The sequence below is a fragment of the Cupressus sempervirens genome, chromosome 3 (genome assembly GCF_028749045.1).
Source record: "Cupressus sempervirens isolate cs-2001-9-10 chromosome 3, ASM2874904v1, whole genome shotgun sequence".
NCBI lineage: Eukaryota > Viridiplantae > Streptophyta > Pinopsida > Cupressales > Cupressaceae > Cupressus > Cupressus sempervirens.
This window is the reverse complement of record NC_143120.1, coordinates 945325181-945469359: the sequence shown is the minus strand read 5'-3', so window position 1 is coordinate 945469359 and position 144179 is coordinate 945325181. Positions and strand designations below refer to the sequence as shown.

At 34.4% G+C, this 144179-nt stretch overlaps 1 pseudogene across 1 annotated transcript; it reads left to right on the top strand.

Moving 5' to 3' along the window:
* The first annotated feature begins 32247 nt into the window (after positions 1–32247).
* LOC149569863 (LOB domain-containing protein 11 pseudogene) lies at positions 32248–33087 on the top strand (annotated as a pseudogene). The gene is made up of 2 exons (XR_016361481.1): positions 32248–32613; positions 32806–33087. The product of XR_016361481.1 is annotated as an LOB domain-containing protein 11 pseudogene (transcript).
* Positions 33088–144179: the final 111092 nt, after the last annotated feature.

Below are 144179 nucleotides of genomic sequence, written 5' to 3'. Positions count from 1 at the left end.
AGATCTTGGAGAGATTTGAAATGCAAAATAGTAACACAACCCCAACACCAAAAACAATAGGTCTGAAGTTGAGTAAGGAAGATTGTAGCAACAATGTGAATCAAACATTATACAAAAGCATGGTCGAAAGTTTGATGTATTTGATAGCAACTCAATGTGACATGATGCATGCAGTAAGTTTGATAGCCAAATTCATAGAAACTCCAAAGGATTCCCATTGGAAAGTAGGAAAGAGGATCCTAAGGTATGTGAATGGCACGAAGGGATTTGGTATTTTGTATATTGTTGATAATGAATTTAGGCTAACTTTGGTTACATTGATAGTGATTGGGTTGGATGTCTAGATGATAGGAAGAGCACTTCCAATTACTTGTTTAATATGGGCTCAAGTGAAATTTCATGGCCATCCAAGAAGCAATCAATTATTTCTCAATCTATAGAAGAGGTTGAATACATAGTAGAAAATGCACTAGCATGTCAATATATTTGGCTAAGAAGAATCTTGGAAGATTTGAATGTAAAAGAAGAGGATGGAACCAAAATCTATTATGATAGAATTTCCTCAATTGCATTGACAAAGAATCTAATCTTCCATGGGAGAAGCAAGCACATTGAGATCAAACATCACTTTTTTAGAGAGATAGTGGAAAATGGAAAAATCAAAATGGAATATTGTAAGTCTGAGTAGCATCTAGTAGACATCTTCACTAAGTCCTTAGGTATAACAAGTTATGTGTACCTAAGAAGGAGCCTTGACATAGTTGAATTGGATTAGTAGTGATGTGTTGTTTATCATCTCAGGACAAAGGGGGCTTGTTGAAATTTTAATATATTTTATTGTCCCTAGAGCCCTGTGCTCATCTATTCAATAGGAGACAACATCTAGAAGAATTTAACTCTGTAGGTGAGTTCAAATTTTTGGAATGAGAGGGAAATTTTTTATGTGAAGATAAAAGGATGGAATATCTTCCAATTTGATGTGGGATAGAGAAGACAGAAGAGAGTAGAAGAAAAAGTTGTAGAGTAGCAGCAATGGAGGAATATCAGAGCATGCAACAATATGTTGGATCTCTCTCTCTAAGTGTTTTGTAAGTGAATTATTGTTCTATTGAAGAAGTGATTTCTCCAAGCTTATTGTATGTAGCCCTTTATAGCTACAAGCTTAGTTTTATGATCACAGATAGTAGTAAGTTGTTTAAGTTTTCTAGGTTTTTAGTTTACATTCCAGATTTGTAATGCTTTGATTCAGTTTAATAGAAAGTAGAAAGAAAGAAAGTTTGTCCATCCTTTGTATTGCATTTTTTTTGTTACTTTCATATCTATTTTTTTGTGTATCTTGATGGTTATGAAAAATAGAGTTTCAAGTCTTTGATCTTGCCTTCATGCTTTAATGGTGGATAAACTAGACTATTAGTTGATTGCCATCTAGCTCGGTCCCTATATAAACTGAGTCCTTTATCCTAGCTTGGTCATTTTCTTGTTCCTCTACTAATTGGGTCTCTTCCACCAAGCAATGTTGACCAAGTTCACTTGGTCACTATGTTATCCAAGCTATGTTGACCAAGTTCACTTGATCACTATGTTAACTAAGTTGTCTTGGTCCTTTCTATGACTGAGTTCTCCAAGCTCACTTGGTTCCTTTGTTAGCCGACTTAACTCAGTTTGTGTTGACTGAGTTGTTCTTAGTATTGACTGAGTGTCAATCTCATATTTGACTAAGCATACTTGGTTGTTTCCTTTTTCAAGCTTATTTCCCTTGTTGGTCAGTCATCTTCATGAGTTGGAAAAATTGGAAAGTTTCTTTAAATTAAACATTAAGTGGATCATTGATTATGGAACCATAAAGAAAGGTGAATCACCATAGAGATAGAAAGGAAAAGGGAATAAAATAATGAAGAAGACACACTTCAAGTATAAAGAAACAATATTAAAGTACTTAATCTTCTAAGTAGTATAATGTATAACTACCTACTATATTACATGTAAAAGAAACCATTTGCCAACACATTGCATTTTAACAATCCCATGCATATACATGTTGTTACTTTTCCCTATCTAAAAGAATAAGCCCTCTTAAAATATGAATTAAATTTAGTTTAAATGGCATATCATTTATTGTTTCACATTGAAATGAAGTCTACCTATCTTCTTTAATATATTTTACAATGGAAAATGTTGAAAAAATAGGTTTTTTTTTTTAAATCTCATCTTTGTAGAGAGCTAAATACTAACGATAGTGAATAGAATAAGTTATTTTTGGGGGATTGATGAAAAATAAAAAACCTATTCAACAAATACAAAATATTAAACTAAACAATCTTGACAATTTATTTTTTTAATCTAAATAACCATTATATACTAATCTAAAGATTTGGACTTAATGTTATTATCATCAAAGCAACAACAACAAAAATCTTAGACATAGATTTTTGTCAACATAAATAAAATTAGTTTTCTTTGTAAATTATTTATATTTATTTATAATTAGTTTTTTAAAGGTATTTTTATTACTATTATTAATTATATAGTAATTAATTTTGTTGTTTGATAAATTAAAATATAATAAATGATAGACTTTACAAAATAGCTATCAATTAATATATTATAAATGATAATATATTTAATATTTTCATCAATATTAATTTTTGAAATTTTAATAAATAGATAGATGGAATATTGACTTGTTTAGGAGAGATTGAAGATATCAAGCATCAACCAATATTTATTTTGATAGCATTAGCTGCATGTGAAATGACTCGAGGTAACAGCTACCAAAAGAAGAAGATAACCCAACCATAGTAGTGTGTCATTAACCTTGATTGGACATGCAATAATCTCAATTTTCCCAAGTTTGATTGGATGATATTGGCTCACAATTTATCCCACAACGAGATTTACATTTATAAAAGGCCCTCTCTTTTTTTTTAAATCATAAAGCTCCTTATATTTGTAAATAGTTGAATGAGAATTTTAGAGAAAGTATTTTAGAACTCATTGAAGTTTTGCAAAAGCGAGTTGGAAAAGTCTACCAAAAAGGTGTTAGGATTAACCTCAGACAGAAATAACAATACATGCAAATATAAATAATATCATAAAATAATAGATCAAAATAGAAGAGGACACAAGACACTAATATTTAACATGGTTCACCCAAACCCTAGGCTACGTCCACCAAACAATAAGTCTAATATTATTACAATATAGTGATTACAACCCGATTACAATCTGTAATCCCTTACAGCTCAATACTGCTGCAAGAAGCAATTTTTGCATCACACATGATGAAACAATCCCTAACCTTAAGCCTTTTTATACAAGTATTTGTGTCACTTTAGGGTTAAAATTAGTTACAACATTTCAGCCATAAAATGCTAATAAAATAGCCCCCAAAAAATTAGGGGCTTCCACCCCCAAACCCCTGCCCAACCTTGAATGCCACTAAGGAATTATGGAGTATGTAAAGTACTTCCCTAATTAGTTACCACAATCTAAAAATCTCCCACTTGGGGACTGATCAAGCTCTACACTAAACAACAATATCTCCCACTTGGAGATTGATCCTATAGTTATGCCACTACCCCATGAGGCTCTCACTGGATCAAACCACCTTGGACTCTGTTGTTCAATTATGTTGTTTAGTCTAGAAGACCAACCAAAGTTGAAGAGCAGTTTAGCTTCTCCCTTGTCACTATAATTATAAACATATACATTGGATTGTCATCTATATGTATCTTGTCCAACTTTAACTATCCATCATCCAGAACTAACCAAATGAAATGGAAGCACAACTATATGTGTTTTGTCTTTGAATGTAAAGCATAATTCTTTGCAAGATAAATGATACTATGACTATCTATACACAAATAATTATCCATCTGAGGGTGTCTCAATTCTTCCAAGAAGAGCTAAAGCCATATCATCTCCTTGGTTGCCTCTATAGTAGCATCATACTCTACCTCTTTAGTGGATAAAGCATTAACCTTTTGCAACCGAGAAACTCAGCTCACTGTTGCCCCACCAATAGTAAATACATAACCTATAGTAATCCACTTGGTATCAATATCCCCTACTAAATATGAGTCAACATAGCCCTGTAAATTAGTAGTAGAGAACTCAAAATGTAAACACTTACTAGATCTTCTGAAATATCTGAGAATCCATTTGACTGCATTTCAATGCTCAATTCCTGGATAACTCATATACCTACTAACAACTCCCACTACATGTGCAATATATATCCTTGTACATACCATAGCATACATCAAGCTTCTTACAACTAAAGCATAAGGTACTTTGGAAATCTTATCCTCCTCTTCTTGTGTCTTTGGACACATCTCCTTAGTCAACTTCAAATGACTAGGTAAAGGTGTGTTGATAGCTTTAACATTCTTCATAGAGAAATATTGCAACACCTTTGCAATATAATCAGCTTGAGATAAAGTCAATTTTCTATTCTTCCTATCTCTACAAATTTTCATACCAAGGATTTGTTTTTCTGCCCCCAAATCCTTCATAGCAAATGCTTGTGCTAACTGGCATTTCAACCCCTTAATGTGATCCATGTTAGACCTAGCTACAAGCATATCATCAATATATAAACATAAAATAATGCAGTTGTCATCATCCAACCTCTTAAACTAAACACAATGATCTGAATGACACCTACTATATCTATGCTCATGCATAAAACTATCAAATTTTAGATATAATTGCCAAGATGCTTACTTCAAGCCATATAAACTTTTCTTCAATTTGTACACTAAGTTCTCCTTACCTTTGACCCCAAATCCCTATGGTTGTGTCATATATATCTCTTCATCCAAATCACCATGAAGAAAGGTTTTTTTTAACATCAAGCTACTCTAAATGAAAATCTTTATTAGCCACAATACTTAAATTAGTGCAAGTTGAAGTCATTATTCCAACAGAAGAGAATATCTCATCAAAATCAATGCCCTTTTTTAGTGCAAATATTTTTTACAACTAACTTGGCTTTAAATATTTTCTTACCTCCATCCTCTTCTTTCAACCTGTAAACCCATTTATTTTGTGAAGCTCATTTACCTATAGGAAACTTGCATAAATTCCAAGTCTTATTTTTCATTAAGGAGTCCATTTCATCTTCCATTTTAGACTCTCGTTGAATCTTAGTATTCACCTGCAAAGCTTCATTATAACATTCAAGTTCATCGGCATTGTAAGTAAAATAGAATACAAAGAGGGAGAAAATATTTCTAGAGGCCTACTTAGCCTTGTTGATTGTCTAACATTTACTGGTGTGTGTGGTATTTGTTGTTGCAGTTGTTGCAGATCATGAGGAATTGCTAGAACATCATCTTTTGGAGTATCATCTAACACTACATAATCATCTTATTTCTTCTCATGTTGCTGAAATAGATCTTTGTACAACACTTTCTCATTGAATATGACATCCCTGCTTCTTACAATTTTACAATTTTCAAAATTTCAAAGCCTATAACCAAATTCATCAATGGCATATCCAAAAAATACACATTTTTTTGACTTAGCTTCTAGCTTGGTTCTATTTTCAAAATCTATATGAGAAAATGCTTCACAATAGAAGGTTTTGAGAAAAGAATAAGTCACCTTCTTACCAATCCATGCTTCCTCTAGAATACCATAGCCCAAAGGAGTATAGGGAACTCTATTAATCAAATATTCAATAATATTGATAGCCTTTGCCCACATATTTAAGGGAAACCCAACATGTATCCTCATGTTCCTTGTGTGCTCCATTATAGTCATGTTCATGTGTTTAGCCACTCCATTTTCCTATAGAGTCCTTGGAATAGTTTTTTCTCTATGAATACCATTAGTGGAGAAATAATATTGAAATTCATGATTGCAATAATCACCACCATTATTAGATCTAAGAAATTTTAATTTCTTACCAGGCTCATTTTCAACCAAGCATTTCCATTTCTTAAAAGTTTGAAATACATCAGATTTCTAGCAAAGGAAAAAATTCCATACTTTTCTAGTTGCATCATCAATAAATGTAACATAATAATGAGATTCACCAAGGGAAGATACCTAAGCTGGTCCCCATACATCTATATGCACAAGCTCTACTCTCTCACTTTTCTTTTCCTTCCCACTCTTCACAAAACTCACTCTCTTTTATTTTCCATACACAGGTATGTGCAAGATCATGGTCAACCAAACTATGACCTTAAGTGGTAGTGAAAAACTAGCAAATTAGGATTATGTTAAATTGACACATAATTTTAAAGTAGTTATGGGCTTTATATCAAAAATTTGTAACAAAAGAATATGTAGGAAATTGAATGTAATTTCGAAACTACTAGGCCTTATCTAGAGAAAACATAATTTGATTTGTCAAATTTTGGATTTTAATGCAGTACTACAAAAAATCTATGGTGAAAATAAAAAGTAGGTCTATACCTAGCCACCTTAATCAAAATTAAATGATAATATTTTTTAGTATAATTATAGATTAAAAAAGTAGACTCATGGCTAGATGTGACACATATTTTTGGGTATTTTTACTCCAAATAAATAACTAAATATGAATTTTCCTCTATAACTTTTTTAGAATAAAATTTTTTTTGTGTCTAACCACCTTAACTAATGGAAAACTTTACCAAATTAATTTTTTTTTCCTTATACTAAGGGAAACATAGAATGTGACACAACTTTTGGATTTCAAATATGTTATATTGTTTGAAAGTTATAGCTATTTTTCAATCAATATGTCAATCAACACTTTACATACATCTTCAGTAAAAATTAACTAATAAATACTTATCAAACTTAGAATTTGACAACAATTATATCAATGGAATCTTGAGAGTGTTATAAAAAAACACTTTGCATTTCATTGAATTTCGATGAAAATAATATTGTCAAATGGCTATTCAAAGTTTGACTGTGAGTGAAACCTATTTGAAACACATTTTTTGAGTTGACCAAATAGGTTTGGTAAATACCAAGTAACTGGGTACCTAAAAAGTGGTGCCAAAATTATTTCAAACATTCATAGCCCAAATTTTGGAGGGAAACCAAAATTTGGTAAGTGTGGGCATTATTATTATTAACCGTTATTATTATATATGATTATTATTATATGATGATTATTATTAAATATATATAGTAATATTATATGATTATTATTATATAAAGTAATATATATGATTATTATTATATAAAGTAATATATATGATTATTATTATCAAATATATAATATAGTAATATATATGATTATTATCGTTATATAATCTAGTAATATATTATTACTATTAGTATTATTAAATATAATATTGTCATGAAATGTGTCGAAAGGGGTTGTAAGTTATCCTATGACCCCTTTTGATGCATTCAAATGAACCAAATAGGTCCCTAGGGGTCTTAGGACCCCTAGGGACATATGTTGTCATGAAATGCATCGAAAGGGGTCATAGGTTATCTTATGACCCCTTTCAATCCATTCGATCAAACCAAATAGGTCCCTAGGGTTCCTAGGACCTCTAGGGACATATGTTTTCATGAAATATGTTGAAAGGGGTCCTAGATTATCATATGACCCCTTTTGACCCATTTGATTAAACGAAATAGGTCCCTAGGGGTCTTAGGATCCCTAGGGACATATGTTGTCATGAAATGCATTGAAAGGGTCGTAGGTTATCCTATGACCCCTTTCAAACCATTCCATCAAACCAAATAGGTCCCTAAGGATCCTAAGAACCCTAGGGACATATGTTGTCATGAAATATGTCAAAAGGAGTCATAAGTTATCCTATGAAACCTTTCGACACATTCGATCGATCCAAATAGGTCCTTAGGCGTCCTGGGACCCCTAGAGACATATGTTGTCATTAAATATGTTGAAAGGGGTCATTGGTTATCCTATGATCCCTTTCAATACATTCAGATGAACCAAATAGGCCCCTAAGACCCCTAGGGACATATGTTGTCATGAAATGCATCGAAAGGGGTCATAGGTTATCCTATGTCCCCTTTCGACACATTCAATTAAACCAAATAGGTCTTTAGGGGTCTTAGGACTGCTAGGGACATATGTTGTCATGAAATACATCAAAAGAGATCATAGGTTATTCTATGACCCCTTTCGACCCATTTGATTGAACCAAATAGATCCCTAGGGGTCCTAAGACCCCTAGGGACATATGTTATCATGAAATATGTCAAAAGGGGTCATAGATTATCCTATGACCCCTTTCAACACATTCAATTGAACCAAATAGGTCCTTAAAGGTCCTAGGACCCCTAGGGACATATGTTGTCATGAAATATGTCGAAAGGGATTGTAGGTTATCCTATGACCCTTTTTGACCCATTCAATCAAACCAACTAGGTTCCTATGGGTCCTAGGACCAATAGGGACATATATTGCCATGAAATATGTTGAAAGGGGTCATAGGTTATCCTATGACCCTTTTTGACACATTCAATCAAACCAAATAGGTCCCTAGGGGTATTAGGACCCACAGTGACATATATTGTCATGAAATATGTCAAAAAGGGTCATAGGTTATCATATGACTCATTTCAACCCATTTGATCAAACCAAATAGGTCCCTAGGGGTCATAGGACCCTTAGAGACATATTGTCATGAAAAATGTGGAAAGGGATCGTAGGTTATCCTATGACCCCTTTCGACGCATTTGAATGAACCAAATAGGTCCCAAGGGGTCCTAGGACCCCTAGGGACATATGTTGTCATGAAATGCATTGAAAGTGGTCGTAGGTTATCCTATGACCCCTTTCGATGCATTCAAATGAACCAAATAGTTCTCTAGGGATCCTAGGACCCCTAGGGACATATGTTGTCATGAAATATGTCAAAAGGGGTCGTAGGTTATCCCATAACCCCTTTGGACCCATTCGATTGAACTGAATTGGTCCCTAGGGGTCCTAGGATCCTTAAGGACATATGTTGTCATGAAATACATTGAAAGAGGTCGTAGGTTATCCTATGATCCCTTGCGACACATTCGAATGAACAAAATAGGTCCCTAGGGGTCCTAGGACCCCTATGGACATATGTTGTCATGAAATGTATCGAAAGGGGTCATAGGTTATCCTATCAAGGCTAACTTTAAGAAACCCCCCTTTTGAAAAATGTATAAAACTTAGGCAATCAAACATTATTTCAGGGGAAAAAATTAGTTTTTATTAGCAAATTAATTTTTTTATTAGGGAAAAATTAATTTTATTGGGAATATTTTTTCAATTGTAAGAGAATTATATAAAAAAATGGGGCAAATCTTTCATTATTGATGAAAATCATGGACATAAGTACACATACCTAGAAACCATGATTTTATTACTATAATTATATGGATCCTAAGTGATTGTCAAATTTGAAGGTTAAATTTATCTCACTTTTAACATTACAATTCCCCTCCAAATGAATGGTGGTATGGAAGCAAGATCCCTATTATTTATAATTGTTGGAGGATCCTAAATCAATGGTCTAAACCTTATTTTGGGCCAAACTTTTAAAAGGATACCAAGTTTTAAAGAAAGTGCCAAAACTAAAGACACATGTTCCCAATCAAATCTATTTTGGGCCAAAGTGAGAAAGGATAAGAAGTTTCATGAAAAGTCTTTGGAATAGAGACGCATATCAAATCTACATACTCAACCTATAACATAACTTAGATTTTTACCAAATATTGGTGAATATGACATCAATTAAGATAAGAATTGAAAATTTTAGGCAAAAACATATAATTTATTGCGTGGAAAAAATAGATTGCATTGGTGAAGTCATCACTAAAATACAAATACTTTAATATTATTATTGGTGATTGGCCTAAGCATGGGACCAAATTTTTGTGAAGTGCAGGTGACATGGCCACCCCAAAAGTGCAAAACAATTAGCCAAATTTAGAGTCCTTGATAAGTGAGATTTCCAATTGGTGAATATTAGCCACTAAAGTTATCATTGTATCCTATGACCCCTTTTGATACATTCAATCAAACCAAATAGGTCCCTAGGGGTCCTAGGACCCCTAGGGACATCTGTTGTCATGAAATATGTTGAAAGGGATCATAGGTTATCTTATTACCCCTTTTGACCCATTCAATCAAACCAAATAGGTCTCTAGGGGTCATAGGACCCCTAAGGACATATGTTGTCATGAAATGCGTTGAAAGGGGTTGTAGGTTATCTTATGACCCCTTTTGACACATTCAAACAAACCAAATAGGTCCCTATGGGTCCTAGGACCCATAGGGACATATGTTATCAAGAAATGTGTCAAAATCTTATTAAATATAACAATAATAATCATATATATTAAAATATTATATTTATAGATCATAATAGTAATAATAATAGTAAAAATCATAATAATATTAATATTAATATTAATAATAATAATCATAATAATCATATATATTAATATATTATATTTAATAATAATAATAATCATAATAATAATTATATTACTATATTATATTTAACAAAATACTAATATATAATAATATACAAATTTGTTCACATTTCCCACACTTGCCAAATTTTGATTTCCCTCCAAAATTTGGGTGTCCATTTTAGGTACCCAATATGGGATTGGGTACTCGAAATATTAGCATACTTTTTCCAAAATATTATTTTTCATTGCAGACCTGACGATCATGTTTTTTGGAGGCCATTTTCATCGGTTTGGAGAAAAATGATTTCTTTGGGCCCATACAATCGAAAAAGTTGTTATAATGTATGATTAGGTGTCTAATATTGTTTTCTAAATGGGGAGCAGTAGTAATCAAAAGGATAAATGCAAAAGGAAGGTATCGAATGAAGACATTGCATCATTTAGGGAAAGGGACAAGGTAAATCACTGAAGGAAGAGACAAGGTATGTTTAATGTGAGTCAAGTTGATGATGTATTAATCAAAGGTGAAATCATAGAGTCAAATAATGAATATGTATAGTTGGGGAATGAAAATGTACCAATTTATAATGATAATGTCAGGATTGAAAATTTAGAGAATGAAAATTTACTAGTTCATAATGTAAATTGCATGATTGACCATGTTGAAAAAGAAAATGTGCAGGGATGTTATATATCTCCTAATTATAATTGACATGAAAGTGCTGGAACACTAAAATGGATAATTGAAATTAATGAAACATTTATTGTCAATTTGGAAGGGAAAAAATCACAAAGAACCATTTGGTTATGGGCTTCAAGACTATATAAGATGTTTTTCGACAACAAGATAGTGGTGGAGCAATGTCAACTTTTTATGCACTTATTAAAAATGCAAAAGATGAGACCTATGCTTTCCAAATTAAAGATTTGTGTCAAATAAAAAATTAGAAAGAAATGTAATTATTGTGAAGAATCTTTTCAGTGCTCTCAATAGCATTTAGAAAAATAGAAGGTAGAAGGATAAGAGAGTTGCTCGAAGGGTTATTCAAACCTCTTTGGTAAGTTGTCATTTGAGAAAGGGTAGATATATGAGACAAACTTTTATTGCCTTGAACCTAAAAATTACTACTTTGAGATGAGCACTTAGTAGATGAGAGATAATTGATGATCCTCTTCGAAATGAAACATGGGCTTTTGGTGGGAGACTTCCACATTTTGATAAGAAGCTATCTGATGATGTGAAAGAAGAAATTATATAGTTTTGGCACTCTAGCTCAAAAGTATCACCCAATGCTAAAGATGTGTTAAAGTTGAGAATTGGCAACAGAAACCACATGCCACATCCTAAACATTATTTGGAGGTAAGTCAAACTATGTTGTTCAAAGAATTTAGAGAGATTCATCCAAGATTGTGTATATCACAAAGGGCTTTTGAATCTTTGAAGTCATTTTATTGTGTGCCATTTAAAATTGAAAACACATGTTGTTGCAAATTGTTAGTTTCAAAATGGTTTTGACATTTGAGTGCCAACACAACTTAACCATTTTCTACATTGGAGTTGAGCACACTATGTATGTCGAGCCATAGCTTGTGCCAAGTCAGGAAATCCATTAGGTGTGAAGTGATCTTCAGGTGTCGAGCATGATATAAGTGTCAAGTAACATTTAGGTGCTGAGTCATAGATGATGTCGAGCATCAGGAATCAGTGAGTGCCAAGTAACACAGAATGCACATATGAGTTTGTAACTTCACTAATTCATATGTAAACCATTTTCATGACTGACATATGATGAATCTTGAAAGATTTAAGTGATAAGATCGAATCTTCTATGCAATCTACATGCAGCCAATAAGAAAAATAGAGAAGACATGCAACCAATAATAAATGTGCAAGGAAGGAGCAAGAAATGGAGATTCAATATGGATCATAGATCCATGTCTAACCCTAAGTCTTTGAATGTCTTTATAAGGAAGACAAAATCTCATTGAATTATATAAATGGATGAAGGAGTGAATGAAAAACTCTAGTGGAGTTCAGAGTGAAGAGTAAAAGACTTAAAGGAAGAGAGCAGCAGTTAAATATTTAGTTGATCAAAACTAAGCAAGATATACGAACAAACATTAGGTTTCATAGAATCAAGATCAAAGAAAGCAGATCAAGTGCCTGAATTCAACAATCAAGGATTGTAAGCCATCAGGTTTATTATACCTAATACTCTCTAGCAATTGTATTAGAAAGGAAATCCTATGGAGATAGGTTAGCTTAACAACTATTTTGTTGATTCTTTAAATGGGTGATTAAATCCTTTAACAGGGTAACACTTCATGTAAAGTGTTTTTAAATCCTTTAACTAGGTCACTATTGATACAGTGTAAAGCTTTTAATAGGGCAGGCCTTTAACAGAGTAGACCATCAGAAGTGGTCAAACATTATTGCCGCAGTGATTTTGTAGGTATCATCCCCACCCCAGTTTTACCTTCTTATTCCTAGAGGGTTTCTGGGTTACCAAAATCTCAAGTGTTATGTGATGATGCATATGTGTTTCTCATAATTTCTTAATGTTGATATGCATGTATGTTCATTTAAAATAATATGTTATTAAGGGTTTGATAAAAATAGGTCAAAAGCTAGTTCTTTTGATTCACCCCACCCCCTCTCAAAAGCATTCTTTCCATTAAGACATTCCAACAATTGGTATAAGAGTAGATAGGTTCTCACAAGGAGAAGTCTAATAGCTTGGAGAAAAAGATCTAAATATGGAAGTCTTCAAACTTGGGAAGATTATTGACAATCAAGTGATTGATGTGCAACTAGCTCTACACAAAGTAGAGGAAGCCAAGCAGGAATTGAGAAAATCCTTGAAAAGAAGAAAGGATATAGCCATAGGTAAAAATTATATAAACTACAAGGAGATTGATACCACAAAACTATTTGCCAATGGAGACACTAAAGAGTTTGATGCAACAATAGTAGAACTGATGGAGAAAAACAAAGTTCAAGCAGATGAGATAAGATCTCTCAAGATGGAACATGAATCATAGGCCATAATGTTATTTGAAATCACTGAGAAAAAGAAAAGAGCAGTTGAGGATAGAGTCATGATGGAAGATGACAAAAGAAATCTTGCAAATAGACTTGAGAAAAAATGTATTGAACTAACAAGGATCTCAAACATGCAGATGGATACACTTGCCCAAATGATGAACCTTCATCATAAACTTAATATGAAAGATATTGAGATCTCTACTTTGAGAATGCAAAATGAACAATTACAAAATGAATTGAAAAGAGAAAAAGAAATAGCAGAGAATCTCAACAAGTCAAGTGAAGCCATCAAGTAGTTTGAACAGTTGATGAAATTCCAAGATCAGCCCATGATACATCAGGACTTGGATACAACAACACTAAATTTGGAGAATCATCAAAAAGTGTCGAGAAAAAAAGTGACAAAGGTAAGGATTCTAAACCCACTTGTCATTACTATAATAAGAAGGGGCATACTGCTAATGATTGCAGGAGTAGAAGAATCAATTAGCTAAACACACCCAAAAGCAAGAGTTACTATCACAAGTGTAACATGCAAGGACATATGACACAAGATTGCAGATCCAAAGTCACAAGGACACAAAGATTTGATGGGCATTGTCATAATTGTAAGAAGTATGGACATAAAGCATTTGAATTCAGATCAAAGCCTATGTGGACATCAAATCAACTAGCAAAAATAAAAGGGAATGAAAGTCACTATCATTGAGATTATAACACCAGGTATAGCTATCATTATTGTCAAGAATATGGACATATTCTTGAAAATTGTATAAGGACACACTTCAAAGGGAATTATAGCAAGTGGCTAAGTCAAACCACTTGTTTTAGCTAGTTGAAAATTGGTCATATTAGCAAAAACTGTCCTACAAGGTCCAAAGCACCAAAAACTGAATTCAACAAAGGAAAAGAAAAGATTGATGTTGATAAAATAAGAAGACAAATGAATAAGACTTGGAAGAAGAAAGATGAGTGTAGTACATCAAGTGGAGGGATCACTTCACCCAATGGGTCAAGTGATCAAACTTCATCAAACTAAGCATAAGAGAGGTGCATGGGACTAATATGCAAAGTTACATCAGACATCAGTCCTAAGACAAAGAAGTACTGAAAAGAAGAAACAAGCATGAAACAAGATGCCAAGACAAAATTTTAAAATGATGATGCCGAGCTATCTTTGGATGCTGAGTAAAATTCTAGTGGATGCTAAGTTCTTAAAAGTGACCGAGTTGATAACTGATGCCAAGTTAAACAACTCCAATGGAAGTTGAGTGAGTAGTGCAAGCCGAGTGTGCAGTTGAGAATTTAATGCGATGGAAACAGGGTATATTATCATGATTTTAATCACTTTTTCTTCATTGTGAACCAGAAGCAAAGGAGAAGAAAAGAGAAAAGCAACTTCATAATGAAGAATCCAGTATTCCAAACAAATTTCAATTTCTTTCAACAGCAATTAAGCATAAATCTCATCGATCAAAGGTATTTCATTCAAGTACTGAGCTACAAAAGCTTGTTTATATTTTAAAACCCTAGTTTGGAAAACAATGGCATCTGGGTCAGGAACCACTAAAGGGAAGGAAAGTCATGAAGTACAACTAGTCAGTAATGAAGTCAAACAACCTATATTCAAGCCCATTCCAGAAGTCGCCTATAAAAATGACCCTGCTAGCACATTATCCATTATTCCATCCAAAGTAGTTATGGTGCAGGATGTAAGGAAGTGTTATAAATGTAAAATTGGTGTCATATGTGATCTTGAAATTTTCCATGCCTATGACAAACTGTGCGAGAATAAGATTTTGAAGGATGAATACAAGATAGTTAAGAGAAGGGGTTTGACCAATGCCCTAGTTTATCCTATAGTATTCAAAATTGAATGGATACATATTATTTTAAGTAGAAAATCACAATGGATGTTTATGGTTGGAAATAGGTCCAGTTAAGATTACAAAAGGGATAGTACATAGGGTTATAGGTTTCCCAACCCTAGATCAGACTAAGACCCTACACAGTAAATCCAAGGAGGTTATTGAGAAAAACACAGGTACCCAGTGGAATAAAAGAGGGATGACAATTCACACCATCCAGGATCCTCTTGTTGAATTTTTTGTTAGAATCATTGCCCATAAATTCTACCAATCTAGTCGATTGAACAGTGTGCCATGCATAGCTGTTGATGTAGCATACAAACTGGTAAAGAAAGATCACACATATGATTTGTCAGAACTTATGTTGCAATAGATGAATGAAAACCTAGGGGCTAAAAGGAGATCAAAAGGTGCTCAATGCAAATTTGGTTCAATTTTTATGTGTATATTCTTTTATGTTATGGAAGAGTTTCCTTCTATAGGAAAGGTGAATTGGGACCCTAACAAAATTACAATAACACAAATCAATGAGTTCATTGATCAAATGGGTGATAACTTTGAAGCCCAAATGACAAGCTATTTTGAGGATTTTAAGAAATCCATGAAGCAAAGGGTAAGAATACCAGTTTCCTTAGTGGAAAAACACATTAATGACATATGTTTCCTAGTTGACATAGATTACACCTATGTCCAAGAAGCAACTCCAAGGGTGAGATGGCTGAGGCCATTTGGTTATGAACTAGATGTGGATGAAGCATCTGCAGCTATCACTACTTTGCTTGCAGATGAAATAGACAAGTTTGCCAAATCTTTTGGCACATATGATATGGTTAAATCCAAGATTGAAACAGAATTAAAGATTGCCTTTGTAATCAAGAAGAAAGATAAAATGGTGAAGAAAATAAAGAAGAAATTTGGTAAAGGAATTGAGGCAGAAGAAGAAGATGAAGAAGATGATGATGACAATGATGATGAACAAGAACAAGGCCCAATGGAATTAACTCAAGGTCTAGGTGAAGATAAGGAGGAAGGTGCTAAGGAAGAAGAAGCCAAGGAAGCAACAACTCAAGACGAGTCAAAGAAAAGAAAGGCAACAGAACAGCCTCCACCTTAGCCCAAACCAAAGAAAACTACCATGCCATCACCTCAAAAGCCAACAACCAGAGCTGCCACAAGGGCCTCCACACAAAAGGCTAAAGAGAAGGCTACAAAGAAGAAAACAATCAAGATGGGACAAGAAGAGCTAAAGAAAAGAAAAATATGTGGCTCAACCTAACACTAATGAGGAAAATCAATCTAAAAAGGTAAGCCATTCTCCTAAGTCTTCAATTGACATATTATGTGAAAAGATTGGTAATGGAGACTTAAGTAACATAAATAAAGTTGATTTCAATAAGTTCACTAAAGAGGAACAAAATAGAATAGAAGAATCAGTTTATGGAATGATGGCACAGTTCAAGTATACTCCTCTTGAACTAGATAGACAATTGCCAAAGGAATTGTCTAAAATTGTAGAAGACAGATGGCACTTTTGTTTGAAAATGGAGAAGGAGATGAGAGAATCAACCCTAGCAAGCATACTGCCTGATTTGACTAAGAAGCAAATAGAGAAAGCAGTCAAAAGGCATAACACTAGGTTTAAACCTAAGTATAGGGCATTCTTCATTCTCCAAAACAAAATGGAAGAAATTGTACAAAGAACAATAAAATCATGGAAGAATTTATACAAAAAGGTTGAAGATTTTCTTGAAGAAGAATACAAGGAAGAAGCTACTGCTCTATCAGAAGAGAGAAGAAAAAGGAGAGAAGAGAAGATAGAAGTAGAGAAAAAGATTGAAGAGGAAGGAAAAGATGAAGACGAGGGTACTGGTGAGTAGCAAGAAGATCAAAGTGTGCAAGACACACAACTTCCACCTCCTAGTCCTCCTCACTCTACTACCACACCTACAAAATTCATTAAAATTAAGGATGTTGTTAACACCTCATGTTAGAACATCAACCCATTAACTATAGAGGATCTCACTAAGATCCTTAACCAAACAACTCTACAACCACAATTATGTACAAGTCCAATTTTGGTCAATGTGGATGACTTACAAAAGTTAGTAGAAAACACAGTTAGAGATAAGGTGAAACCACAAGGACCACCTTCCATCATCTCTATAGCTACTAGTGGTCAACACCAAATGCCAACAAAAGTTACATCAGGAATAGTTGACACTGCAGTGCAGAAGGAGACAAAAATATAGCACAAACAAGACAGACTGTTGTTTATGATCCTATAGAACAAACACAAGTTGCAGCTCCTCACATTCTTATTATTGATCAAAGTAGTAGACAGGAGGAGAAGGAAGTAGAGAAAACCCCCAAAGAGTGAGAGGCTATACAAGCATTGGTAAATTTTCCTACCTCTGGGACTCCTCCTAAACAACCTATAAATGTTGCAATGCCACTATAGATGTCAGCACCAGGGTCAAGTACTACAAAAGTTGCAAGGGTGCTTCACTATGGAGACCCTGAATTAGATGAGGAGATAGTCATACCAAGTTATGACTCCAAAAAAAAAGCATTGATCAAATCAATGAGGTGCAAGAAGCATTGAATAGAAGAAAGAGGCAGGAGATACTTAGGAAGGAATACAAACAAAAGAAAACATTACATGAGATTAAAGACATCTTTATGGATACCTTCAGCTTGTAGTCACCAGATGAGTCCAAGCATATAATGGAACAATTGTAAAATATTGTTGACCAGGTGACAAATGTAGACCAAGAGACAAATGCAAAACTTATGGAATGGTCTGAAAGAAAATTCCAGGGGAAAGTAAATGAGAAAATATCTAGTCAAATTGCACTTTCCCAAGTTGAATTGGCCAAGGTAATAGACAAAGTTAAAAAGGTACTTGAGAATATATTCTTATTGTACAAAAAGTTGTGTGACTTTTCATACTTCACATAGGAGACAAGCCAAAAAATAATGAGCATGGAGAGGAATTTGAATATTTCAAGCATGCAGCTACCAAATGATCCAACTCAAAGTGAGAAGCATTTTGCTCAAACGCTTCACACCCAAAGGGAAATAGTTGTATTAACAGTAGAAGAGGCTACCATCAAGGCCAAACTGATGTAGCTTCAATCTTCCATTACTCCACATTTGGAAGTACTACATAAAGAACAAGTCTATGCTGAAATGGTTCTCAAGAAAGATTCTAATCTTTCTACGTTAGACGGACTTGGTCACCTTGCTGCAAAGACTTCCATCTAGCATAAGTCATTAGAAATTGCCTTGAATAATTGGGATGCAACTCTCAAGATGATTATGGATGTAAATAGTACATTTTTTGCAAAATATGGTCTTAACCCTTAGTGCCCTTTGACATTTGTGTCAAAAAGGGGGATATATATATATATATATATATATATAAGTAAAGGGAGATATAATGTCTTTGGGAACTATAAACAGAGAACAAACAAAGAGTATCAGTATAAGAGACATATTCAACACAGAATTTTGGTCACAAAGATAGAATAGATAATGGCTCACTTAACTCAGGGGGAGTTATAATAATTTTGAGGTATATATTGTAAGTTACAAAATTTTGATCAAGTTTTTAAAACCTTTGTATATATATCAAGCAGATTAGTTAATGTACTCGTAAGGTCAGATGAATAATGCTTAGTTAAGTGTTTTTGCCACTCATGTCAAAGGGGGAGATTGTTAGTTTCAGAATGCTTTTGACATTTGAGTGCCAACACAAGTTAACCATTTTCTACATTGGAATCAAGGACACTATGTATGTAGAGCCACAACTTGTGCCGAGTTAGAAAATCCATCAGGTGTCGAGTGATCTTCAGGTGCCGAGTGACTTCAGGTGCCGAGCATGATATAGGTGCCAAGTAACATTTAGGCGCTGAGTCATAGACGATGTTGAGTATCAGGAATCAGTGAGTGCCAAGTAACACAGAATGCACATATGATTTTGTAACTTCACTAATTTTTATGTAAACCATTTTCATGGCCGACATATGGTGAATCTCAAAGGATTTAAGTGATAAGATCGAATCTTCTATGCAGTCTACATGCAACCAATAAGAAAAATGGAGAAGACATGCAACCAATAATAAATGTGCAAGGAAGGAGCAGGAAACAGAGATTCAATATGGATTGTAGATCCATGTCTAACCCTAAGTCTTCGAATGTCTTTATAAGGAAGACAAAATCTCATTGAATTATATAGATGGATGAAGGAGTGAATGAAAAACTCTAGTGGAGTTCAGAGTGAAGAGTAAAAGACTTAAAGGAAGAGAGAAGCAATTAAATATTCAATTGATCAGAACTAAGCAAGATATACAAATAGACATCAGATTTCATAGAATCAAGATCAGAGAAAGTAGATCAAGTGCCTGAATTCAGCAATCAAGGATTGTAAGCCATCAGGCTTATTATACCTAATACAGTGTAAAGCCTTTAATAGGGCAGACCTTTAACAGGGCAGACCATCAAAAGTGGTCAAACATTATTGCTGCAATGATTTTGTGGGTATCATCCCCACCCTAATTTTACCTTCTTATTCTTGGAGGGTTTCTAGGTTACCAAAATCTGAAGTGTTATGTGATGATGCATATGTGTTTCTCATAATTTCTTAATGTTGATATGTATGTATGTTCATTTACAATAATTTTTTATTAAGGTTTTGAGAAAAATAGGTTAAAAGCTAGTACTTCTGATTCACCCCCCCCCCCCCCGCCCCCTTCAGAAGCATTCTTTCCATTAAGACATTCCAATAGCAAATATCATGTCAAGTTTTCTATGCACCATGAACTATTATGCTCCTTCTATTCTTCTTTGCATAGTAAAAAAAATTTGAAAAATTGTGATGCTAGTGGGCTTCCAAAATCATTAAGAGACTTGCTAGATGAATTTTTATGTCATTGAGTTGATGGTTATTTCTTTTATAGAAATGCTTGCTTAAATGAGAAGTGTTCAGAATGTGGTGGCTTATCCAAGTTTGGCAAATGTTTCCATGAGGGGTCCAAACAATATCTTGGGAAGACAATAGTAAAAATAAATGATATGTGAAATGGTGAAATACACATTGAAGAGTGGGGGTGAGGGCTCTAAATGTGAAATGGTTGCAAAAGAAATTAGTGTGGCTAGTTTTATTTCATATTTCAAGACAAATCTTTTCTACAAGTATGCAAGGCATAGTCACAGGTCTCAATGTTTGGATCAACAATTTAAAATGTGTAAGGAGACTTTTCCCATTGGCACTATTATATTAGTTGTTGACTTTTCTAAGAACTATACATTACAGCCTCAAAATGAAACACAATCTCAGTATTACAACTCTATTCAGATTGTTATTTTTGTCCACATAACATATATACATGCCCCTAATAGTGCAAAAGATAATTGGAAGATTATTAGAGAGTACCATTTTTATATGAGTGATGATAGATCTCACTCTCATGAGATTGTGCAACATTGTTTTGAGAATTATTTTGATTTATTATAGGAGCATGACATTGCTATGGATAGACTTATCATTTGGTCAAATAATTGCACAGATCAATTCAAGAATGCTCGCATGTTTTATTGGTTGTGTAGGATGCACATAGATAGTGGGGTGCCTCATATTTGGAGTTTTTTTGAGTCTGTCCATGGGAAAGGAGAACATGATGGAGCAGGGGCATGTGTGAAGAGAGCTCTAGTTAAGGAGCAATAAAAAATTTTAGGAGCAAAGCTTCTTGATACTCGTATGATTTTTGATTGGTGTAGTTCAGCATTATCATAGAGGAGAACTCTTCATTTAGTAGTACGTAGGTTCTTTTGGTTGGTTGAGGAAGGGTCCATAGGTGATAGATCAAATTGTGCTATACTTAGAGACTCATCAAAAATGCATTCATTCTAGAGCTCTAATTCTAGTACATGGACCATTTGGACATGACAACTAGCTTGATTTTGTCCTAGTTGTTTTCAGTGTGATTAGGATCACTGTGAATTGAGTGAGTGGGTGGACACATGGGCTCCACATCATCTTACTCCATTTTCTATCATACCTTCTGTCACAAATTATGACATGGAAAGTTCACTTGAGCATAACCATCTATCAAATCTTCTTCAGCCAGGATATGTCTTTGCATTGGTTGCACCATAGGGGAATGATGAGAAATCATATTATTGGTTAGCACGTTGTGTAAAAGGTACATAAAAGCTTGCACAACTGATCACATATGATGATGGATTCACATATCCTATTGGTTCATTTTTTCTTTCTAGAAGATGGCTATGGACATACATGCTTAGAAGGAATGGAATTCCTACATTCAAAGACTATTAGAAGCAATAAACAATTCTCATATATTCACATCTTATTATAGAAAAAAATGTGAATTTGTTGAAGCATCAAGGAAAACCAAAAGTAAAAGAACTTTTTACTATTACTAATGTTAATCATGAAGCCCTATTAGAGGTCCTAAAATAGAGAGAGGACCCTACAAGAACACTCGACTAGGTATATTTACTTCTTATGTTCTTTTGTTCATAATAATTTGGTGAACCAATGATTATCCTGTTTAATACAATAAGTTACTAATATTTTTTATGATATTGGAATGTAGGTGCATCATGAAGAGTAGCCATGCATGAAGATAAAAAACTAAATAAGGAGCAGAATGAGGAAAAATCTATTCTATTTTTGACACTACAATTTTTGATAGTTGTGTATTGATGTAATAATGATTAAACACTTGAGATATTGTAAATATAAAATTGTTGATTTAATGCAAGAAACAAAGATGATTTTACTTAATGCAATTTATGTGGAGAGACCTAAAAAATGATGATTTTAATACATACTCACACCAAACTTGCACTGTGCCCAATGCCAAAAACTTGAGAGAGCTAAAAAATAATATTTTTTCTTAATATTAACTCAAGTGACACCCTTTTTCTGGTCATGGAGAGCCTCCATCATTCACAGCCACCCCGTACTAAAGAGTCTCCAAGGTGCTCTAAGTACATTTCGAGGTTGATATTTTGAGGGTCGTAACTCAGAGCTCATGGGGGATATCGATGAAACATTGAATGCTACAAGAAAATCATGCCAAGTGCTACAATAAAATATCTCATTTTTGAGAGATCACATTCCATTTAGATTCAGTACAACGATCTCGCTTGATGCCAAAACTTGTAGTGTGCCTCAATTCATAGGTGCATCACTATGTAACTTTGAAATTACTAATCTTGGCATCGAATCATCAATGTCATTAGCTCTAGATGGGTGGGTAAACCTTATTGAAACTCTTTTTTTGGTTGCAGAGAGGCTCCATCATTTGCGGCCACCCCATACCGAAGAGTCTCCAAGGTGCTCTAGGTGCGTTTCAAGGTCAATCTTTTGAGGATCATAAATTGGAGCTTGTGGGGGCTATAGATGAAACATATGCTACAGGACAATCATGTCGATGCCTACAATAACATATCTCATTTCCAAGAGATCACATTACATTTGGATTTGACACAATGATCTCCCTCAATACCAAAACTTGCAGTGTGCCTCAGTTCGTAGGTGCATCACTACATAACTTTGAAACTGTTGATATTGGCATTGAATCTTCAGTTCCATTAACACTGCATAGGTAGGTCAACCCTAGTCACATGCTTGTTTTGACTGCAGAGAGCCTCCATCATTCATGGCCACCCTATACCAAAGAGTCTCCAAGGTGCTCTAAGTGTGTTTCAAAGTTGATCTTCTGAGGGTCATAACTCAAAGCTCATGGGTGATATTGATAAAATTTTGAATGTTAAAGGATGGTCATGCCAAGGCATAAAATAACCTATCTCATTTTTGAGAGATCACAATCTATTTGGATTTGGCACAGTGATCTTGCTCGATGCAAAAACTCGCAGTGTGCCTCAGTTCATAGATGCATCACTGTGTACCTTTGAAATTGTTGATCTTGGCATCAAATTGCCAGTGTCATTAGCTCCAAATGTGTGGGTTAACCATTGTGACATGCTTGTTTTGGTCATGGAGAGCCTCCATCATTCGCGACCACCCCATACCAAAGAGTCTCCAAGATGCTCTAAGTGTGTTTCAAGGTTGATCTTCTGAGGATCATAACTCAAACCTCATGGGGGCTATTGATGAAATGTTGAATGCTATAGGATAGTCATGTTGAGGCCTACAATAAACTAACTCACTTATGAGAGATCATATTCCTTTTGGATTCAGCACAGCAATCTCGATCGATGCCAAAACTCATAATGTGCCTCAGTTCATAGGTGCATCACTACGTAACTTTGAAACTGCTAATATTGGCATTGAATTGTTAGTGTCATTAGCTCTAGATAATTGGGTGAACCCTAGTGACACCCTTTTTCTAGCTATGGAGAGCCTCCATCATTCATGGCTAGCCTATACCAAAGAGTCTCCAAGGTGTTTCAAGGTCGATCTTCTAAGGGTTATAACTTGGAGCTCGTGGGGTTTATCGATGAAACATTGAATGCTAAAAGAAAATCATTCTAAAGTCTACAATAACCTATCTAATTTTTGAGAGATCAAATTTCATTTGGATTTGGTACAATGATCTCGCTCGATACCAAAACTCACAATGTACCTTAGTTTATAGGTGCATCACTATATAGCTTTGAAACCATTGATCTTGGCATTGAATCATCAGTGTCATTAGATCCAGATGGGTAGGTGAACCCTAGTGACATGCTTGTTCTATCTATGGAGAGCTTCCATCATTCATGGTCACCCTATACCAAAGAGTCTCCAAGGTGCTCTATGTGTGTTTTGAGGTTGATCTTCTGAAAGTCATAACTCAAAGCTCATGGGGGATATCGATGAAATGTCAAATTCTACATGACATTCATATTGAGGCCTAGAATAACCTATCTCATTTCTAAGATATCACATTCCATTTGGATTTGGCACAACGATCTAACTTGATACCAAAACTCATAGTATACCTCAATTAATAGGTGCATCAATGCGTACTTTGAAACTGCTAATCTTGTCATCAAATTTCTAGTGCCATTAGCTCTATATGGGTGGGTAAAAACTAGTGACACCCTTGTTCTAGTTGTGGAGAGCCTCCATCATTCATAGCCACCTTGTACCAAAGAGTCTCCAAGGTGCTCTAAGTGCATTTCAAGGTCAATCTTCTGAGGATCATAGCTCAAAGCTCGTGGGGTATATCGATGAAATCTCAAATGCTATAGGATGTTCATGCTAAGGCCTACAATAACCTATCTCATTTTTGAGAGATCACATTCCATTTGGATTCGACACAACGATCTCACTCAATGCCAAAACTCACAGTGTGCCTCAATTCATAGGTGCATCACTACATAACTTTTAAACTTTTGATCTTGGCATCAAATCATCAGTTCCATTAGCTCAAGATTGGTGGGTGAACCCTAGTGAGACTCTTGTTCCAGTTGTGGAGAGCCTCCACCATTCACGGCCACCTCGTACCAAAGAGTCTCTAAGGTGCTCTAAGTGTGTTTCGAGGTCAATCTTCTGAGGGTTGTAACTCAGAGCTTGTGGAGGCTATCAATGAAATATCAAATGCTACAACATGTTCATGCTAAGGTTTACAATAACCTATCTCATTTCCAAGGTTCTCTAAGTGTTTTTGGGCGGGCATGAACCATAGTGGCATCTTAAGGGATTGCAGAGATCATTTCAAATTAAACATTGCATCAAAATTTGATAATAAAGGTTTTTAAAATGTTATTCAAAAATTATTGCATTTCAATCAAATATAACAAACATGATCAAAATGAATGATATTCCATAAACATGAATGATACACATGATCCATGATAAATTGAACAATACTATACTAAATTAATATGTATATCATTGTGCACATAAATGAAAAAAATATATCATAATACATGTATCCATAGACAAATTACGCAAATATATATATATATATATATATATATATATATATATATATATATCAAAATACATAGATCCATATACAAAATGTGGTTGATTGTGCCATCATAATGTGTATAATATTAATGTTTCTATATACAATATGGCATATGCCATCTCAATATGTCTCATGATTCATCCTATGACAACTATACTATCCTATGTTACTGGTGGATGATCAAAATGTAGCCTCTTCACTACACTAGGTGGATCGGATGCCTCCTACATAAACAAAAAAGGAAAACTCAAGGTTAGACTACTAAATTTATATGATTCTATGTATCTAACATTGAATTACTCAAATGCATAATGATCCTTTTTCTAATGAAGATTTATAGTATAAAAATTTCATCATAAATACCTCTCTCATCGACCTCTTACGTTGGTTAGGAGTCCTCTCATATGTCCTTAGCAATGCTTGAACCTCATTGATTGTGGCCTGTGTATGCTCAAGTATGTTTGTCAGATGAATCTACAACTTAAACTATAGAATTATAATTCATAGTATGCTAAATTTATAACATATGATCAAGAATTCAAACTATAACTTACCTTTGTTGACTCCTCTAGATATAATGGTTGTGTCAACAAAGATACAAAACTCTGGCATCCAACCTCCTGCGCACTAATTGTTTCCTATGAGATACAAAATACTAGTTGTTAATATCACAAAAATCAGTTTTGAATTTATTTATGAAAATAAGGAAAATAAAAAATAAATGATACTTATACATACAATGGGGCTCTCACTATGAATGGAAACACCAAAGGGTCTGTGACATAGAATCTACCTAGACTCATCACCAGTAGCCATGCCCTATACAATAAAGAATGCAATTAAATTTCATTACCACAAAAATTTTACAAGAATGCATCGATATTTAATCACTTTAAAAGCACCTAATTACCTTTCCCTTATTAATGGGTCATGCCTCACCCCCCGCACTCTGTCCCCCACTAATAGGTGATACCTGCAAGAGAAAAGAAAGATTAGAAACCATATATGCTCCAATATCAAATAGAAAAAATAACGAGAACACAACATAATGTACCATAGATGTCTCAAGGCCAAATGAAATAGTCGAAAGTGTGTGGCATTATCAACCTATCTGAGCTCCTCCTCAGTCATCAACTAAACATGAATGAAGATCACATATATGTATAAGTCAATATGGGTTAAAATTACTTTATTATAAAAATTAACTTTAAATCGCATGTCGTAACAAAAAATGTATACATGTATTGACATAGGATTACATGCCTCTATACGCCCCTCCTCTCTCATGTCAGGGTGTGTAGCCTCTGTATGCACATCTAGTGTATCCTCCTCAAATACATATTAATACTCAGAAAGATCACCTATGGGACCCAACCAAATATTCTTGCATGTTATGCAATTATGGGGCACACAAATATGTGATGAGCTCATTGATGATGAACTCACGCTAGCATCATCAACATGAGGAGGCAATACTGACCTAGCCTAGGATATTAATAGGCTACTCAATTTATGGATTACTCTAATAGTCTAAGAGCTAGCTTCTGTAGTGATATTAGGATGTTGCACTAGAGGATGGGGGGAGACATCAGTAGGGGGTAAAAAAGTGCCAGCTTTCTTCCGCTAGGCAAAGGGTCTATTTTGAGGAGCTCCTCCTCCTATACCTATGTTGAGCCACATGCTCTAATAGTTTACCTTGAGGTGCAACACAAATTTGGCATACAAATTTTTAAATGAAATAGAATGGCACCTCTAAATTTCTATGTAGAGGGATGTCAAAAACCATCCACCAAAAATCCCAAAAGTTCACACGCATAGCCTCATTTGTGCACCATTTAATTGATAATTTGGGCTTTGTGCATTCTACTTGTTTACCAATTTTTGAGTTTGCAAAAAGGCTAACTATATCATCTTTAGTTATATTTAATGCTAAAACCTCATCATAGTCCAACCCATCATCAAACATGGCTTTCATTTGCTCACACCAATGAAGAGAAGCATTTTGTTCATTGGTAAATGTTTCAATAGTATCCATTATGGTGTTTAACATTGATAACATCAGAGCCAATGTGGGTATATTGTTATATGTGGTTGCAAAACCCTCAGTTTGACAAGATTTTCAAATATCAAATCTTCAATTGAAGGAAGGTTTTGAGGGGGTAGGGGATCATTTGGCGGCTGGTTTTGAGGAGGTATTGGATTGTTTGGTGGAGGGTTACAAGGAACATTGTTTCCTACCTCAGTATCATCATTTGGGTCAAGCGTACCTATTAATTAGCAAAACATAATTTCTATTAAAAACAACCTAAATTTTAACAATTTCTATTAAAAAAACCTAATTTTAAACATATTCTATTTAAAAATGACTAATTTATAATAATATTCATTTAAAACATTTTTAAAAAAGACTTACCTTTAAAAAGTTAGAGTGGATTTGAAACACTTTTAGATGTTTTCAAACTCCATTTTTTTCACATCACCACTTTTTGAAACACCATGATCCTACACATACCCACACACAACTTTCATAGAAATCCATATTAACACATTTTAGACTTGGTAAAACTTTCTTTGAATGAATTAATTTCATAACTTTCTCACTCATGTGCCCAAGTTTGTTGTGACATAGCGTTGTATCAAAATCTAAAGCAATTGTTTGTTCTCCTTGCTCAACTACAGTTCTCCTTGCTCAACTACAGCAATTGTTCCTAAACATTCATTTTTCTCTAAAACAATCAACGTAGAAGGAATATTATGACCTATACAAAGATATAAGGTACCTACTTTCACACCTTTTGCTACTACAAGGGAACCTTTTGAAACCTTCCAATTTTTATCATTAAAGGTAACTACATAGCCCTCATCACCGAGTTTTTCTGCTGAAATTAAATTCCTACTCAACCTTGGAACATGATTTACCTCATGTAGTAGCCAATGATTCCCATTCTACAACTCAATCTTAACTTTTCCCTTTCCAACAATTCGACAGGGTTCATTATCCCCTAAATAAACAAGCCCAAAATCCCCTTGGACATAATCAATAAAATAACCTCTATGAGGTGTAGCATGAAATGAAGCACCAAAATCTAAAACTCATGAACCATCAACACTTTATAAAGATAAAAGCAAAGCATCCTCTTCAGATTTTTTACTTACCACATTTACCTCCTTGTTCCCTTCTAGTTTATCTCCTTTATTTTTCTTTCAAGTCCAACAATCTTTCTTCATATGCCCTAGTTTCCCACAGTGCTAGCAGTTGTTTGGTCCTTGCGATTAAGACCTCTTTCCCTTTGACTTTCCTCTTGATTTCCCACAATTTCCAAAATTGTTTCCTCTCTTATTCATTCTACCTCTTCTTTGTACATTCAAAGCACTTCTTGATGTAGATCCACCTGAAGTTTTCCTATGAGTTTCCTCACTCAAAATAACACCGATCACATCATCATATTTCAGGGTATTAGATCCAAAAACATCATTACTCACAACCATTACCAAGTCAATCTAGATTTCAAGAAAAGAACACAAAATCAAGACAGCCCTAATTTCTTCATCAAAATTAATAACCACAGAAGAAAACTAACTTCTACTAGTATTAAACTCATTTAAATGATCCACAACAGATCCACCTTCTGTCATCTTTGTATTAAATAAATGCTTCATGAGAAATACCTTATTTGAAGTGGAGGGCTTTTCATACAATTTTGCTAGGGTTTCCATCAACTCTTCTGTCATCTTTTCTTTTGTAATGTTAAATGTCACTGATGGTGCTAGGCATAACTAAATACTTCCAAGTGCCTTCTTGTCTAAAATGTCTCATTCCTCATCTATCATAGTTCCTTGTTTCTTGGATTTTCCTTCCAACTACTTCCATAAGTCCTTTTGATAAAGATAATCCTCCATTTGCATCTTCCATAACTGAAAGTTCTACCCATTAAACTTCTCCACTTTCAGCTTACCCTTGTGTGTCATCGCTCCCACTCAACCATGAGAATTTCCTGTAGAGGATAACTGAAAAACAACCTAGCTGTGATACCACTTGTTAGGATTAACCTCAGATAGAAATAACAATTACGTGCAAATATAAATAATAGATTGCACAAAAGAGAAAACAAGATACCAAGTTTTAAGGTGGTTCATCCAAACCTTGGGCTACGTCCACCAAACAAAAAGTCCAATATTATTATGATCTAGTGATTAAAACTTGATTGAAATCTATAATCCCTTACAGCTCAGCAAGAAGTAATTTTTGCATCACACTTGATGAAACAATCCCTAACCTTAAGCCCTTTTATATAATTATTTTTGTCACTTTAGGGTTAAAATTAGTTACAACATGTCGGCCATAAAATCTTGATAAAATAGCCCCAAAAAAAATTTATCGAGGGCTTTGCCCCTAAATCCTTAACAACCATGGCCTTATGACCCTGATTGTATTGGGGGCTGCCACCCCCAAACCCCATCGAGGAATTATGGAGTACCTAAAGTACTTCCATGATCAGTCACTACAATATAAAAAAAGGATCAATCAGAAGAATAGGTAGCCCTAAAGATGTCATTGAGGGTGGTGATTCTATGAATAAAAAAAAATGTGAGTGGTGAGATCAGGGTCATCTGCTCTCTCACATGGATTTGAAGTAGTTTGTGAGAGATGTGACCAAGAAGCACTTAGTTGAATCTTCTCAGTATTGACCCAGTAATATGGATAATCCTATAGAATCATTTCCCCAAGTTAGTCCACCACTACCGATAGAAGGTGCATCTCAACATACAGACCAAGATCCTCTTGCCAAGCTAAAAAATTTGAGTGGGGAGCCTCTAAGAGTATCTACAAGGGGGTCACCTTTTTTTTTTGAGATTCAAAGGATACAACAACCAATATAAGAGTGTATAGAGTTCCAAGTCAATCATTTAGGCCCTATCAAAGTTCTCAACTTGACTATGTATTCTAGAATTACCATGACATAGTGATTTCTCAACAAGTTGGCCTACAACTGATATTGGTGGCAAAAAGAGAATGATTTGATACCATTATGAGCGAGATCTTCATTTTGCATTTTCTAATAGAGTGATCTCATATTGATAGTGCTCGAATAGAGGCCAATTATATCCAAGTCATAATTGACACAAAACTTACTTTAACAAAGAGTGTGGAGACTAGGAATATTCTACTATAAGCTCAAGTAGAGATGCTTAGAGATACCATGATAGAGAGCAACTTGTTTTCAACAAGGACATAAGAAAAACTAGTGGAGGTTAAAAAAAATGTTAGTGAGTTGAGGCAACAGTTGGATGCAATGACTGCAGACAAAAATCATTGGGAATTGATGACAAATAATGTCTAAAGTAGGTGCAATGTTGTCCAACAAGAAAAAACTCTCCCATGTGTAGCACAAGTATTATATCATACAATAGATTCCATGAAAGATTAAGGTCAAGCCGGTCAAGTCTAGTGTACTATGTGGGAGTATACCATCAAGTGGTCCTAGTAGATCGACAACAAATGATATGCTTTGAAAATTAACATACTAAACATATGACTAGGCTAATGGGATGAGGCAGACTATGACCTATAGGAAGTAGGAATTGGGGATGAGGTATGATGACATGAAAAGCGTCATTGTCACAAGTTGCACTAGATCTGATGTGTCCCTTGTTTAAAATGTAGAAAGTCAGGCTCTTGTAGGAGAGCGTGATGACTCTTTAAAATTTGTTCATTTTTTCGTTGAGTTAACCATTTCTCTTGATGAATAAAAGACATTTGATATTATTGATATCTCTAGTGTATAATGATTAATGATGTGATGGAAATAGTGAATGCAATTAATGATGAATACAATTAATGATGAATGCAAGTAATAATGCAAATGTAAATATGAGAAATGTGAATGAATGCAACTAGATATAAAATATAGTTAAATGTTAGTAACTTATTAAGACTCTATAACATGAATACAAATACAACTTAATGTATGATGGAAAATGTAACTTTATAATGAGATTCTATGTCAAGTGTACCATATTGTAGTTTGAGGAACATGTAATCAACTTAGGAGTGGGGGATATAGATTTATAGAAGTTAGTAACTATAAGGTGAACACATGTTCCCAAGAGGCTTATCATGTAGATTTCAGCATGACATCCCTCGAAAAAACACGATGAATTGAATATGGTAACTATACAAGGGACTCCCTTGGTATGAAGGAAAATTAAAATTAAAATTCTAATACAATTGATAGGTGTACACAAATAAATTACTAATAGTTATATGGCCTATCACTAGGTCTCACGCTAGATAGATCCACAATTGATATAGGTAAGATTGAAATACAAGGCCTCACATTTATAGTAGTATTTAGAGTCAAATCCCAATAAAGATTTTCTATAGAATCTTCATTTAGTTGGGATTGATATTGCAAAATAAAAAGAATTTAGATACAACATTATTAGAAAGAAAGAGATAAAATCGTATGCAAATGATCTCACAAAATATCCAAGCACCTGAAGTCACTTATACACCCACTTTCTAAGTACTACAAAATTATTTGAATTTCCTTTGATAATTTTTTTAGCTTCTTACCAATTATAGAATTTTCTCTTCTACATGTGTCCCATAACTTTTATAAGTACTTCCCCTTTATTGTTTAAATCTTCATTTATACTTTCACATCAACAAACCAATTGATATATCCTTGCACCTCCTTTGGGTGCAAGTTTATTTTAAATGGTTAAATTTAATAATGAATGAATGTAAACTATAATATAAAAGTTAAACTATTATCTATCATTATAAATAATTAATTGCTGTCTGTAAACAATAATTAATTAATAATCAATAATAAAAACTGAATGAGTTATAATAGAATGAATATATAACTGACGGTGAAGAATATTCTAGAATATGCAGATTGAACATTTTCTTCTTCCAGTAACCACCCACTTTGAAAGATGCATCTCTCAAAGTCAGTGGTTATCATTACAACATGTTCAATTTAAACGACTGTAATTACTCTGGAATGCTCAACACCATCAGACATATCAATCACATTCATGTCGCAAATAGTTCTCATCTACAACAAACTGCTAGTTTTGGAAAGCGATTTACAGTCGCACAATCTATATTTACTTTAACCTTTGAATGCGGTTCTGATCTTCTAAAATTACTTCGTAAAATTGTTTGAAATTCTTCTGCAGATGAATCAGATGCCACGAAATTTTTATCCCTGCGCAGCTTGCAAGATTCAACGGAGAAAATGTGGAGAAAAATGCATTCTTGCTCCATACTTTCCACCAGGCGAATCTCAGAAATATTTAGCTGCACACAAATTATTCGGAACAAAAAACATTGTCAAAATTCTTCAGGTACAGATCAAATGTTCTTAAATTTTCCTATTTTTTTCCAAAATGCCGCCTTTATCATATTTCCTTTCGTGAGATTCAACATATTTTCCGCAAGTAGAATCGATAAAATGGCGGAAACCCTTGCCAAATTAGGTTATAAAGTAAGAAGCTTGATCGAATCCGTTGGCGACATTTTATGTTATGATATTTTAGGGCATTCCGGTTGAGAAGAGAGCAGATGCCGTAACAACCATGGTGTATGAAGCGAATGCTCGAAGGGATGATCCAATCTACGGCTGCGCTGGCGCAGTTTGTCGACTGCAAAAGCAAATATTGCAGCTTAAATTGCAACTGGCAGCCATTAAAGCGGAGCTCCTCAATTCACAGGCTTATTTTGCGTCTGTTGATGCTGGATTTTGTAATGACAGTGAAGCAGCAGGGACTGAATCGAATTTGATCCGCAATATGAACGGCTTAATCTTTTTTGCAGGATGATGAAACGATTGCAAAATGTTAATTGCTGTGGAACAGTTCTGGTTACCCGAAACCTTGTCTATTTAGGGTACCATTGACTTAAATAATTAAAAGACTTAGTGTTGGTTAATTGACAGAAATATTTTTCTGCTGATAATAATTTATAATGTGATATTGTTATCAAAATTCAATAGTCTAGTTTTTGTTAGTCAAACTTATTGACACATGCTTATATTTTATCAATTTGTAAATTGTTTAAATAATATTTCTAAAAATATATAAATGGTAGTTTTATCTACATTTATAAATAGAATGTATATTCCATCTATCAATCTCTATGTATGTTAAACAATTTCTTATTAATTTTAATATATATATATATATTTTTTAAAGTTGAAAACGTGAAGTGTATGTGTTTGATTTTCAACAGTAAAAAGGTGAGATTCAACAAATAATAATTTATGTCTTGTATGGATTCTTAAGAATATCAATCACACAAATAATAATTTATCTAAATTTCAAACTTATTTCTTTATTTTTTACGAACTCTTTTATTAAATAACTTCTCATATCAATGTGTTGACTTTTCTTTTGATCAATAATATTGTTTTCATCTTTCCTTCTCTTATATTGAATCAAATAATATTATTCATTCATACTGCAACATGTTATCCATGTTATAACTATCACATATTCAACTTTTTGTTGGAAAAAGAGAGACAATGGTTTATCTCTTATATGCATGTCATAATACTAAAAAATATTCTACAAAACATAAACATAAATGTTTTTTTGTCATCAACTCTTCTTCCATCATCATTGTCAATGCCAAAGCTCTTAAATATGCTATCATTTGCACCTTTGACGGGTGCAAAGATTACGCCAATGGTGCAATATATAAAATGATGATATTATTGTGCTTATTAATATGTTCCATGAGGACACAAATGAAAATCAAGAAATCATGAATAATCAAACGAGCCAAAAAATTCCTAGCAAATGTTTGATAGAACACTACCATGAGCAATGCTCGCTTTGCCAAGAAATTTCATGGATTCTTCATCATTCCACCAAGTACTCCAACAACAATGAAAATAGGGACATGAGATCCATCTCTCTTAGAAGATCAATCCTTTTTAGATATTTGGCTATACTTCCCATAGAAAATTTAAGGCCAACCTTGACAAATTTAGAGACATTGTTTATATTCACTCTGTCCTTTCTTCATCCCTTTTCGGCCTTGGCTCTTGACTTCATTGTTGATTGCTAGAGTCGAATTAACCATGAGAATTTGAGAAATATTTCAAGTTTTGAGAAACAATTCCGAAGAAGATAATATATAAAAAATGACCATATTGTAATGTATTTATGAATCTATATCTCTCTATTTCTCTTTTGATATGTCTCTCTAACTCACACACTCTCCCTATCCCTAACATTATATCTATCACCTTATATATCTTTTCATTCCCCTTTTCTCTCTCCTCTAAGTTTTCTCCCCTTTCCACTCCCTTCCTCTTTATCTCTCCATTAACAACTATTCTCCACATATATATAATCTTTCCAACCAAATAAATATCATATAATTTTACTATTCCAATCAATATCCAATTTCCGGTATAGATCATCTATAATCTGAAGTAAATCCACTTCATATGGAAAGATATAATAATAATATTAAGTGATTATGAATGAGTTAAGTGAGTATGAGTGAGTGGAAAGATATAATAATACTCTAAGTGATTATGAATGAGCTAAGTGAGTATGCGTGAGTGGATCATGTAGAATTCACCTATTTGTCATAATGAATCATTTTAGAGATTTGTTTAAATAAAAAATCTCAACTATTAACATGCCAATGATAATAAATGCTTCATTTAGTTTAGTAATACTCATTTATAATCATTATATAAATTTCATTATAGTATTGATTAATTTGGAGATTATTATTTTATAATTTAATTAGTTTACTTTGGTGTCTTTGTCTTCTAATTTTTCATCGTGGAATTATTCCATGTAGTTGATTATTATTTTATAGTTGATGTTGAATCTATGTCAATAATGTTTTGATTTTTGTCTATAATGTGTTTGGTATTATTATGCATTTTCATTATTAATTCAAATATATTTTTTATTTTTTATTATTATTAATTATTTAAATTCAATCAATATAGATATCTTAATTAAATTAACTTTAATATTTCAAGAAATGTCAATCATTAAGATATTTAGAAATTCTAAGTATGTAGATGTATGTTAGCTTAAAAAATAGTTAGATATGTGTCAAATTGAAGATTGATTATTAAGTATTGTGATTAATTATTATTATTTATTAAGCTCAAATATATTCAAATCCAATCCTTCCAAGATGAGAGGCTCACAATTTACCATTGTGTTATAGGCTCTTGCCTATGTTAGGGACCATGTTTGATAATTTGTTACAAAACATATTAAGAAAAAGATGTTCACTATTATAAATATATTGGTAGATCATTTGACAATTTGGTAAGAGACATGTTGAGAAAAATATGTTCAACATTATATTTATTTTTTATGAATAGTTAAATATTCACATAGACAAGGCCATTTACAACTCGTATGTTATGAAACAAAGGCCTCTAGAATTGTTCGTTGGGTCACTATTAGGATAAGAGATCCACTTGTTTATCTTCAAGAAATAGCATGAGATGAAACCCTATACATACAATTATTTATTGTTAAAAATATATTAATAAGAAATTTAAATTTTTAAAGAAGTAGATCTTGACATAACTACGCTTAAAATTAAATATCATATAGATAATCACATTGGACTTATATGGTTTGGATTTTCTGTAATGTTTGGGCTATGCTACTTAAGTTTGTATATGACTCCTTCCATCGACTTCTAAATAAGTCTTACATAAGTTTATTATAGGAAGCGAGATTTTTAGCATATATTATTAATTTAAGTCGATAGGCCTAAATAAATTTTCTACCAAAAAATTGAGAGTCCCTTTTTACTAACAATTTTTTTTCTCATAATGGAAAAATAGAAACTTACCATTTCTTTTTTTCAAAATTTTCTAATTTTTTAAAGATTTGTTGGAAACTTAAATTCTTGAGTCTTGTTGCATTTTTTTCTTAATTCCTTAAAATTAACAAACCATTCTAAAATAAGAAATAGAAGCTTTCTTTTTTTCCCACTGTATTCTAAAATATCAATAAAACATGATTTTTTATATTATTCATGAATTTGTTTTGTTTTGCTTAGTTATCATTATCAAAATCATATCATGGAGTTCTTATGTTTAGCAATGATAGTGAGGAAAAGGCCATGATTGCAATTTTATATAAACAATAAAAATGTACAAGTTATTAAATATTGATTTTGACGATAAAAATATGTACCATTTTGATTCGATTATTGAATGGAAAATTTTTAGTGCGAATCAATAATTTTTGTTTTTGCTAAAAAAGTTCTCCTAACATAATTTTTATATTGTAGGGAACATCAAGAGTTTGTTGTACTATTTTTTTACATGGAAAAAAGAAACTACTCTTCATTTCCATCCTTGGTGTCTCTACTTTATCTTTCTTTGTTGCTTTACATAAGAAAAAAGAAGAAGATCTAAGTAGAACAAGAAAAGATTTCAACATGGGAACATACTAGATTACATTCATGCCAAATGGTTTGCTAGAGAAAAATTGGTATTAGGTTCACAATAGTGACCCAGATCAACATTTTTTGTGTTTTACATTCCTTGTCTCAAGGTCTCTTCATTCCCTCAATACCTTAAAAACTCGAATTTCTTAATTTTATATTTGTAAATAAATGTAGAACATTTTTTTAGAAAGTAAAGTCCACCAAGATAATTGATAGGGGAGGGAGAATTGGTTGTGCAATCAAAACAACTTTTATTAACCTTATCAAATCTGAAACATGTAATCAACAAGTGTAAAAACCACAAGAAGATAACCATACACAATGACACCATATTTGTTAACTAGGAAAACCTTTGATCAAAGGAAAAACCTTAGTTGGGATGGTACCCACAATATGATGTACTAATATATAAGTTCCTTGCAAAAGGATGGACTCTGTTAGGAGCCAATGAAATACACTCGATACATATTAGTTATTGTTTGGAGACTTTGTAAATCCTAACAAACTCACTATCCAACTGGCCTTTGTATCATTACTTTCTAAACAATACCAAAACATTAACTATCCACTATTGTGGGTTCACCCCATGATGGAATTAGATGAAATGACTTATAAAATTTAGGAGATGTATTCTCTATTGGATTGCTTGTAAATTTCCTTGGAGACTGGGGTGTTAGATTTTGAGGTGGAGAATTGGCAGAAGGAGATGGTGGAAAGATACATAAAGGTGGGGTGACATTTTATAGGCTTGGCTGAATTAGTGTAGGTTTAGAAATGGATATATAAGATGACATGTCTAGATAGTGGACATAAGAGAATGCCCTTATCTTTTGGTGTTGGGGTGGTGGAATGGTTTGGCCACCTCTGAGAGGAAGCATTACTAGGTTATTGGTGTTGGGTAGTTTTCTTTCTATTGGAGGATGTGTGATAGATTGGGTTATGGAATATGAATTGAATTGAGGGGTGTAGGTTATTTTTGAAAGGGGGTTTGGAGTTACATAGGATGGAATGGAATATGGTAGATTAATACAAAGTGGAGGATTTATGAAGGATAGAGTGGATGGAATTGGATTTAAAAGAGTAGACAAGTCAGGTTGATAGAGATCAATAACTATGATTGAGTTGAGGATTTGGAAAATGGATTGGAGGATATGAAGGTGGTGGATTTAGACTAGGAATATAGATACTAGCATTATTATGGAAAGGTGGAGATTGGGATATAGCTATGGAGGAAGATGGAGACATGAATGGTGTATTCGAAGGATACATGGGTGCGATATAGGAAGGACATGTCAATGAATACAAATATGGATTTCCCTTATCAAATTTAGGATAAGGAGTTCTAGTGGGTATGCATGGAAGCATAATGGGATAATTTGGAGGAATTTTTGGAATTTGGAGGATGTCTGGAGTAGGATTTCTAAGGCTTTCAACATACGAATCATGGTTAATAAGAATCTCATCATCATTGGAATAGGATGAGTGGGATCTGTAATAGTTCTAGATTGTGGCATTTTCTTGAAGTCAAAACCTCCAATCTCTTCTCTTTGAAAATGGGCCTTGATGGTATATTTATACTTTGAAATGATGGCACTGATAAATGATGCATTCCCAAGGCAACCCATAAATGCCTCTAAGGAAGAATCTATATGTTGCAAAGTCATGATGTTTTTGGTATTGGGTTATGGATCTTTGGATGTTGGGTCCTAGATGTTTATTGTTTTCTAAGGATTGAGACGTGCGCTAGTTCTTGTGCCAAGAGGATATGGAGCAGTTTCTTTTTTCTTCCTTTTACTGAGATGTGTGGTTTGCGGTATAAAATTCCACTATAACCTAGATGTGGGGTACAACAAGACAATATGATAGTGGGTGCAACCTGGGACACAAAGTTTATGATCTTTCTAAAATTCACAATTTTTTAAAGAGGTTAAAGGTGGTGACCAATGTTGGAAGATAGTTTGATGGTGGAGGATTATTCTAAGGATGTGATACCTAGAGGACTATGAGGATTATCTTTGTATCAAATGTGGATATAATGTGATCTATGTAGGAGTTGTAGGATGATGGTAGATGTCAAGTGTGGAGCCCAACCTTTTGATCAAGGTGATGAGTGACACAAATGATGAGATAAATTACCTTGGAAAAGTGTGTTAGCCAAGGGATATTTATAATTCTATGTGGATGCGAGATATAAGATATGTGGTAACTAGGATGATGATACCAAAGATATAATGTGATAGAGAATATGGATCAAGATGTAACTAGGAAAGGATTTTAGATGTGCTTCTAAAGGAGGGTGAATCTAACAATGTTGAAGAGGATAACTTATATGATAACTCTAAAAAAAGACTCTAGGGTAAATGTTGACACAAAAGTTTGCAACCTTGCTTAAAGTTTTTATCTAAAGGCAACCTTGTGTAACATGGAAACAATCTGAAAAGTGTGTGGCTTTGCAATTAGAGATCAAGTCTCTCGAGAAGGTTGGCTTCCTTACTATCAGAATAGTTTTTTCATTCTTATCTTTGCCTAAAAATGCACTATTCACCAATACATTCTCAAAATACACTGATTCAACCTTTGCCTTAGTTCAACAATCACATGCAGATCAAGAACCAAAGGGATGCTATAAGGAAGGAACTTCACTCTATATCATTCAAGGCCAAATAGATATAGTCATGCAGATTGAAGAATGGAAGCAATACACTAACAAAGGAAAGAAGGTTTTACACTTATATTAATGGGAGAATGAGGTACAATAGAGAGATATATTCATTCTTAGGAAAAAGAAAATTACAGTAGAAAATTTGTTGGAAATATAAGAGGAGTAACTGAGAGGGGAGGGGTGAATTAGTTACTACAAAATAATTCCCAAATCCCTTACATGTTAGTACAAAACAAACTCTATGAAAACTCAACTTTGTTGGAACTTGGTAAACAGACAAGAAAATGTTCTAACTCGGTAAATACTGAAATAGCTCAGCAAATGCATAATATGAATATATTTAAGATATTATCTATGATTAATATTACTTTAACTTAGTTGCAAACACATAAAAGAAATAGCATGAACACACTTGATAGCAGGATTTAACATGGGAACCCAATTTGGGAAAAACCACCATTTGCAACTAGTTACTGATTTTCACTCTTCTGAAGTGAGCCCTATTAGAAGCCAACCCTATTAAAGGTTACAAAACACACTGTTAGGTTTGACCCTAGTAAAGGATTTAATCACCCTATTAGGAGTGGCCTTGTTAGAGGTCTTTAGACAATTCAATAGAAATGCCACCTTGTCAGAGGATTTACAAACAATTGTTAAGCCAACTCTATTAAGAGATTTAGATCACTACTACAATGGTTATAGAGTAACAATGAGATGACCTAATTCCTGATGCAACTGAATTTGATTATAGATCTCAATTTTGGCTTGTATACTTGATCCTTCTTTTTTGAATTAACTTTGCATCTCAACAAGGATATTTTGCTTATCCTTATCATTTTCTTCCTCTTGGCATCATCAAATCTTTCAATTATGTTCCACTATCATACTTTCTAATCCTCAACTTGACCTTATATTTATATCTTTCATATTGTCAAGTTAGCTTGAATATAACTTATAATAATTAATATTCATCTTCTCAGCTAGCTAGAACCAACAAACAAATCAATTGAACTCAATATGCCAAAGCAATAAAATCCTTCGTTAACAAACCCTTCTTAGTAGACACTAACTTAGAAATGATTTTCTTGTGTTAACCAAGTGATCACAGTCAACACTACATATTCACAAAGTTCATTTGGTAACTAAGTGAGATTAGTTAACACTGGTTCCATCCAACGTTTCCTTCATGAACCAAGTGAGCTCAGTTAACACTCAACTTTCACAAACTTTCCTTTGATGCCCAAGTGAACTTAGTAGACAATATCTTTTGAACTAGGGAAACTCTAGAATAATTGGCAGACACAAGAAATTGTCTTCAATGCTCGAATGAGATCAACAAACACTAGCTGGTAATGATATGACATTTTTTGTAACATCAAAGACAATACATAATTAATCAATTGTATTTAGCAATCTCCCTCTTTTGTAGTGATGGAAACACAACATGTCATAATGCAATGAAATTTTAAGAGCAAGAATAAAGTAAGGAACATATCCTTAGTTTCATTATGATTCTCATCCTCGGTGTGAACTCCTTTTACCTTTAGCTTCTCCCTCTATTAGAAAACTTCTATCTTGAACATCTACTTCTAATAGCAAACTTTTTCTTATGATATTAGACCAATTTCATTCTCCCTTTTTGACATCTCTTTCTCTTTATCTTTATAAAATTTCTATTAGATATGGCAGCAAACTTCTCCCTCTTTGACATATCATGCCAAAGACAATATTCAGTGAATATCAATGTACCATATGTATTGATTCATTTGCAATATGCCTTTTGTCAATACTGTACCAACTGATTGATCTTTAACATGCTCTTATTGATGCATGGCTAAGCTTCATCGAACAAGCTTTAGATAGGGGAATAACCCTTAGCTTACTTCTTAGATACATAAATGCATCCTTAGGTAATGGCTTGGTGAATATGTATGCTATTTGTTCTTTAGTGTTTACATATTCCAATTTGACTTCTTTATCTTGTACCAATTTTCTCAAAAAATGTTATTTTATAGCAAAGTGTTTTGTTTTGGTATGCATCACTAGATTCTTTGATATATTAATTGCACTAGTGTTATCACTGGTATATAACCACTCGATCCTTGATCTCTATTTTCATACCTGCCAATAGTTGTTTGAACCAAACAATATTAGAATAATTAACTATTGTTGCCATATATTCTACCTCTACTGTGGACAAAGAAATACAATTTTTTTTCTTGCTTGTCCAAGACACTAGTCTTTTATCAAGAAAGAATGTTCCACCACTAATACTCTTTATGTCATCAATACTTCCTACCTAATCAACATCTGTAAATACTTATAAATCCAAATTGCCTCCTATTTTGTACCATAAACCATAGTCTAAGTTAGTACCTTTAAGATATATCATGATTCTTTTAATTGCCATCATGTGATTTTCTTTGGGATTTGTTGAAAATCTTGCCACCATACTGATTGCTAATGCAATATCAGGCCTTGTATGTACTACATACTTCAATTTTCCAATTTTTGATCTTTATGTGGTCTAATCCACCTCTATGGAATCATCATTTTAGGAAAGATTATGTCCAGTAGACATAGGGGTTCCAATTGGTCTTGAATCTTCCATTCCAAATTTTTTTAGTATCTCCTTGATATATTTAGATTGAGTAATGTAGATACCATCTTTCTTCTATTGGAACTACAATCCAACAAAGAATTTTATCTCTCTAAACATAGACATCTCAAATTATTTACTTGTTTCTTCTAAAAATGCCTTGCATAAGTCATCATTTCCTATGAATAAAGTTTCATCAATGAATATTTTTGCCAATATAATCTTCTTGTTTGGTCCTTCTTTGATATACAAACTACTCTTATCATTTGTTCTTTGAAAACCAATCTGTACCAAGTAGTTATGAAGTCTTTCATACCAAGATCTAGGAGCTTGCTTGAGACCATATAATGCTTTGTGTAATTTTCAAACCATGTCTCTTTTGCTAGGATCTACAAAACCTTCGGGTTGTTCTACATAGACTTCCTCATCAAGAATTTCATTCAAGAATGTAGATTTTACATCCATTTGATAACCTTAAATCCTCTGTGTGTTGCATATGCTAGTAAAGTTCTAACACATTCTAATCTTGCAATAGGAGCAAAAGTTTCACCATAATCAAATACCTTCTTCTTGAGAATAACCTTTACATACTAACCTTGCTTTGTATCTGGAGACTTCTCCATCTTCATTTAGTTTATTTCTGAATACCCACTTTGTGCCAATTACATTTTTATCTTTGGGTCTAGGAACAAGAGTCCAAGTTTTGTTCTTCTCTATCTATTCTATTTCTTCATTCATTGCTTCAATCCAACTTTCATTATCCAAAGCATCTTTGATATTTCTAGGTTCAAATTCAGCAAGTAAACATGTACCTTTCAATTTGTTTTTAGTCACTATTCCATCTGATTTGTCTCCAATAAATTTGTCATTACATGATGCCTTCTAACATATCTTGCTATCACAGGTACTTTGGATTTGGATTTTGTTTCATAGATTTCTTCATGATCTTATGTGATAAGCTTGGGTCCCACTGTTAGTGACTCGGGTCCATCAAACTCAGTTTGCTCTAGTAACAACTCAGTAGCTTCTGATTGTGACTCGGGTCCTTCAGATTATGACTCAAGTTGCACTAATTGCAACTTGGTAACTTTTGGAGATTTTGGGGACTCGAAAGGTGAGGCCTCCTTTCTTCTAGATAGATTTGGCAGAGTATCAGGTTCATAGTAAAAAAAATCTTCTATAATCCTCGAGCTCTTTGTTGCTTTCTTCTTCACTCTTTTCAGCAAACTCATCAATTCTCACATGTCCACTTTCTATGATTTTATAAGAAGATAAATTCAAACATTTGTATTATTTACTTTTGTAGGAGTATCCTAGGAATATGCCTTCATCACCTTTGACATCAAATTTACTTTTTCTAGATTCTTTTAAGATATAACATTTTCTGCCAAATACTTTCAAGTAACTTACATTAGGTTTGTAACCATACCATAGCTCATAAGGAGTTTGATTTGATTCTTTCTTAAACTATATTGTATTTAAGGTATGCATTGCAATACTGATTTATTCCTTCCAATATTTTATTGTAACATTCTTTTCTACCATCAATATTCTTGCACAATCAATGATGGATTTGTTCCTTCTTTGAGATATACCATTCTACTAAGGTGTACCAGAGGTTGATATCTATCTCTTAATTCCTTTTTCAATACAAAATTTATTGAATTCATTGGAAAGGAATACACCACCTCTATTTGATCTCAAACATTTCAGCTTCTTTCTAGTTTCTTTTTCTACTCTTGCCAGATACCACTTGAATTTTTGAAAAGCTTCAGATTTTTCTCGTAGATACATTACAATCATCATTCTAGAATAGTCATAAACAAAAAGAATGAAAAACTTATCTCCACTGTAACTTTATATACCAATAGTTCCACATAAGTATGTATGTGCAAGCTCTAATACTTCCTCAAAATGATAGTTCTTGCTTTTGAAACTAGTTTTTCCCATCTTACCAATTCAACAATTTTTGCATAGACTCATATCAGGTTTCCTCAAGCTAGCAATATCTCTTACTCTTCTACATTTGATTATCTTGACCAGGTTATCAAAGTTTATATGACATAATCTTTTGTGCCATAACCATCTTTATTCTACTTAAGAAATGAAACATAAACTTTCATTGAGATCAAGATAGGATAGATTACCTTTTGTTTGTTTGTCAAATCCAACTAGATTTCCTTTTCCATTCAGCAAGTTGGCCTTCCCATTCATAAATTCTACCTTGAATCCAATGTTATTCAACTATACCAAACTCAATATATAATGTTTTAATCCTTCAATCCAATAAGCATTGTCACATCTAAGTTCATTGATTAATGAGATACATCATTTTCCTTTTATGCATCAGGGTTCATTGTTTTCAAATCTGACACTACCACTATCATAATGTTCCATGTGCTCAAACTTTGCTTTGTCTCTAGTCATATGATGTGAGTAGCCACTATCAATAATCCATGTGTCATTTTTGCTAACATGAGAGATAAGTTCCATTTTATCTCCTTCATCATCAAATTCAACTTTTACAGCAATATATACCATTTCATCTTCATTGCTATCAGAACCTTTAGCCATAAAACAAGATTTCTTACCTTTCTCCTTGTAGTCCTTGTATTTTTTGAATTCCTTCTTGCCTTTGTACTTATTTCTTTTCTTTTCATCCTTGTCTTTTTTGTTTGGGCACCTTGTAGCAATGTGACCAACTTCTTCACAAGAAAAATAGATTATAGGTATCTTACCTTTGTACTTTCCTTTGCCTTTGGAATATTTCTTTGCAAGTAGGGATTCAACAACTTCAAGATCATTGTCTAAAATTTCTTCTTCTTCTTCACTTCTTGATTGATTGGCATTTGATTTCTTACTACTTTTGTTGAGTGAAATTTTGGCTCCAAATGTAGACTCAATACCTTTGGAGCTAGGGACATAGTTATCATAGTTATCCAACTCAAAAGCTATCAATCTTCCAACTAGAGAATCCAAAGTTATTTTTCTATTTGGATCACATTTCATCTCTTGAATAGAAGACACTCTAATTGCATAGATAGGAAGAAGGGTTTGGAATACCTTGCTCACAACTATTTTTTCCTCAATGTATCCTCCAAATGCTTTGATTGCGCTCACGCTTGCTTTAATTCTATCAACATATTTTTTAATGTTTTCATCTTCTCTCATCTTCATCTAATCAAATTATCCTCTAATACTTTTAGCTTTATCTCTTCTTACATTATCATCTCCTCCATAGATTTCTTTCAGTTTAATCCAAATATCATAACCTATAGTACAACTTTTGACTTAATCAAATTTAGCATAATTAAGAGCAGAAGCAATATCAATCATCATGATGTTATGATTTTTCTTTTCAACAATATCTTCAACTAATAATGTTCCAGTAGGAGTCTTGTATTCATTATCAAGATACTTACAACTTGAATCATCAATAGTTGCTAGATGTAACCTCATAAGTCCTTGCCATACTACAAAGTGGTCTCGGTTCAACTTGGTAATCTCTCTTCTGTAAGACATCTTGATCTTTAGCTTTGATCCTTAAAATCTTCTCTACAAGCACCAAACACTAAGATGCAAATTATTAGAAATATAAGAGGAGTAACTAAGAGGGGAGGGGTGAATCAGTTACTACAAAATAATTCCCATATCCCTTACAAGTTAGGACAAAACAAACTCTATGAAAACTCAACTCTATTGGAACTCAGAAAATACTGAAATAGCTTTAAAAATGCATAACATGAAAATATTTAACATATTATATGTGATTAATATTACTTTAACTTAGTTTCAAACAAATAAAATAAATAGCATGAACACACTTGATAGAAAGATTTAATGTGGAAACCCAATTTGGGAAAAACCACCAATTGCAACTAGTTACTGATTTTCACTCTTCTGAAGTAAGCCCAGTTAGAAACCAACCCTATTAAATATTACCAAACACATTGTTAGGTGTGGCCCTATTAGAGGATTTAATCACCCTATTAGGAGTGTCCTTGTTAGAGGTCTTTAGACAATTCAATAGAAATGCCACCTTTTCAAAAGATTTACAAATAGTTGTTAAGCCAGCTCTATTAAGAGATTTAGATCACTACTACAATGGTAAGAGAGTAACAATGAGATGACCTGATTCCTAATGTAACTAAATTTCTGATTATAGATCTCAATTATAGCTTGTATACTTGATCCTTCTTGATCGAATGTATCTTTGCATCTCAACAAGGATATTTTTCTTATCCTTCCAATTTTTTTCCTCTTGGCATCATCAAATCTTTCAATTATGTTCTACTATCACACTTTCTAATCATCAAGTTGAAATTATATTTATATCTTTCATTTTTTCAATTCAGCTTGAATATAACTTAGAATAATTGATATTCATCTTCTCAATCAGCTAGAGCCAACAGACAAATCAATTGAACTCAATATGCCAAAACAAGAAAATTGTTCATTAGCTGACCTTACTTGGTATGAACTAACTCAAAAATGATTTTCCTATGTTAACCAAGTGAACTTGGCCAACACTACATATTCTCAAAGTTCATTTGGTAACTAAGTGAGCTCAGTTAACATTGATTCCATCCAACATTTCCTTCATTAATCGAGTGAGCTCAGCTAACACTCAACTTTTGTAGACATTCCTTTGATGCCTGAGCGAACTTGGTATATACTATCTTCTGAACTAGGAAAACTCTAGAATGCTCAGTAGACATGAGAAACTATCTTCAATGCTTGAGTGAGCTCAACATGCATTGGCTAGCAATGATATGACATTTTTTGTAACATTAAAGATAATACAAAATTAATCAAGTGTATTCAGCAAGAGCATACGATACAACTACTATAGAATCAAAGAAAAAAAGACTAACCATTGGAGGGTTTACAAAACTTGCTTTTATAGTTCAAGCATAATTGAGAAACTTTTTCCTTAAGCTAAAATTCAACTACTATCATTAAAATCTCAAAGAACATTTAGTGTGAATCTAGGGAAGATCTATTCAAGGTACACATCTAGATATAGGAAATTTGATCCTACATTCAAATTTGAGCCCTAAGAAGATGAAAATTACATCCATAGCCAATCAAACTGGGTAGATGGATAAACAGAGTGGCAGAGGAAAGTAATTGTATTGAATAGGCATGGAGAAAACTCAAAAAAGTTTCTATAAGAAATCAAGGAACTGTTCACCATTAAAGAGATTCTTGTTTTTGTGTCTACAACCACGCCAAGTAAGTTGTGTTAGCATTTGAATAAGTAATCTCACTACGTAGCCCAATAATATTTCAGCATTGTGCCATCAAATCTAGTTTCCATCACATGTTGACCCATTAACCACCTTTTCTTGTTTGTGATTGTGTAACTTGAAATCCTCTTTAACTGCATGGCCCTGCGAAATCATGACTACCCCTATCTATGCCAGATCACTACTTTGTAGCTTGTTTTTAATTTATTCCCTTAACTACAGTGACCCAGTGACTATTATGATCATCGCTTCATAGTCTATCTATGCCTTAGCATTTAAAATCAGCTACCAGCTGAACAAGCATTATGTTAGGTATTCTTGACAACTTTCACCTAGTCGCGCCTTAAGACTAAGGGTGGCATAAAATTTCTATGACACTATGACTACTAAAACTTAACTACCATTGTTGCCTTTTGCACGGTCACCACTTGAAACTTGATTGTGGCTTAGATCCTCGTGACCATGTGAAAACCATTTGCAACTATGATCATTGTTTCATAATTACCAAATGATTTTCTTCCATTAATCATTTTGACAACGTGACTCATTATGTTTTTTCCAAGTTGCAACTTGAAGTCTTAACCTTATTCTAAACACTGTGAATGACTGAACAAGGTGATTAACCCTTAACCTCATGTAGCTGTGTGATGAAGGATTCTCTATGCACTTGGCCCCACCATTTACATGCACCACTGTGTCACTATCTCACTTTGATTAAACTTCATGCATCTCCATAAAGAAAGAAAGAGACAACCCTTGATTTGTATCTGATCTAAAAGCTACGAAAAATCATAGATTTACATTTCTCATAAATAGGAGAGGGCCCACAAAGCTAGGTGTCATCTCTTCGCCCATTTGCAACTTAAACCTGAGGTTTAGCATTTAACCCTTAGACAAAGTGACCAAAGGCATTTCACAGCTTCACAACCCTTACTCTAGGTTAAGCTTAACCACTTGTGACTAAGCGAACAAGGAATGAATCTAAATGACTGTGGGGTAAGTTTCATGTGGTCACAACTGGAAAAAACTTAGGCTTTAACTGCCTATGATCATGCAAGGAAGGAAAGATTGCATCATTGCAGGCATAATGCTTCATTTGATATGAAAAATGTGAGGGCTTACAAATAGAAGAAAAAGTCAAGATTTTTTCATATCCTTATTGGTCTACATGGAAATTATGAATAATAATCAAATGAACATGACCATGGCTTGTTGCCCTAGATAAATTGGATTTTTAGGAAGGGGGCAAAAATGGTGAACATTTCTGGTGACTCAGAGGGGATGTTTGCCTACTAAGCATGGACCAATGATCTTTGAGCAATCTATTAGGTTGGAGTCACAAAAAAGTAAACCTTTACACTATTTGAAGCCAACAAACTTTGCTTCTACTACAACTAAAAAAAACTTCAAAAACTCTATTATGTCTAGAGAAATAGCTTGTGCTCATGCACTTCTTGAAAATAGAGAAAAACTTAAAAAACACCTAATCTACTATGTATAGGAACTTTAGAGAAAATAAATCAAACAAAACCATTGACTAGCTTGTTGAAGTAGCTTCTCTTCTTCTTTACCTTGGACTGCTTCACATGTTCAAGCATCATCCTCTCACCATTACGTGGTTGACTATAATATCACACTCCACTACAATCTAACACACAAGGTGGCTCGCCCTTGTATTCATATCTCTTACCTTGATGAAATAAAGCATCTTCTATGTCTTTGAAGACAAAAATATCATCATAAAAATCCTTGAGAGAACCATATTTCCTCTAGTTTGTCTATTTATTCTTGTTGCTCAAAGAATTCAGCTAGTGTTGACTTGAGTAGAACCTCCTCATTTTCAATTGTAAGCTTAGGGAGCTCATTAAAAAGAGCATTTTCCATCTCATCCTTTTCATGCACTAACAAAATCTTCTACCCCAACTACCCCTTCATTCCTTGGATTAGATTTGGCATGATAACATCTTGTTCATGGATAACATAGACCCTTAGTTTAGCTTCATCCATGTGCTTTAATGGATCCAAATGGTCTTCCTCCCTATAAAAGAGAGTACAATTCATGCCTATAGGGTAAACCATGTAAGGCTTAACATAATTAATATTGAATGCTTCTACCATGATGAGGGTCTTTGTGCCATTTCTAGACTTGAAGAACCTCTAGGACCAATCAGTAGCAATACACACAACACTGATTTTAGCAGTGAAATCTATGGATAAGAAAATGGAATAGTGTGTAGGGAAATCTATAATAGTTATACCCTACAATATAGTGTACCTAGGAAATGCATGTAGGGTCACTTCTAAATATTTGAATATGAAATTTCCCTTTACTGATTTTATATGATATTTCATGCCTCTAATCAGATTTTCAAAATCATACAACTAATATCACAAAGATCCACCAAATTTCTCAAGAAACCCCAAATCGGGTATGCCGAAAATAGTGCCAAAAGCTTCACAGCTTCACCTATTATTAATAAATATGAAAGTGGAAATTTTTATATAAATTTGAACATAATAACAGCCTATAAAATGAAATTTCCAGAGCTATATAACATGCACACAATAGCTCCCAAACGGAGGACAAAAAAAATGCTCATTGGGGTCTCGAAAATAGCACAAAATAGCCCGGAATCACCACAAAAACTTAATAATCTATCACATAAGTATACTCATATCCAAATACATATTTTTATCTCTATTTTAACATTTAAAAGTCTGATATACAGCAGCAACCCAAACTGATATGAAATACTCAACCGGAAACACTAAACTCTTACAAAAAATACACCTGAAAACTCACAAATCTGCACTGTTCAGCACAAAGGCAAACTCTGCATGAGCATGCACATCGAATGGCTTCAAACTCCCATCCTTAGCCTTCCTATAAACCTAAAAACTCCCATTCTTGGGTCTCCTTGGAAACCTGCAAACTCTCGTTCTTGGGTCTCCTTCTCCACAGGTTTGGCAGCCTCTGAAGAATAACAAAGAAATGAGCAAAAATCAAGTTTTGGAATGAGCCCAGAATGCCTCCAAACCCCTTAAAAGAGGGCATAACCCTAACTCATGTCCAAGAGGGGTTAATAAAACATATTTTAATAATAATTTTTATTTATTAGTCCATTCGCTTCCAAAATTATCCCCTTTTGCTGAAACTTCGCCTTTTTGGGCCCGCCTTCCTTAGCAAAGATTATTATTTTTAATTATTTGAAAAGGGGACATGACAAGTCCTCCCCTCCCAAATATTTCTTGTCCTCAAGAAATGGCTAAACAATAAAACAATCAATCCACCTGGATCCCAAATGTAGTCATGAACTATACTATTGCCAATTAACACAGGCTCCTGCAATATCCTCTGCAATATGACAAAGAGGAATCCATAATCAAACTGACAATTATAGCTCAACCAAACTCCAAAATCACCACTACCATAGTTAGAAACCCATGAGACACAAACTCTTAGAACATCAAAACCCAAGTAAAGTGGACAAATCAAACTACCAACACAGTAAATACCATCAATGCATCCCACTGGCCTATACGGAATGTACAATCCAACTCTGCAACAATGGTGAATGCTCTCGAATGAAACTATACCAAGTATGGAGTATCCACACACTGTACAACTCCTGCAGTCAACACAACTTTGCAAATCACCAGCCACTATCTCATAACCATAACTCCCATGCACTGCTAATGGTGAAAAGACATGACAAGATAAAGAGTAAGAAATGGAACCCAAACCAAATTTGCCTGCCATCAACTCCTCAAAACAAGGATCAAATGCTAACTGATGTACATACCCTGCAATATAATGTTGATTAAAAAAACCAACCTCAGTCAACAACTCACCATGAACAAGTGATACAACCCACTGTGACTGATCACTAGCTAAGTCAGAAGATGTCATAACCAAAGGAGTAGAATCAATAACAACACCCACTGAAGCATCACTCCCAGACTCCTGCTCTAAGTCACATATTATCAAGTTGTCAACTACAAAACCTATCACCATGTCATGCCCATCACAACTCTCATCTTGAGGCATCAAACTGTCCCATAATTGATGATAAGCACTAGGAACCAAAGTACATCTCTATATCATCATCTCATCAACATGGTCATCAAAGGTAAATTGATGAGCGTACCTCACAGTGTAATGCTGATAGAATGCGCCAATCTCAGTCAGTGGCTCAGACTGTAATCCAGATGAAACTAACTGCAATTGATCATTAACCATGTTGGAACTAACTACTACCTTCGAAGATATCACCAAGGGAGTAGTATTACTAGAAGGAACCATGCCAACTGCCAACTAACCAACATCACACATGATCTTTGATACATCTCTTGTCTCCATGCCATCAGTACTAGAGGGCACCACCATGTTAGGCATACAACAATCTGCTACAACACCCAACTCAACTAAACCTGACTCTAGTGGGAATGAACCTGATATGCCAATGTTAGTATCAAGGATGGATGCATCCCCATCTCCACTGTCTCTGACAATCTCGGCCATGGACATCCTCGGATCACCAAACACCACAGCTTGTGATTGTATAGAATCAGGTAAAGACTATAGTTTCTCTAACTCCATGGTCACCTTAGCTAAATGAAACTGTGACTCCTTGAAAGTCAACTGTGTACTCTCAAGAATCTCAGAAGTCACCTCAAGTTGCTGAGTAAGCTCACTCACCTCATCTTCCTTGGCCAACAATGCATCATATGTTGTACTACCCCACTCCATAAGATAATGTCTATCGGCTACCAACTGCATATAATCTTGTCTCAAAATTTGGATAGCCTCCCATAAAGAGTGGAACTCTATCAAGGAAATATAACTACCTTCCTGCTCATCACTAGTAGGAGAACCCCATCCATAAATTGCTAACAACTAACAAGCAGCATCGAAATGCTGGCAAGTGATAGCAATGTCTTGGTCACTAACTCTCGACTGATTAGACACATGATGGCACTAGCTTGACTATCTCCTACAAACCTCCTCTGATGCACTGTCTAAAGGAGTATCCTCAAAGTTACTAGTCTCTAGAGTATTATCATCCATGTCCTGTGAATCAACTCTAAAGCTCATATCAACATACGGAGTATCACAAACTATAGCACTGCTGTCCAACTCCTCTGTACCGAAGGAAACTAAGTCTTCACAACTGCCCACTGCATCCTCCTGCATGTCATCAATGCCAATATGATCCTGGGACTCATCTGTACACACTGCCAAATATGAAAGATCATCAACACATTCTAGCAAGTATGGTCAACTGGATATATGAACAAAGCCCAACACCGGTGTATAAAAACTAATACCAACATTGAATAAGCTCCTGGCACAAGAAAAGACAACACCATGCAATCTGCTAATCAAATCCATGATAGCACCCAAACAATCACTACTACCAAAAAGTGTTAAAGATTTCGAGCCAACTGAATCCCAAATGCCAATATAACAATCTCAAGTCCATATACGTAAACTATAATCAGCTGGTAACTCAAGAAAACTCCTCACCTGAGTAATATGACCAATACCAACTAACTCCACATACCTGTCATGATGAGATAATGAAGTCAAAATACTGTCTTTGTTCACTTTCAGCTGGCTGGACAAATCATGTGAAGTACTACCAGTCTCAACCTCATGTGGTGAAGCATCTAACTGTGCCTGATACTCTCTCTCAAAAAATTCATGAATGCTTAATGTCTACTCATCTCTACCAGGTATCTCACCATCATGCACAACAACATCCTCATAATCATCATCCTTGAGGTCAAATCTATCAATCACTCTTTGACTAAAATCATCAAATGTAGTTACCTGATCATGACCTTGAGTAGTCATTCCATGATACCACCAATCATAGGCTGCATCTTCCAAGTGTAGACTTTCAATTTGAACAGCATCACTCTCCTTCATGGGGTTAAGTGTGAAGAAGGTTTGTAATTTTTGTAGCCATGCTCTAGCTGAAATTTTATTTGTTCCATCAAAAGTAGGTGCTATAAACTTGATTATTTTATTTTTGAGCTCTCTTCCACTTATGTCATGCTCCCTTCTGTACTCTTTCTTGGGCATCAAAGTGTTCATCATATCCACATATTCTCTAAGAGGAACTAAATTGCGAAAGTCATCATCGAAACCATTGTAAGTAGCTCTTAATGCAATCAAGTTACCTGTAACCTCTTCCATGGGATTAAGGGCTGGATTTGGCACTGGTGGCTCATCTACATGCAGAAAAATAGTTTTTTTTGATTGAGAGGGTGTGAGTTTCAGATTTCTTGACTCCTCTGAAGTGCTCCCTTTCTCATTAATAGATGCAACTCCTTGCAATTTTTCTGTCAATATTCGCAAAGCCTCTCTAGTTTTTGCCAAACTATCCACTTTTTGCTTCTGAGTATTTTGGATGTCTTGGAAGAATTTCTTTGCCATCTCATCTAGATTAGCCATACTTTTTCCTTCCTTGGATTTTATACTTTTACTTTCAACTGGAGGTTTGATCAAAATTTCTTTATTCTTTTCTCGCTGTAAATATCTCTTTTCTCTTTCACTTAGTTGCATGCAACCATAAATTTTGACATGCAGCTGATTAGAAGCAACATGCAACCACCAAATTCACAAAGAACTAACATGCAAATGATTAGAAGTAGAATGCAACCATAAATTTTGACATACAGCTGATTAGAAGCAACATGCAACCATAAATTATGACATGCAAGATCTGGGTAGTTGTCAAAACTGACATGCAAACTTCTACAAACCCTCAGGCTGGCAAGATCATGGCTCTGATACCACTAAAATGTCCCTTTACTGATTTTATATGATATTTCATGCCTCTAATCAGATTTTCAAAATCAAACAACTAATATCACAAAGATCCACCAAATTTTTCAAGAAACCCCAAATTGGGTATGCCGAAAATAGTGCCAAAAGCTTCACAGCTTCACCTATTATTAATAAATCTGAAAGTGGAAATTTTTACAGAAATTTGAATAGAATAACATCCTATAAAATGAAATTTCTAGATCTGTATAACATGCACACAATAGCTCCCAAACAGAGGACAAAAACAATGCTCATCGGGCTCTCGAAAATAGCACAAAATAGCCTGAAATCACCACAAAAACTTAATAATCTATCACAGAAGTATAATCATATCCAAATACATATTTTCAGCTCTATTTTAACATTTAAAGGTCTGATATATAGAAGCAACCCAAACTGATATGAAAAACTCAACCAGAAACACCAAACTCTTACAAAAAATACACCCGAAAACTCACAAATCTGCACTGTTTAGCACAAAGGAAAACTCTGCATGAGCATGCACATGGAATGGCTTCAAACTCCCATCCTTAGAATTATTAGAAACCTACAAACTCTCATTCTTGGGTCTCCTTGGAAACTTGCAAACTCCCGTTCTTGGGTCTCCTTCTCCACAAGTTTGGCAGCCTCTGAAGAATAACAAAGAAATGAGCAAAAATCAAGTTCTGGAATGAGCCCAGAATGCCTCCAAACCCCTTAAAAGAGGGCATAACCCTATCTCACGTCCAAGAGGGGTTAATAAAACATATTTTAATAATAATTTTTATTTATTAGTCCATTCGCTTCCAAAATTATCCCCTTTTGCTGAAACTTCGCCTTTTTGGGCCTGCCTGCCTTAGCAAAGATTATTATTTTTAATTATTTGAAAAGGGGACATGACAGAATAATCCTACTATTCTACAAGAACTATCATCCAATTGAGTAATACCATTAGCCATAGGCTTGTATTTTATACCTAGTTGATCAACGATTCTCTTAGGCATGACTGAAGTACTAGCACCAGAGTCTATCATGAAATTATGAACTTTTTTATATCCTATGATTAAAGAGATATCAAAAGGAGGAGGCTTGATATGAAGATGATTTTATTGAAAAGGGTGGAAGATGAGCTCTGCTAGAGTTTGTACGACTTCCATCTAAATCCTTGCTAGTTTCCACTATTTGTCATACCGCATTTACTATAGGAATATTTTCATTTATAATGAGTTCAGCCTTTTTCAGCCCAATAGTTGATGTTGGTGCCAGAGTTGCTGCTGCTACTAGAGATAATGGCTTCATCGACTAAACTCCATGCAAGTTCATGCCCAAAGTGTTCCACAAGTTGATTCCTCTCTTGATGAATGCCAAGGAGTTTGATAGTGCATGCATCTAGTTAGAACAACAAACCCTTATTGGGTATTTTGTGGGTCATACTCCTTGTGAAAGCATGCTTTTTGAATGGGTTTCCAAGGTTTGGACACCTTAGGGTGTTCATCTTGAAGGAATTCAAAGCCTTAACAAAGGCTTTTTCTTTTTCACTTCAGCAATGTAGGCCAAGCTGAACATGTTTTTGTGAGATGCCCCTGGACTGTAAGATGCTCCCTCCTAGTTTTCCAGTGTTGGTCATGAGATTTTTTTATTTCTAATGATCAAAAACTTAAGGTACGCATTTGGGTGGAGTTCCTTGGGCTTCCCATTCCTTGTTGGTCTTTTACCTACTAGTGCACAAACCATTGGCAAGGTTGTTAGACTTGAACTAGACAAGTTTTTCAACATGCATCCCCAATGTAGGGTTTGCATTGAGGCTGACCTATCTAAGGACCTCAAAGATACAATGGATATATAGATAGGCAGTACCACCTTTACTTAGAAGGTTCTTTACCTTAACCTTCTGAATACTTGCTACCGATACTAGCTAGCTGAGCATAAGATTAGGGATTGTCCCTTGTTGGACTGTAACTATCCCTCTACTTCAAAAGCCAAGCCTACTTTGACTACCATGAAAGATGAATGGACTACCATGGAGAAAAAATGGAAAGGTTCAGTTGTGGCTAAGATGAGCTCTATTGTATTGGATCATGGTAAATATAGCTCAAGCTAGATGCCCATTGAATCCCTAGTTCCATTGCTCCCTTCACCTCTTGTTTCAAACCTTGGAGGCTAGGGGATAATGGGTGTTCATACCCTAGATCCATGCCCTCTTTGGACTCAAACACTAAAAGTGGCATTGATGATTTCCTAGAAAAAGCTACGCTGATCTCGCAACCTAGATGATCGCAATGAGTTTTTTGACAATGGGGAGAAGCTTTGAAGGATCATTGCTATTGATGACCCCTCTTTTGAGCCTCCCTCTTTTTTTCATAATAGTTTCTCCTCTCTTAGGGATGAGGATTACATGCAAGATGGTTTACCATAAATTGTATGTCATGGAATGTGTAGGGGCTAATAGACCTACCTAGAAAATTTTCTATGTGTGATACCAAGCATTAGTTTGATCTTGATGTTCTTTGCCTGTAGGAAGTTAAAGTTGTTGGGTTTCTTCTTACCTCAGCCTATCATGTTATTTGGCCAAATAGTGCCATTTTTTCTTCTTAGCATGAATTTGGTCAAGGTGGTATTGTTACTCTTCTCTCCCCTCATTTAATTTCCTCTATTGTTTTGCATGGTTATGACCCTTTGCACAAGGTGGTTTGGATTTTTCTATCTTTTCAGAACCATTCTTTTGGTATTGTTAACATTTATGCTCCCAGTGATGTTGTTGAACATTCACACCTATGGCATTGGTTTGTGGATCATTTTCCTCCTATGACATGGGCTCTTTATGGGGACTTCAATATGGTTGAGCTGGCCTCTGACAAGGAAGGCCTTCTTCCCTTTAGATGGGTAGCTAGTGAATTAGAAGCCTAGTTTTACATGTGAAAAAAATAGGACTTTTTGATCCTAATGTTACTTGTCACCGCCTTGATGGATTTTGGCACACTTAGTCCAATTTTTGAGTTGGACCTGAAAAAGTTTTTAAAAGGCTTGACAGGGCTATGATTTCTACGCAGTCCTTTTTTTCCTTTTCTGAAAAGCATGCCTTTCCCGCCATTCATTTTCCTAATGTGACATTGTCAGACCACTCCCTCATCCTTTTTTTCATCACTTGATAGACAGCTTAGCCTTGCCCAAATAAAACCTAGTTTTACCTCAACACTTCTTTATTGTCGCATCTTCCAACTGTTGCTCACATCCTATGTGTCTGGAATATTAAGCCTCAACCCTAAAATCATCTTGGATGGATTAAATGGTGGAATGATGCTATCCTTTGTGTTGTGAGATTTCTTCACATTTATAGTAGAAAACTAGCTATCTACCTTAGGATATCTTATGAAGCCACTACTCTCGATTTGCATATGACCTCTAAGGCTCTTGCCATAAATTTTTTTGATATGGATCTCTAGGTTCAACTTGCCAACCTTCAACACCAGAAGTAGGTTACAGATAGTTATACTACTAGGGAAGCTCATATGAAAGCCCATCTCCATTGGTTGGAGGTTGGTGATCAGGCTTCAAAGGAATTTTTTAGTGCTTTGAGGGCTTGTCATTCTACTTTGGCTATTAAACACATCCAAGAAGATCGTCAGGTTTTCATTGACCTACTAAATATTCTCCAAGATTTTGTGTGTCATTATGAATAGGTTTTTATGGCTTAGGGCCCCTCTCTTGTGTGTGATCAAGCACCGCAAGCCTTCCTTGATGTTATTCCTAATAGGCTTGCTCCTAAGTAGTATGCCTTTTGTGAGAAAAAGCTTACTCTTGTAGACTTAAAGGAAGGTATCTTATCCATGGCTAATGACAAAGCCACTAGATGTGATGGATTCCCTTGTGAGTTCTACAAGACACTTTGGGATGACATTGGCCCTAATTTTCTTCAGGTTTATCTTGAACCTTACAATTCTAATTCATTAGGAAGCATCATCAACAAAGGGAATATTAAACTCATATCTAGAGCTAGAGATCCTAAAGAGATTTGCAATTAGAGGCCCATCACTTTGTTGAATGTCTCCTATAGTATCATTACCAAAGCTCTCCCTCTTAAAATTTGGCATTTTCTCCCTCAAATTATTCAACTTGAACAAACTAGATTCATCAAATCCCACTACATCCTAGACAACATGATTTTTGTTTGGGAAGGAATGGAATGGGCTAGGCAATCCAAACAACAGGCCCTTTTCCTGAAGATTGATTTTACCAAAGCCTATAACCGTATTGAATGGCCCTTCATTCTTGCTATGCTTCAAGCTTTCGTTTTTGGCCTAATATTTTGTCAATCAGTGCAGATGTTGTTTGGGGATGCTTCTGCTTGCATCACCATTAATGGTTGTCAGTCTAAAGCTTTTGGGATCTTCATATCTATCAACTAAGGTTGTTCTCTTTCACCTTCTCTCTATTTTTTGGCAAGCAAGGGCTTTGGTAATCTATTGGCCAATTCCATCTTATGAGGTCTGGTGCATGGTATTTCTTTACCAAAGTTGAGCACTCAACTAGTTAATGGCCATTTTGGAGATGATTCTTTCCTCACTTTGATTGAGGATGAGGAGCATATTTCCAATGCTTTATAGTGTTTAGATACTTTTTTTCTTATAGCATTATGGATGGAAATGGGTCCAACATGGTGAAATTTTTTAATTCTTAGGAATTCCCTTTACTTTTCAAGCATCCCCTGTGGAGTTGTGGAATGTTGTGCTTGCTCGAATTGAGAAGAAGCTAGAATATTGGATCGATAAGCCACTGTCACATGTGGGAAAGTTTCAAATATGCTCCAAAGTGCTTGCTACTACTCATGTCTATTATTCTTCTTGTTGGGCACCCTCCAACACCTCATACCTTAAGCTTGAACATCTTCTCTAGGAATTTCTCTGGGCCTCTGATATTGTGCATCATGACTTTCACAGAGTGGCCTAGGACTTTTGTTATTTACCCAAGAATTCTGGTGGTCTTGGATTGCTTTCCACCCACAAGTAGGGGATAGTCCTCCGTTCCAAATGGGTCATACAGGCTCTCACTAGAGATGAGTCCTGGAAAATATTGTTACGTCACTACATTTCTTTAGGCTTTCTAGTTTACCGTCCATCTTGGAAGGGGATTGGTTTTCAAACCCTTCTTGTGACTTCTAAACCTGTTCAGATTTAGGGCACTTTTCTTGCTAAGAGAATTTGAAAATCCTAGGAATCCATTAAACCTTGGCTTCACTGGGAAAGTAATGGATTCAGAGATGGGATCTCTGTGAATCAACAAAAGCTTTGGTGGTCACCCTTATTTTCCACTCAAGGGGTGCCTTTAGCCAACATTAAAGGAGCCAGTGCTTTGCATTTATTTTAAAGGGGTATCAATACACCCAAATATTTATTCTCTAGGGTTACAATGAGCCTTCACTCATGGGGAGATTTATAGGTGTAGTTTTGGCTTATCTATCCAAATTGACAGACAATTGATCTTCTAATTTATGAAGTTCCTCCAAATTTGTTACACGAGCATGCAATTCACTCATCCTACCCTTGGTGGGAAGATTGGAAGTGGTATCTTATCACTCCAATGGCTAGTTACAAGCCTAGGTTGGGGTACTGGTGGATAGTGCCCCATCTTTTGATGGTTGATACTCTCAAGCAGCATTGGCATTTGCATTCTTCACATAAGACTTGGAGCCTTAGATTTTCCACTATCTGGCATTCTATCATTGAGCCAAAGATTGATCACTGTGCCTGGTGTCTCCTCTTCTAGGGCTTTCCTTTGGGTCCTTGGCCCCAATATCTTAGATTTATTGATCCTAGATGTCCTTTTTGTGGCCAAACTGAAAGCCTTTTGCATATATTTTTGTTTTACAAAAGAGCTCAGAATTACTGGCTCTAGATTTTTTACTTCTTTAGGTCTTTTCATCTGAACGCCTTTACTTGGCATATGGTGGTTCTAGGTGATGCTCCCAGACTCCCTTTTAGATATGCCTAGATTTGGCATGCTTTCAAAATGGAGATATTGTTCACAATCTAGAAAGATCGCAATGTTGTCTTATTCTCTCATAGATTTCTTGATATTTATGTTGCAATGTACTCTAAAGTACATATATGTAATAATGTCATAATGCAGATACTAGTACAAACTAAAAAAGTCATGTTGGAATTGAATCACCTATAGGAGCTACTTGCTCACTAGGGAAATGTTAGATGCTTTATCTGGTGACTGTACTCCTCCTCATAGTGGCTAGAGAGGCCAGTGCAATTATGCTTGTCATTCGCAGAACCCTAGGTCATAGCCTCATCATTGCTCTCTCAGTGGTGGCTTTTGTCACCATCACCACTTGACTTAAACTTTCTAGAGGTTGGGTTCAGGTTGGTCCCTGGTAGCTCCCCCTACTACTGCTGATGTGGGTTGGCTATCTACCTAGCTGGATTTAGCCATTTCTCCTCCCAAAGCTAAGGAATATAAAGATAAAGATAAAGATACTACTACTACTAGTGGTTGGGCTCCTCTTGAGCCAATGAATAACCCCAAGGATTTATGGGGTTCTAATGACAAAGACCCTCCTTTGGCTAGAACTTCTCTTATAGCCTGAAGTTTTTTATTCCTATTTATATGTATTTTTTAATGAATAGTTGATCTCTAACCTTGGGCCATTTGAACTTGTGGGGTGATCCCATATCCCTCAGCCCATTTTTTTTGAATATGTATCTTTAAAGTTTTAATTTAATGGAAGAGGTCTATTCATCAAAAAATAAGGACTCTTTATTTTCTTACTGTGATTTTCCTCCTTGTGGGGTTGTGCATGGATCGCTGAATTTGAAGATTCACCATTTGTTGATATAGGACCAACCTTAGACTCTTCTTCCTTCTTGCAACTTTTTCCTTTACTCTAATTTTGAACTAGTATAGCTACCCCATTTTCTATCCCTAGGTCCATGAAATGCATATGTGTAACACTATTGTTCTAACCACCAAAATCTTTCCTATCGAAGATGGCATAAGAAGCACCTCCTTGCATTTGAGCTTGATATCCAACATTGAACTAATTTATATCATACTATTGTGTTGAATTTGTTGGTTTCTCTTATACAGTCAAGGCCTAAGAAATTTACCTTGGTCAATGAATTGATAACCATGCATGTATCCTTATTGTTCTTTAGCAAGGTTATTTTGATGAACAATTATCCATGACTAATTTGGGGTTGTATAGGGCACACAATTGAAATATTTATTTTGGGTCTATAGGACTAGGAAAATGGACTAAAAGCATAACATACTATGAGCAAATCACAAACTCAATAATCATACATTAGCACCCACTAGTCTACCATGAAAGCCAAACTAAACAAAAGAAAGAAAAAATAATCAAAAACTCCCTTTTTTGTTTGTAGCTCCCATGTCCTTCTTTCTTCTCCAAATGATTGTAGCTCCAAAGTTGCCTATAGTGCACACAAAATTGAAGCAAAAGCCTATGATAGTGATAATGCCATGAGAATACTTGAAGTGTGATTTTATGTGAGAGAGAGAATGCAAAATGCAAATTAGTAAAGACTCAAAAACTCAAAGATTCAAGGATTCAAGACTTAAGCATTCTAGGATTCAAGAGACCCCAAAATGAGAGAAAGAGTGTCCATTTTATAATTTTTATGGAGGTTGAGAGCATTGGATTTGTCACCCACAGATATGCAATGTGGCAAGAGATTCCTATGACGCATATGACATAATATGCCAAAAGTAAGATTCTATGACACATGAGAGTCAAATTTGGCTAAATGTGGAAGAGAATCTATGACGTGTCATAAGATTCCTCAACCCACTTAAAGCCAAGAATCTATGATGAATAAGCCAAATAGGGACATGCATAAGAGGTAATAATAATTCCTATGACGCATATGATAGAATATGCCAAAAGTAAGATTCTATGACACACGAGAGTCAAATTTGGAAGAGAATCTATGACGTGTCATAAGATTCCTCAACCCACTTAAAGCCAAGAATCTATGACGAATAAGCCAAATAGGGACTTGCGTAAGAGATAAGAATATTTGATTATGACAAATCTCAGCCAAGTGTCAAAGGAGAATCCACGAGGTGTCACATCCAAGTGTCATGATGATGAAATATTTTATGGAATATTTGAATTTAAAATCCTTTTATTCCACAAAATAAGAATTAGTAGAAAATGGAATTAATGATGAAAAATGGAACTTAGGAAATTAAGAATTTCCATGGTTTGTAGATGATAAACCAATTAATTAATAAAATTAATTAATTGAGGATGATAATTAGGAAGGATAATTAGAAAGAATAGGATTAAATTATGGGTTATTTAATCCTATAGAAAAAATTAGCAGATGATTGGCCAAATTGATTAAATGAATGCGACGGTATCCTTTGATGAAAATGTGACGATGATGGAAATCGAATAAGATGATGAAAAGGCAGACCAAAACCATGGTCAAATTAATTGATAGATTCAAATTGGTAACATGCCAAGGACACATGACATGAATAAATTGATATGTAACATTTAACCGACATTGTAAATGCTACAGGATTGAAATTGATTGATAAGGTTTGATCATAATAACACTGACGAACACTATCAATATTATTAAAATGGTTCATGATGCCATGATCTAACATTGAAAGCCTCAACAACATCAAAGATTGAATGACATGAATGATATATTGACCTAGTACTGAGAGCCATGATAGTACTAAGGTCAGATTGATAAGATTGATAAGTTGATAGGTTTCCAAGACACTGAAAGCCACAACAATGCCTAGGAGTAGATAAATGATGATTGATTTGGGATTTTTGATATGTTTTGGATTGATTAGGACCGATTTCAAGTTATTTCGAGTTGATTTGGCATGATTCCAAGTTGATTTGATATGATTCTGAGTTGATTTGATATGATTCTGAGTTGATATGAAATTGATGTGAAAGGGGATACAAATGACAAAATATGGTCAATCTGGCCAAAAGATCGAAGTTAGTACAATGAGAAAATGGGACAAATTAGTATGAAGAAGTGATGAGGTCATAGATGGAGGTTTCACTAGTGAAGTCTAGTAGACATTTAAGAATGGCTATTGGGACATCATGTCTTTGAGCTAAAATGAGAGGACTCCCACCATTGAAGGTGGAAAAATCATACACTCTAGGGAGGGCCAATGGAATAATGATCTATTTAGATGAAAATATGGTACCCTAGGTTGTGACCTATCAACAAGGGTAGAAAGAGATCTAGCTAGTGTATGTTCTACTACCGATCTCCTAACTGGCGATAGAGAAAGTCTATTCCTTCTTCTTCTAGGATTTGAAAATTTAAGTTCAATATATTGAAAAATACCTCTAGAAGATGCCTTATTTGAGCTTTGGGCATGAATCATAGCAACTTTGGTCTAGAAACCAACATGTTGAGATGGAGTCATCAAGTATTTGAATGGGAGCCTCTTGAAGGCTTGGAATACTAAGAGTAGCACTAGCTTCTCAGCAATAATTTGAATCTCTTTTCTTTGACACTAGTGAACCAGTAGACTTAAGAAATTCTTCAATGTCTATCCCACCGGGCATGCCAAAAACTGCTGACACAAAATTTTGCACCCTCACCTAAAGTTTTTACCTAAAGGCAACCTCATGTAACATGGAAACAATCTCAAAAGTGAGGGACTTATCAATTAGAGATTGAGTCTCTAGAGAAAGTCAGCTTCCTTACTACTAGGGTGCACCTAACTACTCTTGAAAGTAGAAGGGAGAAGGAGATGCATGAAAAATCAAACTACCTAATCTAATCTAAATGGGGCATTACACTAAAATAGTTTTTTCAATCTTATCTTTCCCTAACAATGCACTATTCACCAACACATTCTCAAAATACCCTAATTCAACCTTTGCCTTGTTTAACAATCACATGTAGATCAGGAACCAAATGGATGCTATAAGGAACTTCACTCTATATCATTCAAGGCCAAATAGATATAGTTATGTAGATTGAAGAATGGAAGCAATACACTAAAAAAGGCAAGAAAGTTTCACAGTATATTAATGGGAGAATGAGGTACAGTAGAGAGATATATTCATTCATAGGTGAAAGGAAATTACAATAGCAGAGCATATGATAAAACTACTATAGAATTAGAGAAAAAAGACTAACCCTTAGAGGGTTTACAAAACTTTCTTTTATAGTTCAATCATAACTGGGAAACTTCTGCCTTAAGCCAAAGTTCAACTACTATAATTAAAATTGTAGAGAACAATCACTAAAAATTTGGGGAAGATCTATTTGGGATATGCATCTAAATACAGGATATCTAATCCTACAAACAAATTTGATACCTGAGAAGATAGAAACAATGTCAATAACCAGTCAAACTAGGTAGATGGAGAACAAAGTGGTAGAGGAAAGGAAATGTATTGAAGAAGCATGGGGAACACCCAAAAAAGTGGCTATAAGCTGTCAAGGACCTGTTTACCATTAAAGAGCCTCTTGTTTCCATGTCTACAACCATGCCAAGTAAGTTGTGTCTGCATTTGAATAATCAACCTTGCCATGTGGCCCAATAATCTTTCATTATTCTGTCATCAAATCTAGTTTCCATCATATGTTGACATTTTCACCACCTCTACATGTTTACAATTTTGCACTTGAAATCCTCTTTAGCCAAAACCACAACTACCCCTATCTATGCTTGATTTTTGCTTCACATATTTTTTTGAAAATAATTGAATAATTGTGTAATATCTTTGATGTTACACAAAATGTCATATCATTGCTAGTCAGTGTATGTCAAGCTCACTCAAGCATTGAAGACAATTTCCTATGTCTCTTGAGTATTCTAGAGTTTTCCTAGTTCAAAAGTCAGCATCTACTAAGTTCACTCGGGTGATAAAGGAAAGTCCATGGAAGTTAAGTGTTAACCGATCTCACTCAGTTAATGAAGGAAATGTTGGATGGAACTAGTGTTAATCGAGCTTACTTGGTTACCAAAGGAACTTTTTGAATATGTAGTCTTAACTAGGTTCACTTGGTTAACATAGGAAAATCATTTCTGAGTTAGTATCTACTGAGCAAGGTTGGCTAATGCAGGATTTTCTTATTTTGGCATATTGTATTCAATCAAATTGTCTATTGGTTCTAGCTGACTAGGAAGATGAATATTAATTATTCTAAGTTATATTCAAGTTGACTTGATAATATATAAGATATAAATATAAGGTCAAGATGAGGATTGAATGTGTGGAACATAATTGAAGATTTGATGATGCCAAGAGGAGGTGAATTAGAAGGATAAGTAGAATATCCTTGTTGAGATGCAAAGATACATTTGATCAAGAAGGACCAAGTATACAAGTTAGAACTACTATCTATAATCAGAAATTCAGTTGCATCATGAATTAGGTCATCTCATTATTACTCTCTAACCATTTTAGTAGTGATCTAAATCTCTTAACAAAGTTTTCTTAACAGTTATTTGTAAATCTTCTAACAAGGTGACACTTCTATTGAACTGTCTAAAGACCTCTAACAAGGCCACTCCTAACAAGGTGATTAAATCCTCTAATAGAGTCAAACCTAACAGTGTGTTTCTAACCTTTAATAGGTTGGCTCCTAGCAGGGCTCACTTTAGAAGACTAAAAATTAGTAACTAGTTGCAATAAGTGGTTTTTCTCAAATTAAGTTTCCACATTAAATCTTGGTGTCAATTGTGTTCATTTTATTTCTCCAATGTGTTTGTAGCTAAGTTAAAGTAATATTAATTACAGATAATATCTTAAGATTTTCATGTTAAGAATTTTGCCAAGTTATTTTAGTGTTACCAAGTTACAACATTTTGTCTGTATGTTTGTCGAGCTTCAAAAAAGTTCAATTTTCACAGATTGTGTTTTGTACTAACATCTAAGGGATTTGGGAATTATTTTTGTGGTAATTTATTCATCCCTCCTAACACAAGAAAAAAAAGGGGTTGAATAACTAGGGCCAAAGGCTCACCTAGCTATCCAAACCACCTTGCAAGAATTAACACAACGGAAGCAACCACAAAGAACAACAACCTAAGGAGGAAGAAGAGAGAATAATTTTATTGATTCTTCAAATATTCAACATATATGCCATCTATAAGGCCTTCTAGGTTATGGCCAATTACAATACATTCATATACAAAGATCCAACATGAAATTCGCACCTTCAATTCTGCTCCAAAATATTCTTCCTAAAAACTTGCCTAACTCAAGCCTAAACACTCTATTTATACTTGCCAAAATGGCTTACAGATCATTCTAGAACATTACATAAGAGGAAGGCCAACCCAACAATGGTTTGGACTCATCCCAAAAAAAGATCTTAACATAAATGTTGCGAATGAAATAAATCCCACAAGTTGGCTCGTAGAAATCACGTCCAATTATTGGCACTCTGCATACACTGGATAACTCAGCACATGAAGGAACACTCGGCACATGAAGAAAAACTCAACATACACTGAGTAACTCGGCACATGAAGAGTCACTCGGCATACACTAGATAACTCAGCACATGAAAGAATTGCTATAGAAACTCAACACATGAAGGAATTGCTACAGTAACTTGGCACATGAAAGAATTGCTATAGAAACTCAGCACATGAAGGAATTGCTACAGTAACTTAGCACATGAAGGAAATTGGATTGCTAGGCAAATGAAGAAAATAGGATTGTTAGGCACATGAATAAAACTAGATTGCTAGGCACATGAAGAAAAATTGGATTGCTAGGCACATGAAGAAAACTGGATTGCTAGGCATGTGAAAGAACTGCTAGGCACATGAAGGACTGCTAGGCACATGAAGGAACTAGTAGGCACATTAAGGAACTGCTAGGCACATGAAGGCTTGCTAGGCACATGAAGAAACTACAAAATGAACAAAATGAATAGGATAACAAGGCAACCCAAGATGATCCTGCATCAGACAACCACGGTTGAAAGAAATGATTCTCCTGAATCATTTAGATGTCCCAACTTGAGCTAAATCCAACTCAAATTGAGAAATCCATGAAGCATCTTCAATAGGTCTATTCTTCCACTTCACCAAATATTCATAGTAATATTTTCCTCTTGTACTCTTGCCAACTCTCTAATCCAATATCTATTCAACTTCTTTAATCTACTTCTTAGAATAATCATCTGATACAACAACTTCATCCTCTAAGTCATGATACTTATACAAATTAGCAATATTGAATATACGAGATACATCCATGTCATCAAGTAACTCAACTTCATAAGCATTACCACTATCAAACTTCTTCAAGATCTTACAAGTTCCAAATTTCTTCATCTTTAGCTTACTGTATGTTCCAACTGGGAATCTTCCTTTCTTTAGATGAAAAATCACCTCATCACCAACTTGAAAATCATGGTGTCTTCTAGACTGATCAGCATTCTCCTTATACTTCTAATTACTTTGCTCCAACTTGAACTTTTCCCTATGCAAAGACTCCATAAAATTAGAAAATTCTTCTCCTACAGTGCTTTTCTTCTTTTCACCGGCATCATCTCTCAAATTTGATATATCTCTAGGATGCATTCTAGTAACAATCTCAAAAGGTGTCTTCCATGTACTCCTATTCATAGAATTATTATATGCAAATTTAGCTTATGCCAATACCATCTCCCAATTACTCGGCTTATTCCCAACCAAACATCTTAGCAAATTTCCTAAGCTTCTATTCACTATCTCTATCTATCCATTTGTTTTTGGATGGAATGTAGAACTAAACTCAAATTCAGTACCCATCTTCTTCCACAAAGTCTTCCAAAAGTATCCAACAAACTTATTGTCTCTGTCAGAAATAATACTTCTCAATAATCCATGCAATCTTACAATCTCTTTAAAGAAAATTTCAACAACATGCTTAGCATCTGATGCTTTTTTACATGGTATGAAATAAGCCATCTTAGAAAATCTATCCACTACAACAAATATGGAATCATACCCCTTCACTGTCTTAGGCAATCCAAGCACAAAATCCATACTGATGTCAGTCCAAGGTTTCTCAGGAATAGTAATATGTGTATACAAACTATTATTTTGACTTACTCCATTTGCAACTTGACAAAGTCCACAACTCTTTACAAATTTTTGAACATCCTTATACATTTTTGGCCAATAATACTTCTCTTTCAGTAAACTCAATGTCTTATCAATTCCAAAATGTCTAGCTAATCCACCACTATGCTTTTCCTTAATTAGATTCAACCTCATAAGACTTCTAGGAATGCACAATTGAATACCTTTGAACAACATACCTTCTTGAATGAAATATTCATCATACTTACTTATGTGGTTTGTCAAATTTGGTGCTATGCACTCTCTCCATGCCTCAGAAAAATTAGGATCAACATCAGACAATTCTTTCATTTCATCAAAACCAAGAGCTTCAACCTTCATTTTAGTCAACAAAGAATGTCTTCTACTCAATGCATTAGCAACTCTGTTAGTAACTCCACTCTCATGCTTAATGAAAAATGTAAAATTTTGCAAGTACTCAACCCACTTCATATTTCTCTGATTAAGTTTCTGTTGACTTCCCAAGTATTATAAAGCTTTATGATCAGTATACAACACAAACTCCTTAGAAATAAAATAATCTGTCCACTTCTTCAATTCTTGAACAATAGCATAAAAATCTTGATCATACATAGAATATTTCCTTTTAACATCATTCAACTTTTCACTAAAGAAAGCAATAGGCTTACCTTCTTGACTTAGTAAAGCTCCTATTGCATTACCACTTGCATCACATTCAACTTGAAATACTTTGTTGAAATTAGGCAAAGCCAATATAGGTAATTTAGCAACCTTTTTGTTTCAAAGTCTCAAAACTCTAGTCAGCTCCATGTGTCCTCTTCAATTCCTTTTTATCTCCCCTCATTGCTTCAGTCATATCATTACAAACAACACTAAAATTCTTTATAAACTTTTTGTAAAAACTAGCCAAACCATGAAATGATCTTATCTCACTCACATTCTCAAGTGTAGACCATTCCAAAATTGCTTTAACCTTCTCAGGATCCATCTTCAAACCATCAGTTGAAATCACAAATCCCAGATACACAATCTCCTCTTGCATAAAAGAACACTTTTTTAGATTAATCAACAACTTTTCCTCTTTCAACCTCTGCAATACTTGTCTAATATGCTCAAGATTTTCTTCCTTAGTCTTACTAAATATCAAAATATCATCCAAATAAACAATCACAAACTTACCTAAGAATCTTTTCAAAACTTCATTCATCAACCTCATGAAAGTACTAGGTGCATTAGTCAAACCAAAAGGCATAACCAACCATTCATACAAACCATCTTGTCTTGAAAGTGGTCTTCCATTCATCACCTTCTCTAATTATGATTTGATGATAGCCACTCTTCAAATCAATCTTGGTAAAATACTTTGCTCCACTCAAACAATCCATTATGTCATCCATCCTCGGCATAAGAAACCTATATTTCACTGTTATCTTGTTAATGGCTCTAGAATCAATACACATTCTCCATTCCCCATTCTTTTTAGATGCAAATACAATAGGTACAGCACATGGACTCAAGCTTTCTTTGATCAAATCTTTAGGCAACAACTCATGCACTTATCTATTAAGTTCTTCATTCTCTACAGGTATCAATCAATATGGTGATTTTTTTGGAAAACTAGCTCCAAGAATCAGATCCATACAATCACTTATACTTCTTACTGGAGGTAAACTATTAGGAATATCATTAGCAATAATGTCTTATACTCATTCAGCAATTCTGTAATTTCTACTAGTACTCGATTATCACTATCTGCTATCACTCAGTCATTACTAGCTTCTACTACTTAGCCATTACTACCAAAACTCGGTCCTCTAGGAACTATGGCAAAATAAACTTGATTCCTTTTCATTTCCTTTTCAAATTGTTTCCCATTAACCATGCAAATTTTTATAGTAGTTCAATTAACCTCATCTATACTTTCAATCAAAGGTAGTAATGTTTGTTTCTTCCCATTTACCCAAAGAGTATATTAATTCAATCTTCCATCATGTACAACATATCTATCATATTGTCAAGGTCTACCCAACAAAATATGACAACAATCCATGGGCATAATATCACACAAAACTTCATCAAAATAATGTCCAATTTTGAACTTCATAAGGCATTGCTCACTTACCAATATCTTATGCTCATCTTTGATCCATGAAACATGATAGGGTTTGGGATGTTTTAGCCTTTACAACTACAACTTTGTAACCAACTCCTCTGATGCCAGATTTGTAGAACTTCCACTATCAATGATCACTTTGCAGCATTTTCTAGTCATCTTACATCTTGTCTTGAAAAGACTCCTCCTTTAAATAGGTTCCTCATCACTTCCTTTACTCATAGGGTTCATCTCACCATCAGATTTTATCTGGCCTTACATCCACTTGGTGAACCCTCATCATCTTCTTGAATTATAGCATTTTTGTTACCTTTCCTACTTTTAGAGGATCTACATTCAAAAGACATATGCCCTTCTTTGTCACATCTAAAACAATTACCATGAAATCCACCTCTAGAATGAGAATTACCTCTTCCTTGATAAGAACTAGTGTCTCCTTGATAAGAATTACCACTTTTCCATTCGGTCGTGCCTTTTTCATCATTCTTCCATTGAGATTTTCCTTTATCCTTCATAGAAGTTTCAGATCTACCACCTTCACCATAAGATCTACCTGTGCCTCTCTAGAATTTTCCACCTCTACCTCTTTGTCTTTGTTCATGCTTCTTTGTCAAGATCTCCTTAGCCTTCAAGGCATATTGGTATGGTTCTTCCACACTATCCAACTTCACAAAACTTATTTCATCTTGTATTCCATGATCTCAATCCAATTATTTACCTTGCAATTTTCTTAACATCATCATCCACATGTCCAGATCTAATGTCCAATCTATAGAATTCCTCAGTACACTCTTTCACAATCATGTCTTTTAGCTTCAAATTTTGCATCTTTCTCAACAAGCTAACTTGGTAATCAGCAAGAAGGAATTTTTTCTTTACCTTGTTCACCATCTTTGGCCAAGTTCTAAACTTCTCCTTTCCTCTCCTTTGTCTATTAGTTTGCAAGTGCTCCCACCATAGTGATGCATGACCTTTCAGCCTAGTGACTGCAATCTTCACCTTTATATTATCAGGAGTGTTTTCATACTCAAAGAACTTCTCCATATCAAATATCCAACCAACACAGCATTGGTGTCTAGTTTTTCATCATAAGGAACAACTTCTATAGCAAGCTTTGAATTTTCCCTAGACAACACTCACAATATTCTTTCCTCATCTTGATCTTCTTCAGGTTCTGGATTATGGTTTGGTGTTGTTGCTTCATCATCACTTACATCATCAAGGTGTGCTCTTCTCCTCTAGGTTATCTCCACAACATCTAATCTAGTTGCATTTTTTCTCAACTGATCCAATATAGCATCATCAGCATTTCTTCTACCATGAACCATATTTACAAATCTGGTTTCTACAAAATCGTAACCCTCTACAAGTTATAGGTCAAATCCATAGATCTGCCACTCTACAACCAAATCTAAATTAGGATTCTACATAATCCAATATCCACAAGGATGAACCTCAAGCTCTGATACCAACTGACATAGGCAAAAAAAAGGGGCTAAATAACTAGGGCCAAAGGCTCACCCAGCTATCCAAACCACCTTGCAAGAATTAACACAACGAAAGCAAGCACAAGGAACAACAACCAAAGGAGGAAGAAGAGAGAATACTTTTATTGATTCTTCAAATATTCAACATACATGCCTAACTGTAAGGCCTTCTAGGTTACGACCAATTACAATACATTCATATACAAAGATCCAACGTCAAATTTGCACCTTCAATTCTACTCCAAAATCTTCTTCCTAAAAACTTTCCTAACTCTAAGCCTAAACACTTTATTTATACTTTCCAAAATGGCTTATAGATCATTCTAGAACATTACATAAGAGGAAATCCTACCCAAAAATGGTCTAGACTCATCCCAAGAAAAGATCTTAACATAAAGGTCATGAATGAAATATATCTCGCAAGTCAGCCTGCAAAAATCACATCCAATTACTGGCACTCAGTATACACTAGATAACTTGGCCCATGAATGAACACTCGGCATATACTGAGTAACTTGACACATGAAGAAACACTCGGCATTCATTGAGTAACTTGGCGCATGAAGAGTCACTCGACATACACTAGGTAACTTGGCACATGAAGGAATTACTACAGTAACTCGACATATCAAGGAAACTGGATTGCTAGGCACATGAAAAAAACTAGATTGCTAGACACATGAAGAAAACTAGATTACTAGGCACATGAAGAAAAATTGGATTGCTAGGCACATGAAGAAAATTGGATTGCTAGGTACATGAAGCAAACTGGATTGCTAGGCACATGAAGGAACTGCTAGGCACATGAAGGACTACTAGGCACATGAAGGAACTACAAAATGAACAAAATGAGCAGGATAACAAGGCAAACCAGGATGCTCCTGCATCACCTCCCCTCTCAGTTACTCCTCTTATATTTCCAAAAATTGGTATCAGAGTGTTTGGTGCTTGTAGAGAAGGTTTTAAGGACCAAAGCTAAAGATCAAGATGTCTTAGAGGAGAGATTCCCAAGTTGGACCAAGAAAACTTTATAGCATGGCAAGGACTTATGAGGTTACATTTGGCAACTATCAATGATTCAAGTTCTAAGAATCTTGTTAATGAATACAAGACTCCTACTAGAACATTATCAATTGAAGATATTGCTGAAAAGAAAAATCATAACACCATGATGATTGGCATTTCTTTTTCTCTTAATTATGTTGAATTCAATGAAGTCAAAAATTGTACTACAACTTATGATATGTGGATCATGCTGAAAGATATCTATGGAGGAGATGATCATATAAGAAGAGTTAAAGCTGAAAGTCTGAGATGAAAGTTTGATCAGATGAAGATGAGAGAAGATGAAAATATTACAAAATATGTTGAAAGAATCAAAGCATCTGGAGGAGACATTGATGGAAAAATAGTTCTAAGCAAGGTACTTAGAACCCTTCTTCCTATCTATGCAATTAGAGTGTCTACTATTCAAAAAATGAGATGTGATAAAAATAGAAAATAACTTTGCATGCCCTAGTTGGAAGATTGACAGTTTTTGAATTGGATAACTATGATAACTATGTCACTAGTTCCAAAGATATTAAGTCTACATTTGAAGCCAAGATTTCACTCAAGAAAAAGGGCAAAAAATCAAAAGCCAGTCAATTAGAAAGTGAAGAAGAAGAAGAAAGTTTTGATAGTGGTCTTGAAGTTTTTGAAGCCCTACTTGTAAGGAAATATTCCAAAGGTAGAGGAAAGTACAAAGATAAGATTCCTCTAATATGTTTTTCTTATGAAGAAGTTGGCCACATTGCTACAAGGTGCCCAAATAGAGAAGAAAAGGATGAAAAGAAAAGAAATAAGTACAAAGGCAAGAAAAAATTTAAAAACTCCAAGGATTGCAAGGACAAAGGTAAGAAATCTTATTCTATGGCTAAAAATTCTAACAACAGTGAAGATGAAATGGTATATATTACTATAAAAGATAAATCTGATGATGAAAGAGATAAAATGGCACTTATATCTCATGTTAGCAAAAATGATATATGGAATATTGATAGTGGTTGCTCACATCATATGACTAGAGACAAAATGAAGTTTGAGCACATGGAACATTATGATAGTGGTAGTGTGAGATTTGGAAACAATGATCCTTGTTGCATAAAGGGAGAAGGATGTATCTCATTAACCAATGAGCTTAGATGTGACAATGCTTATTAGGTTGAAGGACTAAAACATAATCTATTGAGTGTGGAAAAGTTGAATAACATTAGATTCAAGGTAGACTTTATGAATGGGAAGTCCAAACTGCTAGATGGAAAAGGAAATCTAGTTGGATCTGGCAAACAAACAAAAGGTCTAGATCTCAGTGAAAATTCATGTTTTATTGCTCATATAGAAGAAATCTGAGTATGGCACAAAAGATTATGTCATGTGAACTTTGATAACCTACAAGATAAGAAAAAATAGAAGAATGAGAGGTATTCCTAGCTTGAGGAAACCCAATATGGGTCTATGTAAAAATTGTCAAATTGGTAAGATGGGAAAAAATAGTTTCAAAAGAAAAAACTATCATTCTGAAGAAGTTTTGGAGCTTGTACATATAGACTTATGCGGACCTATTGAATTAGAAAGTTATAGTGGAGATAATTTTTTCATTCTATTTTTTGATGATTATTCTAGAATGATGACTATAATTTATCTAAAATAAAAATTTGAAGCTTTTCAAAAATTTAAGTGGTATCTAGCAAGAGTAGAAAAAGAAACTACAAAGAAGCTAAAATTCTTAAGATCAGACAGAGGTGGTTAATTCATTGTCAATGAATTCAATGAATTTTGCATTGAAAAATAAATTAAAAGATAGGTATCAGCCCCTGGTACACCTCAGCAAAATGGTATAGTTGAAAGAAGGAATAGATCCATCATGGATTGTGTAAGCACATTGATGATAGAAAAGAATGTTGCAATCAAATATTAGAAGGAAGAAGTCAGTATTGCAATGCATACCTTGAACAAAGTACAATTGAAGAGAGACTCAAACCAAACTCCTTGTGAACTATAGTATGGCTACAAAGCCAATATAGATTACTTGAAAGTATTTGGCAGTAAATTTTATATCTTGAAAGAATCTAGGAAAGGTAAATTTGATGTAAAAGGTGATGAAAGCATATTCCTAAGATACTCCTATAGAAGTAAAGCATAAAAATGTTTGAATTTGTCTACTTATAAAATCATAGAAAATACACATGTGAGAATTGATGAGTTTGCACAAAAGAGTGAAGAAGAAAGCAACAAAGTACCTGAGGATTATAGAAGATTTCTTTACTATGAACCTAATACTCTACCAAATCTATCTAGAAGATAGGTAGCCTCACCTCCTAAGTTTGCAAAATCTCCAAAAGCCATCGAGCTGCAATCAGTACAACCTGAGTCATAGTCTGAAGGACTCAAGTCGCAATCAAAACTATGTTGTTACTAGAGAACATCTAGTTTGATGGACCTAAGTCATAGGCAGTGGAACCCAAGATTAACACAAAATATCATGAAGAAATTAGTGAAAATAACTCCAAATCCAAAGTACCTATGTTGGCAAGATATTTCAGAAGGCATCATGCACCTAATCAGATCATTGGAGACAAATTAGATGGAAAAATGACAAGAAACAAATTGAAAGGTACATGTTTACTTGTTGAATGTCAACCTAGAAATGTTAAAGTTACTTCGAATAATAAAAGTTGGATAGAAGTGATGAATGAAGAAATAGAATAGATAGAAAAGAAAAAAAAACTTGGACTCTTGTTCCTAGATCCAAGGATAAAAATGTAATTGCCACAAAATGGATATTCAGAAATAAGCTAAATGAAGATGGAGAAGTTTCTAGAAACAAAGCAAGGTTAGTATGTAAAGGTTATTCTCAAGAAGAAGGTATTGATTATGGTGAAACTTTTTCTCTTGTTTCAATATTAAAAGGTGTTAGAACTCTACTAACATAAACAACTCATAGAGGATTTACAATTTATCAAATGGATGTAAAATCTGCATTCTTGAATGGAATTCTTGATGAGGAAGTCTACACAGAACAACTTAAAGGTTTTGTAGATCCTATTAAAAGAGATATGGTCTAAAAATTACATAAAGCATTATATGGTCTCAATCAAGATCCCAGAGCTTGGTATGAAAGACTTCATAACTACTTGATACAGATTGGTTTTCAAAGAACAAATGATAATAGTAGTTTGCATATCAAAGGACTAGACAAGAAGATTATGTTGGTAAAAATATTCATGGATGACACTTTATTCATAGGAAATCATGACTTGTGCTAGGAATTTTTGGAAGAAATCAGTAAAGAATTTGAGATGTTTATGTTTGGAGAGATAAAATTGTTCTTTGGATTGAAAATTCAATAGAAGAAAGATGGTATCTACATTACTCAATCAAAATATATCAAGGAGATACTAAAGAAATTCAGAATAGAAGACTCAAGACTAGTTGGAACCCCTATGTCTAATAGACATAAGCTTTCTAAAAATGATGATTCCAAAGAGGTAGATAAAACCATGTACATATCAATGATTGGAGGATTGCAGTATGTAGTGCTTACAAGGCCTGATATTGCATTAGTAGTCAGTATGGTGGCAAGATTCTTAGCAAATCCTAAAGAAAATCATATGATAGCAATCAACAGAATCATGAGATGTCAGAAAGATACTGAAGACTATAGTTTATGGTACAAAATAGGAGAAAAATTGGATTTAAAAGTACTCACATATGTTGATTGGCTAAGAAGTATTGATGACATAAAAAGCACTAGTGGTGGAGCATTCTTTCTTGATAAAAGATTGGTGTCTTGGACAAGCAAGAAATATAATTTTATTTCTCAATCCACAATAGAAGCAAAATATGTGGCAGTAGCAATTAATTGTTCCAATATTGTTTAGTTCAAATAATTGTTGGCAGGTATGAAGATAGAGATCAAGGATCCAATGGTTGTATATGTGATAACACTAGTGTAATTAGCATATCAAAGAATCTAGTGATGCATACCAAAACAAAACACATTGCTATAAATATCATTTTTTGAGAGAGTTGGTACAAGATAAAGAAGTAAGATTGGAATATGTGAATACTAAAAAACAAATTATAGAAATATTCACCAAGCCATTACCTAAGGATGCATTTATGTATCTAAAATCTAAGCTAGGGGTCATTCTCCTTTCTAAAGCTCACTAAATAAAGTTTAGTAATACATGAACCATAGCATGTTGAAGATCAATCAATTGGTGCATTATTGAGAAAGGGAATATGGAAAATGAATTAGTATATGAGGTACATTGATATTGACTGAATATTATCTTTGGCATGAGATGCCAAAGATGAAGAAGTTTACTATCATGCCTCCTATAATTTTTATAAAGATAAAGAGAAAGAGATGTCAAAAAGGGAGAATGAACTTGGTCTGATATCAAAGATAGAGTTACCTATCAGAAGAACTTGTTAAAGATAGAATTTTTCAAACAAAGGGAGAAACTGAAGGCAAAAGGAGTTCAAACTAATAGAGGGGGTTCTCATGGATGACAATTAGAATGAAAATGAGGATATGTTCCTTACATTATTCTTTCTCTAAAAATGTTATTTTCAAAGAGGGAGATTGTTGAAAATAATTGATTAATTGTGTATTTTCATTGATGTTACACAAAATGTCATATCATTTCCAATCAGTGTATGTCAAGCTTACTTGGGTATTGAATACAATTTCTTATGTCTGTTGAGTATTCCAAAGTTTTCCTATTTCAAAAATAAGTATCTACTGAGTTCATTTAGGCAACAAAGGAAGTCACTGGAATTTGAGTGTTAACTGAGCTCGCTCGATTAATGAAGTAAATGTTGGATGGAACCAGTGTTAACCAAGCTTACTCAATTACCAAACGAACTTTGTGAAAATTCAGTGTTAACTAAGTTCACTTGGTTAAAATAGGAAAATCATTCATTTCTGAGTTAGTATCTACTGAGTAGGGTTTGTTAATGAAGGATTTTCTTGTTTTGGCATTTTGTGCTCAATTGAATTGTCCATTGGTTCTAGCCAAGTGGGAAGATGAATATTAATTATTCTAAGTTGTATTCAAGCTAACTTGACAATATGTAATAGATCAAGTTGAGGATTGAATGTATGGAATATAATTGAAGATTTGATGATGCTAAGGGGAAGCAAATTAGAAGGATAAGAAAAATATCCTTGTTGAGATGCAAAGATACATTCGATCAAGAAGGATCAAGTATACAAGCTAGAATTGAGATCTATAATTAGCAATTCAATTGCATCAAGAATTAGGTCATCTCATTGTAACTCTCTAAATTGTAGTAGTAATCTAAATCTCTTAACAAAGTTGGCTTAAGAGTTATTTGTAAATCCTCTAACAAGGTGATACTTCTATTGAATTGTCTAAAGACCTCTAATAAGGCCACTCCTAATAGGGTGATTAAATTCTCTAATAGGGTCAAACCTAACAATTTTTTTTGTAACCTTTTACAAGGTTGGCTCCTAACAGGGCTCACTTCAAAAGAGTGAAAATTAGTAACTAGTTGCTATTGGTGATTTTTCCCAAAATGGGTGCCTACATTAAATCTTGGTGTCAAGTGTGTTCATGTTATTTCTCTTATGTGTTTGAAACTAAGTTAAACTAATATTAATCATAGATAATATCTTAAGATTTTCATCTTAAGCATTTTTTCAAGTTATTTTAGTGCTTACTAAATTACAGCATTTTGTCTATGTGTTTGTCGAGCTTCAGTAAAGTTTAGTTTTCACAGACTTTTTATTGTGATAACATCTAAGGGATATGGGATTTATTTTTGTGGTAACTTATTTACCCCTCCCCTCTTAGTCACTCCTTTTATATTTTCAATAGTTTTTACTTTATTCCCTTAACCGCAGTGACCCAGCAACTACTATGATCATCGCTTTGTAGTCAATCTATGTCTTACCATTTAAAACTAGTGACCATGCGAACAATCATTTCATTAGGTGTTCCTAACCACTTTCTCCTAGTAGTGGCTTAAGACTATAGGTGGCATAAAAAAATTGTGACACTATGACTATTAAATCTTAACTACCAATGTTTCCCTTCATACGGTTGCCACTTTAAACTTGACTATAGCTCAAACCCTCACAAGTGTGTGACAACCATCCTTAACTGTGATCATTGTTAGTTACCATTTTATTTTCTCCATTAACCAATGTCATAGCATGACTCATTATGTTTTAGCTAGGTCAGAACATGAATTCTTAACTTGAGTCTAAACCCTGTGAATAAGAAAACAAGGTTATTGTTGCATCACATCCTAACCTCTAGTTAACCCTTAATCTCATGTAGCTATGTGATGAAGGAGTCTCCATGAACCTAGCTCCACTATTTCCACATGTCACTATGTCACTATCTCAATTTGATTAAACTTTGTGCATCTCCATAAAGCGAGAAAGCGACAACCCTCAATTTGAATCTGATCTGACGGCTATGAAAATCATAGGTTTACATTTCTTAGAAACCAAAGAGGGGTCCACAAAGCCAAGTGTCAGCTCATCACCCCTTTACATCCTAAACCTGAGGTTTAGCATTTAACCCTATGATAAGAGACCAAAGACAGTTTGCGGCTTTGCAACCGTAAAGTTAAGCTTAACCACCTGTGACTGAGCAAACAAAGCATGAATCTCAACTAATTTGGGGTAAGTTTCATGAGGTTTCCTTTAGGTAAAAAAATTAGGCAAGGGTGAAAATTTTTGTGTCAATAGTAAATAAAGGTGTAAAGTGTGTGAGAAAGAAGATGAACCTAATCATAGTAGTCATAGGTGGTGTTCTTGATAAGGGTGTAATTAACTTTGGGGTGGGTTGTTAGTTCATCAATCTTCCATTCCTACTCTACTTGTAATTCACTTTAAATACCCTTTTTCTCAATTTTTTCTAGTTGGGAAATTCTTAGATTGGGTGCTACTTTTTTATATTCGACTTCTATTTCTCTATATACTCAAAACAGATAGAGCTTAACCTTTTTGAGCTTGGGTTTAGATTATTTTAACATGGGGATTCATATTTTTTAGATTTTTTTGGTATAACAACTTTCAAATCAGGCAGTGACTATAATAAGTATACCTTAGCTTTGGTTCAATAACTAGGTTTTGTGGAATAAATACTAGGGTTATTGTGAATGGAATGTCTAGCAACCTTTCGGTACTTAATGATAAAGATATCAGTAACAAAGTGCAAGATGTATGATGAGGCTATAAAGAATCATGATGGTTTATGGATGAATGGTCAATTCCTAAGGTTTAAATTATTATGTTTTCTATCCCACTCACTTTGTAATGTTGTTTTTACTCCTTTCTCAATTTGTAGTTCCTTTTCAAGTCTATGATTGGAGGGTGTTAGTTTTTGGTATGCTAACTCTCTTTCTCTATATGCTAAGGATGACTTAAGTGTGATTTTTATAAACTTGGGCTTTAGTTAGTCATACATGAGGACTTGACTTCTTTGTGCACAAATAACTAATTGTAATAATACATAGCACAAGTAGTCTTTCAAAAAGATAAAGCAATGATATAGTTTTATAATTTTAACCAAAAAAATCCTAGGGTTATTGCAAATAAACTTGCTAATAACTCATTGATGCCCTATAAAAGATTCTTAAGAATAAATAAGATATCTAAATAAATATTCTCCCAAAGGACATAACAAATTTGAGAGAGACAAGTATGCAGTCTTTTCTGAAAATGGATTTTGGAAAATAGGACAAAGAACTATGTATGTTGGATAAATATTCTTATGAAATCAAGTCATAATGCAAGAACTTCATAAATACATTATCCTTAAGGTCAATTTGTCTTTTTAGAATATGGCTAAAAAGGTAGTTACTAAGTTGGTTCATAATTAGAGCTGTGGAGTCCTCGCAAATGGTTGTTATGCACATGAGGCACTTAAGAGTCTATTTTGACCATGCTGAAATTGTAGGAAAGCTTTCCTACCTCAGACTACCATTAGAAACACATTGCATAAACTTGCATGGATATAAAGGGAGAATATTTTTTAGTGCCTTACTTCTATATCGGCTGATGAATTTACCAAATTGAGATTGTTCTCCAATGGTGTAATGTGATGTAATGCAAGGTCAAAGAATCCCCAAAGGAGATGTACAAACCCCCAACAAATAACCACACAATAGAAACACAACAAAAAGAAACAATAATGCAAGATTTGATACCAAATCACAACTCTTTATTCATAAAATAACTTATTACATGGAATATGATTGGTTTTAAGGCCTTTCGAGTTAGGGCCAAATACAATAGCAATTACAATAATAGTTTTGCAAGATCTAACTAGATCCAACTTACAAACCCAATACCAACTATTCCAAATTTACAACTAGATAAGAACACCAAAAAGAATCTACACTTGTACCCTCAGGTCCACCAAGAAATCCTCTAGTTCTCAAGTTGTAGCTACTAGCTCTTCAAATTTTGCATCTACCCTTCATCATCTTCTCCAAGTTGGATAATAATAATTAAATATCTAAAGACTCCACAAAACCCCTTACTTGCATCCAAACAAGCCACAAGTCTCTCTCTTCCTCTCTCTCTCTATCTTTCTATCCCTATCCCAATCCCACCCTCTCTCATCCTAGCCTCAGTGTCCCTCTCTCTCTTTCTATGCATTCTATCCTATATACTCTTTGAACCCCCATCATCTACTCCCTATCAATCTCTCCCTCTCTCTCCTATCAACTACTCTCTCTCTTGCTCCCTCTCCATTCCCTTCTCTCTCTCTCTCTCTCTCTCTCTCTCTCTCTCTCTCTCTCTCTCTCTCTCTCTCTCTCTCTCTCTCTCCCTCTCCCTACTCTCTTACTCTACCTTAACTCTCTCTCTCTCTCTTCATCCTATATCATGCTCTTCTCCCTTTCCATTCTCTCTCTGTCCTTCTCTCTCCATCTTCTCTCTCACTCTACATCATATCCCCTACTCTGTCCCCATCCTCTACTCACTCTCACTCTCTACCCTCTCTACCTCTCTACTTCCCTTTCTCCCTAACCATCCTCTCTGTTGAAATAAAAGGCTTACAAAGTGTGTATGCACTATATCATGTGTGCACTATAGCACATATGCACTATTTAATCTTTGAATTTAAAAAAGCTTTAAATAGCATGCATGCACTATAGCGTGTATGCACTATTTAAGGCTTAAATTTCAAAAATGCTTTAAGTAGCGCACACACACTATAGCACATATGCTCTATTGTGTACACTTGTTATATAAATAATTAAATACCACCAAGCCTAAGGCTTGGATTTTCCTTGGGGATCCAACCCAAAGGTTTGGAAGCTTTAAACTAGTTTGAGATGTGTTTTGCAGCAAGCATACAAAAAATGCTTAATTTTTTCTTCTGTGCTTTCCTTCATGTTTCCCTATGGTTGAGAATTGATAAAATCAAGTTACATGATATTATAGATCTCTATGTTAGCTATATAACCATATAATTTATTTCAAATTCATATTGTTTTAAGCCTTTCAACTATAATTTTTTTGAATGTATGTCTATTTTCTCTCAAAAATCAACATGTACTAATTGGGGTGTAGATTTTATCTCGTTCATTGAATTTTCAAAAAAGGTTAGTTTTTTAGAAACTAGATTCCATTCTAAACACTTTGAAAAAATAAATTTTGATTTTGGATTAGTTTTCAATAATTTCTAGGGGAAGGACACATATATTTCATGTTTTTGGGATGTGTCCACTTACAAAATTCATTAAAAAATAATCTTTATAAAATTACCCAAAAGTTTTGTGATAAACCACATGATGTTAGGTAACTTTTTACCAAAGAAATTAAAGAATTTGAAAAAAAAGTTTAAATTTTAGGGGGGGCACACTTTGCATTGTGTTATTTTTTTCAGAAAAAATAGTACCAATTTTTGTGGCCTCCTTTTTTGAGGGCCTAAAACTAAACCATTTTTTAAAAAAATTAGTAGTTTAGAAACTAGATTCAAAGGACTACTAATTTTGTTTTTGTTATATCTTACAAATTTGAGCGTAACTATTTTCAAATTTTTGTCGAAGTTTAGAAATTGCTAATTTCAGGAAAAAAAAGTCGTCACTTATACCCCCCTTTTGGCACCACAAATTTGTACACTTACCCCCAAGATACTCATAAAATAAATACATCTCAAATAAAATTCTCAAATAGCCTTACCTGTTCATAATTTATTCAAATCTCCATATACACATCCTCCATCCCCCCATTTTCTTCTTAGTCTTTGTGCTTCTTATCCTACATTTCCAATCCTCCATATTCCAACTTTACTTTTGGTTTGTATATTCCTCCTACTCCATTTTCTCCTTAATCTCATTCATCATCATATTTCCCACTACTTCATAACCCTTTAGGGTGTATTCCAATGATGATCTTTCCACTTCCCCAATTTATTTATCCAGAAGTCTTATGCTTGCCTATCCATTATCTACCAAATCCCACCCAATATTTCACCCATTTAATCTAATCGTGTTCATGATTCCTTATCCACCCATCCTCCAATATCTATGAGTAAACATCCAACAAAAAAAAACAAGTCACAATTTTTAAAAAGAAAAAAAAATTATCCAATGCTGAAAACTTGGCAAATGAGTACCTTGGATAAGTACCATGATGAAAACCTGACAAATAAGCATCATGTGTAATCCTTCCATCTAGATTCTTTGCACACTAAGGGCCAAGTTTTTCTACCCACCATACACCTCTCATCTTCCTACCATACCCACCACATCTTATCCATTTCACCTCCTCCATCCACTGGATCTTGATAATAATAAAAATAAAGGCCACCACCATAAATGCATGCTTTAGGTCACCTCTTAAGACTCATTCTCCGATAAAAATGTGTATCCACCTATCCTTTATCCATTTATTCTTCCTTCCATATAGTCCATCCTCCTCCTTTCCTTTAGTTCCATCCACTCATCTTAGTTATCCTCTATGTACCTCCATCGTCTTTTTGTTTCCATATCTTCTATCCTATCATACCCCTCTTAAGTCCTCCTCATGCATGTCATATTATAATTGGGGGTATTTTATTCCTTGGAGACCCTATTCTACCCACCTTTCATCTCCCTATTGTTGTTCTATATTCATCTTCATTTTCCAATTCCTATCTTCCCACCTTTCATCTCCCTATTCTAGTTCCATTTCCATCTTCATCTTCAATCCCTATCTTCCCACATTCCTATATCCAAATCTTCCTATTCACCATATCTTTTTCTTCCATCCTTGTTCCTCCCAATGCCTGCTCCATATTTTCATCACCTGACATATCCATTTTCATTAGTATCTAGCTCTATGATATCCCCAAGCAACCCAATATCATCTATTCATATTCTTACGATCCTACTAGTATACCATCATGTGCCCCATCACATTTTCCCCCTCTATCTATCTAAAATTGTGCATCAACAAAATCATCCAGTCACACCCTTAATCTTGTTTCTAGCCTTGATCAAAATCCAATTATCATCACTAGGATGCATCCTTCCCAATCCTTTCCTTGTTTTGAGGTATATCATTCTTATTATTGACATCACCCTATCCACCATCAATAAATCTTGGATTTTTAACTTGATTGGTAAATCATCATGAATTTATTTGCACCACCAACAATCCATCCCTTTCAACCTTCCACTCCTATAAATAGCTCTTGTACAATATCATCCTTGTAAATATCTCAATCATTTTCATTATACACATTATCCCCTATATTAGTCACTAGTTGTCAACTCAACATTTGTCATTTCTTAGTCATCATCTTTAGTTAATCTCATCATACATTGTTGGAAATATAAGAGGATTGACTGAGAGGGGAGGGGTGAATCAGTTACTACTCAAATTAATCTTAGATCCCTTATACATCAGTACAGAAATGCAAACTAAAAATTGAATACATCTGAAGCTCAGTAAACACAGATAGAATGTTGTGACTCGATAATGAGTAAATTAGCTTGGTAAATGCTAAACATATAAACTTTTAGATGTTTTGTATGATTACCATTACTTTAACTAAGTTGCAAACACATAACAAAAAATAGCATGAACACATTTGAAATCAAGATTTAATGTGGAAACCCAATTTGGGAAAAACCACCAATTGCAACTAGTTACTATTTTCACTCTTCTGAAGTGAGCCCTATTAGGAGCCAACCTTGCTAAAAGTTACAAAACACACTGTTGGGTGTGACCCTGTTAGAGGATTTAATCACCTTGTTAGAGGTCTTGAGACAATTCAATAGAATTGCCACCTTGTTAGAGGATTTTCAAATAGTTGTTAAGCCAACTCTGTTAAGAGATTTAGATTACTGCTACAATAATTAGAGAGTAACAATGAGATGACCTAATTTGAATGCAACTAATTTGCTGATTATAGATCTTTGTTTTGGCATGTACTTGATTCTTCTTGATCGAATATAGCTCTGCTGCTCCATAAGGATATTCTACTTATCCTTCAAATTTAGTTCCTCTTCTCATCACTAAATCTTCAATAACATCTTCATGAATTACACTCTTTGAAATCACAACTAGACCTTATACTTATATCTTCTACTTTGTCAAGTCAGCTCAAATACAACTTAGAATCATTAATATTCATCACCTTAGTTGGTTGGAATCAATCAATAAATCAATTAAGCCTAATATACAAAAATAAGAAACTCCTTCATTAGCCAAGCTAGCTCAGTAGACACTGACTTAGAAATGATTTCCTTTGTTAACCAGAAAAAGCTCTGTTAACATTGCAAACTCACTAAAATCCTTTGGCAATTGAGTGAGCTTGGTTAGCACTAGTTCCATCCAACTTTTCTTTGTTAATCGAGTGAGCTCGGTTAACACTCACTTTCTACAACTTTCCTTTTGACACCCAGGTGAACTCGGTAGACATTGCCTTCTAAACTAGGCAAACACAAGAATGCTCGGTAGACATTTTAGAACTATCTTCACTACCCAAGTGAGCTTGGCATTTATTGACTGGTAATGATTATTACATTTGTGTAACATCAAAGGAAACACACAATTAATCAATTGTATCCCACAATCTTCCTCTTTGGCATTGATGGCAATACAATATGTCATAGTACAATAAAATTTTGGATTTAGACTTGAGAACTCCCTTTGTCAATAAACTTCTTCTTTGAAAATCTTCTCCCTCTTTGGTTCCTTACTTTATTCTGGTTCCAAAAATTTCTTAGAGATATGATAGTAAACTTCTCCTCTTTGACAACACATGCCAAAGACAATAATTATGTAAATACCAGTGTATCTTAAGTACTGATTCATCTGTAATATGCTCTTGCTAATTCTGCACCAACTAGTTGATCTTTAGTAGGTTCTGGTTGATGCATTCACTAATCTTCATTTAGTGAATTTCAGATAGGGGAATGACCCCTAGCTTACCTCTTAGATATAGAAATGCATCCTTAGGTAATGGCTTGGTGAATATGTCTACAATATGTTCCTTTGTATTCACATATTCCAATCTAACTTCTTTTTCCTACACTAATTATCTTAAGAAGTGATATTTTATAGAAATGTGCTTTGTTTTGGAATGCATTACTAGATTCTTTGATATGTTGATCACACTGGTCTTATCATAATATATGACTACTAGATCTTTGATTTCTACCTTCATTCCTTCCAACAATTGTTTGAACCAAACAATGTTAGAACAATTGATTGATGCTACCACATATTTTGCCTCTGCTATGGATTGAGATGTACAATTTGCTTCTTGCTTTTCTAAGATACTAGTATTTTACCAAGAAAGAATTCTCCACAACTAGTTCTCTTTTTGTCATCAATACTTCCTGCCCATTCAGCATCAATAAACACTTTTAAGTCCAGATTGCCTCTAAATTTGTACCATAAACCATAGTCTTCAATACCTTTCAGATATCTCATGGTTCTCTTGATTGTCACCATGTAATTTTCCTTGAGATTTGCTAAGAATCTTGCCACTATTCCAACTGCTAGAGTAATATCAAATCTTGTGTGTACTACATACTCCAATCATTGATCTATCTGTGGTCTTATCTACTTCTTTAGAATTATCATTTTTTGAAAGCTTATGTCCAGTAGACATAGCTGTTCCAACTGGTCTTGAATTTTTTGTTCCAAATTTATTTAGTATCTCCTTGATATACTTAGATTGAGTGATGTAGATACCATTTTTGTTCTGCTATATCTACAATCCAAAAAAGAATTTTATCTCACCAAACATGGACATCTCAAATTTTTTAGTCATTTTTTTCTGAAAATGCTTTGCACAAGTCATCATTTCCTATAAATAGAGTATCATCAATAAATATTTCTACCAACACAATCTTCTTGTCTGGTCCTTCCTTGATATATAGACTATTATTATCATTTGTCCTTTAAAAAAAAATCTATACCAAGTAAATTATGAAGTCTTTCAAACCAAGCTATGGGAGCTTGCTTGAGACCATATAATGCTTTGTGTAATTTGCTGACCATGTCCCTTTTGTTAGGATCTACAAAACATTCTAGTTGTTCAATGTAGACTTATTCATCAATAATTCCATTAAAGAATGCAAATTTGACATATATTTGATATACTTTAAATCCTTTGTGTTGCATATGCTAGTAAGGTTCTAACACCTTCCAGTCTTGTCATAGGAGAAAAAGTCTCACCATAGTCAATGAATTCTTCTTGAGAATAACCTTTGCACACCAATCTTACTTTATTTCTTGAAATTTTTCCATCTTCATTTAGCTTATTTCTAAATACTCACTTTGTACCAATTACATTTTTATCTTTGGGTCTAGGAACAAAAGTCCAGGTCTTATTCTTTTCTATCTGTTCTATCTCTGCATTCATTACTTCAATCCAACTTTCATTTTCTAGAGCATCGTTAACACTTCTAGGTTCAAATTCAGCAATTAAACATGTACCTTTTAGTTTTCCTCTTTCCATTGTTCCATCTAATTTGTCTCCAATGATTTGATCAGGTGCATGATGCCTTCTAACATATCTTGCTAACACTAGCTCTTTGGTCTTTGAATGAGTTTCACCATCTTCATTTTGAATTTCAGTTCTAAGGTTAAGTCTTCTATCTATGACTCGGGTCCATCAAGCTTGGTTTGAACTAGCTTGGTAGCCTTTGATTGTTACTTGGTTCCTTTGTACTATAACTTGGGTTGCACTATTTGCAACTCAATAACTATTGGGGTTTCTAGGGACTCAGGGGATGAAGCTTTTTTTCTCTCAAATAAATTTGGTAGGGTATCAGGTTCATAGTAAAAAAATCTTCTATAATATTCTAGCTCCTTTTTGCTTTCATCTTCACTCTTTTTTGCAAACTCATCAATTCTAACATTTGCACTTTCTATAATTTTATGAATAGACAAATTCAAAAATCTATATGCTTTACTTCTATAGGAGTCTCCTAGAAATATGCCTTCATCACCTTTTACATCAAATTTTCCTTTTCTAGATTCTTTCAATATATAATATTTACTGCCAAATACTTTCAAGTAACTTATATTAGGTTTGTAGCCATACCATAGCTGATAAGGTGTTTTGTTTGAATCTTTCTTCAATTGTACTCTATTCAAGGTATGAATTGTAGTGTTGGTAGCTTCCTTCTAGTATTTGAGAGCAACCTTCTTTTCAATCATCAGGGTTCTTACACAATCCATGATAGTTATGTTTCTTCTTTTAGATATACCATTTTGATGTGGTGTACCAGGAGCCGATACTTGTCTGTTGATTCCTCTTTCAATGTAGAAATTATTGAATTCATTGGAGATGAATTCACCACCTCTATCTGATCTTAAGCATTTGAACCTCTTTCTAATTTCCTTTTCTACTCTTGCCAGATACCACTTGAATTTTTGAAAGGCTTCTAATTTTTTTTTAGATACATTGCTGTCATCATTCTAGAGTAGTCATCAACAAAAAGAATGAAAAAAATTTCTCCACTATAGCTTTCTATTCCAATAGGTCAGCATAAGTCTATATGAAAAATTTTTAGGACTTCTTCTGCCTAATAGTTTTTTCTTTTGAAGCTAGTATTTCTCATGTTACCAATTTGGCAATTCTTGCATAGACCCATGTCAGGCTTCTTCAAACTAGGAATACCTCTTACTCTTCTATGTTTTCTTATCTTAACCAGATTATCAAAGTTCACATGACGTAGCCTTTTCTGTCATAACTAGCTTTCCCCTACTTGAGCAATAAAACATGAACAATCACTGAGATCAAGATAAAATAGATTACCTTTTGTTTTCTTTCCAGATCCAACTAGATTTCCTTTCCTATCTAGTAGTTTGGCCTATCCGTTCATGAATTCTACCTTGAATCCAATGTTATTCAATTGTGCCACACTTAGTATATTATGGGTGAATGCACAAAGTTGGGTTGCAATTCTATGGAAGTCAAATCTGCGAGATGAGACCTCATAGAAATAGGTACCCGATTTTAAAAATCGGGCACCCATTTTCAGCTTGGGTGCCCGACCCTAAATTTAAAAAACGGGCACCCACTATTTTTAAAAATCGGGTACCCATTTTTTATTTTCAAAAAATGGATACCTGTTTCTCAAAAAATTAAAAATTTGAATTTTTAAGAAACGGGCACCCATTTTTTAAAAATAAAAAATGGGTACCTGTTTTTTAAAAATCAAGTACCTGTTTCTTAAAAATTTTAATTTTTTAAGTTTTTGGCAGATTTTACATGCCGCTTTTAGCTTTTCAAAACGGGTACCCATTTTTTGAAATTTAAATAACAGGTGCTCGTTTCTTACAACATGAGGCAGGATTTTTTTTTCCTGCCTTGGATTTTGGTTTGGGATAGGCTTGGTGAGACCAAGCCTATGCCTTGGCCCCTCAAGATTTCACTAAGGCATTGAACTGACAAATTCATGCCTTGCCATAATTTTTAGAGGGTCTTCCCGATCAAATTTTTTTACGAAATAAAAACTCATTAGAGCTTTCACTCTCCTGATTTCAAAAGTATAAATTTTATAGAGTTATAATTTTATTTACTATTTTTTTTTTTTTTAATCAAAGGTGGTACCTAAATGTAAAATAGCAACGTTCACTGAAACTTTAATAATTTTTTTATTTTATATTTTTTCTTAAATTAATTTATATGTCATCAATCTATATTCAATTCTTTTAAAGTTTAAAAAAAAAAATTGAAAAAAGTGAAATTTTGATCAAATTATGGTGTCCATACACGAGAGGTTTTAAAATTTTCCTTTATAGCCAATTAAAAATTAATTTTAAAAAAATATTCATTAAAAAATTCAAGAAAAAAATTCTCATCAACCTTTGGTGTGTTAGGTAATTCCATTTAAAAGGATTTAAAAAAATTCATTCATTTGTGTCAAATTATGGTGTTCGTACATGAGTGTGGTATGGTCCTGAAACAGGCATTTTGGAAAAGTGGTTTTTAAAGATCCATACCAAAAAAATAATCTATCATATGGATATACAAATAAATTACATATTCAAAAAGAAGATTCCAAGCACTACAATTTTTATTTCTGAAGTTTTTTAATATTTAATCTCTAAATGGCTCAAATTTTGGCATCAATTGACAAAATATTTTAAAAACAGGAAAAACACTTCCACTTTTTGGCCAAAAGTGAGACCCAACTTCTTGCACTGACCCTTATGCTTTAGTCCTTCAACCCAATAAGCATTGTCACATATAAGTTCTTTAGTCAATAAATTACATCCTTTTCCTTTTATGTTACAAAGTTCATTGCTTTCAAATCTCACATTACCTCCATCATAATATTTCATGTGCTCAAATTTTGTTTTTTCACCAATCATATGATGTGAGTAGCCACTATCAATAATCCATATATCATTTTTGATAACATGAGAGATAAGTGCCATCTTATCTTCTTAATCATTAGATTCATCTTTCATAGCAATATATACCATTTCATCTTCACTGTTATTAGAATCTTTAGCCATAAAACAAGATTTCTTACCTTTGTCCTTGAAGTTATTATAGTTCTTGGAATCCTTCTTTCCTTTATGCTCATTAATTTTCTTTTCATCCTTGATTTCCTTATTTGGACACCTAGCAGCAATGTGACCAACTTCTTCACAAGAAAAGCATATCAGAGGAACTTTACCTTTGTACTTTCCTCTTCCTTTGGAATACTTCCTTGCAAGTAGGGCTTCAGCAACTTCAAGATCATTGTCTGAACTTTCTTCTAATGTTCCTAATTGATTATACTTTGATTTCTTACCCTTTTCTTTGAATGAGAGTTTAGCTTTAAATACAAATTCAATATTCTTTGAAGTAGGAACATAGTTATCATAGTTGTCTAGTTCAAAAGCTATCAATCTTCCAACTAGAGCATCCAGGCCTAATTTGTTAATTGGATCACATCTCATTTCTTGAATAGTTGACACTCTAATTGCATAAATAAGAAGAAGAGTTCTAAGCACTTTACTTATAATAGTTTCCTCCTTAATGTTTCCTCCAGATGCTTTGATTACACTTACACTGGCCTTGATTCTTTCCACATATTTTGCAATGTTTTCATCTACTCTCATTCTCATTTGATCAAATTATCCTCTAAGACTTTTTGTTTTGGCTCTTCTTACATTGTCATCTCCTCCATAGATATCTTTTAGTTTGGTCCACATTGCATGAGTAGTTTTGCAATCCTTCACCTCATCAAATTCAGTAAAAGTTAGAGTAGATGCAATATCAATCATCATGATATTATGATTCTTTTTTTCAGCAATATCTTCAACTAATAATGTTCTAGTGGGAGTCTTGTGTTCAACATCAAGATACTTGCAACTTGAATCACTAATCATAGCTAGATGTAACCTCATAAGTCCTTGCCATGATACAAAATTGTCTTTGTTTAGCTTGGAAATCTCTCTTTTGTAAGAATCCTAATCTTTAGCTTAGGTCCTTGAAACCTTATCTGCAAGCACCAAAAGCTCTGATACCAACTGTTGGAAATATAAGAGGAGTAACTGAGAGGGGAGGGGTGAATCAGTTACTACTCAAATTAGTCCCAGATCTCTTAGATGTCAGTACAGAAATGCAAATTGAAAGCTAAATACATCTGAAGCTTGGTAAACAAACACAAAATGTTGTAACTCGGTAATGATTGAATTAGCTCAGTAAATGCTAAACATATAAACTTCTAGATGTTGGCTATGATGACCATTACTTTAACTAAGTTGCAAACAAATAATAGAAAATAGCATGAACACATTTGACATCATGATTTAACATGGAAACCCAACTTGGAAAAAATCACCAATAGCAACTAGTTATTGATTTTCACTCTTCTGAAGTGAGCCCTGTTAGGAACCAACCTTGTAAAAGGTTACAAAACACATTTTTAGGTGTGACCCTATTAGAATATTTAATCACCTTGTTAGGAGTGGCCTTGTTAGAGGTCTTGAGACAATTCAATAGAATTCTCACCTTGTTAAAGGATTTGCAAATAGCTATTAAGCCAACTCTATCAAGAGATTTAGATCACTGCTACAATGATTATAGAGTAACAACGAGATGAATTGATTTGATAATTACAAATCTTTGTTCTGACTTGTACTCGATCCTTCCTGATCGAATATAGCTCTACTGCTCCATAAGGATATTCTACTTATCCTTCAAATTCACTTCCTCTTCTCATCACTAAATCTTCAATAACATCTTCATGAATTACACTCTTTGAAATCACAACTTGACCTTATACTTATATCTTCCACTTTTTCTAGGCACTAGGTGCTACTAATAATTCCTTCCCAAATACATATTTTCTCTCATCAGACTTGGGTTTGTCAATATTGAGTCCTACTGATCTCTTTAGCACATGGTTATTCTTTATCAATTTACTCTTTCTTTCAATGTTGGATTCCAATTTAAATTCTTGAATATATTTTAGCAGCAATTTAGTTATCCCCTCCTCAAGGTCACCATGATCATTAAAATCATTGTGTGCTACAAATAGGGAAATCAAAGTGAAAAGTCTTGATAATTTTTCATCAGTCCCATCATACATAGTCTAGTCTCATGTCAGTTCATGTCATATTAGGTCTTTTAGTTCTCACTTCTCCATGCTTCAAAAAATCCTTATGCACAATCCTCTATCACTAGATTGTTTTCCTTAGAATTTATGGTATCTTTTTGAGTCTAGGTGTTAGGTGCTACTAATAAGTCCTTTAGAATAGATCTTTATTCTCATCAAACATGGGTCTTTCAGTATCAAGTCCTACCGATCTCTATGGCACATGGTTTTTTTTTTTCAATTCTCTCCTTTTGATGTTGGATTTCAATTTTGGTTCTTGATTATCTCTTTCGGTCAATTTGATTATCCCTAATCAAATTTATCATGATCATTCATATCATGGTGCACTACAAATGAAGCAATCAAAGAACAAAGGTCTTGATTAGTTTTTCATTTTTTTCTTTTCTTCTTATGAGTCAGTTGGGTACAACCCTTGCATATCCAAACATATGATCATTTATGATTACATGGTGCACTTGGGAAATATCACTTGTTTGTGGGTTACCCAATGTCATTTCCACTCTAATTTCCATCAGGTTTAGATATGATGTTGGAGTAATCCTTGTGTGTTTTTTTTGAGTCAGTCCTATGCAAAAATGGTGACAAGGCCATGATGTTCTTGGTAACCTTGGCCAGTCATCGATATTGCTATATTAAATTAAAAGCTCAACTACATGGTGATTCTCCTCATGGAGAATCCCATGCTCAAAGCTTCTAATGGTTTCCATCTCATCCCCCCATTTTACAATAAGGAAACAACAAAAAGAGATAATTTTATCCTTATCAAAATCATCCTATCAGCATCTATCCTATGTATCCTTATCCAAAAATCTCAAAAAAATCCTACAAACTTTCCAAAATCCCACCCATTCATCCACCAAATTCTAAGGGTTCAATTTAGAAAGAAAAATCCCTCATTTATCCCTCATGTCCTCCATTCTACCTCATACATTTATCTAATTTGTACAACCGATGTCCTCTTGTCTCATACTCTCATAGTGAAAGTATGAACCACTTTTAAATCTCTTTCATCATTTGTGCATCTTCCATCTCACCCCAATTTTCTTACTTTTTGAGATGTCATCTAGTCTCATTTAAAATACCTGTCACCTTCTCGAGAGGGAATCACAAAGTACAGCCTTTTATCAAGACTAGAAAAACCTTGTTGCTTTAAAACCTTCTTAATATCATTTATCATTTAAAAACATCTTTGAAATAGTGTTGTACCAACACTATATCAAAGAGGAGAAATATTTAGACACCTAGATTTGTTTATAAAATCAAACTTAGTCATCTTCTAAAATATATTTTAATTAAATATTTAATATTTAATTGGTTTACCACTATCCCCTAATTAATTTAGTTAATTAATTATAGCCAATTAATAAATTAATAGACAACCAATAGTCTAATTTATCAATAAAATCCCCTTTCCTCTATTAAATCAAATAAATGCAAAACTCATTTAATTTAATCTACAAAACCCCTCCCTATTTAATTTATTTAATTAATTAAATTTCTCCACCCACAACCTCATTTTCTAAGCTGATAGTTACTCAAACTCAATTCATTCACCAAATATTCCTCTTTTAATTAAATAAATTCATTTATTTAATTGAATTGCATTCACTAAGTATTCCTCTTTTAATTAAATGGTTCATTTATTTAATTAAATATCATGCACCAATAATTCCTTTTTAATTAAATAATGTATTTAATTAATTAAATCTCATGCACTAAATATTTCTATTTTCATTAAATAATTCATTTTTTAATCAAATCTCATGCACTAGTAATTCATCTCTTAATTAAATAATTTATTTAATTAATAAAATCTTATTCACTAAATATTTATCTTTTAATTAAATAATTCATTTATTTAATTAAGCTCATCCACCAACCTTTTCTCTAACGAATCCATCCATCTCCCACATCCTTGAGTTAACTAATCCACCTCACCCATCTTAACTAAAACACATCACCTCCTCTTTTATGTCTAAAATCCCTCTCTAAAGAATGTGCATAAATTAAGGCACGATTTATTCCTTCTGAATCAAGCCCAAGTCCACTCTCATGCCACATCTCCCTCACCCACCTCTAAACATTGAAGTCTATCTCGTCCACCTATAACACTCAACTCAAGTCTATCTCACACCTCACTTAGTTAACTATCCATCAAGAATTCTAATCTACTACTCACTCAATTGCCTATGAATTGAAACCTTTTCTCCTCACAAATCATCCACCTTCTTAGTACAATTATTATATCATTTTGAGGGTTAATTAATTTCTAAGTGCTATACGGTGATATTTAGATTTCCATGCATCCATCCATGATCATCCATTGTTGAAGCATTGAGCATAAAATTGAGCACACATCCATAATTATGACCATATCTACATAGCAAAGAAGATGTAGAGTTACAAGGTTCTCATGTTATGTTATTTGGTTTCCTTTTTGATCAATTTATTTGTTTTCTTTTTTATTAATCTAAGAACGCTTAGTTTATTCTTTGTATTTTAACACACTAATTTTATCGCATATAGCTTCATCTGCACATTTAGGCTCTACTTTAGAAATTAAACATAGTTATTCTTTTTGTAACTTGTTTCTTGTAATTAAACCTTTTCCCTTTCTACCAATAATATGATTAGTAGGGTGGTTCTTTATCATATTATTATTAAGCATCATTGTCTCAATTCTTACTACATCTCTAGGTTCATTCCTTGGTTCTTCTCTCTATTCCACAATATGTATGTCATTTTGTAATTTTGTGTTAGTTTCATAAAATAGCTCAACATTCTCTTGGTTAGCCTTTGGGTTAGTCTCTTCATTAGAATCATAATCAATTATTTTTTCTTGAATTATAAATCTCTCATCAACTCTAACATTTTCACTCTCAGCAATAGTCTTAGTTCTTTGATTAAAACATATGTATGCTTCTTAAATGAATAGTTAAGAATCATACCTTCATCGCTTCTAGCATCAAAATATCAATGTCATATCCTCTCTTAATGTAACACTTACTTCCAGAATTCTTAAATACTTAACTAAGGGTTCATGTCCAAACCAAAGCTCATAAGGGGTCTTACCAGCACCTTGTCTAATTTGAACTCTGTTCATTGTATATAATATTGTGTTAATTGCATCTTTCCAAAATGTCTTTCAGACATTATTCCAAACATCATAGCTCTTTCTTCCTCTGTTACTATTATGTTTATCTTTTTTGTTATACCATTTTTCTCGGGTGTCTTAGGTGTTGAAAGTTATCTTTTGATGGCATTTACTTCACAATAATTGTTAAACTCATTCAAGGTAAACTCTCCTCCTCTATCAGATCTTAAACACTTAAGCTTTAATCTAGATTCATTTTCAACACTATTCTCAAACACTTTAAAATTTTCAAATGCTTCAAATTTCTCTCTAAGAAATGTTACCTATGTCATCCTAGTAAAATAATCAAGAAGAATCATGAAGTACCTTTCACCGTAGAATTTTCTTGTCTTTGTAAAACCACTCAAGTCTATGTGTACTATCTCCAACATTTTTGATATAGTAAACTTATTGCTTGAACAAAAAAAATTATTTTTCTTTTTCATAATACATTCCTTACATACCATGTTAGTAGGCTTCACTATTTTAGGAAAATCTCTGACAACAATTGTATTGTTCACTTTCATAATATTATCAAAATTTATATGAAAAAATTGTTTGTGTCATAACCAACTATTATCAACTTTACCAAATTAGAATGTCACCTTGATGGGGTTCAACTCAAATACATTACATGTTGATCTTCTACCTATACCAATCAGCTTACCATCTTTATCCTTGATAATACATGTCCTTTCTTTGAACTATAATCAATATCCCTTGTCAACCAACTATCCAACACACAGAAGATTATGTTTTACACCATCAACAAAATACGCATCTTCAGTGTTAGTTTTACCATCAAGAGTAATAGATCATATTCCCTTTATATGACAAGCTACATTATTTCCAACTCTAAAAATTCCTCCATCACAACTGTTGAACTCAAAAAGTATATTCATGTCACTAGAAATATGATGTGAACAACCATTGTCTATGATCTAATTAGATTTCTTCTTGTCAACTTGTGAAACTAATGCCTTTTCTTCTCTAACTTCTTCTTTTTCAAGACTTTCTTCTTTAATTACAACAAATCCTAGTTCATCACTTTCATTATCATGTTTACTCAAGAATCTTTCCACACTACCTTTCAGTTCTTCATCATTTGCATAAAGACATTCTCTAGGTCTCCTAGGATTTAAATTCCTCTTATACTTATTTATTCTCTTAGGGAATTTAGAATCAAAATGGCCATATTCATTACAAGTCCAACATTTAAAGATTTTCTTACCTTTAGTTTCTCTTTTCACAACTAGGGAAATTTCTTCTTCAATCTTTTTGTCTTCTTTGGTTCTTCCTCTTGTATTGCTAGCATAATCTCCACTAGTGCTCATGGTCCTTGCTAATGTAGGTCATACACTTAATGCTCTAAATTTTTTCTCAATTCTAGAAAAATTTCAACTCTATCTTAGGCTTATCTCTAATGCTTCTAATCTTCCAAGAAGGGTCTCTCTTGTAAACTTATATATGCAAGGTATAACCTATTCAATCATCTACACTCTCTTGTTATATGTAGGGGTCAAATTTTTCAAGATCTTCCATACAATTTCATCTTCATCTTTTTTCCCATTACATGCCTTAATTCCCATAACAATTTTTGATATTCTACCAAAATAACTTCTTACAAATTCATCTTCCATCATTTTAGCTTCTTGAAACAAATATATCCAATCATGTAATCAAACCTTCTTAGCATGTTTATCGCCTTCATAAGTAGATTCCAAAGCTTTCCATATTTTATTTGGAAAAACTAAATATTTTACCTAACTATACTTATTTTTAGGAAGGGCTATCAGAAGTGCTTATCTAGCAAGCATGTTACACATGAACAACTATCCCTATCTTTCAATACAATCTTCAATATTTTCTTCTTCAATTAGTTCTTTTTTACTCTTTTTAATCATCTCATATCCTAGTCTCATGCATATTAAATGTCTCTTCATCTTCTCTTTCCAACTATCATATTTGGTTCCATCAAGCTTCATATTATCCTTTCTAAAATGACTTTTCATAGATCTCCTTAAATTGTTAATCTTTTCCTTCAAGGACCTAATGCTTTGATACCAATTTTTAGAAAATAAAGTTCACCAAGATAACTGGGGGTAGGTGAATAATTTATCTAACCAAAAAAAAAAAATATTAACCTTTAAAATGTGAAATGTGTAATCGAGAAGTGCAATAACTATAAGAAGTTAATCACACACAATAACACTAGATTTGTTAACTAGGAAAACCCTTAACTAGCATGAAAATATCAATGGGGATGGTACCCACAATATGATGTACTAATATATAATTTCCTTTCAAAAGGATAGACTTTTTTAGGAGCCAATGAAATACACTTAGTACATATTAGTCCATGTTAGGAGACTTTGAATCCATGTAAGGAGATTCCAACCCTATTAGAAGTTGTGGAAGGAAGAAGGACCCACTTTCCAAATAGCTTTAGGGGAAATACCTTTGAACTCACCATCCAATTGGCCTCTATATCATTCCTTTCAAAAAATTACCAAAAGATCAATTGTCCTTTAACACTCATTGCCAAATATAATTACTTTTCTCTTTCACCATGCTTCTGTTGCACTACTTACTTTTCAAATCTTAATACTAGATCTACAAACTCACATCACACAAATCCCTTAGATTTCTTACTCACATGTAATTTACACTTAAAATTTTCTTAGATTAACTTTCTTTCTTTCATACCACATTTAATCACAAGGAAAATAAATTTCCTTTATACCAAGTCCTCAAATTAATTTATTGAGTCAATCTTGAGGCTTTCTCAATTTAGAGTAACAATAGGACCACATTAAGATAAAATAATACATGCTACATTACATCTTTTCACAACTACATAACATTATCAACTTGCAATCTTTACAAATCTTCAACCATGCAACCTCATACTTTGCACACTCAACCACATCATCAATGTGATGTCATCCACCTCTATCTAACTGCACTTAACAAGATTTTAACCCTATTAGGAGGTATAATCCAATTACCAGAAACCACTTCTTAGGAACTCTATTTGTATACTATCTTCCATAAATCTCACATAATAGTCACCAATCTACAACTTTCTCATTGTGCACTTAATCATGGAACTAGGAAACTTTTAAGAATATTTCCTCAAGTGTGCTTGACCTCATCTTCCATCCTTTAATCATATGATCACAATCTTTGTCTTTTTCTCTATTAGTCTTCATAGAATAACCACTATGTTAACATCAACAAAAAACACTACCATGAACTCAACATATGATCTTACAATATTCCAAATACTCTAACAATGCTAGGATACTCTTGTTGGAAACATACAATTGGAACAATTATTATTTTTTCATTGATGTCAAATCTATTGATGAGATATATTGACACTTGGTTTAAATGTCATATCTACTTTGATTAATGAAGAGGATTTGAAAACTTTCTCATAACAATAGCACATAGAGGAAAGGTTGAGTTTTGGAAAGGAAGTTACAATGGACATTTGATTAGATAGACTTTGATAAATAAAAGTGATTGTTTAAGTCAAGAAAGCTAAGAAAAGTTGAGAAAAAGTATAAAATATAGTTAGTGCTGAGTAATGCTAATGTCAACCGAGCTATGTTTAGTACCAAGAAAATCTAGTATTCACTTAGAATCGGCATCAACCAAATGAGACAATTGATGTCGAGATAGAAATCTTTACAACAATTGAGTATTTCAATGATTGTTGAGTTATAGTATAAGAATGAATTCAAAGAAAACATGAGATCAAGTTGACTCAGTTGATTTCTTGGGATATGTGAACCACATTGAAGATAAAGTTGATGAGTTGTATCATTAAATTCAAGGCAAGGATTAGGTAAAGACCTAATAGGAAAATTCTAGAGAAGTTTCTAGAAGAAGATCAAGAAGATGGAAAGATACAATGAATCAAGCTGAATCTAATTGTATATCCTAAGATTTATGGTGGATGTAGAAAAGGGTAAAGAAAAAATTGTTGGAATTAACTCGTGGGAAGACTTACTTCTGAGGGGGGGGTGAATCAGAAGTAACTAACTTCAACCCTTTTAAATTCTTTCAACTAAAACCATTCACATGCATTCAATCTACCTACTGAACTTGAAAGTAAAGACATGCATAAAAATAGACAACACACAAATTTGGTAACCCAAAAACCCTCCAAAATGAGAAGGTAAAACTAGAGTGGGGATGAAACCCATAAAATATCACTGCAACAATGTGTAACTATTCAAGGTTACAATGTTTGACCACTTCCAATGGTCTACCCTATGAAAGGCCTATCCTATTAAAGGCTTTAATCTCTTTTAAAAGTGACCTGGTTAAAGGATTTCACTACCTACTAAAAGTAGGCTTGGTTAAAGGACTTTAGTACATTCACTTGGAATGCCACCCTGTTAAAGGATTTACAAATGGCTGCTAGGCCAACCTAAGTCCATAGGATTTCCATTATGAAATACAATTGCTAGAAAGTATTAGAAAGTCTTTGTCCTAATTACTTGCAATCTCCAATTGCTGATTACAGATCCCTGTTCTACTGTGACTGAATTGATCCTTGCTTGATCTGATATGTCACCCTTCGAAGTTCTAATACTTTTTTCTTGATCAACTGAATACTGTAATGCTACTCTATTCTTCACTAAGTCTCTAACCCTTATGGATTTTTCTGTAGTTCACCCATACACTTCATTCATCCACACATATAATGGGGTTTCATCCTCCTTTTAAAGATTTTGAAGACTTGGGGTTAGGTATGAATCTATGATCCATATTAAATCTTTATTTCTTACTCAATTCGTGCACTTTTCTTATTGGTTGCATGCCTTCTCCATTTTTCTTATTGGTTGTATGTTGATTGAATAGGTAATGCAAAAGATTCATTCTTATCTTTAATATCCTTCAAGATTCTTCTATTTCAACTAAAAAAATGATTTACATAGGTGTTTGTGCAGTTACAAATAACTATGTCTAATCTATGTTACTCGGCACTTGTCACCTCTGATCCTTGGCTCATATAGAAAAATTGACTCGCTCGGCTCCTATAGAAATTTTGCTCTAGTTGGCAACTATAGTGACTCAACACCTATACTCTACTCAGCAATTGAAATTCACTTAGCACCTAAAATTCACTCAGCACCTATACTCTGCTTGACACTTCAAGTTCACTCGACACCTGAAGATTTCTTGGCACCTAAAGTTCACTCGGTACATGAAGTTCACTTGACACCTATTATAGTTTTGTCTGGCTTGGCACACATTATAGCTCGGCATCAACTATTTACTTAGCATCTATACATGTTTTACTCGGCATGTGTTACTAGCTCGCCATGAACTTAGTAAACATCTTAAGTGTGTTGATACGAAATAGTCCAAACCTAGTCTTAGATTAAACAATCTTCCCCTTTGACATGAGTGTCAAAAACACTTAGCAGTATATTAAAGTCTAATCTCCTTGAGTAAAATATGCATACAGTTTGGCATATATACAAAACTTCAAAACTTTTGTTAAAACTATATATATATATTATGTATGTATGTATGTATGTATGTATGTATGTATGTATGTATGTATGTATGTATGTATATGTATGTATGTATATATATGTATGTATGTATATACCTCAAAATTTTTGTAACTCCCCCTGACCTGATGTGTCATTTCTATCATGTAACTATAACCAAAACTCTATGTTGTATGTGTCTTATGCTGAGTACCATGTTTCTACTTCATGTACTATATCTTCCATTCTTATTTACAATTCCTCCTAAACATTATATATCCCTCTTAAATATTTCTCCCCCTTAACTATATCTCCCCCTTTTTGATACTTATGTCAAAAGTTTCTAAGGGTTAAGACCATATTTTGCCAAAAATATTTTATTGACCTCCATAATCATCTTCAGAGATACATCCCAATTGTCTAAAGCAACTTCCAATGATTTATGTTGGATTTTTGTCTCTATTGCAAGATGAACAAGTCCTTCCAAAGTAGAAAGATTAGGATCTTTCTTGAGAACATTCTTTGCATAGGCTTGTTCTTTATGGAGTACTTCCAGGTGTGGTTATGGAAGACTATATCTACATCAATTTGGCCTTAATATTGGCCTCTTCAGCTATTAACACAACTAATTCTTTCTATGTGTGAAGCGTTTGAGCAAAATGTTTCTCACTCTAAGCTAGATCTTTTGGTAATTATGTGCTAGAAATCTTTAGATTTTGTTCCAAGCTCATTATTCTGTGGCTTGTCTCCTATGTGAAATATGAGAAATTACACAACATTTTCTACAATGAGAATACATTCTCAAGTACCTTTTTCACTTTTTCAATATTTTTTTCCAATTCAACCTATAGAAGTGTTATTTCACTATATATCTTTTCATTTACTTTTCCTTGGAATTTCTTCTCAAACCATTCCATGAGTTTCAAATTGATTTCCTGGTCTTCATTAGTCGCCTATTCTACAATATCTATCATTCATTCCAATATAGGCTTGGTTTCATCAAGTGTCTGCAAGCTAAATGCATCAAGAAATATTTCTTTTATTTCTACCAGTGCTTGCTTCTGCTTATACTCATTTCTGAGTCTCTCTTGTTTTTTCTTCTTTTCTAGTGCTTCTTGCACTTCATATATCTGTTGCAGGTTCATTGTCTTTGACTCATAGCTTGGTATGACTATTTCTTCATCTATTGTAGGGTCTCCATATTGAAGTACCCTTGTAACCATAGTAGAGCTTGAGCCTAGTGTAGAGATTTGCAATGGCATTACATCAGTGCTCAGCTACTTCTGAGGAGTCCCTGAGCTAGGCAAGTTTATCAATGTTTGTATTGCCTCCTACTCCTTAGGATTTTTCTCTACTTTTTTCTCCTCTTTTTTGCTACCTTGGTTAATTATGACAATTTGAGGAGGTGCACATAGGGTTTGTGTTGCAGGAACATCTTGTCCTATTGGTTCCTTTGTACGCTTCTCAGTAGTAGTTGTCACCTTTGTTGTAGAATCAACCTTAGCAATTTTGTCTTGTACCTCTTGCTCTTTAGGTTGATCTATTGTAGCTGTAGGAGGTTGTGAGGATTGTTCTTGTGTAGTTTCCTTCTCCCTTGTTATTTTTGCTATAGCTTTCTGTAGGTCATCAACACTCACCAATACTGGATTTGTGCATAGTTGTGCTTGCAGTGTTGATTGGTGAAGGATCTTCTTGAGATCCTCTACAATCATAGGATTGATGTTCTAAGAAGAAGTGTCAGGAACATCCTTTATAGTCACTATGTCTACATGTGTGGAGATGACATTTGGAGGGCTAGGAGGTGGCAATTGTGTATCTTGTATACTATGTTCTGTTTGTTGCTCCTCTTCACCATGTGTCTCCACTGTCTCTTCTTCTAGCTCTTTTTATCCTTCATCCTTTTCTTGTTCTCTTTCTTCTCCTTTCTTACTGGCCTCGGCGTTATTTGTATATTTATCCTTTTTAGTATTTTGTCCCTCAAAGGGATCTTCTTCTCCATCCTTGATAGTAGTCGAGCCATATATCAACTTCCACATTTTTGTTGATTTCTAGACAACATCTTCAATTTCATTCTACAAGATATTGAAGGCTCTATATTTTGGTGCAAACTTGCTCCCATGTTTCTTATTTACCTTAGTTATTTGTCCTTTATTTAATTCTGGCATTACTTGTGCCAATGTGGATTCTCTAATTTCTTTTTCCATTTTTAGACAATAATGCCACTTATTTTCAACAATTTCATATAACTCCTTGGGCATTGTATTGTCTAATTCAAGAGGAGTGTTCTTGAATTCTGCCATCATCGCATATACTAATTCTTTAACTTTATTCTAATCTTCTCTACTTAATTTATTAAAATCAATATTTGTCAACTCAAAAAAATTTGCATTCTTTCTAACATTATCACAAATTTTATCAACATTTGACTTAGGAGCATGGCTTACCACTCTAAATTGGCTAATATCTTTAGATTTTGTCCTTTCCTCATCATCTAACTATGGTTGTACAACATATTTTCTCCTTAGTTTCTTCTACAAAGGACTAGTCTACTCAGTAGGCTTCTTCTTTTCTTTGTCTTGTTCCTTGGCCTTTTGAGTTGAGGCTCTTGTGGTGGCTCTTGTTACTAGTATAGTTGGCTTGGCTTGGGTTATCTTTGTAACCTTCTTTGCTTTAGGCTGGGCTATAGGCTGAGCTTTGGCCTTTCTTTTGTTAGACTTAGCTTGAGTTGGTGCTTCCTTGGCTTCTTCTTCCTTGGTTCCTTCTTCCTTTTCTTCATCCTCACTTAAGCCTTGTGTCAATGCAAGAGGTTGATGTTCCTCTTCTTCATCATCATCATCTTCCTCAGCATTAGCACCCTCTTCTTCTATAGTGACTTGTCCAAAATTTTCTTTCAACTTCTTTACAAGCCTATCTTTCTTCTTTATAGTGGAGGCAGTCTTCAATTCCATATCCACTTTGGATCGCACCACATCATATATTCCAAAAGGTTGGGCACTCTTATCAATTTTCTCTACAAGCAATGTTGTGATTGTTGTTGTTGCTTCATCAATGCTAATCTCATATCATAATGGTCTTAGCCATCTAACCCTTGGAACTATTGTTTGGATATAAGTATAATCAATATCAACTAAGAAATAAATATCATTGATGTATTGTTCCACTAGGGAAACTCGTATCCTTAGTCTTTGCTTCATGGATTTCTTGAAATCCTCAAAGTAACTAGTCATTAGAGATTCAAAATTGTCTCTCATTTGCTCAATGTACTCATTGATTTGAGTAATAGCTAACTTATCTAATTTCCAGTTTACTTTTCCAAAAGAGGGAAATTCATCCAAAACATAAAAAAATATATAGATCAGAACTGATTCAAACTTACACTGAGCACCTTTTGATCTTCTTATTGCTCCTAGATTCTCATGATCTACTATAATAGCAATTCTGCTAGATCATATGTGTGATCCTTCTTGACAATTTTTTAAGCCACATCCACAGCAATGCACAAAACACTATTCAATCTACTTGATTGATAAAACTTGTGAGATATGATTCTTACTACAAAGTCTAGAAGGGGATCTATGATTGTATCAATGGTCATGCCCCTTTTGTTCCATTGTGCCCCAGTGTTCTTTTCAATAGCTTCCTTGGAATCACTTCGTAGGGTCTTATACCGATCTAGGGTTGGAAAATCTATAACCCTATGCATGATTCTCTTTGTTATCTTTATAGGTCCTCCTTCTAACTATAAACAACCATTATGTATCCTACTTAGGAAAACTCTTATCCATTCTATTTTGAAAACTCTGGGGAAAACTAGGGCATGAGTTAAGCCCTTTCTTTCAACTATTTGAAATTCTTCCTTTAACACTCCATTTTCACACAGTTTATCATATTCTTGGTGAATCTCCATGTCTCCTATTTCTCCTACCTTTCAATTCTAACATTTCCTAACATCTTGCACCATTACGACTTTGGGCAGAATAATGGATAGTGCATCGGCAGGGTCATTTTTATATGCAACCTCTAGAATTGGCCTAAAATATGGTTGTTTAACCTCATTGCTAGCTAACTAAACCTCAAAATCTTCCTTTTCCTTATGGTTTTTAGAACTTGAGGCTATATTGCAAATCTAGGATTTCAAAAGATAACATACTTTATAACTATGCAACTCAACCCTTGAGGAATACCTTAGATCGATAAAAACGGTGCTTGTTCTTTTGTTAGAATCCATGCAAAAGATTCAATTTCTAGTAGTCAATCAATTATGTGCTCTTATCATTCTTATTCTACATTTGAATGATGAGAAATGATCAAAAATTGTACTTATACTCTCCAAAGCATAGCATTAAATGCTTAGTGTGTATACAGTTGTACACTTAGCTGCTTAAGGATTTTAGCATAACTCGACTTCCATTAACTTTCCATCACTCAGCTCCAACTAGATTTCCTCTTTACTTGGCTCTCACTACCAACTCAACTCCTACTATTAGCTCAACATATGCTAACATTCATTCAACATCTAAGGATGACTCGGCAATACTAGTGAAAATTTTGAATTTCAACTTTGTATCTCTAATCATGTTGATCTCTTCTTTTTAGTACTATCTTTTTTAGGAACTAATGCATGATGAAACTTTGTATATCAATCCCTTATGCCTTCACTTTCTTAGTTTGATGAAGTGTGATCACTTGACCTATTAGGTGAAGTGATCCCTTCATTTGATGTGCTAACCTTATATTTCTTCTTCCATGTCTTGTTCATTTCTCCTTTCATGTGTTCAACATCTACCTTCTTTTTTCCTTTTTTGACTTTTGACCTGGGTGCCTTTGACTTTTTTGGGCAATTCCTACTGATATGACTAGTCTTCAAGCAACTGAAACATGTGGTTTGGCTCAACCATCTACAGTAATTCCCTCTGAAATGTGTCCTTATGCAATTTTTAGGAATGTGTCCATACTCCTCATAGTAATGATAGCTATACCTGGTGTTGTAATCCCAATTATAGTGATATCCATGGTTTTTTCCCTTTGTAAGCTGATTAGGTGTCCATTTAGGCTTTGATCTACACCCAAAAGCTCTATGTCCGTACTTATTATAATTGTAGCAGTGACCTTCAAATTTTGGTGTCTTGATAGTTCTAGTTTTGCAATTATGCGCTTGATGTCCTTGTTTTTTGTACTTATGAAAATAACTTGTATTCTTACTCTTGCATACATTAGAGGTATGTCCCTTTTTACCATAGAAATGATAGGTAGATTTAGTGTTCTTACCTTTTTTACTCCTTTCTTTTGTAGTCTTGGATGACTCTCCTTGTTAAGTGCTGGTGTAAACAAGTCCTGAAGTTTCATTGCTTGCCCTGGGTGGTTTTAGTAGCTTCTTAAAGTACTTGATTGCCTCATTAGGTTTGTTGAAGCTCTCTGCAACTTCCTTTTCTCTTTTCAAATCATTTTGCAATTATTCATTTTGCATCTTTAGTGTAGAGATCTCAATGTCTTTCATATTCAACTCATGATGTGCATTCATCATTTGGCTTAAGGTGTCTAGCTACATGTTGGAAATTCTTTCAAAGTCAATTGTCTTTTGCTCCAATCTATTGGTAAGATTTCTCTTGTCATCTTCTTTCATGGTTTTTTCTTCAATGGCCCTTTTCTTCTGTTCAGTTACCTCACAAAGCATTATGGCTTGTGATTCTTGTTCAAGCTTGAGTATTCTAATTTATTTTCCTTTAGCTCTATTCTTCTCCATTAGGTCTACTATTTTTGCATCAAACTCTTTGGAATCTCCATTTGAAAATAGATTTGAGGTGTCAATTTCCTTGTATTGTGTGTCATTCTTAGCTATGGCAATCTTTTTTCTTCCTTTTAAGGATTTCCTCAATTCTCCTCTAGCTTCTTCGAAAGCATGTAAAGAAAATTGTATGTCAATTTCTTGATGCTCTATGATCTTCCCAAGTTTTTAGACTTCCATTTCCAAATCATTTCTCCAAGTTGTAAGGCTCCTTCTTGTGAGAATTAGCTCTGATACCAATTGTTCAAATTAACAAGTGGGAAGACTTACTTCTGAGGGAGGGGGTGAATTACAAGTAACTAACTTTAACCCTTTTAAATTATTTCAACTAAAACCATTCACATGCATTCAATCTACCTACTGAACTTGAAAGTAAAGACATGCATGAAAATAGACAACACACAAATTTGGTAACCCAGAAACTCTCCAAAATGAGAAGGGAAAATTGGGGTGGGGATGACACCCACAAAATATCATGGCAGAAATGTGTAACTATTCAAGGTTACAATGTTTGACCACTTCTAATGGTCTTCCCTATGAAAGACCTTCCTTGTTAAAGACTTTACACTTTGTTAAAAGTGACTTAGCAAAAGGACTTCAATACATTCACTTAAAATGCCACCCTGTTAAAGGATTTACAAATGGCTACTAGGCCAACCTAAGTCCATAGGATTTCCACTATCTAATACAATTGCTAGAGAGTATTAGAAAGTCTTTGACCTAATTATTTTCAATCTCCAATTGCTGATTCTAGATCCTTGTTCTTCTCTGACTGACCTGATCCTTGCTTGATCTGATATGTCACCCTTTGAGTTTTCATACTATGTTCTTGATCAACTAAATACTATAATGTTGCTCTATTATTCACTAAGTCTCTAACCCTTATGAATTTTTTTATAGTTCACCCATACACTTCATTCATCCATGCATGTAATGGGGTTTTCTACTCCTTTTAAAGATTTTGAAGACTTAGGGTTAGGTATGAATCTAAGATCCATATTAAATATTTATTTCCCACTCAATTCATGCACTTTTCTTATTGGTTGTATGCCTTCTCCATTTTTCTTATTGGTTGCATGCTAGTTGCATAGCTAATGCAAAAGATTCATTCTTATCTTTAATATCCTTTGAGATTCTTCTATGTCAGCTAAAAAAATGGTTTACATAGGTGTTTGTGCAATTACAAACAACTATGTCCAATCTGTGTTACTCAACACTTGTTACCTTTGATGCTCAGCTCATATAGAAAAATTGCTTCACTCAGCTCCTATAGCAATTATGTTCCACTTGGCACCTATAGTGACTTGGCACCTATACTCTGCTCAGCACTTGAACTTCGCTCTACACCTATACTCTACTCGATACTTGAAGTTCACTCAACACCTAAATATTTCTCAGCACTTAAAGTTCATTAAGCACATGAATTTCACTTTGTACCTATTGTAGTTTTGTCTAGCTTGGCACACATTGTAGCTCAACATCAACTATTTACTCAGTATCTATACATATTTTACTTGGCATGTGTTACCATCTTAACATGAACTTAGTAAACATTTTAAGTGTGTTGACACAAAATAGTCAAAACCTTGTCTTAGATTCAACAAAAATTTCCTATTTAAAGTGATACAAAGTTGAACAATCAGTGTAAGGGAAGAGAGAGAGAGAGAGAGAGAGAGAGAGAGAGAGAGAGAGAGAGAGAGAGAGAGAGAGAGAGAGAGAGTGTGTGTGTGTGTGTGTGTGAGAGAGAGAGAGAGAGTGTGTGTGTGTGTGTGTGTGTGTGCATGCGTGTGTGTTTGTGTGTTTGTGTGTGTGTGAGGCTTGTATGTGAATAAATGCATACATAGAAAGGTTGATTAGTAATGCACAAGAGTGTGAGTGAATACGAAGCTAAAGGAGAAATATTTCAGATATGGTGGTGTTATTGACAAGTACATTAGAGAAGAAGGATTAAGTGTTGATGAGAAGAGTCGACTAATTTCTTAAAGGGCTTCCAAGAAAATCAAGATCAGGGTTTTAAATAGAAGGCTTATTAATAAACCAACATCTTAATATACAAAAGTGAGTTGTAATCACATAGATCAAAACCTATTGTTTTCTTTCTAGTTATTGTAAACACTTTGTATTGAAATCCTTTTAATAGAGGTTGACCTAACAATCATTTGAAGACTTAACAGTTTGTGTAAATCCTTTAACTAGGTGGCATTCTAAATGGAATGATCAAAGTCCTCTTACAAGGCTAGTCCTAATAGGGTGATTAAATCCTCTAACTAGGTCACATTTAACAATGTATTTTTTAACCTTTAATATGGTTGGCTCCTAATAGAGCTCACTTCAAAAGAGTGAAAAACAGTGACATGTTGTTGGTGGTCTTTCCCAAATTGGGTTACCACGTAAAATCATAGTGTCAAAACTATGATGAATTCTTTATGTGTATTTATATTTGATAATATTTTTATTATGAAAAGTAATTTATGTTTATGAGATTTTTACAGTATAGACCGAGCAACAATGAGACAAGCAGAATAGTAAAGTGTTTATTGTTTAATTGTTCAAGTGGTACATATTGGCCTTGAGTAATTGATTTTCACCCCCCTTCAATTATTCTAAAAATTTCTAACAATTGGTATTAAAGCTCAGTGCTTACAAATAAAATTTTGAAGGTACTTAAAACTAGATATCATGACTAATAAAAGAGACATACCCAAGTTGGTGTACCCAATTTGGACAAGGAGAACTTTCTTGCATGGCAAACCTTGATGAAGTTGCACATATCTAGTATCAATGATGCTACTATCAATTTTTTGGACAATGAACATGTAAAGGTAAAAACTAATCCTTTGACTATTAAATAATTGAAACAAAAGCTAGAACACAACCAAGCAATGTTGGAGATTCCCTCAGCCCTAAGTTATGTCAATTTTGATGACCTAAGAAGACTATGACAATGAAAATAAGATGTGGGATAGATTGAAGACAACATATGGAGGTGATGGCAATGTTCTAAGAGAAAAATTAGAAAGCCTAAGAGGTAAATTTGATGACATGAGAACGATGGAATTTGAGAACATAGTATAATATTGCACAAAAGTTAAAGAGGTTGTTGATGCTATTTGAGGGGAAAGTGGAGAAATCAAAGATGAAATAGTGATAAGTAAGGTATTGAGGACTCCACTCCCTCTCTATGTCATTAGAGTCTCTACAATCCAAGAATTGAGATGCATACCTGGTAGAAATTTGACCTTAGAAGGTGTAATTGGTAGCCTTACTGCTTTTCAAATGTCTAACTTTGACAACTACACACTTGCTACTATTGAATCTACTTTCAAGTCACAACTAGTTCTTAGCAAGAAGAAAGGCAAAAATGTGAAGAGTTAGAGTGATAGTTATGATGATGATATTGATGAACTTGAATCCATCATCACCATATATGGAGGTGATGATAATTTTTTAAGCACAAAATTAGAAAACCTAAGAGGTAAATTTGATGACATGAGAATAATGGAAGGTGAGAATTGTAGTACAATATTGCACAAGACTTAAAGAGGTTGTTAATTTTATTCAAGGTGCAAATGGAGAAATCGAAGATGAAAAAATGATAAGTAAGGTATTGAGGACCCCACTCCCTCTCTATGTCATTAGAGTCTCTACAATCCAAGAACTGAGATGCATTCCAAGTAAAACATTACCCTTAGAAGGTGTAATTGGTAGACTTACTTCTTTTGAGATGTCTAATTTCGATAACTACGCACCTTCTACTATTGAATCTGCTTTCAAGTCACAACTAGCTCTTAGCAAGAATAAAGGAAAATGTGTGAAGAGTCAAAGTGATAGTTAGGATGATGAGATTGATGAACTTAGAGACCTCATTGCAAAAAGGTTTGGAAGAGGAAGACGTAAATACAAAGGTAAATTTCTTGTCATTTGATTTTTATGTAGAAAAGTTGGTTATATTGCTACTAGATGTCATGCCAAAGATGATAAGGATGAAAGGAAAGAAAGTAAAAAGGAAGAAGAGATGAAAAAGACTACAATAGAAGAAAGGATGACAAAGGTAATAAATCTTTTTATATTTCTAAAGAAAAAGCTGATAATGAATCCGAGAGTAATGATGATGAAGTTTTCTATGTTGCTATTAAAGGAGATTCTAATGAAGATGAGAAAATTGCATTAATTTCTTATGTGAACAAAAGTGATGGATAGTTGATAGTGGATGTTCCAATCATATGACTAGTGATAAAGATAAATTTGAAAATATTGGTCCATACAATGGTGGATGTGCTAAATTTGGTAATGATATATCATGTGTTATAAAAGATAAAGGTACTATTCACAAGATAACATGTGACAATGTTTACTAGGTTGAAGGACTTAACTAAAATTTGGTGAGTGTTTCATAGCTAAACAAATCAGGTTATAGAGTTTAATTTCAAAATAGAAAGGCCAAGATACATGATGGTGATGGTAATCTAGTTGGAACTGCTGAGCAAACAAAAGGTACCTTATTCTATCTAGAACTATCAAATGAGACATGTTTGTTTATGCAACAAGAAGATGTTTAATTATGACACAAGAGATTATGTAATGTAAACTTTGAAAATTTGGTGAACATCAATAAGATGAAGAAAGTAAGAAGGTTGCCTAAACTAAAGAAGCATGGCAATGCTATGTGTAAAAAGTGTCAACTGGGAAAGATGACAAAGTCTAGTTTTAAGAGCAAAATATATATTGCTAATGATATTTTTGAATTATTTTATACTGACCTATGTAGACCCATTGGTGTTGAAAGTTACTATGGAGATTAATTTTTCATTCTATTTCTGGATGACTACTCTAGAATGATGACATTGATTTTTCTTAAAGCTAAATTTGATTCTTTTTAGTTATTTAACTGAGATTAGCCATAGTTGAAAAAGAAATAGGGAAGAGCCTAAAGTGTTTCAGATTAGACAGAGGTGGTGAATTTATTTCACATGAGTTCAATACATTTTGCAATGATAGAAGAATCAAAAGACAAATGTTAGCACCAAGGACCCATCCTTGGAATAGAATAGCTGAAAGGAGAAACATATCAATAATGGACTGTGTAAGGACATTAATGATGGAGAAGAATGTATCACATAAATATCAGAGAGAAGCAGTTATTTGTCATGCCCAAAAATTATAGGGAAAAAGCACAAATATAATTGTTTTTTAAGGTAAAGCTTAGGAATACACATAGGGGACATTACATAGGGGTAAAAGTACAAAGTTGTGTCACCTTTTAGGCTGATTGATTAAAACGACTAAATTTGAGTATTTCTTTCTAAAAATCAATTTTTTTCAAACATATGATCTAGATAAATTCATTCCAGATAAGTTATGTATGGTCTCACACTTTTTCAATTGGAAATGTCTACTAAATGCATGTTTTATACTAGTTTTGTATCCAATTACTAAAGAAATATAATTACTTCATAAAATTGGGGTTCCAATAACTCTTACTATTTTTTATGATTTTTTTTAATAACTTATAAATGCCATTTTATAGAGCTTAAAGCCAAGAATATTATCATATAGAGTTTATAGTGTATTAATTAGATATAGAATATTGTAATTTAAAAAATCTACAAGCACATATTTTAACACTTAGAAAGATTTCAATTTTGAGAAAGGAAAAAATATTAAATCATATAAAAAAAATTGAAACTTATATGACATTCTAAAGGAGAGAGTCTTATTCTAGAATGTATATTTTTTATTTTGGTCAAAATATATTTGCTTTGAAAATGTGGAGGGAGATGAAAACTATTGATTTTAGGCAAGTTGAAATTTGAATCATTATAAAAGAGAAAATATAGGCCTAAAGCCAATTTTTATTTTTTAATGTTCTAGATATATATATTATCTGTAACATAGTTTGAGATCAAAGGGAAATAAGTTTATTTCCATATATTTTTGTGGTGGGAACTAGACTCCTAATTTTTAGCATTTTTCAATAGCTAAAAAATTCTCTATAAAAATTATGAAAATATATCAATTCTTATTCCAAATAATTGTTAAAAATTATAATCCTAAACTTGATTAATTTCTACACATTTCATTAGTTTACATCATTTTCAAATTCTAAATAATAATACCAATTTTATACCATTGCAGGTGGCTAGCTATACTTTTGTTAGCCTTTTCCTTTACAAAAGGGTGCCACAAGTTTGTGCTTTTACCCATAATCAACTAGGTTATCCTCATTGTCAATTAAACTATGGTATAAGGGTGAATGTGTCACCAACATAACTAAACTTGAGCACATGTGGTAAATTCAATTATGATAAGGTGGATCAATCATACTACACTTGTTCTGCCTACCTATAATCACTCAACAAGTTTTCCTATTCACTAAAAGCTATCTATCTATTCAAATTAAATTTATCCACTTTAGCTACTAACTAATTACCATCTATTTTTATACTTACATTTTACAATAGGTCAACTTCTATTAGATTTACTATTTAATAGCCTAGCAACTATTTACTACTAACTAAGGTTATATTACTTTATCTACTAACTTGCTATCCACTAACAATTCAACTTTTACTACAATCATGAGTATACATGTTAACTATAGTCATAAAGTAATCCATATTTATAAACTTTTAAACGATACGTTTGTAACATTACAATAATACTTTATAAAATTGATATCTACACATTAAAAATTACATTATCGAAAGATGGTATAACGATTATGAGTAAACATTTTACCAATACATTATAAAAAATCTAATATGATCACACCTAAAAGTCATAACATTAATTTTTACTATCTATATTATAATCACTTACTATTAACTAAATTAGTTAATTTACTGATAATAATCATAATCTCACACTTTCTAATGTCATTAATTCTAAATACTAATTACCACATGATTTTAAACCTCTAAACTCTATCAACTCCTACCTACCTAGCACTTCTAACTATGCAACTTAATATTAATAAATACCTAATAGTCTCAAAACTACAACCCTAGTCTTCTAACTCCCTTTTTGGTTCTCCCACCAACATCTCTTCCTCACACAAACCATACACTTCCACCTATTAATCCATGTTGTCTTCTAGTTTGATCTTTGTTGCAGGTTCCAAGGTGTGTAGCCCTAATTTGGAACATTAGGTGGTGGCCTAAATAATGCATCTTTGGATTTGAGGAGGTCATCAACCCCAAGGCCGTCTCCCAAGCACTTTTAGAATTTATTTAATACAGTTGTCTTTTTTTCAAAGTTATCTCCCTCCTTACATGCTAATTGGGAGGCTTGGTGATGTGTGTTAGGGGTGGCTCAAAAGTGGTGTAGGTCTTGGGAGAGTCCTCCTTGCATAGAGGAGATGGAGATGTCACTATGGATCTTTTTCTCCTCTCTTCCTCTATTTCTTTATCCAAGTGAGTTCTTTGGCTCAAGGGGATCGATTCTAATTTATCACTTTGTTCTTCATCCTCTACTTTTGGGATGGTCTCAGGAACTTGTTGTGATGGAGTGTTTTTCTTCTTCAGTCTCCTTCATGTTCGTGCCATAGTTGATTTAACTCTTTCCCTTTTTGGAGCTAAGGGGGAGGCCTCTTCCTCTTTAGTTTCTACTAGTGTTACCCTCTACTCCTCTATATATTCTTTTAGTTATTGTTCATGTTGTTCATGTTGTTGAGGCTCTTGGGCTAGCTCTTGTACTTGAGGCTTTGTTGTGGATCTCCAACTCATGCCTATTCAGGTTGTTCATGTGCTTGAGTTGTTTGCTTCTTTTCCCTGGAAGCTACTCTTTTCCTTTTCATTCCCCCATCAGCTCCAAAGTGCTCAACCTCCCACTCATGTTGATGAACCATTTTTAGCCTTACTAGGGATTAAGCAGGAAAGGTTGGTATGCTGACTTTTGCACCTTTGCCTTTGATCAACCTTGTTGTGGATTGTAGCAGTATATCCTGAGGAACTAGATCCATTCTAAATTTCTTCTTGATCCATTCATTTGTCAACTTGACTATATGCTTGGCCCGATGATTTATATCATTTTTTTCATCCGTCCCAACCTTAGCATTCATTAGTGATCAGTCATAGATTTTTTCCCTATTATATAAAGGATCTATAACTTCCAAGACATCCTTTTTTGTGGCCTTGAGAGGAATCTTCATCTTTAGCACTTTTTTTTGGTAAGTAGAGAGTCATCTTACAATAGTTCATTATACGTACATCGTAGTCATCCAACATTCATCTAGTAATCTTATAATGCATTTTCATGTACAAACTCTTTTCCTACCAGGTGCTACACCATCCCAATGTTATCAAAGTATGGGTGAGGGGAGTTTTAATCTTCCAAGGGATATTGATCCCACTTAGAGTCAAAGGTGTAAATATATTATTTTCGCTTCACCTCGAAAGAACCAATTATGATGGGCTAGACCCACATCTTCTTGTGTTTTCTTCTTACTTTATCATATGCAAAAGTGAGTTGGTGCACAATCTATAGCAATATGAGTCTATCTAATGGATATCTTGGGAGCTGCTTTGGGTACAGTAGAGTACCAACTACTCAAAGATCGGTGAAGGTCTTAAACTAAATGTAGTATGCATTAATATCTATGATCCTAGCTACTAACATTCTTTTAGCATAATCACCTTCAACAAACCTAATGGTTCTGAAGATAAAACTATCATTTACCATTATCTATTCTACACTTTGTAGTAGGAGCTTCTTCTTCACCAATTATGGATATACCACATAGGGCCAAGCATCTACATCCTGCACTCTTCCCTTTTTGTGAGGCCTAGGTAATATGTACTTCTAGATGCCAATAAATACACCATTTATGATGTCATCTAGAAGAATGGATTGGCTTTGATGGCTACTAACTACTCATCCAACTTGTCACTTAAGATGGTAGCCCAATCAATTAGCATCTTTTATGTTCTAATGGTTTTATAAAGTGGACCATCTAGGCCTGAAGGTGACCTCTTACTAGGAGTCACATAACTCTACTCAATAACACAATTGTGTATCCAATATTGTCCTTCATATATCCCTTTGTCATATCAATTTTTCCCAAACTATGGCCCACTCATGTTCTGTCAATCGAGAAGAAGTATTGAACTATTTCCTATGCTTCTTTCAAATTATCCTTGTACCATTATTCTACTCTATCATACATTATTCATAGATATTGGTCCACCCTAGGAAGATGAAACACTTTTTTGATGTTCTAGGGTCGGAGGTCCGGGACTATCTCACCTGTAACACTCTTAATTACATTCTCTTTGGGCACATAATGTTCTACTAGGGTCATTATCAATTCTAAGGATTGAACTGATGTTGGATGAGATGTTACATTGACCTAACTTAATTGGATGAGTTTTGACACCATAGTAGACCTGTATTTATGTTTATTGTAAATCATGAGGAATGCATTCCAATCAATATGTTTGAGTTCTATATCTTTAATCTCAGCATGTCCATCTTGAAATCTTAGTTTTCTTGATGCCCCTTGATACTTGAATTCAACTTGTTACAGATCCATATTTTTTGCCACTAAAGAGGATGATGATGTCATCTTATCTACACAAGAGAAATAAAACATTAGTTGGAAGGTTAAAACTTGACCTAAAATATACTCTAATTGACTCCAAAATAGGTCAAAACTAGTCAAAATACAACAAAAAGAAATTCATCCCCCCAAAATTCTCTAGAATTTAGTTCAACATACCTAGCACACCCTTATAGGTCCATAGGTGCACTTATTTTAGCTTTTGAATGGATTTTATGTATAGTTCCCACCTACACACCTTGGTGAGGTGTGCATATGCACACATGTGCATTGCCCAGTGCAACTCACGGGGGGACATCTTAAGTTTTTAACTTTAGCTTTTGAGAGAGCGAAGATGCACACATGCACACCTTGTAGAGGTGTACATGTGCATAGCTTCACAGTGACTCCAAAGGTTTTGGAATTTGTTCTTTAGTTTTAATGTTTTGTATTAGAAGGTGCACACATGTGCACCTTGCGTAGGTGTGCATGTGTGCACCTTCATATTTCCTTAGGAGTTAGGTTTTAAGTCCTACTTTAGGTTTTATCTATTTTTTATTTTTGTAGAGGTGCACACTTGCACATCTCATGTATGTGCACATGCATGCACCATTGCAAGTTGTGCTAAACTTGTGTTGATGTGTGAAGGGGAGAATTTTGGTAGAGGAGCACAATTTGGAGCTATGTAGAGATGTACTCTTGGAGGGGATGAGGAGTAAATTGAAAAGAAGGGAGGGTGTCTAGGGTATTATATAGACCCTAGGCTTAGTGCACACCTCTTTGGGTGCACACCTTCATAGGTGTACACCTTCTAGAGCTACGCACATGCATAGGTGCACATGTGCATATCTTTAGAAGGACATGCAATGTGCACTTGTGCATTGAGCACACTTGCGCATTGAGTACACTTGCGCATTGAGAACACTTGCACATTGAGCACACTTGCGCATGTGTGAATGTGTAAACTAAAAGAACTTAAGCAAAAAAATTGCATTTCTCATAATTTTGATTCTCTGGACCTCCCCGATCAAATACTAGGGTTTGACCTAGACTCCTGGGGGAGTCCAAAAGTGACCTAGACTCCAAACTAGGAGCCTAGTAGGCAAACATTTACTAAGGGGTATGCATTGTGAGACCACAACAAATAGCCCCAACAAAAGGGAAGAAATGACAAATGCATTTCTTCAATAGCAAGCATCCTTCCAACATGTATCAAGCCACAACTGAATTCTAAACACTTCAAGAAGCTTTCAAGTTCCTTGATAGTCAAAACTTTAGAATCTTGAATCTTTAAGCTCAATGTGTGCTCATTGTATTCACTTCCTTCTATGTCTCAAGGTGTAGTCTATCATGAGTTTCTAGCAACTATGAGAAAATATTTTTCTCCACTAGTCCATTCATCAAGAATCCATATAAAATTTGTTTATCAATCACTATCTAACCAGATGAGAGAATTTGTTTTAAGGGCTCTTAATGAGTTATCAATTCTTTCATTTTGGGTCCTTGGTAATTTTTCTTATTTTCTTCATGGAGCTCACATGTTTCCACTTGATTCTTCCTTGAAATGTTTTGTATAGATGGTAGATAGCCATTTTGAGTGTACATCCCATTTGTCTGATTACCCTTCAGGATCTTCTAGAACCTTTAAGTTTAAAACTATTTGTAATTCTTTTCTTTCTTCTATACCTTGACCATGCTTAGACTATGTGGTCAAGGCATTGGTATCTTTTCCAAAAATTGTTCTTTAGTTTGATAACCCTTGTGTTCCTCTTTTATTGAACTTTTGAGAAACTCTCACATCAAGTAGTGATCTTAGTAGTTTGTTGAAGAGACCCTTTGTCTAAACTGGCAAGTTTGGTTTATACCTTGCTATTGTCAATCTAGATTTGGAAATCACCAAGACAGTAAATCCGTAAATTTATAAAATGTTTAGAGCTATCAATCTACAACTCTAATTTCAAGACTGAAGGTCTCTTAGAACTAAAAGCCATATATGTCTTCAGTTGGTACAAGAAACACAATTATCTAAATGCTTTGAAAAAGAAATATCTCTTCCATAGAGTCAAAACCAAAAAGTGTGATCTATTGGATGCATCAAGAAAGAGTCTTGATTTCATCTAACCCTTGGACTGACAAGAAAAGATTGATGCAACTTTTGAAGCAAACATACAACTAAAAGTAAACACACAACTTTTAAAGAAAACACACTTGCATAAAGTAAATAAACCCCCAGAATTTTTTTAAATTTTTTTCAAATTGTTTTCTACTTTTAGGCCTTGGAGTAATGTTTCATAAATTTTCCATTGACTAGAAATGGAACCAATTCCCCTTGTAGAGAACATAGCCTGAAATTATTTTCTCCTAAAATCTCTAGAATTTGATAAGGGTCAATCCAAAAGTGTTGAAACTTAGTGTGACTGCCCTGCTTTTCTTTCACCTTGTCCCATAGGAGAATAAGGTTGGATATTCTAAAATATTTGATTGTGGTCCACTTTTTGAACCATTTTTTGATGAAAATTTGATGGTTTTTCCATATGCTCCAAAGTTATCCATTTCTTCTCCAACTCTAAAAGATATATTAATCTAATCTAGACTCTATCTACATCTTCGGCATACCCTCTTATAAATTTCAACACAGGAATCTTTAGATTGAGTGGGAATATTGGTACCATCCTATCCATAGATGAGTAGGTATGGGGATTTTCCCAAAGCATTTTTAATCCTAACTATGTATGTCCATAATGTGTATTTTAGTTGAGTATATCAATCCTTTGGGTTCTCCTTTAGCAATTTCTTTATTATTGTGATCAAGTTCTTATTGGTAGACTCAACCACGCCATTCCCTTGGGGATAGTAATTAGATGAGAATTTGATTATAACCTGATTGTCTAATGCCCATTGAGTAAGGAAGATTGACACAAAAGGTGACCTGTTATCACATACAAGGAAGAATGACATACAAAACCTTGTGACAATGTGTTCTTCCAAGAAATTAGTAACCACTTTTTTTGTGCAATTTGGAAAAGTTTCATGTTTTTTCTAGCATGTGCAATATTCTATAGCAGCAAGAACAAACATATGTCCTATATATGATGATGATTTTACTGATCCAATAAATTATACCCCCCACTTAGCAAAAGGTTGTACCTCAAACACTACTTGTAGTGGCATAGCTAGATCTCTTTCTCTATTGGAACTTGTCTGAAAAATGTGGTAGAAGCATACTTGTTCAAATGCATTGTTAAATATTGGAGGCCAAAAGTAACCTAATCTCAAAATCATATGGGTTGTAGCCTCTTTTGATCCATGTTTCATGACATACTTATCATGAAACTATTCCAAAACCTCTTTTGCTTCTTCACATCCCAAACACTTCAAATAAATTCCCTCACATTTTATTTTATAAAGTTTCCCATCTTGAAGCATATAGGATTCACATTTCATCTTTAGTCCTCTATGTTGGGAACTATTCATCTAGTTAGGGTATTGATTATACAAAAGAGAATAAACAATATCTTGATACCATAAATCTTGGATTATTCCTTGATCAATATCCACTTGAGACACTATGATATTTTATTCATTGTTAGTGTTGATTTCATCATCAGCGCTGATCTCATTATTAGCTATCATTTTGGTCAATCCTTATCCTCTCACCAGCTTCATTGGTTGAATCTCCAAATAAAACTCTTGTAATATAGCCATCAATTTTCCTCATATTTCACCTAATTTATTTTTCATTAGTAATTATTTTATTATAGGAACTAGCACGACTGCATAGACCTTACTCTTGAGTATGTAATGGAAAAATTTCTTGACTACCTTTATTAGGGCAAAAGATTGTTTGTCAAGATTGGAATAGCTCACTTCTGCATTTTTTAGTAGACAACTTGTGAATGCAATAGGTATCTCATCCTCTTTGTCTTTCTTTTGAGCAATATTACTAGCACATGAATGTTCTGAAGCAAAGGAGTAGATTTTGAAAGGCAACTCATAATCTAGACTTGCAAGTATTGGAGCCGTAGAGATGACTACTTTGATGTCTTTGAAATATTTCTTTTTTTTGGGAACCCAATCAATTTTTTATCCCATTTTCAAAAATTCATTACGGGCATGTACTATCTCATCAAATCCACTAATGAATTTACATGCAAAATTAATCTTCTCGAAGAAATATTTCATCTCTTTGCAACTATGGAAGTTAAAACATTAGAATAGTTCCACCCTTTCAAGACTAACGGATATCCCTACTTTAGAAAATAATGTGCCCCAAAACCTTTCCTTTGGTACCCCTAAACAAACACTTTTTAGGATTAAGAGATATTCCATATCTTCGGCACCTGATAAAAACTTGTCTCAAATCTGCAACATGAGTACTCCAATCTTTTGAAAATAGAGTTAGGTCATCCATGTAGATAACTATACATTCATTAATCATCCATTTGAATGCTTTGTCCATGGCCCTTTGAAAGGTATCTCCTTATGTTGATTAATCCAAAAGGCATTCTCTTGTATAAAAAAGTTCCCTATTTTGTCCTAAATTCATTCCTTAATATGTCTTCTTTATTGACCATCACCTAGTTATATCCTAAACATCCATCTAGAAAAGACATCATTTTACACCCATTCAAAATTTTCAATAATTCATCAAGCAAGGCCGAAGGGTAGTTATCCTTTTGGGAAGCTAGGTTCAAATTGCATAAATACACACAAAGGAAAATTTCTCTGGTCATTTTCCTTACTAGAACCAAGTTAGCAACCCATGTATAATGTCACATTGTGAAGATAATTTTAGCATCAAGTAACTTTTGCACTTCTTTCATTATCAAAGGCTCAATTATGGGATTCACTGGTCTCTATCTCTGACAACAAGGTTTGGCTTTAGGCTTCAATGGAATGTTATGAGTGATGATTTTAGGATTGTCTGTCTTGACTTCTTCATAACTCCATGCTATGACATCTTTGTATTATGTAATTAATTAAAGCATACTTTCTCATTCTTAAGGGTTGCATGCCTTTCCAATTCTTATCATATTAGGATTTTTTTTGTACCTAGATATTATGAATCACATTCTTCAATCCCCTTTTCTTCAATAGTTCTTTTACTATGTGATGATTTGTCTGGATCGAAGATATGTTCCAACTCTACCATCCCTTTAGGAATAGTATTGGTCTTCAAATTTATAATCTTGTCTTCATCCTCTAGCTCATGGTCTTCAGGTTTATCACCAGTACTATCATCAATATCTTGTCCTTTGAAAATGCCATTGTATATAATGAACTCAAGAATATGTTGGTCATCTTGGAAAACTTGGAAGTTTGTAATATTGTCCAGAATAGATGGGGTAGCAACCAATTCAAATGAAAACTACTTTAGTTTTATTCTTTCAATGGGTTGCAATGCACATGTTGAAATACCAAGGGCATCAGATACCATGTTCTTCTTCCTCAGAATGGACCTTAAGTTCAAGGCCTCACAATCTTCCAATAAGTCCCAAACTCTTTTTTGCTATGCAAGTAATCTTCTATTATTGTAAGAATAAATTCATTTCACCGGTCTAATGACCAAATGGGAGTCTCCTTCAATTATGAGAGCTTTGATGTCTTTCTCTAATGTGAAGAGAAGACTACAAGTCAAGGCTTGATACTTTGCAACATTGTTAGTACATCTAAATTGTAAGCGATATGTTGTATAAAAGACCTACATTTAGGATTAATTAATTCAATACCAACACCAAAACCTAATTTGCATTTAGAACTATCAAATCTAAGCGTCCAAATTGGTTGTTCTTTTGGCTTTTTGGAATCATGTTATTTATTAATTGTAACAAATTTCCACAATCCATGCTATTCTTATTTGTGTTTCTGGTGAGATTGTGTGTAAGTTTTTCAGCATCAATGTTTCAGATCATACTCCATGATCCATCATCAGGATGAGAGAGCTAAGAAAAAACATAATGGGTTGCAGGCCCAGACTGAATAAAAAGAGAAAGAGGACTTAGCTCTCTCATCCTGATGATGCATCATTGAGTATGATTCAAAATGTTGATGCTAAAAAACTTACACACAATCTCACCAAAAACACAAATAAGAATCATGTTATTTGTTCAAATATTTTCTTTCAATTGAACCTTGAAGGACAATTTCTTTGGGATCCATTTTAATCTTTCACATGGTAGACTTGGTGAGTTTCCATTGTTTACCTTTGATATTGGGGTTTCCCATTTTTCTTGTTGATCTTGAATATTCCCAGTCAATTCTATGATTTTATCAAATTTTGGCTTAGGATGAACAACTATTGAGATCTAGCCTTGACCTTTTACAAAACATATTCTCCTTAGTAGTTTGATCATCCCTAGTAGAGGACAAGATAAACCCCCACCATCCAAAGAGGTGCAACTATATGTCACATTAAAATCTTATTTTCCCTCTTCAAATTTTTTCACAACTTTAGATATGTATGTGGAACTTGGATTTTCCCCTTGTATCTCCCTTAGAGTTTGACCATTTTTTAATTGCATTATTTGAGTCATTACTTGAGCAATTTCTTCTTAGAAATGTGAGCACTCAAATTTTGAATGACTTACTTTGTGTAGCCTACAAAATCCTGGAAGAAGAAAAACATTTGTGTCTACTTCTTCACTTAAGCATTATAAGTTCACAACCATGTTATCTATGAAGTGAGTCACAACCTCTTCTTTTAGGGATCATGGATTCTTATTCAAATTATTTGGTCTCTTAGTTGAAGTTATGTTGAGGGCCATCACCTTATAGGAACCTAAATCAGCTTGAAAAAATGCTACCTCATTTGGTGCATCATATTTTGTGATCACCATCTTCACTTTTGGCTCAGTGTCAATCTTGATCTAATTATTCATTCCTTTCCAAGGTAGCCATAGTTGAGTAAAATTAGTTGAGAACTATCCTCTTAAGAATTTTTTCCATTCTCTACTCAACAATAATTTGTATGTTTCTATAATCTCCACCACATGTATATCTATGATGTCTTGGATTCTGGGATCTGTACTTAATTGTATTTGAACATCTTTCAATACCCCAATAACTTTTACTTCTATCTTGTCAAGTTGAATCATTATTTGATTTGTAGGTTGAGGAGTAACTCCAAACCTTAGAGCTATCAAAATTGGAATGACATTACAAGAAGATCTTGAATCAATGAGACAATTGTATAGGTTTCTTCCAAATATTATGATGTTGAGCAAGAAAGGAATCACTTTGGTCTTGTCTTTATACATGGTTTCCATAGCCTCAAAAGTGTTGACTTGTTGGGATACTATCTTTTGAGGACCTACACTAGGTTTTTCCTTTGTATGATTAAGAGTCTTTATAAGTGCTTCCCTTTGATTAGGATAATTTTGTAGCATGTTGAACAAGGATATGTTGGCCTTCATTATTTTTAAATCTTCCATTGCACTATACTTTTTAGTTGACCAAGCAGGATTCTCGAGGATTGTAGGCACATTTCCTTAGTTTTGATTTTTTTGTCCAACATAAGGCACTCTAATGAGTAATGGATATTTATTATCCCTTAGATCTAGAGGTATTTTTTGCAAAGCAAGGGGAATCCCATTAGTCATGGTTTTCCTTCAGTTCCACAAATTATAAGTATTCTAATTGTCATTTCAAAAAGAAAGCATATCTTCTAGTTGAGGATTTGATTCTTGACTAAATGGAAAAATAAATTCTTCATTGACTTTTTCTTCCATCCCCAAATTTTTTGGAGAGTCATAAGATTCCAATAGCATAGTATTGAACTGCATAGGGGGCTCATTGTTATTGCCTTATGAATTTTGGTTAACTTATTGGTTTCCATTGAAATATGAGCCAGCATCATTGGGTATATTTTGGTTACTATCATATTGATTGATTTCTACAATGGAGAATTGTTTTTGTTATATGCAAGGATGCTTCCATTGTTTGGACAGGTGTTCCATTGTTGATTATGTCTTTAGAAACTATTGTTGCAATCTAGAGAATTGATATTGGTCCCTATATTGCTATTTCCTACATTATTATTTTTGCTAAAATTATTGTTGTAATTTTGACCATAGTTGTTTTTGTAAGGCCCTATATTCATTCTCTAAAAGTTATTTTCCTACCCTTGTGACAACCTCAAATGGGTTAATTCATTGGTAATTTCAGACATGGTCTTCTTCATTTGGCCAATCTCAAATGCAACATTATTTTCTGCTTTAGCAAATGTAGTTTTCTTATGCTCAAAGAAATAAGCTTTTAGAGATTCATACTTGGATAAGTTATTATTGGAATTGTTAAAGTTGGTGCCTTTTGTAGTGGAATTGGATTCATTGGAATAAATTGACTAGGCATCACTTGTGCTCCAGCGGGATATATCAGTATTATTATAGTAGCTTGATTTTAGACCATGAATCCTCCTCCATTAGGATTGGCTTGTTTACTAAAGGTAATTTCTTCTAAGAAAAATTTGTCCAATGTGTCAATGTCTGCAATACACTATCTTCTTAGGAAAATAGTTGTGAGATGGTCCATAGCATTTAAATAAATCTAGATTGCAGCTTCAACTGGTACAGTCTATGGTGTTTCCAACTTGTGGTAAGCCATGTGAAATTGATGATTGAAATGTGAAATGATTTATGTTGGATCCCTCTTGATTGATATAAATTGATGATGTATCACAGTCGAGTTGAAAAATGTTTTAAATTACTCAAGGAACAACTTTTCAAAGCTATCCCAATTTTGGATACATCCTGGTGGCAAATTCATGTACCAATTAAAGGAAACTTCTCCTAAAAAGTATTAGAATAAAGGAAGAACCACATTCTCTTCTTTAACCTATTTGTGATTGCATTTTTCTTTAAGTACCTTGACATGGTCCTCTATTGTTCATGTTTCTCCGTAGATGAACCTTGGGCAGAATTTCTTAGGATTCTTAGGAAGGTCATTAAGTACACCTTGCAAGTTAATTGGTGAATCTACTAGCTAGAAAATAAGGCCATTGGTGGAGGATTTTGTGGAATTATAGAATGAGGTTCATTTGGAGGTGGAATTGAAGAAGATGATGAAAATTGGAATAGAAGTGGTACAATTCTTGGTAATCCTTTATCACTATGAGGCTTGCAAAATGGCTAAGCTCTAGGAACTCATGTGCCCTAGGTGAAGATCTTAAATCTCACTGAAATGGACATGGGGGATTAGAATCTTCCAATTTGTGTCACTCCTAGAAAAGCACACCTCTACAAAAGTGCACTCTTTCAAAATTGCACACCTTCCCAAACAAAAAAAATTTTGAACTTCTAAAAACTACAAAATTTTCAAACAACAATTTTTTTTCTTATCTAAATGATTTGTAGGTCCTCCTTCTAGCACCACTTCTATTGAGTTGTCATTTTACATGATGCTGAATGACAAGAATCCTTTCAAACTCCTCTCTTGAAAAGCTAATCGAGGATCAATTCCAAGGTTCTGTGTGATCTTGTGACCTACTAAAATCTACTCAATTGAAGATAAATGTGTATATTCATGAAGAGGCCTTTGTCAATTTTGAACAATTTTAGATAATTTGTTTGATCTTTTTTGTTTGAAAAAGTAAGCAGAAAATAAATATGTTTTTGGTTTTTTTTTTTTTTTAATGATGAATGCAAGTTATTGATGCAAATATATGAATTCTTATTTTAACCAAGTGTTAGTAAAGAAAATAACAAAGATAAGGTAATGAGAGATTGAAGAAAATAAATTGAAAGGTCAATTCCTAATGGACATAAACCATAGTAACAACATGTCTAAGAATTAAATCATCAAAAGGGATTGGGTAGGAAACCAATGAAATTAGGAGCAGTGCTTCTTTAACTCCATTGATGCAATTGTCAATGGGCACTCGATATAAACTGAAATATGTTTCACACCTCATCAAATTATAAGGCCACAGAAAGTGCACTCATGCAAGACAAGATGCTATGCAAGAACAAAGATGATCCTTTCTCCAATTTTTTATGTTAGTGGAATTCATTAACATGGGGCAAACACCAAAACTAAAACATCGCACAATCATAAATACACAATAAAACCATTGGCTCCATTATTATTCATTAACATGCATTCACAAAAATAACACACTCCAGAAAGAAAAACTACACTCAAAATGAGAGCACCAATAGCATATATTATTGCATCAAAATAATGGCGTGGAGTACATATTATATCCATGTATTAATAAGAAATCATCTTCTCCCTTTGTGTTAGGATTGAGAGTTCTTTAAAATGCAACTCATGCTAAAAACTAATAAAAAAAATCTAATTATATACAAACTGACTTCTAAATGGTGCCAAGTAGGTCTCCACCCTTTTTTATATCAATTAATGGGTGCATGAGCCTTTACATAACACAAAAGAATTAAAAAATGAGAAAATAAGAATAATGCAGCTATAAGATGATCTAGAAGTCTCTAGAAGCTCTAAAAATGGAAGTTCAACCTTTTGTAGGCATTTTTGGAAGTTGACCTACCATCAAAATGCATTTTCAGTGCATGAAAAGGTAGGAACTAATAGTTAACTGACAGTGCACCACTTTTTCTTCAAAACTATTGGCACCCCTTTATGAAAAGCACACCTTGGTGACAGGTTCTAAAAATCTAAAATTTCCCTAACTGTCAAAACTTGATTTCTAGCATCTAGTTTTTTTTCCTTCTTTACACCAAAATGATGTTTGGATGTTTTCTCTTGAACTTCTCTATAATCTCTACCACTTCAGTAGCTTTTGGAAAATCTAAACTCTCATACTTATCCTATACTAGCTGCTAGTAATTGCTTACTTTGATCCTTGCTTCTACAAAATCCTCAAGCTCGATGTCCACTTCCAACAGTGCTTCTTTAGTTTTGGAGTCTTGTCTGATGTCATCTTCTAATAAAGATTCTTCAAATGTAGCTCTAAACTATAGGACAAGAGATTGCACTACAAAAGGCTTGGTCTTTGACTCATCCTCAAAAATCTCAAGGCTAGTGGTGTTGTAGTACCTCTCCACTTCTAAAAACTACTCTTGAGCCCTATCTTTAATATGTTGAATATCATCGTGCAATCCTTCCATAACTTGATTACCCACCAAAAAAATTTCTATCTAATCATCGAGCTTATCAAGCTCCTCAGCTACATATATCTCCATTAGCATACAATACCTTTCAGCTTTTATTGCACTCAAAGCCTATAGGTCCTTTTCCCAAGTATGAACTTCATCCATCAACCCAAAATATTGGTTCACTGTAGAAACCAACTTGTCAACACTTGACTAGATGTGGTGCAAAATGCCCAAATTTCCCTATATGATCTACACAACTTTCTCTTCAAAATTATCATGTTATTGTTGCATGCTTCCAAAAATGGATCTAACTGTGTTGTCCCTACTCCTCTTCTCTCTAATGTTGTCACAAGAGTAATCTCTGGATTTTCTAGGTTGATGTAGCCCACAACTTCATGCAAATAGCCTCTTAGTAGCTCATTTTTATTCCTTAGCATTATCAACTCAAACTCATCTTGGTCTATGTGCCTAAACACCTCTTTCATACCCATAGTGATCATTATTTTTTTGTATCAATTATGGGCCTTCCCAACATGATCTCCTTGATTTGGTAATCTTTATGAGTTAGTTCTTTGGTGTTACCATGAACTAGAGGAATGGAAATATGTGCAAGTAGGTCCTAATCTTGGTTCTTCATTATGAAGGCCAATATCCATGCATCACCCTTAGGTGGCTCAAGCCTCTTGATTCATTTTACTAATTCCTTTTGTTAGGAACCTGTGTGTTCCTTCTATTTATTTTGTTAGAGTAGTGTTGTTGGACGCATATGCTTTGTAAGTCGTCCCGTGAGTATATTTTATTATCCCACATGCATAGGTAGTATTACTTTTCTAGATCGTACTCAGTATATAAGAATAGGTTGAGGCCCTTGATGGGCACGGACGAATTTATTGTATTGAGCTTGCTCAAAGGAGGTTACCCCCTCGAAGTGGCCTGCGATCAGTAGATTCATTCTGAGTTCTGCTATCACTTTGTATTCTGTTATTGCGAGCATTCTCACGATATTGCTATAAGGAGGTTCATCACATCTGGTATCAGAGCACTCTCTTGGGCTCGCTGGGTGGAAATTACATCAAATTTTTTTTCTGTCGTGGCCTTCAGGTTCCTCTCACTTCTAATATCTCTTGTTATTGCAATAACTCTTTTCAGTTGTTCTGTCTGTGAGTGAATTTTTCTAAGTCGACTGTTTAAAAAAAAAAAAAGAGTAATTTTTTTTTTGTTTTTTAGTCGTAGCTTCCTTGTTTGCTTTCTGTTTCTGCTCATACTTCCGCAGAACGTCTGCAATATCATTTCGCATACTTCCTTCCTTGGCGACCCAACCCCAAATTTTACATATCAAAGCCCTAAATCCCTCATTTATCTAATTTTAGGGTTTGCCCTATCTTTTTCACCTCTCATCCAATCGCCACCAAACTGAGCCACAAGATTCAATTCCTCATTTTGCTCCCTTATCCCTCTTGGACTGTTCGCCTCATTTCGCCTCCCTACCCTTGAAACCCTCATTTTTCTGTTTCCCTTGTCCCCAGATAGTCTCCCACCACCCGTCGAACACCCATTTCCTATCTGAGTTTTACCCAAATCCAAGTTTGCCGTAACTAAAAAAGTTTTTGTTTCTCATCTTCTACCCATTCCAAAAAAAAAAAAAAAAAAAAAAAAAAAAAAAAAAAAAACCTTGCTTTATGGTTGTTACGCGTACAGGAGCAAAAATCATGGAAGAAGAAATGGCATCCCTCAAAACCAAACTTCAAGATCTGGATGACAAAATTCTGGGTCTTAACTTTCAGCAGTCAGCCATGAGCCGAAACCATTCAGGAGATACTGGGTCCTCTTTTGGCAATTTCCGTGGACCAAAGCTTGATTTTCCACGCTTCGATGGTTCTGATCTGACTGGATGAATCTATAGGGCAGAGCAGTATTTCAGCTTGCATAATACTTTGGATAACCACAAAGTCCCCCTTGCATCTTTTCATTTGGAACATGAAGCTCTTCAATGGTTCCGTTGGTACATCAAGGCTAATGTAGGCCCAACATGGAGAGAATTGTGCACCCTCATTTTGGAGCGCTTTGGCCCTAGTTCCTTTGATGATTTCACAGGAGCACTCACTAAACTGCGTCAAACAGGCACTGTAAGAGAATACCAGACAGAGTTTGAAAAATTAGCTAATCACACAAAGGGCTTGTCTGATGAATTCTTCCGTAGTTGTTTTGTCAGTGGTCTGAAGGATGCACTTCGCTCAGAAGTCAAAATGTTTCGACCTACTACAATGATGGAAGCCCTTGGGTTGGCTAAGTTAGCGGAAGACAAGATTAGTGCTCTACAACGCTCCAGATCTAATTTTGTTCCATTCAGAAATACAGGTTCTCACAACCCTCCAGTCATACCAGCTCCCAGAACTACTCCGATCAAGCACTTGTCTAAAACAGAGATGCGAGTCAGGCGAGACAAAGGGCTTTGTTATAATTGTGATGAGAAATGGTCTCGGGGCCATAGATGTGTTCAGCAAAAGCTCTATCTCTTGGATGTGGATTCTCCACCGGAACTGGAAGAATATGTAGATGCTCAGGAAATAGTGGATGATGAGGTTGAGCCTCACCAGCCTGAACCTCCTTCACCAGAAGCTCCACCAGAGATATCTGTCCATGCTTTGGCAGGAGTCACTACTCCACAAACCATGCGGGTCCAGGGTTTCTTCAAGAAGATCCCTCTTACTATACTCATTGATTCTGGTAGCACTCATAACTTCATTGATCCACGAATAGCCAAACAGGCTGATTGCTTTATCCATCCCTGCTCTAGCTTTGAAGTCATGATTGCCAATGGGGGCACTTTACCTTGTAAAGGGAAATGTCGCAATGTGCGTCTCTCTATTGGAGATTATAACATGCGCTCTGACATGTTTGCCTTACCCTTAGGTGGCTGTGATGTGGTTTTGGGTGCCCAATGGTTACGCACTCTTGGCCCCATTCTCTGGGATTTTGCTGAACTTTGGATGCAGTTTTCAGCCGAGGGGCACCAACACACTTTGAAAGGCTTACAACCAGGGTCTCTCAGCATCATCAGTTCACACCGTATGGAAAAACTTCTTAAGAAGAATTCACATGGTGTCATCGCTCAGCTCCATTCCATTCAGATGCAGCCATCAACAGTCTCTAGCACTCCTGCCGCTCTCCAACACATTTTGGACAAGTATTCTGGTGTATTTGCTGAACCTATGGGATTACCTCCTTCTCGTCCAGAGGACCACCGTATTCAGCTCCTTCCTGGTAGTGTTCCGCCCAACATCAGGCCCTACCGCTACCCATTTCATTAAAAGACCGAAATCGAGATACTTGTCCGTGACTTACTGAAGCAAGGTATTATTCGCCCTAGTACCAGTTCCTTTTCTTCTCCAGTTCTGCTTGTTCGCAAAAAAGATGGGTCATGGCGACTCTGCATTGATTTCCGAGCACTTAATCATCTCACTATAAAGGACAAGTTTCCCATTCCAGTTGTTGATGAACTTCTTGATGAACTTCATGGGGCTCATTTTTTCTCCAAGTTAGATCTTCGTTCTGGGTATCATCAAATTCGGGTTAATGAGGAGGATATACCTAAAACTGCCTTCCGCACACATGATGGTCACTATGAATTTTTAGTCATGCCCTTTGGCCTCACGAATGCTCCTTCAACATTTCAGGCAGTGATGAATAACATATTTCGACCATACCTCCGGAAATTCATTCTGGTCTTCTTTGATGATATCCTCATATATAGCAAAACTTGGGCTGAGCATCTCCATCATCTGGAGCTTGTCTTGCAACTTCTCTCTGATCATCAACTCTGTGCAAAACTATCTAAATGTGTGTTTGGCCAGGAGGAAGTGGAGTATCTCGGGCATATTGTTGCACACCATGGAGTGCGGGTGGATCCTACAAAAATAGATGCCATGAAAACTTGGCCGCATCCTAAAACTCTCAAGAGCCTTCGGGGTTTTTTGGGGTTGACTGGCTACTACCGCAAGTTTGTCAAAGATTACGGGAAAATTGTAGCACCATTGACAGCTCTGTTAAAAAAGGATGCCTTCTCCTGGACCCTTGTTGCTGAGACTGCATTTGAACAACTGAAACAGGCTATGTGCAGTACACCTGTTCTCGCAATGCCAGATTTTTCCAAACCCTTCACTATTGAGAGTGATGCTTGCGGCAATGGATTGGGTGCTGTTCTCCTGCAAGATGACCATCCTATTGCATTCACTAGCAAAGCCCTCTCTGGTAAGAATCTAGCCCTCTCTACTTATGAAAAAGAAATGATGGCTATTTTGCATGCTGTACAGAAGTGGCGGCCATACCTCTTAGGGAGTCATTTTTGCATCAGAACCGATCACCAAAGTCTGAAATACTTCCTGGAACAACGGGTATCCTCTCCTACACAACAGAAATGGGTCAGCAAACTCATGGGGTATGATTATGAGATCACCTACAAGAAGGGTAAGGAGAATATTGTGGCAGATGCTCTTTCTCGCACATTTGATAATCAAGCTTCCCTTTCCGCTATTTCTATGCCCATTCCCAATTGGTTAGCGTCTGTTCAGCAGGGCTATGACAGTGACTCTTCTTTATCTCAAATCATTCACCAGCTAGCCAATAATCCTTCTACTATACCACGTTACTCTTGGGATGGTGCTTCTCTTCGATACAAGGGTCGGCTAGTGCTTCCTCAGAACCCAGCTCTACATCAGGCTATTTTTTATGAACTCCATGCTTCTCCTTCAGCAGGGCACTCAGGCTTCCTCAAAACTTATGAGCGAGCAAGGAGAAACTTCTTTTGGAAAGGGATGAAATAGACGATTCAACAGATGGTGGCTGAATGTGATACTTGCCAACGCCACAAGGGTGAAACGACCCTCCTTCCTGGCTTGCTCGAACCATTGCCCATCCCTACACGGATTTGGACTGATATTTCTATGGATTTCATTGAAGGGCTTCCTAAATCCGGTGGCAAGATAGTGATCTTGGTTGTGGTTGATCGTCTCTCAAAATATAGTCATTTTTGTGCCCTCAGCCACCCCTATACTGCCTCCTCTGTTGCACAAATCTTCATGGACCAGATATTTTGTCTTCATGGACTCCCTTCTTCCATTGTCTCTGATCGTGATGCAACTTTTACCAGTCATTTTTGGACTGAACTGTTTCAGAAAACTGGCACCAAACTGAAGATGAGTTCGGGCTATCACCCACAAACTGATGGTCAAACTGAAATTGTCAATAAATGCTTGGAAACTTATCTTCGTTGCTTCACTTCCGAACAGCAACATCAGTGGGCCAAGTGGCTCCCTTTAGCTGAATGGTGGTACAATACCTCTTACCACACTGCCTCTAAAATGACTCCATATGAAGCAGTCTATGGTCAGGCACCTCCAGTGCTCCTTCCCTACACTCCCAACAGCTCACCAGTCCAGGCAGTTGACATAGTTCTCCGCAGCAGGGATCAGATTCTTCGTACCTTACAGGATAATCTTCACATGGCCCGTAATCGGATGAAACAGCAAGCAGATCAACACCGTTCTGAGCGCTCATTTCAAGTTGGGGATATGGTTTTTCTTCATCTACAGCCATACAAACAATCCTCCCTAAAGTTGACAGGGCGTCATAAGCTGGCCCCAAAATTTTATGGGCCTTATAAGGTTCTGCAGAAGATTGGTTCAGTTGCTTATAAACTGGAACTTCCTCCTTCTTCCCGCATTCATCCAGTCTTTCATGTTTCTTGTCTAAAGAAAGTTCTGGGTACCACTGTCAGAGCACAAACTACTCTCCCTGAAATGGATACGGAAGGATCCATTATCCTGGAGCCGGTGGCAATCATTGACTAGCGCACTCGCCAGCTTCGCTCTCGCTCCATCTCTGAGGTCTTGATTCAGTGGCATGACATGCAACCAGAGGATGCTACCTGGGAACCCCTTCTTCAGATTCAACAACAATTTCCACACCTTAAGCTTTGAGGACAAAGCTTTTTTCTAAGGGAGAGGGGATGTTAGGAACCTGTGTGTTCCTTCTGTTTATTTTGTTAGAGTAGTGTTGTTGGACGCATATGCTTTGTAAGTCGTCCCGTGAGTATATTTTATTATCCCACATGCATAGGTAGTATTACTTTTCTAGATCGTACTCAGTATATAAGAATAGGTTGAGGCCCTTGATGGGCACGGACGAATTTATTGTATTGAGCTTGCTCAAAGGAGGTTACCCCCTCGAAGTGGCCTGCGATCAGTAGATTCATTCTGAGTTCTGCTATCACTTTGTATTCTGTTATTGCGAGCATTCTCACGATATTGCTATAAGGAGGTTCATCACACCTTTATTCCCTCCTCGCCTGTTAGGTCGAGCTACCTATTCTGGTGAAACATAACCTCAATCTTCATCCATGTTAGTGTGGTGCCCATGGGAGACATGTAATTGGCTAAAAATTTTGGACCTATTGTAGGATCCTGTCCCTTATCAGTCCCCTCTAGAGTCTTCTCCTCTTGATAAAGATCTTCAGTGGGAGTCACTATCTCTGTTTGGACTAAGCTCCTAACCTTTGTATTTTGAGGAGTTTTTTTTGTCTCTTCATTTATTTTTCCTTTCTCAAATACTTTATTAGCATGTAGTTTTTGGAATTCCCCTTCCTCGATAGCTTCTTCTTCTTCTTCTATAGCTAGGGGAAGTGGAGTCAGTGATCCTTTATCCAAAACTACCAAATCATGAGATGGTGGTTATGGAATCCCTAGAAGTCCTTGAGGTATAGGCAAAAATTGATTACAATCCTCTCCTAAAAGTTCACTTGTGGGAGTATCTCTTATTTTCTCTCCCATCATCTCTATGCCTACTGGCATAAAGTCAAAATCAAAGACATTGAAGACATCAATTTCTTGACCCTCCATATTATCTATCCATCTTTGTTGTTCATCCTTTAAATTTGACACCTAGATAGGCTCCCTTAGAGGAGATGGAGATTTCATTGTGGAGCTTTTCCTCCTCTCTTCCTATGTTTCTTTAGGCAAGAAAGTTCTTTGGCTCAAGGGGACAAGTTCTATTTGCTCGCCTTGTTCTTCATCATTTGGTTTTGGGATGGTCTCAGGCACTTGTGGTGACATAGTGTTTTTCTTCTTTAGTCTCCTTCTTCATGTTCCCACCATAGTTGATTCAAATCTTACCATTTTTGGAGCTAAAGGGGAGGCTTCTTCCTCTTCAGTTGCTATTGGTGGTACCATCTCCTCCTCTACCTATTCTTCTGGATATTGTTTCAACTTTTCATGGTGTTATTGATATTTGGGCTCTTGGGTTGGCTCTTGTACTTAAGGCTTAGCTTGTGGATCTTCAGGTTGTGCCTATTCAAGTTGTTCCTATGCTTGATTTGTTTACTTCTTTTCCCTAGAAGGTACTCTCTTCCTTTTTGTGCCCCTGTCAGCTCCAAAGTACTCAACCTCACACTCATGTTGACGAACCATTTTTGGCCTTATTGGGGATAGATTGGGGAAGGTTGGTATGGTGACTTTTTCACCTTTTCCTTTGATTAGCCTTGATGTGGCTTGTAGGGGTATGGGTTGAGGAACTAGATCCATTCCAAATGGCTTCTTGATTCATTCCTTTGTCAACTCAACTATATGCCTGACTAGATGATTTATATCACTTTTTTCATTCCTCCTAACACAACATTCATTATTGGTCAGTCATAGATTTTATCCCTATTATATAAAGGATACATAACTTTTGGAACATCATTTTCCATGGCCTTGAGATGAATCTTCATCTTTAGTGCTTTTTCTACTAAGTATAGAATCATCCTACAATAGTCTATTATACAAACATCGTAGTCATTTGTAGTGTTCATCCAGTGATATTCTAATAATTCTTCATGTACAAACTCTTTCCCTACTAAGTGTTGCATGTTATCAAGGCATGGGTGAGGGGAGTTTTATTCTTCCAAGGGATATTGATCCCACTTGGAGTCAAAGGTGGAGATATATTTCATTTGCTTCACCTTGAAAGCACCAATTGTGATGGGTCATTACCACATCTTCTTGTGTTGTCTTCTCACTCTGTCATATGCATAAGTGAGTTGGAAAACAATCTCCAAAAGTATAAGTATATATAATGGATATCTTCAGAGCTTCTTTGGGTATACTAGAGTACCAGCTACCTAAAGATAGGTGAAGATATTAAACTAAATGTAGTAGGCACTAATCTCTATGATCCTGGCTCTTGCCTCTACTAACATTCCTTTAGCATAGTCACCTTCAATGAACCTAATGATTGCAAAGATAAAACTATCATTTACCACTCTATATTCCACACTTTGTAGTGGAAGCTTCTTCTTCACCAATTGTGGATATACCACATAGGGCCAAGCATTTGCATCCTACATACTTCCCTTTTTGTAGAGGCCTGGATAATATGTGGTTCTAGCTGCCAATAAATACACCATGTATGATGTCATATAGAATTGTGGATTGGCTTGGACGGCTACTAATTGCTCATCCAAGTTGTCACTTAGGATGGTAGACCAATCAATTGGCATCTTTCTTGTTCTGATGGTTTCAATAAAGTGGACCATCTAGGTCTAAAGGTGACCTATAGCTAGGAGTCTTGTAACTCTACTCAATAAGACAATTGTGTATCCAATATCATCCTTCATATATCACCTTGTCATATCAATTTTTGTCCACTCTATAGCCGTTTGGTGTTCTATCAATTAGGAAGGAGGATTGAACTATTTCTTGTGCTTCTTTCATATTATACTTGCACCATCATTTTTCTCTAGCATATGTTATTTTTAGATATTGGTCTGCCCTGGGAAGGTGAAACACATTTTTCAATGTTTTAGGGTTAGGGGTCCAAGACTATCTCTCATGTAGTTCTCTTAACGACCTTCTCTTTGATCACATAATGTTCTACCATGGTTATTATCAATTATGAGGATTGAACTAATGTTGGATGAGATGTTGAGTTGACCATGCTTGACCAGATGAGACCTCTCTTTGGGTTTGTTGCAAATCATGAGGAATTAATTCCAATCAATATGTTCAAGTTCTATATCTTTAATCTCAGCATGTCCATCTTGAAACCTTGACTTCCTTGGTGCCCCTTAATACTTGAATGAAATTGGTGTTAGAGCCATATTTTCTACCATTAAAGAGGATGAAGATACTATCTTATCTCCATGAGAGAAAGCAAACATTAGTTAAAAGGTTAAGATTTGACCTAAAATAGACTCTAATTGACTCCAAAATAGGTCAAAATCAGTCAAACTGTAAAAAAAAGCAATCCCTCCCCCCCACCCCAAAATTCCCTATAATGTAGTTTAGCATACCCTTACAGGTGCCCAAGTGCACTACTTTTAGCCTTTGAATGGCTTTTATGCATAGTTGATGACCTTCTTAACATGCGCAACTACACATTGCACAATGCAAGTCTAGAAGGGGGGGGGTGTGGGGAGTACTCTTAATTCTTTAACTTTAGCTTTTGAGAGTGTATAGGTTCACACATGCACACCTTCACATTAACTCCAAAAGTTTTTGCATTTTTTCTTTAGGTTTGATCTTTTGCATTGAAAGGTGTGCACATGTGCACCTTCATACTACCTTAGGAGTTAAATTTTTTCAGTCTTTCTTTAGGTTTTAGGTCTTCTTTTTTTTGGAGGTGTGCATTTTCTCACCTTTAGAAGTTGTGCTAACCTTGTGTTCATGTGTGTAATGGAGATGTTTGGCAGAGGAGCATAGTTTGGAGTTGTGCAGAGGTGTGCTCTTGGAGGGGGAAAGGAGTAAAGTGAAGAGAAGGGAGGGGATCTAAAGTCTTATATAGACCCTAGACTCAGTGTACACCTCTAGGGGTGCATACCATCACAGGTGAACACCCTTCAGAGTTTTGCAGGTGTGCATGTGCATATCTTTGGAAGGAGGTGGAGTATGCACTTGCACACTAAATGCACATGTGCATGTACATTAGTGCACACTTTAATCCCTTAAGCACAAAATTTCTCTTTTCTCATCTTTTTTATTCTCTCAACCTCCCCAGTCAAATACTGGGTTTTGACCTAAACTCTTTGGGGAGTCCAAAAGTGACCCAGAATCCAAGGACTAGGAGCCTAGTAGGAAAATATTTACTAAGGGGTCTCCATTTCTAGGAGAAATGGGGTGTATGTTGTAAGAATGACATATACATAAATAATTCACCATATATATATATATATATATATATATATATATATATATATATATATATATATATATATATATATAAACATTTACATCTCTATATATAAATGAATAAATTATATTTATATATACAAAAGCCTTTATAACATAAGTTGGTATAAAAAGAAATAAATTTGTAGACTTACCTCTTATATCCTTCAACTTGATTTGTACCATAGATTCATAATAATGAAACAAATTCTTAACCTGATCTCTTATACTTACTTTAATGTAATTAGCATCCCAAACCTTTAATACTCCTATTAATTATGTGCAACAAACCCTATTTAAGAGGGTGGACATTACTTGCTTGCATAATGAGTGTGGATGCATTGATTCCACCCACCTCTTGAGTCATGGTGACTTTGGTATTAAAAAAAATAGTGTTTCTTAGATAATATTCATGCTCTTGGAACTTCAGTGTCATTATAATCTCAACTAATTTGATCAAAATTTAAGGTCCATCAAATAAAGTTTTATTGGCTCACTATTATATCAAAGCCTATATTATGAGAAAAAATGCAGTCATGATAGAGGCCCAAAAGGTCGATCACACATGGCACTCACAATAATATACTCCAAAGATAGGTTGTTCTTAAGTAGCTCTCAATGCAAAATCAACCAAGCAGCACCCACATATGATCTGAGCATTGATAAAAATGAAGTCTCAAGCTCCTCTTCAAATTTGGCATCCTCAACATTGCATCAACTACAATATTCCAAAGGTTATATCACATAGATTTGGAAGTCAAGTGATAATTATGAGTCATGACTTTACATCCTAGTATTAGATCATTTCATTTCCTCTAATAGTAACTCTCCCAAGTGGTCATCAGTCAACCAATTGGAAAATCAATGAAGATTTTCCCTTAAAAAAAATACTCTAATGTTGGAATCACCAACAAAACCAAGTAATTGATGTGATGTATGAGGAAGACCAATAGTTAGCAATTATAAATTTTTGAACTCAACACATATATTTGAAAGGAGATTGCATTCACATAGAGATGAACACATTACATATGTGTAGCACTAATGCATAAAATTGGATAGTGATAAATATCAAAGTTATATGATCTCTCTCACAACTATACAAATATTGACATATATCAGTCTTATATGTTGACACAAACACAAGTTAATTGAACTGTAGATGCTTAAAGTCATCCCAAACACTAAATTAATTTATTTAATATTTCCTTTGACATTATAATTAATTATTAATTAATTAATTATATTTTTCATATTCTTCTACTTATTTAATTAAATAGGTTCATTTCTCTAATGTATTTAAATATAATTTAAATACATCCCCTCTAATGTATTAAATTTATTTAATGCATAGTCCACCATAAAATCCCCTTTAAATAAATTCTAATTTATTTAAGTCCCTCCACTTTATTAAATTCTTTAATCCTATGATTGAGTTAAATCCTATTTAATTTAATCATAATCTCATCCTAAAACCTAGTATACACCCATCACTCTCATCCATCTAAGCCTACCCATTAATTAATCTTACTTAACTAATCCTAAACACCTTTCTAAACACATTTTAGTCCCTAAGTGTTTGCTCACACATGTGTGAGCAACTCAAGATTCAAGAAAGTTTCCATTTTATTATTTTATTCAAAGCCTCTTACAACTCTTACATACTTGTCCCCCTTTCCTTTCTCCAAGGTTTCTTACACATGTGTGAGTAAACCTTGAGCCATCCCTTTCACCATAAAGGCTTATGTTTACCTTTGCATGGCTTTTCCCCTTAGCCCATGTGTCTCCCTTGTAGAACCTATGTGGATGCCACATACATGTCACCTCCTCAAGGCCTCTCTCAAGCCTATAAATAGAGCCCTTGTCTCAAGCATTTTCCATCTCCCTCATTTGCATTGTTATCATGCTAGTATAGTGTTAGAGCTTTCTTAGAGATTTGCATACTTATTACCAACCCTTTGGTAGATGTTAGATTTCTTGCATTTATGCTTGCATATTTCAAGATACTTATTACTATTTGTTTACTTCATTTCATATCCACATCTTTAGAATCTTTTGAGGTTGGCTTAATCATAGTCATTTGTTGAGGTATTCTACACTCATCTTAGTTTATATTTATACTTCATATTGCATTTTCATTTCAATCAATTTGGGATTCATCATAGTTGTGTTTGGGGAAAGCACATCCACATCCCTCATTCTTGAGCACACCAACAAGGCCTCTTATGGGTACTCTTGTTGAGTTTCTTTGAGGTTGCATGAGGATTCTAGTTTTTCAATTGCATAGTTGTAAAACTCAAGTCTAACATTAGTTGTATTTTGATTTGTTTTGAATCTTTGATATGCACATATAAAACTAGCATTTTCTTGTTTATGTGTGCTCCCAACAGGTTATATTTTCTTGCATACATTTTGGCACACCTAGTGGGACCCATGTCCCTCTTCCACTTCCAAAGTTTGGTCAAAAACTTAGACCTTGCTATAAAAAATTATGCATTATCGTCTCTGTTAGGATGCAATATCATTTGTTAAGATGCTTCATCATCTTCAAAGATCACCATCTCTGTTGTTTGGCATCTTTGACCACAATAGCTTTTTAAAAAAATCTCATATTGCAAACCAAACCAATTCTATTGTCTCTATTTCATGTTGACATCTCCATAGTTTTGATTCTCATTTGTGTTGATTTACCTATTCTATCATCTCTATTGTGGGTAGCCTATTATTTGTAGAATCTTAAACTATCATCTTTGAAGTTTAGTAGTAAACTAGCATCTATGTTATGGGCAGACTTAAGCCTATCATTTCATTAAATTGTCATCTCCACTGTAAGATTTTTGTCATCTACATTGTGGGCAGTGAAATGTCAATATTTTAAGTATTTTGTCATCTATGATATTCTGGCATCTCTGAGTTTTGGTGTCTTCAATATTGTTCTGTCATTTGTGACTACAATGTGTAAGTGAAAAGTATATTGTATTGGCTTGTGTTCTATCGTCTGTGAATTTTTCATATTTTCCTTTATTTTTTCGTCTCTAAGTATTTGTAGATTGAGTTATGTTTTTGATGCCTAACTCATTAAGTGCTTGACATACAGGGATTATTAATATGATTTTCATTATAGGAGACAAACCTTGTAGTATTTTTTGTGACTTTAATCACTTGGGAGATTTATAGTGATTTTAATCACTTGTGGGATTTAGATGACAAATGAACTTATATGAATTAATCACTTGTCCTTAGAATGTATGTTGCAACTAATACCAAAATGCAAACAAACTCTTGAATACATTTAAATTTAACCTTACACATACACTCTTGAATGTTTTAAGGTAATTTACACACATTTCATTGGAATGAATGTTGTTCAAACAGACTCTTGAATGCCTTAAGGAATGAACAAGATTTTCATTGGAATGGATGTGTAGGGTAACAAAATATAATCTAGAGTGCCTTAAGAAATTGACATGATTTTCATTGGAATGAATGATTAGATAGAAAAAATACTCTTGAATGCTTAAGGATAAGAGAAGAATATAATAAAATATTTCAATTTAGGTTTAAAACATGCTCATACAATCTTGAATACTTAAGGGACAAAGAAGCTTTCTATGAAAAATTTGAACTTGATGCATAGAATGAATACACTCAATCTTGAATGACTTAAGGGAATTTGTTCTACTTTCATCAACTTTCTTATGTTGATGATGATCAATTTATTTTTGTTGATGAATCCTCATTTTTATTATGGTGATGATATTGTCAAGTTGGAAAGAACAATGTATTCTTAAACACGAGTGTCTTCAAGAGTAGATAGAAAATCTAAAGCTTCATTGGAAAAGAACAAGTATCTTTTAAACCCTGAGGCCACTTACATATTATCTCCTCTCATGCCTTCAGATGATCTTAAGTGCATAAGAAATAAGTGGTCTTCTTTTTATTTTTAGGAGGTCTTCATGGGGATTTCATCACCCCTTGGGATGCCCTCAACTCAAGTATTTTGGCAGAGTATAAATATTGGGAGGTGAATTGAAATACACCTCTCTTGGAAGTAAAATTGTGTCACTCTTGGCTAAGCCCCAAAGAAATTTTTACCTTTGGGAACTGAAGGTGGAGATTTGGGTTACATCTCCTCCTAACTATGTGGCATTATTTTCTTTCATCTATAGAATTTGGGCCTCACATACCTTGTGTATATCAAGGACATCCTCTTGTTGATCTTTGTACATCTTAGTTATAGCCTTATTAGCATAGTTGATGTGTTCAATGTCCTTGAGTGTTTAAACATCTAAGACCAATGTCAAACATCATATAGATCTTAAAATGAGAGAAATAGTGAGCTAAACATTCAGTGAGCAAAATGGTTGTAAGTGGGTCCTCTTGACCTGCTATTATTTTCATAAGTCCTTATACTTGGTCTAGCATTTGAAATTCATTGGGTCTTTTATTCACAACTTTTTTTTTGCAAAGTTCTTGTGTTTGGTCTTGTAATTGGGGTTATTTTGTTCTTGCCATGTCTGACAAAGTCAAAATTAAGAAGGTAAAGTTATCCAAACCATTTTCTTACAAGGAAAGGAAAATCCTAGCACATAGTGATAAATAATCCTGATACACAATCAAAGACATCAAAAAGGAAGAATTTAAACAAGATCATTATGACTAAATTTTATACAATGCTAAACTTCAAAATTGGTTTGTTTTCCCTAGAGAAAACACAAGATTTTTATTTCTAGTAAAAGAGGATTAAGCTATCAAGTGACCACATCACCCTCATTTTCCACATCAATCCATTTTCAAAGTTTCTAGTCTTCTATTTAAAAAATTTCCTCTAGAGAGCTTGATCATTGGAACCTTAATCCTTCAACCTGAGAAAATCTTAGTTACAAAACTTTTGAGATTACAAAATTAGACCTTTATCCATAAGAAAACATGTATCATAGTTGCACTCACTCATTTGGGATCACAAGTCCATCTCCAAATATTGATTAATCTATTCAGTTTCCTATCTTGCCCAAAGATCACTTGTCCATGTTCGGTAGGAGAAAGATACTTTTATCCTATATCACACTTGTTTTGTCGAATCAACAAGGTCTTTTTTTAACATTTAGGTTGTTTTCCCTTTTATCATATAAGTTTTAGTTTCTCTCTCACATATTCTCCTTCTTCCATAGTCTTCCACCCATTGATTTGGTCATAATTATATAGTACAAATACGATCTGGAAAACTTACATTTAATCCTATGTCTTGTTTATTGGAATCACTAAGACAACAAGAGATGGAGAATTAGTTTCCTCCTTGATTAGCTTCATTGGGGAACACATTTCTCCCTAGTATGAACTTGGGTATGCCTAGCTCAACACCCACCCAAGTACCAGAGAATCCTTTTTGAAACATGACTCTAGGGAGTAACGCACATGATGAGGAAGAAGTATACAAAGATGAGGAACCCATTGAAAATAATAACATCCCTAGAGATGTTCAAACATTTCTTATAGACCCATACAACTTGGAAATGTTGAAAAATATATTAGAGAAAAAAAGATTGAGATCTTCCTAAACCTGGTCAAAGATGGTGTTAATGTCCCTACAAGTTTTGATGAGAGCACTTTGTTTATAAAAAATACCAAAGATGGTGCTCTCATGTTGCCAAATTCCACCATAGCACAAACATCTAGAAAGGGAAAAGAACCTGTGGTGAGAACTAGTTCCATACCTACATCAACTTCAACATAACCCACATTCCAATTAAGTGCATAACACATTCAACAACTCATTAGTGTTGTGCCCAACACAACTACATATGTTAGTATTTTTTAATCAACCTTGATAGGTCTAGATGTAATATGCTTAAACATTGGGAAAGTACCTATACAAAAAATGGCAATCTTGACACAACCAATGTATTCCTCTTATTTACAAATGCCAACAAGTATGATGAAAACATATGTGCCAATCTCAACAACTGTGTATCAATACATTGGCCAAAGTGGCATTCTTCCACCTCTACTACCTCATAATATGTTTGGGAATCCATACAACTTTGGAGGTGGGTTCATCAATTCTCAACCATCACAAATGCAACCAAACTAGGATATAACCCAGCAATTACATGAACTCTAAAGTTTGGTCC